The sequence below is a fragment of the Girardinichthys multiradiatus genome, chromosome 5 (genome assembly GCF_021462225.1).
Source record: "Girardinichthys multiradiatus isolate DD_20200921_A chromosome 5, DD_fGirMul_XY1, whole genome shotgun sequence".
Classification (NCBI taxonomy): Eukaryota; Metazoa; Chordata; class Actinopteri; order Cyprinodontiformes; family Goodeidae; genus Girardinichthys; species Girardinichthys multiradiatus.
Window position 1 is genome coordinate 18,866,192 of NC_061798.1, and position 121,896 is coordinate 18,988,087.

Here is a 121,896-nt window from a genome sequence, read left to right on the forward strand (position 1 = left end):
CTCTACACCCTCTGCAGAGTATTCAAGGGTTCATGGGAATTTGTCCAACCAGTCCACATGTGACCTTGAGAGGCATTCCACTGTGTCACTCGTGGTGCCCTGTGGGGGTGCTCCAGGGGTACGGAGTCAGGGGCCCTGTATTAGGGGCCATCCGGTCTCTGTAAAGCAGAGCAGGAGTTTGGTCTGCATTTCCAGCACTAAGTCGGACCTGTTGCCGATGCATGTTGGACTCCCTTTGTCATCGGTCCTGTTCATAACTTTTATGGACAGGATTTCTAGGCGCAACCAAGGGCCGGAGGGGGTCTGGTTTGGGGACCAGTGGATTTCATCTCTTCTTTTTGCAGATGATGTGGTCCTGCTGGCCACCTCTACCAAGACCTACAGCATGCGCTAGGGTGGTTCGCAGCCGAGTGTGAAGCGGCTGGGATGCTGATTAGCTCCTCGAAGTCCGAGGCCATTGTTCTCAACCAGAAAAGGGTGGCTTGTCCTCTTCAGGTTGGAGGTGAGTTCCTGCCTGTATCTTGGGGGTTTGTTCATGAGTGAGGGGAGAATGGAGCGGGAGATTGACAGACGGATCGGTGCGGCTGCCGCAGTAATGGGGACACTGTGCCGGTCCATTGTGGTGAAGAGAGAGCTGAGCCAAAAAGCGAAGCTCTCGATTTACCGGTCAGTCTACATTCCTACCCTCACCTATGGCCATGAACTGTGGGTCATGACCAAAAGAACGAGATCCCGGATACAAGCAGCTGACATGAGCTTCCTCCGTAGGGTGGCCGGGCACTCCCTTAGAAATAGGGTGAGGAGCTTGGCCATCCGGGAGGGGCTCGGAGTAGAGCCGTTGCTCCTCCACATCGAGAGGAGCCAGTTGAGATGGCTCGGGCATCTATACCGGATGCCTCCTGGACGCCTTCCTTGGGAGGTGTTCCAGGCATGTCCCACCGGGAGGAGGCCCAGGGGACGGCCCAGGATGCGCTGGAGGGACTATGTCTCTTGGCTGGCCTGGGAACGCCTTGGGTTCCCCACAGAGGAGCTGGAGGAGGTATCTGGGGAGAGGGACCTCTGGGTGTCTCTGCTGAGTATGATGCTCCCGCGATCCGGTCCCAGATGAAGCAGAAGATGATGAGTATGAGTATGAGTACGAGTACGAGTATGAGTATGAGTACGAGTACGAGGAACTAAAGTAATTGATAATCTCCAAGATCTCAAGTTGAAGCAATGACATCTACAGTGCCTTGCAAACGCATTCATACTCCTCAAACTTGTTCAGTTTCTAATTTTACAACCACAAACTTCTGTGATTTTTTTATAAAGATACTATGTGATCAACCCAAGTGTCCTGGGGTATGTAGCCACCAGCTTTGCATATCTAGAGCCAAAAAGTTTTGTCCATGCAAGATCAGACACATTAGATAAAGAACATCTATGACCATTCTTCCAGCTATTGTCGCTTCAACTCTGACTGGCTTTCATGACTGCAGATGAAAAACATCCCCACAGCATCAAATGACCTTCACCATGCTTCAGCGTGGGAGTGGTGTGTTCAGGGTAATGTGCAGGGTTGGCTGTCTTCAGTAACTGTAGTCTTCTTGCTACTTTAAAGGCTATATTTGTGGAGTGGGCTACTAAGAGCTGTTCTGTCAACGGATTCTCCCACCTGAGCTGTGGATTTTTGCAGGTTCTTTAGAGCTACCATGGGCCATTTGGCTGCTTCTCTGATGAATTCCCTCGTGTCAGTTTAGGCAGCAGGCCATGTCTTGTTTGGATTGTCATTGTGTGATATGCTTTCCATTTTCAGCTGATGGATTGAACAGTAGTTTAGGAAATTTCCCACAAATTGAGATATTGTTTTAAAACCTAACAAAGCTTTAATTTTATTTGCTACTTTTGTTATGATTCTGGCACGTCTGCTCTACCCTGTCTCCCCGGCTGCAATCAGCAGATTAGATGCACCTGGTGGCTGCTGCAGTGTAGTGCAATCTGTGGAATGCCATACACCTGTGTCTTCCCTGATATATACCGACTCTGACAAGCAGACGGTGCCAGATTTTTGAAAGCCATTGTGTGAGTAGATATCCAGCGTTCCTTCCTGTCTGATCATTGTTCTTGACCTTGCCTTGCTTTTTGGATTTGTGCCTCTGCCTGCTCCCTGTCGGACTATTTGGATTCTGGTTGTCGACCTTGTTTCCTGCATCTGGTTTATGCCTCTGCCTGCCCCTTGCCTGACGCCTCTTGTTCCGATCGTTGACCCTGTTTCTGTCCTTGGATTATTGAGCCAGTTTAGCCCTCGGATTATTCAGCCTGGAGTCACTTCTTACCTGTGCTGTGGAGATCACCGCCTGCCGCCCACTGAGGTTTCCCCTCTGGGTTTCAAGTTCCACTCAAGACAAAAGCAAGTTAGTGACTTTTCTGATTCCTGCAACATCTGGAGAGACTACAAGTCACTAATCCCTCTTTCTGCCTCAGTGATTCCTGGAAGCTGTGAGGAGTGTTACCTGTGTGACATTTTCCTGTGGCTGAATAAACCTTTTAAACTTTCAGTACTGTGTCTGGCTGAATCTTGGGTCCGCCTTTTTCTGATTCATAGCAACTTTATCCTTAACCTGTAGTAGTTTTCATTGTGGGGTTTCAGATTAACAAGGTACAAATGCATTCAAAAATTATAATTTCTATTTGTAAAAAGTATTAGAAAGACAGATATCCTTTTCCTTCCACATCACAATTATGTGATACTTTGTGGTGGGAAGTCACATAAAATCACAATAAAATACTTGAAAGTTTGTGGTCATAATGTGACAAAATAAGTAAAGGTTTAAGGGGTGTAACTGTTTAATGAAAGGAAACCAAATAGCAAGTCAGAGTAAACTTAAATCTATTTATTTTCTCATTTTTATGGAGAGTGTAAGATCACCAGCAAATAAAATATATGGGCTTGGCATGCTGACAGGGACACTGTTGACATCTAGCCAGCAATGCAGTATTTTATGTTTCACTGAGAAACTGCTGCAGGATTTACTTCAGTCCAGTGGCCCAGGCCCATTATGCACAGGGAGAAGAACTGTAGCCAAAGTGGCAAGACTTAAAAAAGATCATGATGTTTCTGAAAAATAGGATCCAGGGTAGAAAATGTTCATCTATTTTTTTTTACCACCATTTAGTTCTCAGTTATTTAGTCCCTTATTAAGGAACAAATATAATTTTCAGTTTAGGCTTTAAAATATTATTAAATTACATTCAGTCTGTACAATAATTCAGAAATTTAAAATGACCTCTTTTCATGATTTGAACTAAAACTTCAAAGGATCCTCTTCGATATCATACTATACTCAAAATAAATCGTAAAAACAAACATTTTAAAAACAAGATGTCAAAGCTCTATTTGGATTTAAATGTTATCTTCACTTAAAGCTAAGGTATTTGTGGAGTAAAGGTAAAATTCTAGAAATCAGAAAGAAACTTTTCAGAAATTATACACATGACATTGCTGGTGGTTACATCAAAGTATGGCTTATGTAAAACTACCACGTACGTAGCATACAGGTCTAAAAAAAAGATTAAACTATGTGATCTTGGTTCATTCTTACTGCTTTAAAGATGAATATCTTTAAAAGTTATAGCAGATTTTAAACAATAAAGCCGAAAACAGAGCTTATATATTGTGTTCTTGCGGCTGTGTTATTGCCACTCCAATCAAATTAAGTTTAACTACTGAAATAGTCTAATCGAATCTAATATATGATATGATATGATGTGATATGATGTGATATGATGTGATGTGATATGATGTGATATGATATGATATGATATTTCTGCATAAAAAAACTATTTATACAGTTGATTTTCAAGTGTTTTAGGTAAGAACTCTTAGGTGTCTTTTTCTTAGTATAACATCACCTTTGGGACAACCCTTCTAAATACCTGAGAGCAGCTGAAGGCACTGCTGTTTTTAAAAGCAAACTAAACATGTATTTATTCTGCTTGGCTTTATCTCTCTAAAGAATTTGCCTCAGCTTCCTGGTTGCTTTGACTTGTTCAAGTGAAATTACCATGCATTGTTAATATAAATGCTCTCCATGGTTCTGAAATGACAACCTCATTCCACATTTGTGTCCTTGTATGTTTTTTGAATTCAGAAATACATATTTGCAGCTTAAAGTATATAATTTACCAAGCTTTTTAAGACTAAATGTTATTAAGAGTATTTTCCTGAAACCAAATATCATCACTAACGCATTGATTATTTTTTTGCCAAAGCTCAGCAGCTCTCCTGTTTGAAGCTGCAGCCGTATCACTCTGTGTCAGGGCTTTTCTCTTTGCTGCTGCATACTGATGTCGCGCAGCGGCTGAGCCCGACCACCATCTCATTAGCATTTCATTCCCAGCTTCAAGGAGCAACATGACACACGCTGTGCGTTGGCTGGCAGTGGTTCTTGTGTTATTGTGTCTTACAGGAGCAGCTGAATCCAAAAGGAATGTTAAATGTCCTTCAGGATGCACCTGCTCCAAGGAGACTCTCATCTGCGTGGGGGCTTCCCAGATTCCCCGGACCATACCGACTGAGATCAATTCACTGTAAGTAAACAACCAAGGTGAATGGTTTAGATAAAAATCAAAGATAAGTAATGCTTAAAGTGGGAATTAAAGCTGTCTTTGCTCTGATTTAGCCTTTGTGTGGTGTTAAGATGTCCTTTCTGTGCTTCTCAACAGAAGCGTAGTTAATGGATCCGTTGCGGAAATCACAGAGGGGATGTTTTCTCTTATGCCTTCTCTACAGCTGCTGTAAGTACCATGAAGCACAGAGCATTGTTGGTGATTATATTTTACTTACTGACTTTCCTGGGTTTAGTTGTCCTGCCCATGAACGGGTGATACACAAATAATATACACTTTCAAAGACAGGAGGTTTTAGTTTTATTTATACTTCTTCTGCAGGCTTCTCAATGCTAATTCTTTGACCACAATCAATGATGATGCCTTCTCCGGCCTGTCTCATCTCGAGTATTTGTGAGTAAAATCTTTCACTGCTTGTTTTTGTATTTTACTATGTTTCATTAACTCTATCAGGTTTATCTAATATACCCCATCACAGACTTCTTACAGTGCATTACAAAAGTATTCATACCTTCTAATCTTTAATTTACTTTGTTGGCTTTTTTGTGATAGACTAACAAAATGTTTTGTAAAATGCAAAATAAAAGGTAGGCCTACATGGTTTTTACCCTCTTTTTCAATCAAGTGTAGCATGCATTTGAAATCAGCCCCCTTTACTTTGTTTCACCATAAATACAATCCAGTGTCTACAAAAGTCATTTAATTAATAAATAGTCAACCTGTGCGTGATTTTATCTCAGTATGGGACCAGTTGTTCTATGAAGGCTTTAGAGATTTATTAGAGAACCTCAGTGAAGAAGAAGCAGGGATAGGTAACAGCACAATGCCCCAAGATTTGAGTAGGTCACAGAGCATTATTCATTCATCATCTGTAAATGGAAAGAGTATGGCACAATGTCAAACTTATGAAGTGTTGGTCATCCACCTACAGTAAAATGATGGTCTGAAAAAAGAGAGCATTAATCACAGAATCAGAATGGTAATGTTGAAGAAGCTACTGAGATCCACAGCTTAGATGCGCAAATATGTTGACAGGTAAGGTTTAGGTTGTGCTCTCAATAAATCTGGGATTTAGAAGAGTGACAAGCAGTCAGAGGTTTCTGGAATCTGTAGAAAGACTCTAAAGCTACTGTTCACGTGTGCTCCTCATTCATTGTGACTAAGCCTGAACTGTTTTGCAAAGAATTAAGTTTTATCTCTAGATATGTAGACCTGGAGAGACATACCCCATAAGACTTGCAGCTGTTATAACAGTAAAAGGTTGTTCTACCAAGTATTGACTCAGGGGGGCTAAATAACAAGGCATGTCAGAATTGCGATAAACATATTGTTTTCCTTCCACTTCTCAATTGTACGCTACTTTGTGGTCGTTAAACACAAAAATCCAAATAAAACATGGTGAAGTTTGTTGTTGTTATGTGACAAAAATAGTTTAAGAGGTATGCACTGCGTGCTTTTATTGTTAAGCCATATCTTATATATTGTCATTTATATGTTGCCTGTTTTTTTGTGACTAAAACACAGATTTATTGAACGGAACAGGATTGAAACAGTCACCAAAAATGCCTTCAGAGGTCTACGAACCCTCACCCATCTGTAAGTACTCTGCACTTGTCTCCGCTCATCACAAAAGTTAGTTCTGATAACTAAATAGATATTTCAGAGTGTTAACATGTCATACTAGTAAGCAAAATACTAAAACCGAAAATCATAAAACAAAAGAAACCCAGAGTAGTCAAACAGGCTTTAATTGTCCCTCTGTGTGTCTGGTGCAGTTCCCTGGCAAATAACAAGATACGGTTTCTGCCAAGAGATCTCTTCTTCGACTTGGATTCGTTGCTAGAGCTGTGAGTAAGCAGTTGTGGTGTCAGCAGTGTGTGTGTATATATATATATATATATATATACGTGTGTGTTTATGTGTGTGTGTGTGTGTGTGTGTGTTTGTGTGTGTTTGTGTGTGTAAGAGTCAGAGGAATAAAAAGCAGCCATCTACTTTTTCCATAATGTGTTTCAAACTAAAGCTGACCATGCTGTTTGGCTGGAAGTCCCTCAAGACTAGAGCAGCACATTCTAAGTCTTGAATCATCCCTCATTTTTTCATAATCTTACTAAGGAGTGAGGTTTTTTGTTAATTTTTACAGTGGTGTTTGTTAGTTGGGCTTTCACAAGGTCTTTGAACTTTTTATTTGATTTGATTTGGTTTATTCCCAAAGAGCTACTCCCTGAAAACCAAAATCATGTATCTTCTCTATCCACTGTCGGGTCTGTGCCGACTCTTTTCTATCACGTGGCACCATAACTTTCCAATATTGTTCATCTGCTGTAGGTAGTTTAATCTTTTTTGTGATGCGCTTTCACTTGTCCATTTCTATCATGTTGTGCATTTAATTTTAAATTTAACAGCTAAAAGTAAAAAAAAAAACCACTGAAATCCTTGAGAACTGCTGCTGGACCATTAATATTACAAAAAAAGCCTGGTCCTTGACAATAAATCATTAAGAGAATACAGAGGGTTTAAAACTTATTTACATCTATCACACAAACATGTTTACTTTCTGTAATGTTTTGAGCATTAGGGCCACAGCTACAATAAACCTTCACTATTTCCCTGTTTCCCATCAGAGATCTGCGAGAGAACTCCTTCCAGTGCACTTGTGAGAACAAATGGCTGATGATGTGGCTGAAAAACACAAACACCACCGTAACAGATGTCTTTTGCGCAGGCCCCAGTGATATGAAGGGCAAGCGGCTCAATGACCTTCCTATTCTGCCGGGCGAATGTATTTCTACAGGTAAAATTACAAAGGCACTCTGCAAAAAAGACAGCAGCAAAATGAAAACGGTCAGGTTATGAATAAAGAAATCATTACAATAGAGTAGAAAGAAATCAATAGGGTGCTTTAATTATTCAACAGGACATGACAGCATGTGGGTGACCTCATAAAAAGAAGAAACTCAAGGTCAGCTGGCATCCACTAACCTCTTAGACTTGCAGTCACACATCAAGTCTGCAGCTGACTTCCAACTTCTAAAGTTAGGTTCAGGATACTAATGTGTTAACAAAAAGAAAAATACCATGACATGTTTTTAGATAAATATAGAATCAAGAAAAATTAAGATACCTCATTAAGTATTTAGTTTATTTAAATGAAATGTTTGCAAAATGCTGTATTATCTCTTGTTTATTTTTGGAAAAGAAAGGGATTTAATTAAACGCAAACAAAAAAGATGTTTTCCTCATTAAACAAAAGATATGAGCAGAAATATGTATTGTCATATTCATGTCAAACATGTTCCTGGTTCTGATGTCCAAATAATTCAGCCTTAGTCTGGTCTGTCCGAAGAACATTGTTTAAGACATCCTGGTCTTTGTCTCTTGTCTCTCTGGCAACCCTTAGTGTGGCCTTTATGTTTTTCATGGAGAGCAAAGGTTTTCTCCTTGCATGCATCAGGTGAAAGTTAAACTTGTTCCTTCTCTTTCTGATTGTAGAGGCATGAACGTTCATATCAACAGTAACAAGAGCTGTATGTAGGTCCTGTTATGAAATTTCAGAGTTCTCAGAGGCTTCTCTCAGCATAAAACGGCTTTCATGGTGAACTTTCCTGTACAACCAGACATGAGGTTTAAACATGGCAAACCTCCTTCAAAATGCGGAGAAACAATGTTCACCGTATATGCACATGGAACCCTTTGTTAGAGAGTGTGCTGAAATAATATGTACTGCATAGGGCTAAGTCTAAAGAAAAAAGGAAAATAATGAACTGCTTTACCTGTCTTTTCGATTGAACTATTACATTTATAGTATCAGCGTATGAGAAGCTCACTGTTATTGCAAAATTTGATAGACCATAACTCTTGGAAGATGAAAGTTGTCACAACACTAAAAGTACCATTCAAACAGTCCCTTAATTCACAAACTGTTCTTTTTTTGTTTTTTGCAGACTTTGTGCGTCATCAGTCTATTCCTGTTCAGTCAATGTCAGCAGACATATTTTCCTTTAAGGAGGACATCTTTGTGGCTTTGGCTGCCTCGAACTCCAACAGCTGTGTGATCATGGAGTGGGATCACATCGAAATGAACTTTAGAAAATTTGGCAACATTACAGGTCTGGCAAACGTTATGGGCTACAGCAACAAAAAAGTCCAGTGGTTCAATGCCATTTTGTACAAATATATTGCCTGCATGACCAAAACATTGAACCTTTTATACTAACAGCAGACAGTATGAGGAACAGTCAGATTCATAGCATTATATATTATCTTTTATTCTAATTCATTGTGCTAACTGAGATTTTTGTGTCAGTTTCCTTGCATATTGGTCCAGTGGACCATTCTAAAGAATGCACCAGAGTGTAACATGCAGAACATCAAGAACCTTTATTTACTATAATATCATTGGGGACTATGGATGAAAAATAGCCTTTTGGCTAATTCTGGCTTTTTTAACGCGTGAATTCTAATTTGTTTTATTAAACTGCACCTTAAACTACCCTTTCAAATAAATAAATCAAATCAAATATATAATAGTGTATAATGTTGACTTGCTGAAATCATACCTGAGAATTTGTACAAAGTTAAAAGTCAGGATTTATGATAGACTTTAGTGTTCAGCATGGTAAACAGTACTTCAGTATTGGTGAGATTTAGGTTCTGAGGAATACAATCTGAACTGACTGCTGTCTTTAACATAAAAAACTATGGAAATGTGCTTAAATAAAAGTAGGATTTTAACAGAACAGCGCATAGAAGTTGTGGTGCCTTCAAAGTGACAAAAATAAATAACTAAGCAATTTTCAGTCACAGATTTGAACTGTTCTTTGCCCTTTCTAACAATAAAAACAAAAACATATTAAAAGAGTAGCATTATTGAAAATTCATCCATTCTAACATTTAGAGGGAAAAAAAGTGACATTTGGATGAAAAGACTGGCATAAACTTGACTGCAACTACTATGCAATTACAAGTTAAGCTAACAAACTGATGAGAGATGGCAGATCTCATCTGTCAATGTTTTTCATAACAGTCTCAACGTATGGATCAGCTAACATGAACCAGTTAATGTTGGGGCTTTGACGGAGTGGGATAACTTTGGTACTGTCAGATCTCAGATGAAAGTTAAAACGTTTCAGAATGTTTACAGGAAATAACCTCAGATGGCAGAGCAGAATTTAATGCAACAATAGTTTTTTATTCTACATTCATTCATGTGAGTGAAACCAATGTGTTCTTAATAGACTTCTAGGTTATTGGACTAGTTTTATTCTGGAAGTTGGCTCAACTAAAACTACCCCACCTCGTGCAAATGTCTGCAGCAACTGCAATAGTTACTATGAAGTAACCTTACTATCTGCTTCTGAATGCCTCCCCCTTCAGCTGTTTACTGACAGCATATGTACTATAATCATGTTCAAGCTCAATCCAAAATGACCAAATGAGAATTTACATTTTTCTGTGATATTTAATACTGACAACCTTTTTATTTACAGGAAAATCTGTTGTCGGATGTAAGTCCTTTCTGATTGAAAACCACATCCTGATAATTGTCACACAGCTCTTTGGAGGCTCCCACATTTACAAGTTCGATGAGCAGCAAAACAATTTCACCAAGTTCCAAACCATCGAGGTCTTCAACATCTCAAAGCCGAATGACATGGAGGTCTTTCAGATGGATGGAGATTGGTATTTTCTGATTGTGGACAGTTCCAAGGCAGGCATGTCTACTCTCTACAAGTGGACTGACCAACCAGACCGCAACAAGACTGGTTTTTATTCCTACCAGTTCCTTCACGAATGGTTTCGTGATACAGATGCTGAGGTTGTCAAGGTGGATGGGAAACTCTACCTAGTTTTAGCAAGCCGCTCCCAGTCACCTGCAGTCTACCTGTGGAACAAAAGCACTCTTAAGTTTATCTTTCACAGTGACATCCCAAATGTTGACGATGTGGTGGCAGTCAAAGCATTTCGAGTGGACGGGGAACTGTACTTGGCCCTTGCTTGCTATATTGGTGACTCCAAAGTTGTCAAGTGGGCCAATAAGCAGTTTACTGAGGTGCAGGCTCTTCCCTCCCGGGGTGCGATGATCCTCCAGCCTTTTACTTTTGCAGACAGACACTATTTAGCTCTGGGTAGTGATTACTCTTTTACGCAGATCTACCTGTGGGACGCAGAGACCAAAACATTTCACAAGTTCAAGGATATATACGTGCAGTCACCCCGTTCATTTACTGTGGTGAGCACTGATCGCAGGAGTTTCATCTTCTCCTCCAGTCTTAAGGGAAAATCCATTGTCTTTGAACATGTGTTTGTAGATCTGAGTTTGTAAAAGACCAAAGAAGGGTCTCTTCAATTGGAATTGTGTGAACACTTACAAAAAAGTCTCACATGCTGTTTAACCTTACTTATGCAATCAGATTTATGAGTTTGTTCGCCAAGAACAATGCCAGAATGGTTCTGCAAATCAGGAAACATTTAAGCCATTTTGGACTAATGGATGACCACAACTTAAAAAGCAGCAGCAGCAATCTTTGAAATGAAGGTGCATGAAGATACTGTTATGGCAAATGAAGCAGGTCCTTATTCCATGTTGGCTTTTATAATAATCTTAGCAGACAAACTATAGCTGAGCCAGAGAGTGCCTATTCTGGCAATAACTTTTGGAAACTATGATTTCAAAGAGCAAACTAAAGGCAACAAACATTTTTTGATTAACAATTTGCATACTTTATGGTACTGTGTACATACTTTTCCACTCTGTCAGGAAGAAATATATAAATCTCTCTCAAATTGGCACACTCCTAGACTGTAATGTCATAGTAAGTTTGGACTTTTAAAGATGCATTTCAACTGGAATTCAAGTGGAATGAATATACAACAAACAGCTTCAAGGAATGAAAAAAATGGCATTCAGTGGACAAGTTTGAATTTATTCCTATCACAGTTATATTTAGTTTTAACGTAATCTTTTCATTTTATTGAAAATGAGATGATTCTTCTCATTGGAAGTAATGTTAACATTTTGGAGTGACCCAGCCAGAGTCCCAACTTAAATCCAACTTAAATCCTCAAATCCTCAAAATATGGGTGAAAACATACTAAAACCTGGTCAGCAATTAAAAGAAGGATTTGTCAAATGATTATTGAGAAGAGAAAAGATAATTTAAAAAAAAGTTCATAAAAATGTATATATATATATATACATGTAATTTGATAGTTGCTTTTACAGTTTTATTGACTCTTAAGAGAAGCCAGTCTCATTTCCTATCAAAAACAAAGTTCCTGGTTTAATGAAAATAATTGTAACTATATACATACACCCCACTGATATTTAAGTGTCCCTTAGTCTAAAGCAGCCTTAATGCCTTGAGAGTTTGAGAAAATCCACACTTTGTTTTACCATCAATGAGCTTATAATTCTCACTGGATATTTTCAGATTGATTGGTTTTCTGCCACACACTTCTCTGCCATAAAGGCTGAGAAGTGTGACAGCAGCCTGCTTCATCCATTCCAAAACCAGTCTTGCTGTGTGTTTGGGATCCTTGCCTTGTTACAACACGCACCTGTGTCTAAGTTTCAAACATATTAATTTTGATTTGTGGGGTAACTAAATATGTTTAAGGTAGTTCTCCTTCTTTTTTCTATTCTATCCACTTTGTGCAATGCAACAGTACCACTGGCAGTGAAACAGATGTTCAAGCATGGCTTAGTTAGTTGGTTAAGAGGCTTGTAAAGTCTTATCTGCCCTCCTCCAAACATTATTCTCATCACTGTGTTAATCTTTTTATTATCCGATCATTTAACTTTTCTTCAGAAGGCATTTGGCATGTCCATGTGGGTGACAGCAGAGTTCAGTCATGTTCAAAGGTGTTATTTTTGCAGCTACAGCTTCTTTCTGGGCCAGCATTGTCTCAGTCCACATTGGTATAAAATTAAATTCGACAGCTTTTTATTTTTATCAGACAGTGACAGTTTGGTTCAAATGATCCCAAACACACCAGCCAACTTATAATAGTTTTACAAAATCTGCAAAAAAGAGTGGTAAAATATCGAGCCAGAATGATTCCAGGACCTTGTCGTTAGGTTCTCTGCAAGTTGCTAGGGGACAATTATCCAAATATTTGGGGTGTATGTATAATTCTGAACCTAAATAGGTCAAAGAAAATTTAAATAAAAGTCAAAAGTTTGTTTTAAAAAAAATCATTAAAGTTGTATATTGTGTAATCATTATACCCTGGGCTGAAAAATGGTTCAAATGCCCCAAAGCCTACAGAAAAAACAGGACATGCATGCTGATTATAATTACTAAATCAGAGCTCAGAACCTGTGTATGTTCAGGCAGAAGAATCACTTTAGTTTTTTCTTCCAACTGCACTGATATGAGTGAATTTGACCTTTGTCTTTGTCAACAATAAATTGAATGCAGTAGAAAACTGTATGAGCGTATAAAACCATAAGGTTTTGCAACTCACTGCGTGATTGACAGCAAGAAATATATATCATCCATTGTTATCTATGCAAAGCATAAAAATAAAAGTGAAAGGTTGTGCGCTGATATAGCTTCAAATATTGTAAAGAGGAGCTTTCTATTGTTCCTCTAATATGTGACCAATTTCTTTGCTGAATGCAGATTTTCTTTCTATGGTTTTCACCTGATCTGACCACACTAATTATGCTATGGTGTAAAACTGTCAGACAGATTAAAGCTATAAAATGCTAACCCTTATAAGCAATATGTTTTTGTGTTATTGTCAAGATTCCTTGTCTAAGTAACAAAATAACAATATTTTTCTTCCCACAGCTCCCTTGTCTGACCCTGTGGTTATGTTTATATGGTTTCCTTTCTACTAACCCTAAAGCAGTCGTTAGGAACTGCACTTCAACACACATACTATTAGGTTAGTGGAAATGAGTTGTGGAAATCCATTAAAGACTGTTTGACCAAACAAGTTGGAATAACATTTCATTTCTTCTAATGAAATACACAAATGCACTAAGTACTCGAGAAAGACGGCATATTTACAGGTGCAACAATCAGTGTTTCCTTTCTCAGACTGCTTTTGCTTCACATTGCACCACAGATTGTAAATTAGAAATGATGAGATTCCAGCCATATTTACAAATGTTTTCAAAGAAATTAATAATAATAGAAAAACAAATACTCCTCTTTTTCAGCCACTCTTTGCCAGATTGTCTGTCATCATACCTGACTCAAGGATCTAATATTCTTTATGTGGTCCTATCCAAAAGGTTTTGACCTTCTTACTGTTCTTGAGTTCTTCCTCTGCCTCAGCCCTTTTGGGCTCTGTAAGTTTTTGGATAGTTGTGCTCTCAAGTTGACTATTAGCCACGCCTGGCTAATAGTCAACTTGATCTGGATTTGGAAAAGGGGTTCCATATGTCCTCACTAGTGATGTGTCCTTTTGTGTCAACGCTTTGAAGCGTGTGTTGGGAAATCCAAGAAAATATTTATGAAGCATGTATCAAAACTTATATAGCAACTTGTAAAGGTCATATAGCGACTTGTAAAGTCTTGCGAGCTGCAGGTACCATGTGACTGCAGGCTTGGCCAGCTATTAAACATATAAGGGGTAAACTTGAAAGTAATACAATCTTGTGGTAACATGGGCACAGTTGTAAAGTAACACAAGTACATTCACATCATAACCTGCCTTTCTCTGAGATCCTTCTATTACAAACACACATTGAGTATATTATTGGTGCATAGACATTATCATTTAAGCACAGCTTTACCCCCTGAAGCCATGGAGTCATTACAATCACGCTGCCTGTTTTACATTTATTGTCCATTGATGACACAGTAGAGCAAATGATGCACCCTGAAGCTTCAGCCATCAGTGGAACCAGCTGGATAAAAAACCTTCATGTATCTTTATCCCACCTTTACATTGAGTTGGGTCCATTTCTGTTTCACACCTTGAGCACTTGATTACAGATTAGTGCTCTGAGTTGGTCCTGGTTTTTCTTTTTCCTACATTGCTACTTCTAACTCTTTAGAGGTCCAGTTCCTGGTTGCAGACAGCTGCTAATTAGGAAGTTAAGGTTTCATCGCCTTTATATTAATATTACAGTTTGTTTCAAATAAAACATTTTTGACCTTATTCCATTTTTGTCTTCTACACACACTAACACTGTGTAACAAATTCAATTAGAAGCTAAGTTTAATGTATGTATGAGGCAATAATTAATTTATTGAATAAAACTGATAAATCTCATCATATAGCTATTGAAAAATAAGCCTGAAGGATACATTCTTTTCATGGATCGGTTGCTGGTTGTTTTAATGGATGTGTTTTTTTAGTATGTCTATAACTCGAAATGTATTGTACTGACAATGTAAATAAATTTTTTTCTGTAGTAGGCTATAATGTAGATTATAATAATGCAAATGTGTAAAAGCCCAACTAAGCACAAGAGTTAAAAATCAACAATAGCTATAAACTCTCTGTACAGCACATCATTTGCTCTCTATTGCTGCATTCCATTTACCTCGGAAATGGGACCTGAAAAGTTGGAGTGACATAATCTTGGAGGTGATAGCATTTCAGTTTTCCGCTTGTCTGAAAGTCAGAAAAAAAAAAAACATGAACACTCGTATTCTTCATTGCTCATATATGGCCACTGTTACACCAACAAAAATGACAGTAACATTGTTCTATGCAGTTTTTAGTGAACAGCATTGAACAGCATTGAAACATCTGGACTTATGAACACTGAATGTAGTATGTGTACGATTGACTAAACGTTACATAAGTAATAATGAACTGCTAAAAAAAAATACTATTGACAGTATAGCTGTGTTGCCCCGACTTTCCAACTCGTAATTACAACTTTCATGGGCGTTGCAGTTGAAATTTCCTTATCAGAGGTCAGAAAGTCCAAATTCCAAGTACAAATCGAACGTAGTATATGTATTTTTACTATGTCGAACTAAATAAAAACTTTGAAATATATAAGACTCATGTATTTACATGTATGAAAGGCCGTCAAATTGTCTTTAATCATAGTAGCATAACAAGGTCTTACAAACATACAGTAACTTGAAGATCTCTGGGCATCATAGAGGTTCCTTTGACACAATCTAAAGCCTTGGCAAAGGCCTTTTTGAAAAGCCATGGTGGAAGTAACTACAGGTCCTTCTCAAAATATTAGCATATTGTGATAAAGTTCATTATTTTCCATAATGTCATGATGAAAATTTAACATTCATATATTTTAGATTCATTGCACACTAACTGAAATATTTCAGGTCTTTTATTGTCTTAATACGGATGATTTTGGCAAACAGCTCATGAAAACCCAAAATTCCTATCTCACAAAATTAGCATATTTCATCCGACCAATAAAAGAAAAGTGTTTTTAATACAAAAAACGTCAACCTTCAAATAATCATGTACAGTTATGCACTCAATACTTGGAATCTTTTGCAGAAATGACTGCTTCAATGCGGCGTGGCATGGAGGCAATCAGCCTGTGGCACTGCTGAGGTCTTATGGAGGCCCAGGATGCTTCGATAGCGGCCTTTAGCTCATCCAGAGTGCTGGGTCTTGAGTCTCTCAACGTTCTCTTCACAATATCCCACAGATTCTCTATGGGGTTCAGGTCAGGAGAGTTGGCAGGCCAATTGAGCACAGTGATACCATGGTCAGTAAACCATTTACCAGTGGTTTTGGCACTGTGAGCAGGGGCCAGGTCGTGCTGAAAAATGAAATCTTCATCTCCATAAAGCTTTTCAGCAGATAGAAGCATGAAGTGCTCCAAAATCTCCTGATAGCTAGCTGCATTGACCCTGCCCTTGATAAAACACAGTGGACCAACACCAGCAGCTGACACGGCACCCCAGACCATCACTGACTGTGGGTACTTGACACTGGACTTCTGGCATTTTGGCATTTCCTTCTCCCCAGTCTTCCTCCAGACTCTGGCACCTTGATTTCCTGAATGACATGCAGAATTTGCATTTCATCTGAAAAAAGTACTTTGGACCACTGAGCAACAGTCCAGTGCTGCTTCTCTGTAGCCCAGGTCAGGCGCTTCTGCCGCTGTTTCTGGTTCAAAAGGGACTTGACTTGGGGAATGCGGCACCTGTAGCCCATTTCCTGCACACGCCTGTGCACGGTGGCTCTGGATGTTTCTACTCCAGACTCAGTCCACTGCTTCCGCAGGTCCCCCAAGGTCTGGAATCGGCCCTTCTCCACAATCTTCCTCAGGGTCCGGTCACTTCTTCTCGTAGTGCAGCGTTTTCTGCCACACTTTTTCCTTCCCACAGACTTCCCACTGAGGTGCCTTGATACAGCACTCTGGGAACAGCCTATTCGTTCAGAAATTTCTTTCTGTGTCTTACCCTCTTGCTTGAGGGTGTCAATAGTGGCCTTCTGGACAGCAGTCAGGTCGGCAGTCTTACCCATGATTGGGGTTTTGAGTGATGAACCAGGCTGGGAGTTTTAAAGGCCTCAGGAATCTTTTGCAGGTGTTTATAGTTAACTCGTTGATTCAGATAATTAGGTTCATAGCTTGTTTACAGACCCTTTTAATGATATGCTAATTTTGTGAGATAGGAATTTTGGGTTTTCATGAGCTGTATGCCAAAATCATCCGTATTAAGACAATAAAAGACCTGAAATATTTCAGTTAGTGTGCAATGAATCTAAAATATATGAATGTTAAATTTTCTTCATGACATTATGGAAAATAATGAACTTTATCACAATATGCTAATATTTTGAGAAGGACCTGTAAATGTGTGTGAAAAGTCAGATCTGATGCATTCTTATTCACTGCAACTCAGGCTGTCTCACAACACCACCGCCAAATACTTTAGACATACTTTACGCCCCAGTCTTCCACCATTAGGCCTAAATCTTATTTGAACAATGAATGTGACTACTCAGACAGCCTATTTAACTATCTATACAGTTAAAATTAACTCAACCTGTTAATAGTTTATGTAGCTTAATTTACTAGCGTCTGTGAACGCGCCATGACGCAGTAGTGACGTTGAGACCTTGGCGGAAGTGATGCAGAACACGTCTTCCATCAGCTAATCCACTTTGATGATGCGAAATGTCTCTGATTTCAGCCGAGGTGACGCAGTGATGATTTTTTGGTGAACTTTCGTCGGTTGAGTCGAGAGGTGAGATGGATCTGTCCAGGAGGAGTGAAAGCGACTGGCAGGGGCTGCTTAACGAGGTGAGACTGGAAGGAGAAAGCGTGAAAATGTCCACTAATGCATCCAGTTAGGATGGAATAAACGTCAAACTACATACAGTTAGGTTACTTTTTTTAAAACTAAGTCTTACTGGTTCTACAAGCAGATAAATAATGCGCATAAACCTCAGATGCTGCAGTGTCACTAAAAACCTGTTCTAGTATAAGGAAGTAATTATATATTTCCTTGTACCTGTTTTTAGAAGTCTGCTGTGTTTCTTGATCTTCATGGGGCTGTTTGTTCCATCATTTCCCAATCAAACCTTTCACAGAACAACTGCCTTTAGTTGTAGTAGTAATAGTAGTAATGCACTAGAGGACTATTTACAACTTGTGGTTGCCTCTGCATGTCACATTTCTCAGATGGTTTGGCAAACAATCGGACAAAATCATGTTCATTTAAAACAAAGTATCCCACTGTCAAGCAGGTGTCAGTTTTGAGCCATTTATAATTTTCTTGAATTCTTTAATTTAAGTTTGTGAAATTCAGGGACTGTGTATAGGAGCGTTAATCAGAAAGGACAATATGCTTTATACCAGATTTGAGCTCTCAGAGTTAATTTCTATCTGCAGTCCCTGAACCGATACATAGTAATTCAGAATTCCAGATATTCCACAGATATTTCCTATTCAGTGTGTCTAGCTTTAGTACACTTTTAATGATGTAGAGGCACATTAAAAGTATCTTCCAGAAGTTATTACTGATGGTTTTAGCAGTGGGCAGGAAGGATCTCCTGTTGTGGTCTGTGTTTCAGTAGACCTGAAAAAGCTTCTGACTGAAAATGAAATTGCACTCTACCCAACAGGCATTAGCATCTGCAACATCTTTCTGCAAAGTCAGAAGGAGCTAAGTTTCCCCAGGAAGTACATTCTTAAAGACAGCTACACTGATGTGTTGCAAAGGTATAACTCCACTATCTAGACATCCTCTCCCATGATAAGTATAGTGTTTGATGTTTTCCTGCCCCTCCTGAAATCTACAATCATCTCCTTCTACAAGATGAGACAATTGTTTGCACATCATACCACTAACCGGTCCACCAGTTCTTTGTAATTCCCTTCTGTTATATTTATGATACACCTAATAACTAAGAGTCATCTGACTATTTCTGCAGATGACAGTCCTCTGACTTGTACTGGAGGTCTGAGTTGTTCAAAATAGGGATGAGAGATGTGGACTTCTTGTGACATTTTGCCGTATTTTATGCGATAAAAGTGATTATAAAATGTATTAAAAAAAAACATTGCAGGCTCTTGTTGTCTGTAGATTGCATGGCTGTGACTGCACGTCACCTCAGAGCCAACAAACAAAAGTAATGCTCTTAAAACGCAAAATAAATTAAAGCTACAAGCAGCGTTGAGCTACATGGTGGAAGCTTAGCGCAGCTCCGGCCTGTGACTCGACCCCTGGTCCCGCATTACCACTTCCACTCCCCCGGCGAGGGGGTCCTTTGGAGGAATTAGGCCACGCCTACCACATATTTGACTGAATATCTTTTAGGGGCAGGATTAGGATCCATCATATTGAATTTGGTGCAGATCGGATGATATGGTGGAAATGAGAGCCAAATGTATAGCCACAGTGTGATGTGCGACTTGGCCACGGCCACACCAACAGCGAAAAGTCTCTGTGTTTGAAACCAAATGAGACCAACATGTTATCTGTCTTCTGAAATAATTTCAAGTGGATAAGGTCAAGAGGGTCAGAGAGGGACCTCTCCAAGAGAAAAAAGTGACTTCCTGTTCTCCCCACTGTATGACCACATACAGTGGGGAGAACAAGTATTTGATACACTGCCGATTTTGCAGGTTTTTCCACTTGCACAGCATGCAGAAGTCTTTAAATTTTTATCATAGGTTCTCTTTAACTGTGAGTGGCTGAATCTAAAACAAAAATCCAGAAGATCACATTGTTTGATTTTTTTTAAGTAATTAATTTGCATTTTATTGCATGACAAGTATTTGATCACCTAACAACCAGTAAGAATCCAGGCCAGAGACCAGAGAGCTGTATAAGGACATCAGGGATAAAAATGTAGATCTGCACAAGGCTGGGATGAGCTACAGGAAAATAACCAAGCAGCTTGGTGAGAAGGCAACAACTGTCGGCACAATTATAAGAAAATGGAAGAAGTTCGAGATCAATCACCGTCAGTCTCCCTCAGTCTGGGGCTCCATGCAAGATCTCACCTCGTGGGGCATCAGTGATCGTGAGGAAGGTGAGGGATCAGCCCAGAACTACACAGCAGGACCTAGTCGATGACCTAAAGAGAGTTGGGACCACAGTCTCAGAGAAGACCATTAGTAAAACACTACGCCGCCAAAATCCTGCAGCGCACGCAAGGTCCCCCCTGCATGTCCAGGCCTGTCTGAATTTTGCCATTGACCATCTGGATGATTCAGAGGAGGAATGGGAGAAGGTCATGCGGTCTGATGAGACAAAAATTGAGCTTTTGGTCTAAACTCCACTCACCGTGTTTGGAGGAAGAAGAAGGATGAGTACAACCCCAAGAACACCATCCCTACTGTGAAGTATGGAGGTGGAAACCTCATTCTTTGGGGATGCTTTTCTACAAAGGGGACAGGAAGACTGCACCATATTGCGGGGAGGATGGATGGGGTCATGTATGGGGAGATCTTAGCCAACAACCTCCTTCCCTCAGTAAGGGCGGTAAAGATGGGTCGTGGCTGGGTCTTCCAGCATGACAACGACCCGAAGCACACAGCCAGGGCAACTAAGGAGTGGCTCTGTAAGAACCATCTCAAGGTCCTGGTTGGCCTAGCCAGCCTCCAGACCTGAACCCAATCAAAAATCTTTGGAGGGAGCTGAAAGTCCATATTGCCCAGCGACAGCCCAGAAACCTGAAGGATTTGGAGAAGATCTGTATGGAGGAGTGATCCAAAATCCCTGCTGCAGTGTGTGCAAACCTCATCAGGAAATGTCTGATGTCTGTAATTGCAAACAAAGGTTTCTGTTCCAAATATTAAGTTTTGTTTTTCTGTTGTCTTAAATACTTATGTCATGCAATGAAATGCAAATTAATTACTTTATAAATATTTATAAATATTTGGTTGGTTGGGCGTGGCCTAATTCCTCCACAGCGCCCCCTTGCCGGGGGTGTGGAAGTGGTAATGCAGGATGCCTGGGGTCGAGTCACAGGCCGGAGATGTGCTAAGCTGTGAGGGCCGCCCAACGCTGCTTGCAGCTTTAATTTATGGATCAATCACAATGACTGTGGTGTAATCTACCTTTCTATGTGAAAGTTAGAGACCTTTGAATTTTTTAACAAGTAGACAAAGTTCAAGGCCTGGCCATGCCCCTTAGACATGCTGGAAAAACTCAGGATTTTAATAACTTTTAATTCCCCATGCATTAATGGGATACTGACCAAATTTGAAGCTGATAGCTTGAAATCCCTAGGAGAAGTTCCAAAAGCGACCCATTGAACCTTCTGTAGGTTTTAGGATACACCTACAAGAGACTTTTTTGTTTTTGTTTTGGAGGGTTCTACTTGTGTACCAAATTTCAAAGCTCTATCTTCTCTCGATTGGCCCATCTCAATTTAGGGGTCACTGTAGAGCCGTTTGGCCACACCTCTTTTTAATTTCATTAAAATTCAAAAATATTCCTTGGGGGACAATTTTCTGCAAAATGCTTCTGTGTTCTTTTGTGTTTCTGCTCTGTTCTCTCAAACCCCCAGTCGGTTGTGGCAGATGGCCGCTCACACTGAGCCTGGTTCTGGTTCTGCTGGAAGTTTCTTCCTGTTAAAAGGGAGTTTTCCTCTCCACTGTCACTACATACATGCTCAGTATGAGGGATTGCTGCAAAGTCAACACCAGTGACTGTCCACTGATTACTATGTTCAACTGCAATGTATGTACCTGATAGGAAATCTGTATGATTCGACTGAATCGTAAAGTGACTTGAGACGACATGTGTAATTGGCGCTATATAAATGAACTGGATTTGAATGAATTGAACTCAAAGTTTGGTGAGTATTTGAGTATGTTTTGAATCCCAAAAAGCCAACTAAAGACGCAGAAGAAGAAGAATTAGTCTTGTGACAACAACAGGCCTTCGATGCATTTTTGCTGCTAATAAATCAATCAACAAAGAACAACTCACAGATTATTGGATAGAATACTTGAGGACATCAGTCATATTATGCAGTGCAATTGTATTGCTAAATAGCACTAAATAAGTACATTTAATCATATTTCTAACGATATGGATATTTATTGATGCTCTCATGGAACCAACAGTTGAAAATATAATAAAAGTAAAAATCCCATCACTGGTGTTAGTTTTTTAGGTTTGTAAATATGATCATGTAGAATTTATTGTTGTCAAGATGAATCAAGATTTGCATGATGCTAAAAAATGTTTTTATAATAACGGTATAATAATTGCCCATTACTAGTACAGAGTGAAAAGGACCGGTGAGAGTACATACTTCTGTGGTACTCCTGACCTCCTGATTAGACACAAAAGCCTTCAGTCTGACAAACTGTAGTCTGTTTGTCAGGTAGTGGGAGATCCACCTGCATTGCCTTTAGTTTCTGACAATAAATAGAGGAGATGGATGAGACTTCTCTGAAATGAGGTTGCTGATTTCAGTGGTGATTCTTTTTTTTTTTTTTGCAAACTGTAATGTGTTCAGAAGTTGCAGGCGATGATGCACATATACGTAACCAAGATCCTAGTAAAGTGTTAGGTCTTTAATCATGTCTGCCTCATGGATTCAGGAACTGTAGCTGACATTTGAGAATACTCAGTTACCGACAACAAATGCCATGTTGCATCTGTTTTCTTTGTGCAGTCCCTGGTTTGTAAGCGTAAGCTGGATAGTAAAAAAGAAGCTCTTCTGATACTGTCTAAGGAGTTGGATACCTGTCAGCAGGAGAGGGATCAGTACAAACTGATGGCCAACCAGCTCCGTGAGCGACACCAGGCGCTCAAGAAGAAGTACAGAGAACTCATTGTAAGCTGAAGATGGTGCAGTTTAAAAGATTCCTTATTAGAGAGCAGAACAGAGCATACAGTCTGTGTTTACCTCATGTTCTCTGCTTTTACAACTAACAGGATGGAGATCTTTCTCTGCCGCCTGACAAAAGGAACCAGGTGAGTAATTTTATCCTGATTATGTTGGTTGCATGCTTCTCAAAGCTTGCTTAAAGTTTTTAGTGACACCACAGACATTCAGCAGAATAATGCGCATGTCTGCGTTCACTGACATAGTTGCTGTGTGAGGTCCAGATGAGACAGTGTTGATGACAGTTTAGAAACCTGCTGAGTCATGCCCTCTCCTGGTGGAGCAGCTATGCTTTGTTACCTATAATAACTCAAAACTCACAGCTGTTCTTTACATGTAGTTATGTGCATTTGTGTTGATTTGTCCCTCAGGTGAATTTAGCTCAGCTGCTGAGAGACTCCAGAGAAAGGAGCAGTCAGCTTTCTGAGGAGGTCAAAGAGCTCAAGCAGCGACTGCTAGAAGCTCAGGGTGACAACAAGGTATAACCTTCACCACATCGATATGCAGCTGTTAACTGAATGTCAGGGTGCAACTGGGAGTTGATCGGAGAAGCACAATGAACCTGTGTACAACATAAAATCTTGAAATCTTCTATGACCTTCCTGCAGCTTCTGCGGATGACCATCACCAAGCAGAGGCTGGGGGATGAGGAGGTGGGAGCTCGACATTTTCCCGCACACGAGAGAGAAGATCTGGTGAAACAGCTGGAACAAGCAAGAGAACAGGTGAGGGCTGAGTGCTGGTTTTAGATTCGTGACGTGATATTCTCCATCATTGTTTAATCAACCTTTTTATAGTTTGTGCTGTTTTAGCAAATTTAAAGGCAGCAGGGCAGTCCTGGGAAATTTCAGTGACTGAAAGTTGGCAATGTGCTTCTAACAAGAATTCAGTTTCATTCTTTGCTTCACTTCAGTGCAGGTAGAAAAGTCCTGATCAGGTTGAGGAAATACGGTTATGCTATAATGTGGAATAGATGAAACAATCAATTAAAGGCAGGGCTTACATAAACTGTATCTGCTTATAATTATTTTTTAACCGACAAAAACCTTTTATTATGGTTTTATTTGTTTTCTTATTCCCTAAATATCTTTTTCATTCAATTGTTTCTTTTTATTTATTATTTTTACTTCATTATATTTTGTTATTATTCCAGTTTTCATTGATTTTATGTAATTTTATCCTTGCAGAACGAGGTTCTGGTGCACAGCGTAAAGTCACTGACGGACGAGCTCCAGGATGTCCGAGCAGAGCGGAACGTGTTTCAGCAGAAGGCTCACCGACTTAATGTTGAAATGAACCACATCATGGGGAACGACGAGAGTCGTTTCCTGGACATAGACGCCCTCTGCATGGAGAACAGGTCGGGTAATCTTTAAAAAAAAGTTGACCCGGTTCCATGAATATTATCTTATCAATTACTTTATTTGTTCAGTTTAAAATCTGCTTAAAGATATTTATTGGCTGACTCCACGTTACTGAGACATTCCTTATGGAAAATACAAATTTTCACAGGTACCTGCATGAGCGGTTCAGTCAACTTCAAGAAGAGGTCAACCTGCTCAAAGCAAACTTGGTGAAGTACAAGGTGGCTACAATAATTAAGTTTACTTATTATTGCCCTCGTTTTACATTCCACAAAAAAAAAAAACGCTACTTTTTTCACATTATTTTCTTTATTTAAAACTTTACTCTTGATGATGAATTTCAGAGTGCTTTAGAGAGCAGGAAGAACTCTAAAATGAGCGGCAAACCCAACAGCAGCGCTCTGACTGGAGTTCTTTCTGCTAAACAAGGTCAGAATTCTCACTGAAAGACTTGTTTCTAAAGCGTGACTAGTTTCATCTCGTGATAAATGGCCTTTGCTGTAATCTGGGGGGTGTGGGTTGCAGTGAAGGAGCTGTTGCTGTCTGAGGAGAACGGCTGCAGTTTGCCAGTGACTCCTCAGTCTATCTCGGACCTCAAGTCTCTGGCCACGGCTCTGCTGGAAACGATCCACGAGAAGAACATGGTCATCCAGCACCAACGCCAAATCAACAAGTACTGAAGCCAATGCTCTTCTTTACAATCCCTTGTTTGTTCTGCTAATTAGTGGGTCTGGCTTTAGCACAAATCCTTCGTTTTACCAGTGATGTAGTGATCATGTTTCTTTTTTCCTTCATTCTGATTAGGATTCTTGGAAACCGAGTGGCAGAGCTAGAGAAGAAACTAAAAACTCTTGAGATTTCTGGATTGTGGAGCCTTCCAGGTGGATACAAGTCGTGGTTTAGAATACTAAGACATTTCTGTCACTAATCAATAATTTCCTCTTTCATGCTCTTTTCCTCTGTGCTTCCTGGAGGCCTGACTTATAATGTGTCTCTTGGAGTATTTGGAAGTATGTTCTTCTAACACCTTTTCTTTAATCTGATTTTAAAGTTCATGTTTCTTATATTACTTCTTTTGTCTTCAAGTATTTCCTCTGGGTATAACGGTACATGTATTTCAACAACACAGTGATGGCACAAACCTCCCTGGTTTGCGCATGCAACCAAATTAAGAATTTTATTTGTCCCAGGGCATAAACTGTCTCATTTAACAGAGGGCAGACGTGTGTTTATTCCTCTTTGCTTAGTGCCAGAAAAACAAACGATTAGATGAAGAAACTGTCTTCTTCCCAGGACAATGAAAAAAATGAAAACAAAACTAAAATAAATATCTTTTTACTGACCTCCAGCTTTAAGGGATAAGTTGATGGTTTGATAACTTCTATCCCGCTTCATTTGTTGTGATTTGCACATTTCTACTTGTATTGGATCTATGTGATTGATTGTTGTTCTGCTTAATTTTGTTATTACAGGTGTTTATTTAATGTTTAATTTAATCTCTATTTACTTTTATTTGGCATAAAAATATAGCCATCTTAACTGAAGCAAACACCCTTTATTAAATCTAGAGGTTAGTCAAACATTTTGCTTGTCATAGCCTGGTAACTGAGTCCTCTCACAAGCAGATGTGGTTTTTTTGCCTCTATTGATTTTTCTGCTCCTAATTAGTGGAAAGAAATCAAACATTCGACATTAGTTTTGTTTTTGCTGTTGAATCACACCTATAGCCAACTGTGGGGTAAAACTAAGGTTCCTGCTGGACTTTGATATGTGGGACCCCTACTATTTACTTTTGCTTTACTTATTTTACATGTCCTGCCTGGTTTAATATGCATTGTTTTCATGATAGAGCCATTGTAGCTGCTTTGGCAGTACATCTATAAAAGCAACTACTATTATAGCTTTACATACCTTGCTACATGAACTCAAATATTATAAAAAGTAACTTTAAATTCTATTTTGTGGTGATAGAAGGAACAGATGCTATCATCCTGAACAAACATTTACCTGAGCAAGTTCAGTCGCTTGATCCTCCTCAACAGGAAGGTAAATGTTCAGTTGAAGTATGTGTTGATCAGTCTTTAACCATCTATAATGAAGCGGCATCATTAGAGATATAAAATATATGTTTTTTGTGTTTCCAAGGTGTCAGTGTTTCTGCAAGCACCCTAAAGCAAGTATGTGCAACTCCAGTTGGGTCAGATCCTCAAGAAGATGCACAACCATCTACCAGCCTGGAAAGATCCCATCCGAACCTTTCAGAGCGGCTACCAGAGGAAGAGCCAGCAAGCCCTCAGGCAGAAGCAGCAAGCAGCGAAGATTGTCGTAAACATGACAGATCTACAATAGATTGCGCTGCTTTATTATTGGAACATGAGTCTCTGAGTGACTCGGGTCCTAAAGTGGCCTGTCTGAGTGAACTCCACCCATCATCAGATGTCAGTCAGCGTTCAGAGAGATATGAACCAATCACAAGAAAAGACGAAAAGTCAGAAGAATGCAACAGAGGGGTGGAAGCAGTTGATTTAGGATCTGTTGTGAACAATAGAATCAATAATATTGACAGGCAGCAGACGGACATCCAGTCAGACCAGGAGGATCATGTATGTAGCAGGGATGATGCACAGAGTCTTCCAGGTGATGCTGGTTTGTCTCATAGCCTTTAGGGAAATATCCTGTGGATCTAAATCAAGTTTCTTTACTTTGTCTCCTGTTCTCACGTTGGTGAGATGTTTGGTGTGTCTCTTATTCCCATCTTTTGCACATTCTGACTGCAGGACTCCTGAGCCATACATCTGTATGCGATTACTGAGCGTCCTGTTTCATAACTGCTGCTATAACAGCGCCCACTGCTGGCTGTAGGGATTTTATTCCCATCTATTTATAAACAACAGTACATTGGTAAAAGTGAGAAAACTGATTTATAGTTATGCAAAACACGGAACGGATTGTGCCAAAAGTTTTAATCTTAGAAACATAATTAAAACTTATGTTAAAACTTAATGTTAATCTGTGGTATTAAAATGAAAGGTATATATTTCAGCACAAACCCACTCATTCAGATTTTTTTCTTATGTTATTGATTTTGTGATGGTGACCCATTCAGGGGGGCATATTTTATGTAGACACTGCTGTCTCTGAAATGTTATTAAAATAGAGAGAGTGCTAGTCAAATTTGTTAAACCCCTGGTAAAGATATGTTAAAATAAATTCACCTTTTATTGCAGTAATATCTCTAAAAATCCAAAATATGAGTACATTTATCATGGCATCAGTGGGGTAGTAAAAGTAATTTTAAGAGTTTTCTGTATAATTAGCACTCCTGCCGTCAATACATTGTACAACTGCTTTTCCGCAGTAGGACACCACTTAGTCTTCTATAACATTTCACAAGGTTGGAGTATGTTGAGAGTGGGTTGTTTGATAATTCCTCTGCACAATTTCTCCAGATCAGCCACAGTCCTTAGGCTGCTTTTCAGTTAAGCCCACAGCTTTTCTACTGGATCTATGTCAGTGGACTGGGGTGCCCATGGAAGGTTGATTTTGGTGGGGCGATGCGGTGTTAATTTGAGCATATGTTTTGGATAATTATCTTGTTTAACGATTCAGTGACGGCCGATTTCCGGTTATCTGGCGGAGAGTTTTGTGTAGAATGGTATGTCAGGGGTCAGGTCATAATGCCATGCACTCATAAGGTTTCCAGGATTTTGGAAAATCACACCCACAGCCTCACAGAGCCTACACCATACTCATAAATGATCTAATGAGCACGAGTCTTATTCTCAAGCTCTAGCATGTAGTTGTAATAGAGACTTCATAACCCCTTAATGGTGTTTTTTTTTTTTTTAATTTCCCACCAGTGATTACATTAAACACAAGTATTTAAGATGTCCCCTCTCCCTTCCCCCCATTGAATAAATGTACCTAAACCAATGGTTGGATTTAAAAAAAAAAAAAATTCAGTAATCAGTATGGCTTTTTATCCGTCTTTACCACAGGTGCCAACACATTTCCCTGCATCTGTATGTAAACATTACCTGGCCATCTGCGGTTGCTATAATTTTGCTCTTTTTTTTGGCATATTTTGATGAAAACATTTACACAACCATGTTATTGCACAATAAAAAAAAGTTTATCACTACCAATACCTTGAATTTGTCATACATTCAGATTTGTTTTATTAGTTTATTTCTTATGAAAACAGCATTCAACATGAAAAACACAATGTATAGACAGATATGTGATACGCTGCCCTGGAGGTCAGACTGAATACTTCTTGGATGGTTTATTTTGCTTAAAGATCAGCTAATTGGCAGTGTGTCTTAAAAAAAAAGACAGGAGCAAGGTTAGCATTGGAAATTTTTGCAACAGACACTGATAGTACAACATAATCAGATAACTATTTATTAAAGAAAATTTCAGAGGACTAGCTAAGTCTCTTAAAAGTTCATGTTTGATTCATTTTGGCCAACAGAAATCCACTGAAAAACTGTAGTAATTATGAAATATTTGTCTTCGATTTCAATTCTTAGTAAGCCATGAATTTATTAGATTTGTCTTGGTATCCTCCTTGTGCAGAACTACTTAAGAAACACTGGGATAAATTCTTTGCTGAACAACACTCCCATCCTGTGAGCCTAACTCCTCCTGAGCTGCCTTGCAGAACGCTGATATATGTTCCAGAGGCTGGAGGAGGACATCCCAATAACACAGCAGGCGAGCCTGCGGCCTGCGTTCCCATGCAACAGGCTCCCGGCGTCTCCGCCTTGTCCCAAGTCATCTTCACTTTCGTGGATCACCACTGCTCTTCCAAGCACAGACAGGCCTCCAAACAGCGTCGCCTCTGATTGAATCAGCGTATTGATTTTTCCTTGTTGAGGGGGGAAGTTACCAAAGTCTCCTGGGTGTTTAGGGTGGTTTACAGCATATGGGTTGTAGTGGCCACCAGTTGAGTCGCATCCCTGGCTCAGGTCTCCGTACTGATGGATGTGCACGGCTCTGGGCTCTGGAAGGCCCTCCATAGGGAAGCCGCTGAGGCGGAGAAAGACTTGGAGCTTTCCCTCAGAGTGCTCCTGTCTGAACAGTACCCGGCCGTATACCTTGGGAAGGCCCTCAGGAAGTGAAGTGCTGGGTCTCACTTTGCAGGCAGCATACAGGGTGCCATTGTGCTGAGAGACCTCTGGAGGAAGTAGAGTATCAGTGTGTGCTGAGACGTACTGACAGCTGACCAGCAGAGCAGTCAGCAGTCCACTCGATGACCTGAAACATAATGGAATTACTAGAACAGTACAAAATAATGGATTATGTAAGCCATAAAATAAACAAAAAGCAACTTGGGCAACCGATCTTTTAAACAAGTGGTTCCTTTGTTTAAAGAACAGAATCTTATTGTCCTGTGATAAAAGACTTACATCACCGATAATTAAAAGGTTTCAGTCAGTATATTACGCTAACCAAGTAGTTTTTAAACCTAAAACAAAGCATATGCAAATGTTAACCAGCAGGTGTTTAAACCCCCAAAAGAGCTGATTGTTTTTTACTGTGTCAAATTATGGACTGCTCAGAACAGGAGTTCAAATTCCAGTCCCCTGTTCCCCACCAATGATCTAATTATTTGAGTTGTTTTAAAGCAGAGACTTATCTAAAAGCTCGGGACCCCTGACCAAGAGCATAGGCATTGCCAAAACCAAGTCCAAGTGAAATTTCCACAAATGTTGCTACCAATATACATCAAAGCACCTGAAGATCCACTTCAACAGTTAAAACAAAGTCTGACTGCTTGAATGACAAAGGAATAAGCAAAGACTAAAGAATCATGCAGAGTGCTGTCTTTATGACATTGTATTGTGAAGCCAGTTATATTAAAAAAAGGCACTCCAAAATTTCGGAACATTAAGCAAATGTTGCAAATACATGTCCAAACCTGGACCCTTTAAGTAAGCCAAAATGTCTGTTTCAGCTCTAAATAGGAATAAGGTTTTACTGAAAAATACCAAGTAGGAAAACAGGAAAAAATGATTATTTTTCCCTCCAACGAGTACTGTATTGGATATATCCGACTGGATTTTAACAAAATCAAAACTTTTAGCAAATGTTTGTATTAGAAATATTATTTTTTCTTATCTTGTCCTCCAGTCCGCTTTATGCCAAGCAACGCCTCTGGCCTACAGCTTTTTAAACATTTCTAGAGACTTGTTACGTAAGCTGTCCCGCTGTTGGCTTGTTATCACATTTTAGATTATTCCTGAGACTGTCAAAAAGGATGTTTGTTTGTTTTTTTAAATCAGACAAATCTAATGTAGCTGTGCGGGAAGTAAAAAGCTACACTTGTAGGAACATACACTTACCCGTATACGCGCATAGTTAGCAATGACAACAACAAGACTGGAAGCTCTTCTTTTTGCTCTCGAAGCGCACTTCAGTGGTTCTCTGATAATAACACGATGCAACTGTTTCCTAACAGCCTCCTCTCCGTGCGTGTCACCGGGCGTTTACGTGACGAGGGAGGAGCGGCTTTTTCTTTTCCTTTATTGGTTGGGGGCTTTTGTCTGTAATCACAGGAATGCTTGTTTTCTTGGAGGTAAATATATAGATACAGATGTCTTCGGTCTGTAATCTCCGCCTATTCAAACATGATTTATTGTAGATTATTACTTTTGCGTGCGCAGCTTGGGCGTGTCAACAAAACGGCTACAAAACAAGAAATAAACAGAGAAGGGAACAAAAATGATTGCAACCAACCGAGAACTTTTAGATGGTCTTTAGCTTGTTCTATATTCTGGTTTACTAAATAAGCTCCTTCTAATAAGGTTTCGCAATAGCACACTTTTTACCAGAGGAAAGTAAGAAAATCTATATTTGTATTTATTCTAATCCAATCACAATCACCGTATGCTTTCATTGCGCTTTGCTTTGTTGCTTAATACACCTGAATTCCTCCACTGTGGGACAACAAAAGATTTTCTATTCTATTTTGTTCTGTATTAAATACACTTAATCAATAAAAAAAAGAATACATAGCAGCTAATTGTAGTTTTGTACTGTGAAGATTAGCAAATATATATATATATATATATATATATAATCCTATTTGTTAGAATAACTTCTGATTTACCAGTCACAAACTAAAGTCTTTTCATTTCAAGTGTTCTTTATTGCCTGCCAGTGAAATCCAGTAATTATTGATGTTTTGTTCATACATATAATATCATCCACCTCTGTGGGCACTGATGCTCCAGCAGTTGTATTTAGTGTTTTCTGCAGCTGCATGTTTAGGTCTTTCTTTCTGATTCCACATGTTTCTATGTTGTCTTGTAAGGAAATCTTGTATAGCTGTTTCACAAGGAGCTTTAGGGACATAAAAATATCTAAATTTCAGTTGCATGTCTACTTCTTTTCATAAAAAGTCATGAGCCAACCTTTAACTTCTTACACATCATTAATTGCATATGTTGAATATAGCCAGTGAATGCTGTGTAATTCAGTTGGTAAAGGTTAAACAGAACAATATAACTGGACTTAACTGGGTTTTTATATTTTTTATTGATTTGCTGCCACGTCCTTTTTGTGCCTGCTGGGTTGCATCTAGACACACATTTATTGCACACACACTCTTTATTATTTGTTTCTGGACGCTGAATAAGTGTAGTGTCGGTACAACTTTAACTCTGTCAAATCACACTCATGCATTGACTTGATCACGCTAACTCTCGCTTTTGCAGCAGCAACAGTATTGATTTTCTTCTTAAATATGTGCTGATATTCTGCATATGTGTCATCAATATTTCTAATTTCATTGGTGAGAAATGTGCCCTTCGGGCTTCTTTTTTCCTCCCGTTGCCAAACTCAGGATTAACTTGACTCAGAATTGAGTAACCCAAGTGTCACCCCATGTTCTGAAACCGAAAACCCAGGGTATGATGGTGTGGAGTAGGTCTACTCAGGGTATGTGCTTTCTACTCAGTGTTTGTTAACCCCGCTTCCTGAAACAGGGCCCTGGTGTGTGTTAACACAATGTTAAGGAGGAAAGAGATCAACGTTAACATTAGAATGATAACTGTTGTTGCTGATCAGTCTGGGAAGGATTTCAAAGCTGTTTAAATCGTTCTGCTGACTGGAATAACATTTAAGATAGCTGGCAATAGTCCCAGGAGTGGACATCCCACAATTTTCATCCCAAGGTCACATAGTTCATTGCTCAGAGAAAATGCAAGAGCTCCATCTCAGACTCTACAGGTAGACTCTACTCAGCATGTTAAAATTCACCCTGGTACAGTTAGAAAAGACTAAATACGTAAGGTTTGTTTGGAAAAGTTGAACGAGCAAGATCTTTTTGCATGAAACATGACACAGCTTAGGTGTGCAAAGTCAAGTTGAGTAAAAACCACAAGGATTCTTAGGTCATGTTCTTTGGACAGATTAGACCAAAGAAGAAATGTTTGGCTGTAAAACCCAGCATCATGTTTTCTAAAAGCCAGGCACAGGATATCAGCATAACCCCTTTTTCACTGAAAGTCCCAGGATTTAAATACCTGGGATTTATTTTAAATGTAAAAGGAATCCCAGGAAATTTCTGGGCTTTCTATTTCCACTGCTCTGACAGGATGCAGAAAATTAGCCTAATGAGGTATGGGGAAGTTTTGAATAAAACTGCACTACACCTCCACTAATAAGAAACCCAAGGCCAAGCCAAAGACCAAACAAGCAAAGCCCGACCAAGAAGCCCGTGTCCCGACATTTGTTAACAAAAGTGTATGGAGAATGCACAACTTGCATTTTTGTTTATGGTGTTGTACCACATTTTAATTGTTGCAAAGATCTTGATGTCTTGATCACAAAAATTATGCTTAAATATAAATACGGTGGATGAGCAAAATTCAGAACATTGCAAGAAAGAACCTACCAATCATTGTTGCTTAGCACACAACCCTGTCCCTCAGCAATCGGGAGTCCTACCCCCAGACCATGAACTTTTATCCAGGAACGTGTGAATTACTCAGGTAAAATTGTATCGAAACATGCAGAGGGCTTTTTGTAAATCAGTTCTTACTGTCTGATCACATTTGTTTTACAGATTCCCATTTGTTCATGCAAATGGTAAACTTTCCTCATCCACCAGAAATACCAGCAAGGTTTGGTGGTTGAAAAGCAGTTTTCAAATGTTTATTTCATAAACTAAGGAAAAAACTATCCAAACAAACTTGGCCCCATGCACGTTATCAAGGGCCCAGAGAGAACCCACACTTGCACAAGTAGAACATGCAAACTCCATACAGAAAGACCCCCAGCAGGGAGTTGAACCCAGGAACTTCTTGCTGCAAGGCAACAGTGCTACCAACTGCACCACCTTGAATGATTCTATTATTTATAAATAACAATAATAATGTTCTAGAGGACACGTGTCACATGAGCTGATTGTATATTTAAACAGGAATTCACATAAGGTAAGATGAGACATAGCACAGGACATGTTCAGACATGACCTGGATCTGACGTACAGGAAGTGGACGTCACTTTGTTCAGATTCCCATTTGTTTATGCTAATGGTAAATTTTCCTCATCCACCAGAAATAGTTATGGATTCCCACAAGTTTTGGTGGTTGAGCCAATTCTCTTTACTATACAGCTCTATTAAATGTTTGCTCTCTTGCAGATTTTTTCTGTTCTTGCTTCTTTGTCACTCTTAGATTTTTCAGTTCATCAAATTAATTGTAATATTGGATATAGATAAATAGAGTAACTACAAATAGCAGTTTTCAAATTATCCAAACATACTTGGCCCCATGTAAAAAAGTACTGGAACACCCTAGAACAAATGACTACCGTAGTTGTGCCACTTTCAGCAGCAACAACTAACATGAAGGGTTTACGACATCTGCCAACAAGTCTTTAACATTACCATTAAGGAATAAACCAATTAACCTAACATGCATATCTTAGTATTCAGAGAGAACCCAGGCATGCACGAGGAGAGGATGCAAACTCCACGAATAGAACGGACGCTATCTAACCCAGGATGTTCGTGATGAGGGCAACACTGCTAACAAAGGTGCTACTGTTCAGAAAATAATTATTTTATTTCACTAGTTAAAGTTATAGTAAAGTTAAGTTAAGACATAATGCAATTGACTTGTGTTGTTGTGCTGATGATATTCACCTATATTTGAAAATGAAACCTGACAAAAATTAGTTAAAAGCTTTCCGATAATCAGGTTCTTCTAATGTGGAACCAGTTCTTTGTTCTTGTGACAGACATTCTGTCTACTTTTAAGACTAGACACAATGCTTTACTTATTGATGAAGTTAATAATTGAGTGACCTGGGTTATTCTGAGATATATCTGCCTGTTTAATTACTCTGTATTTGTGCATTATGTGCGCTTCTGGCTGCCATTCAATTTGAGTTGCCTGTGGTTTTTCTTTTTATAGCAGCTTGAATAGGCTTGGTGTTTCTAGATATAACTGAGGTACCATCAGCTTGGGAGTTGGTCAAAACTTTCTGGTCCAACTAATATACTTTTTCTTGTTCTGCTGGATCTATTGCTGAAAGCAGAAGAATCAAATTCTGAATCTTACTTATTTCCCATTCTTATTTTAAAGCTGGACATTAGAACTCAAAATTCACAATTTGGCAGCAAACCTGTTTTCTTTTGGCTTCTAATGCAAACAACTAAGTAAATCTTATAACAATTATGTTTAATATACCAGACAAAACATAAACACATACAACTAATAGTTTAGAGATTTTATTTTGAAAGTGAAAATGCTTCTTGGTTCGGCTCTGTCAGAACCTTCATAAGTAGATGGTTACAACAATGCGCATCTTGAACAGCCGTGAAAGTCTTTTCCACACCAAGTTTCTGAATATTTTGAAGCGACTGCGAGTGGACCCAACATTTCTGGGAGGAGATTCAGGTTGTGAGGACAGTTTTTCAGGAACCGTCTCTGTCCAACACTCTGTAGAAGAGGTGGGAGGTTCTGTCAGATTCTCAGTGGCTGACTGGGAGGAACTCCTTGGATTCATTTCACTCCACTGATGCAGAAAGGCATTCTGGTAAATCTCTAAACAACGCCTGTATACCCCCCTTTCGAAACTACAAAAGACATTTAATAAGAATGTATCAGACACATGAGACTGTATACAGCGAAGGAATATCAACGTTTTAGAACAGTCTTGGTGAAAAAGTTATGCAACATACTTATTAGAGAGATGCTCAAAGCTCAGTTCCTTTGGAGATTTTCTGGCCTGGTTTGGTGGACCTTCAGTGTTAGCTTGGCAAGGTGACTCCCGGAAATCAAGGAGCAAATCTGAGTGACTTAAATCCTCAGCGAAGGAATCTAAGGTCTTGGCCGAGATGTGTTCAGGACATGAAAAATCTAACAAAAAAACACTTTTTGTCACTTCTGTTGTGATATTTATTATTAGCAAACATCAGCTGATTCTGTTTCTTCATTGGGAGATGTTCCTCCAAAGAAGTACGATAAAACTGCTGATTTAAGACTTACCATCCTGATCCTCAACTTGTGTGTTTTCTGATTGCTCATCAGTTACTGCACTTTTAGCAGAGATCCTATAAGATGGGAGCATACTTTCTGTATCAGTATCTCCAGAAATATAAGATTTCTCTGCACCAACAACTGGATCAGCTTTGCTCTGCTGTTTGTTTTCGGATGAATCCATGTCAAAGAAGAAAATATCTTTCTTTAATTGAATTATTCTGTAGCTGCCAGGAGTATTAGTGATTCCTTTAAGAGTTTCCATAGATCCCACATGAGACTCTAAGGGACCTAGCAACTTGTCCTCCATGACAGTATTTCCTGTTTGGTTGGAGTCCTTTGTTTGGCATGAGCCTGTGAAAGAAAACACATCATTTTAAATGCATGAAACTTAGTTGTGTTTCACACCCAACCCAGATGTCTTACCAAAATGAAATAATTGACAGAAAAGTTGGTTTATGGATCAATTTATTGGTTACATGTAATTTTACTTACCATACTTCTCTCGTTCCTCCACATTCTCAAAGGTTTCATCAGGTTTCATCTCAAAGAAATCCTTTATACAGGACATAATGGCTGCGTTTGTGCTGTTTTCTGCTGTTTCTTCTGTATCAGAAGAACTCCTCTCAGCAGCAGCAAAAGTAGAAATCCAGTCGTCTGCATCCACAGAGAGAGCCTCTATCTCATCAAAGGAGGTTTCTTCAGTAAAAAAAGATGCTAGTGATGACTGCTGCTCTTCTTTTGATGGTATGCTGAAGGCAAGAGTTGACACACTTTTATAGTCAAACTCTTCACTGTGATCCAAGATACTGGGCCACACTGAGCTGGGGTCAAGAGGAGTGTGGACAGACTTTGAGTCAGTTTGCTCTGTCTCAACATCTGGCTCTGGTTCTGCCTCCTGACAGTGCTTTTGTGCTGATTTAAAGGGCTTCCTTCTGGGTTTCAATTTGATGAAGATCCATTTCAGAAGTCCTTTCTCAGGTCGTTCTTTCTTGTCAGCAGATGTGGGCTCTGTTTCATCAGGTGGTTCACTGACAGTCACCTTCTGTTGGTGTTGGTGAACAACTTGCTCTCTTTTAAAAAGCCTTTTAAATGCTGCTCCACATTCTGGCTGAATGTGGAAAGCCTCTTTACGGCTGAAGTCTCCAGCTCCATCTAGATGATTTCTGGTTTCCGATCTGGAGGTTGATGGCAGCAGCTCATCAAAGTTGGTAGGAGACAGATTGAGTTGTCCTGCGACAATCATGTCTGCAGGATCAGGAGTCGCAGTTGTGAGAGGAGACAGAAAGGAAACAGCTCCGCTGCTGTTCTTAGCGAGAGGTCCCACTCTTCGACTCTATGGAAAGACAGGAAAACATTTAAATGCACTGAAGTAGAGAAAAGTATCACCCAGACTACAGTACATATGTTTAATTATGTATATTAGCACAAATGTACATACCATTAAACATTTGAGATTTAAAGCCTATTTAACAGGGGTCTCCTGGTCAGGCGGGTCAGTTTGATTTCAATTAATTATTAGTTCAAAAAGTGAAACTCGTATACTATATAGATTCATTTTACACAAAGTGATATATTTCAATTGCTTATTTGTGGTCATTTTGATGATATTATGGCTTACAGATAATGAAATTAATAAAAACAGAAGATTATGTAGAGCAGTAAAAACGGAAAGTTAAAAGTAAAATGTTGAAAACTTTTGTGTATGATTTGCACTCAAGAAAAGATTATTAAATTAGATTTTGGTACATTTGGTGATGTGAGCAGGTGCCGAATCTTGCTGGTAAATGAAACCATCATCTTTATAAAGCTCGGCTGTGTAAGAATAAAATCGTTTCATTTTTCTGAATCCTTTTGCTTGGTTTGATTTTCACCAAATTTCAAACTGACTTTAATGAGCTGTACAGTTGTGGAAACCTCAAAGCTAAACATTTATTACCGATAGAGGCAAAAACACTGATTTCCTTCTTAATTAAACTCATCTTTGATACCCTGATGAGCTGTAAAATATATGCAAATTCTTGTAAAACTTAAGGAAAAGTAGAGTTAGCTTTTAGGTCAAAGTGATGACTTTAACTGAATCTGACTTTAGTTTTGTTTTCTGGCAGAAAATCAGAGAATGCCATTCACATTTGTCTGAAATGTGCAAAACAAGGAAATATGATGCTGAAAGGCACACAAAAATAATACAAAACAACAACAAAACACAGCAATGAGCTAAAATGAAGACTTAACTTCAAGTCTCATCAGTCATTTGATCAACCATGGATACTCTGTGTGATTCTATATGTTTTTACCTTCCTGAAGGAAAACATCTCAAGCTTCTTGCTCTTGCTCTGTTTGTAAGACAGTCTTGGTTAGTTTTACTCAAACTCAGTTGAAGTAATGCGTTTGGATGTGGCTTTTCTGCTTTCACGAATGAAAAGTGAGGATTGTAGAATTCTGCTCCACTCAAAGAATCTCTCCATGCTTTTGTAATCACGAGGTCACAGTGGAGTGCTGTCACAACTGATTATGACATCTAAAACAGATTGAATCATTACATTTAGAAACAATAGATTAGAACAATGCATTTCAGGTTCATAGTGATACATTAAAGTCACATATTTATGGCTTTTATTAGTAGAACTGTGTATTAGGGGAAACAAGTTCCCAACGTATTCTCTTTTCCTAGTTCCACTGCACTGTATTACTACAACAGTTGCTAAAAATATAATATGAACATTTCTAACTCTGCATTTCTGATTAACTGTTATTTAGTTTATATCATTACTTTATGAAAGCGCCTGTTAGCAATCAATAAAACAATGCTTTGATGGATAAATCTCCAAACACAACCCTGCAGTTCCTCAAGGTGACCACTGGAAGAGATTTAAAAATCAAAAGTATGGATAAAAATTATGGAAGCAAATCGTTACCATATTTCAAATGAAAAAGCATTTTCAGAAATGCTTTTTCATTTTAAGAATGTGGCTGCATTATTTGACTCATAAATGAAATTAGTTATCAATAATCCTATTTGCATTTTAATTTTCTTCTTCAAGACTGCTCATTCTTTCACTTAATTAAAATGAAAAAGAAAAAGACATTTGAGATTTATTTTTCAAAATGTACCCCAGCAAATAGATACCAAAATTCAATTTGTAATGTAAAATTTGAAAATGAAAAAGCATTTCCAGAAATGCTTTTTCATTTTAAGAATGTGGCTGCGTTATTTGACCCATAAATAAAATTAGTAATCAATCATCCTATTTGCATTTGCATTTTCTTCTTCATGACTGCACATTTTATGCCATAATCAAAAAGAAAACAAAGCAGACATTGCTTTTTCGTTTTCGTGATCTGCCCGCAAAGTACTGCCCAGAACTCGAAAACGAAAAAGCATTCCGAGCTGCGGGCGCAGAAGAGTGACGTCAGCAGCCGCTCTTCCTCAGCTCCGTGCTGACTGAGCTACCCATCTTGTTCGATGGGAGGCGCTGTGCACGTCTGCATTGCATTACATTGCAAACGTGCCGAGAAATTGATTGAATTGCAGCAGGACCGAGCTCAATTTGTGGCAGTGGCAGGCAATCAATTTCTCGGCACGTTTGCAATGTAATGCAATGCAGACGTGCACAGCGCCTCCCATCGAACAAGATGGGTAGCTCAGTCAGCAGGGAGCTGAGGAAGAGTGGCTGCTGACGTCACTCTTCTGCGCCCGCAGCTCGGAATGCTTTTTCGTTTTCGAGTTCTGGGCAGTACTTTGCGGACAGACCACAAAAACGAAAAAGCAATGTCTGCTTTGTTTTCTTTTTGATTATGGCATAAAATGTGCAGTCATGAAGAAGAAAATGCAAATGCAAATAGGATGATTGATTACTAATTTTATTTATGGGTCAAATAACGCAGCCACATTCTTAAAATGAAAAAGCATTTCTGGAAATGCTTTTTCATTTTCAAATTTTACATTTCAAATTGAATTCTGGTATCTATTTGCTGGGGCATATTTTAAAAAATAAATCTCAAATGTCTTTTTCATTTTAATTTAGTGAAGGAATGAGCAGTCTTGAAGAAGAAAATTAAAATGAAAATAGGATTATTGATAACTAATTTCATTTATGAGTCAAACAATGCAGCCACGTTCTTAAAATGAAAAAGCATTTCTGAAAATGCTTTTTCATTTGAAATATGGTAACGATTTGCTTCCATAAAAAATACCCAACAAAGATAAAAAAGTAGCAAATGTGAAACATAACCTTCTACAAAGCTATTTATCAATTAGTCAAATGTTGTTTCTTTTTTATTTCAATACAAACATGGAGACAGAGAGGATACCTTTCACCTAAAAATGCAGGAGTTCATTTTTCTCTGTACCAATGTGTCAGATTGAGTTAAACAGATATTTTGGATTAAATATAACATGACTGTGACTTTTTTTTGCAGTACTGTTGTCAACTGTAGAGACCAAAGTTTATCCCTCAATGTGCGATTGATGGTTCATGTTGTTCTTCTATCTTGTAAGGGTAAGAGCTTAAAATAACTCAGCAGAATATCAAATCAGAGCCAAAGACATTTATTTTAATGTCAAGTGAGTTTTTATCATTTACAACAAGTAAGAGCATGTGAAGAAAACAGAAGAAATGAGATAAGAAGAACCGAGAACAGAACACAAATCAAAACATAATCTAACAAATGAAGTGATGTTTTTTTCACATTGATCAGTAATATGAGTACAACTGGACATAATAATGTAAGTTTATATTTAGAATTTAGATATTCATCCCAAAATGCAGAACCACACAATAAAATATGATGTAGTCTGTAAAGCAATCTACAGTTTTACATTGTCTTTTATTGCACTTTGTGCAAATGTTGTAGCCTCACTTCTTTAACAGTTTAGTTACAGGTTTATTCAAAATGTGGACAAGGGACAACATTAACATTAGATGAGTGGACTTACAATGTTTTTGAACCACAAAGCTAGAAATTAATACATTAGTATAATGTCTTTGTGACACACAGAGATTTTAAAATAGGCCGACTTTTCCCTCAGAAATATATTTTAAGATGGTGTGTTTATAAGAGCACTAATTCACTTGTTCTGTATTGTTGTCTTCTATTCCCATGTTTGTCTCTTCCTTTTACCTACAGAAATAGAAATAAAAACTAAATTTAAAATAGTGGTTCAGTGGTTGGCACTATTGCCTTGCAGCTACAATGTCCCCGGTCCCAAAGTCACCCTGGGCTCTTTCTGCATGGAGTTTGCATGTTCTCCACCTGCATGCGTGACTTCATTTCTTCTGTCCAAAAACATGACTGTTAGATTATTTGGTCTGCCTAAATTGTGCTTAGATGTGTGTATGCATGGTTGTGTGCCCTCTCTGTTTTGCCCTGTGATGGACTGACGTCCTGTCCAGGGTGTCAGTCCTGTGATGGACTGACACCCTGGACAGTCCTGTGATGGACTGTCCAGGGTGCGTTGATATTGTGGTCATTGGCCTTTTGCCCAATGACCGTGACACTGCATGGAAGAGCAGGTACAGACAATGAATGGATTGATAAGTGATTCAAAGGTGTGAGGTCTCTTTTCAAGGCCAGTAAATTGTTTCAAACAATTCACAAACAAGCTTAGTTTATTTTTAGAAATAAGGACAAACCAATCAAAGTGTAAATAAACCTGTCTCAAAGCAGTTCTTATTGCATTTACATAACATTTTTCCCCTTTAGGTTAATGCATTATCAAAATAGACTTGTTTAATGAATTTATAATGTGTGTTGATCAGGAGCAACAGGATCAGGGGTTTTTCATTGTGTCGTAATTTTGTCGGATGTTTCCTGAATAGCCCCGGACTTCTTGATAGAAGAAATTTAGAAGTATTAAAAAAATGCAGCCACAAAATTGTATTAGACTTCACAATTTTATTTAAAAACAGATTAACATTAGACCAGTGGAAATCTGTGCTTTGGTCTGATGAGTCCAAGTTTGAGATCTTTGATTTCAACCACCATGTATTTTGTGCAGCGCAGAAGAGGTGAACGGATGGACTCTGCATGCCTGGTTCCCACCGTGAAGCATGGAGGAGGAGGTGTGATGGTGCTTTGCTGGTGACACTGTTGGGGATTTATTCAAAATTGAAGGCATACTGAACCAGCATGGCTACCACAGCATCTTGCAGCGGCATGCTATTCCATCCGGTTTGCGTTTAGTTGGACCATCATTTATTTTTCAACAGGACAATGACCCTAAACACACATCCAGGCTGTGTAAGGGCTATTTAACCAAGAAGGAGAGTGATGGGGTGCTGCGCCAGATGACCTGGCCTCCACAGTCACCGGACTTGAACCCAATCGAGATGGTTTGGGGTGAGCTGGACCGCAGAGTGAAGGCAAAAGGGCCAACAAGTGCTAAGCATCTCTGGGAACTCCTTCAAGACTGTTGGAAAACCATTTCAGGTGACTACCTCTTGAAGCTCATCAACAGAATACCAAGAGTGTGTAGAGCAGTAATCAAAGCAAAAGGTGGCTACTTTGAAGAACCTAGAATATAAGAAATATTTTCAATTGTTTCACACTTTTTTGTTCAGTATATAATTCAATTCAATTCAATTCAAAAATACTTTATTAATCCCAAAGGGAAATTAAATGTTGTTATAGCTCATATTATGAGTGTTTCCTCAAGGAGCCGTTGTAGATGCTGATGGCTGTGGGCAGGAAGGATCTCCTGTAGCGCTCCGTCTTACAGCAGATCTGAAGAAGTCTCTGAATGAAGACACTCTGTTGTTGTAGGACAGTCTCATGAAGATGATGCTCAGGGTTCTCCATAATGTTCTTCATTTTATGAAGAATCCGTCTTTCCACAATGATTTCCAGAGGTTCCAGAGGAGTCCCCAGATCAGAACCAGCCTTTTTTATCAGCTTGTTGAGTTTTTTTAAGTCCCTGGATCTGAGGCTGCTTCCCCAGCAGATGATGGTAGAAGAGATCACACTTTCCACAACAGACTTATAGAAGATATGCAGCATCTTCCTGCAAACACCAAAGGACCTAAGCTTCCTCAAGAAGTACAGTCTGCTCTGTCCCTTCTTGTAGATGGCTTCACAGTTGCATCTCCACTCTAGTCTGTTGTCCAGGTGAACACCGAGGTATTTATACTCCTCCACCACCTCCACTTCTTCTCCCATGATAGAAATAGTTTTTGACTTATTCCTGTTTCTCTTAAAATCTACAATCATCTCCTTTGTTTTAGTCACGTTCAACGTGAGATGATTGTTTCCACACCATTCCACAAAGCGGTCCACCACCTTCCTGTACTCAGCTTCTTGTCCATCTCTGATCCACCCCACGACTGCAGAATCATCCGAGTATTTCTGCAGATGACAGGAGTCTGTCTTGTACTGGAAGTCTGAGGTGTACAGAGTGAAAAGGAATGGTGAGAGTACAGTCCCCTGTGGTGCTCCTGTGCTGCTGACTACCCGGTTAGACTCACAACCCTTCAGTCTCACAAACTGTGGTCTGTTTGTCAGGTAGTCTTTGATCCAGGAGATTGTTGAGGCCTCCACCTGAGTCTTCTGGAGTTTCTGACAAAGCAAATCAGGTTGGATTGTATTAAATGCACTGGAGAAATCAAAGAACATGATCCTCACAGTGCTACTGGCTTTGTCCAGATGACAGTGGGTTTGTTGAAGCAGGTGTATGATGGCATCTTCAACTCCAACTCCACAGTGATAAGCAAACTGAAGGGGGTCCTGATACACATGTTTTAATTCATAGTTTTGATGCCTTCAGTATGAAGCTACAATATCCATAGTCATGAAAATAAAGAAAACTCTTTGAATGAGAAGGTGTGTCCAAACTTTTTGTCTGTACTGTATTCTCATGTAGATTTAGGTCTGATTTTGACTGGACTATTCTAAAACATTGATATTTTTATCTAAACCATTCCACTACAGCTCTGGTTGTATTAAAAAGGTTATGGTCATGCGGGTCAGCCACAGTCACAAGTATTTTGTAGTATATAACTATTTTCTTCCAGAATTCCCCAGTAATGAAATCCATCATTGTTCTTGTTAACTCTGTCTAGTTTCCCTTCCACTCCTAAAGAAAAACATTCCCACAGCACAATGCTGCCACTGCCATATTTTACAGTTGGGAATAGGTGTTCAGGGTGTTATACGGTGTCAGTTTTCCAATACATATTTTATTTCACATCTAAGCTAAAAACCATAATTTTGAGGTCATTTGACCAGAATGCACACCAACATGGCTTTTGACAAACTTTAAACGACACTTGTTACAACTTTTATTTGTCTTTGTAGGTTTGCAGTTGTACCATTCTCCTTCCATTTTCAGTTGCTGTATTAAACAATGCTCTGGTAACTGTTGGTTGGGTTAATGTTTTATAACCTAACTTTTCTTTAAACTTCATTCCTAACCTGTCCTGTTGTGTTCCTTGGTTTTTATGATGCAAAGGAGATTAAATTAAACACAAATTTGATGTTTTTACCACTAAGGTGGCTTCTCAGGACAGTTGCAATGGATTTTATTTAAGGGCATCAGACTGAAATGCATTCCAACTCAATAAAAATGTAGGTCACACTTTTCAAAATTGGTAAATGATTAAAAAAAATGTTTTATTCCACTTCACTATTATAATCTAAATTTTGTTGATATACCAAAAACAAATAATTTTATAATGTATAATGAGGGTTGTGGCTATAATGTGTCAAAATGTGAAAAGAGTTAGCTAGATATGAATATTTTTGAAAAACAAAAACAAAACAAATTGGTAAGGTACTCGTAGTTGTACTTGTCGTCTTCCGCTTTATCAACCGGGTCGCGGGGGCAGCAGACTCAGCAGGGACGCCCAGACGTCCCTCTCCCTAGACACCTCCTCCAGCTCCTCCGGGGGGAGCCCCAAGGCGTTCCCAGGCCAGCTGAGAGACATAGTCCCTCCAGCGTGTCCTGGGCCGTCCCCTGTGCCTCCTCCTGGTGGGACGTGCCTGGAACACCTCCAGAGGAAGGCGTCCAGGAGGCATCCGATATAGTCAAGTCAAGTCAAGTCAAGCTTATATATATACAGGGGTTGGACAATGAAACTGAAACACCTGGTTTTAGACCACAATAATTTATTAGTATGGTGTAGGGCCTCCATTTGTGGACAATGCAGCGTCAATTCGTCTTGGGAATGACATATACAAGTCCTGCACAGTGGTCAGAGGGATTTTAAGCCATTCTTCTTGCAGGATAGTGGCCAGGTCACTACGTGATACTGGTGGAGGAAAACGTTTCCTGACTCGCTCCTCCAAAACACCCCAAAGTGGCTCAATAATATTTAGATCTGGTGACTGTGCAGGCCATGGGAGATGTTCAACTTCACTTTCATGTTCATCAAACCAATCTTTCACCAGTCTTGCTATGTGTATTGGTGCATTGTCATCCTGATACACAGCACCGCCTTCAAGATACAATGTTTGAACCATTGGATGCACATGGTCCTCAAGAATGGTTCGGTAGTCCTTGGCAGTGACGCGCCCATCTAGCACAACTATTGGGCCAAGGGAATGCCATGATATGGCAGCCCAAACCATCACTGATCCAGCCCATTGCTTCATTCTGGGCATGCAACAGTCTGGGTGGTACGCTTCTTTGGGGCTTCTCCACACTGTAACTCTCCCGGATGTGGGGAAAACAGTAAAGGTGGACTCATCAGAGAACAATACATGTTTCACATTGTCCACAGCCCAAGATTTGCGCTCCTTGCACCATTGAAACCGACGTTTGGCATTGGCATGAGTGACCAAAGGTTTGGCTATAGCAGCCCGGCCGTGTATATTGACCCTGTGGAGCTCCCGACAGACAGTTCTGGTGGAAACAGGAGAATTGAGGTGCACATTTAATTCTGCCGTGATTTGGGCAGCCGTGGTTTTATGTTTTTTGGATACAATCCGGGTTAGCACCCGAACATCCCTTTCAGACAGCTTCCTCTTGCGTCCACAGTTAATCCTGTTGGATGTGGTTCGTCCTTCTTGGTGGTATGCTGACATTACCTTGGATACCGTGGCTCTTGATACATCACAAAGACTTGCTGTCTTGGTCACAGATGCGCCAGCAAGACGTGCACCAACAATTGGTCCTCTTTTGAACTCTGGTATGTCACCCATAATGTTGTGTGCATTTCAATATTTTGAGCAAAACTGTGCTCTTACCCTGCTAATTGAACCTTCACACTCTGCTCTTACTGGTGCAATGTGCAATCAATGAAGACTGGTTACCAGGCTGGTCCAATTTAGCCTTAAAACCTCCCACACTAAAATGACAGGTGTTTCAATTTCATTGTCCAACCGCTGTAGATGCCCAAGCCACCCCAACTGGCTCCTCTCGATGTGGAGGAGCAGCGGCTCTACTCCGGGCTCCTCCCGGATGGCTGAGCTCCTCACCCTATCTCTAAGGGAGTGCCCGGCCACCCTACGGAGGAAGCTCATTTCAGCCGCTTGTATCCGGGATCTCGTTCTTTAGGTCATGACCCAAAAGTTCATGGCCATAGGTGAGGGTAGGAAATTGGTAAGGTAATATTAAAATATTTTAGTCACTCAAATATTATATTTTGATTAAAATGTTTTATTTTAAAATCTGTTAATTTGAAAACAAAAACAGAAATCTCCAGATGGGATTGTTAAACTGTTCTCCATTGTTGGTTATCACAGAAATGTGAGATACTTCCAAGTAGAAACCAAACCAGCAGGTGGCGGGGTTACAATCTGTAGAGCAAATGTGAAAAGAAACAGCGCAGGAATCAGGAAACAGGAGGTTGCATTTTGCGCAGGACGGCTGTGTTAGCGGTATTGATAAGCTACGTTTTCTGAAACGATATGTCCAAAAGACACCGTGTGGATTTGAGCGATGATTACTCCTCCAGTAAGAAGCGGTCTGACGGGTAGGCGAAGCTACACACTCAGAATGTGTATTTCCTTGAAACAATGAAGCTAAAAGCTAGACGTTAGCCGGTGCTAGTTTAGTTAGCTAACTGTCAGCCAGAAAGCCGAAACAAAGTAACCTCTGTTGTTGGCGATGTAGCTTATATTGAATAGCTTCCTCTTCTCGAGACACGAACGGTCCTCTGATACAGGGTTACATACACGTGTTATGGTTTTGGAGACATTTGAGATTCATTGGAGATGAAGTTAGCTAAAACAACGATTTATCAACGTTCTCTGCACGTGCGGGGCTAACGGTATTAGCCACATGCTAACAGCTCATTCAGGACTGGTAAAAGTTGCGCCAGTAGGTTAGCATCAGCTGCAGTCTCAGAGGTTATGGGTGGGTGCAGTAAAACTGATGCATACTATTAAAATTTTATATATATATATATGAAGTCGATTAATCTTGCCATTTTCCCAGCTAACTGAACCGTGGACACAGTCAAGATTAGCACTGACCTGTGCACCGGTTGTCAACAATAACTTAATGCAACACCGATTTCATAACACTTTGCTTCAGATTGCATTGCATTAGCAACTCTTGTTTTCAGTGCTGAGCCTTGTTTAGAGCCTGTTTGATTCACTGTCACCTCTGATGCTAGCGAGTTATGCTAGTGTTGCTTTAACGCGATGTATTTCCACAGTGTTCAGTGCCATTTATGCGTCTGTAGTGAAATACTAGTGTCCTGGGTGCAAAGTTGTCTATACCCTTAATGCTTCTATTAACCACGTTGTAGTTGAAAAGAACCAATGATATTTTATTGTACAACTTGTCATATTTATATTTATGAATTTCGTTAGGTATTTTTATTCTGTTATGTTTTATTGTGCTTGTTTTATGTTGTAGTTCATATTTCATCTATGAGGTTACTGTTGACTTTATGCTTGCTGGCACCTTATTGTTTTGAATTTACTGGCTGTTGTTTGGTCATAAAACATTTAATGAATAAATATCAATTTGAAGTGCATGCTTGAAATAAATAAAAAAATCAAATCAAATTTGGAGAAAGAAACAGGAATGCTGTAATTACATGTAAATGTAGAAATACATTATTAGTTTGCACTGGGTACAAAAATGGACCAATCCTACTTTTTTTGTGACCAGCAGCCACTGCAACTTCGCTGCTGTCAGCTTTAGTTTCTACGAGGGGTTCTTGAAATATTCTCCATTCCACTTCACCTTTTGAGTAGTAAGTGTTTGAAGCCAAGATCATTGAGCTTGAACTACTAATCGGTTTGGGCTCTTTAGCTTTACATTATCATTTGCTTCATATTTACCTCTGTCTGCCACTGTGGTTTTAAAAACTGTAAAAAGCATTTTCTTGCTAACTGCTAGATGAATGGCCAGTGCTATAACTTTAATGCTGGTAGGGGAGCTTCAGTATCTTGAAGCTGGATAACCTTTTACCTACGTCGGTCACTATTTTAACTTTATGATCTCCAGTCTGGCAACCTTACCTTCTCTGGGGCAGATTAGGTTTCTCTATGTGTACAAAGGATTGCCCCCAAGCTATTGGTTCTTACAATGTGAAATAAAATAAAAACACATGAGAGCATGCAGAGTGAGCCCCAAATCTCTTCTCAATCATCAATCAAACTTTCAAAAACCACAAAATATAAACCCTAAATAGTAAACGTAGATTTTGAATGAAGTTTAAAAAAAAAAAGTATTTCTGATATGATCTAAAACAATGAGTACTATACAATAAGTACTGTAGAATCAAATGCATAATGTAAAACGTGATGAAGTTGTGAACTAAATAAAATTTAAATAAATAACTAATAATCAAGGTCCAGTTAAGATCCAGACTGAACAGATAAGTTTCAAAACACCAGCACTCTCAGCTGCCTTTAATTCAGCAAAGACAGAAAATAAAGCCTCGGGGTGAGGCTATGTCTTACATTGGGTACTAACAGAATACCCCTTTCAGTAGACCTGAGGGGTCTCACAAAGGGGCTTTAGGATAAAAGCTAATAAATAGATTGACTAAGAACATTAATGGTCTTAAAAACGCCTCTTAATTTAAATTGATCCGACCAGGTTCAGTGTGTGTAGTTGATAACACACTTATTAGACTGTTTAATTTAAAAGTGAAAGACTGGGAAATACATTAAGATGCTGTGAGCACAGAGCACGTCATTTCTGCTCAACTACCTGTAGAATATGAGTTCCTAATGACGGTTTCTTCATAATCCTCACGCCGCATTCAGTGTGAAATAGGCAGGATTTAAGGTTATGATTGAAACTTCATCTTTTGTCTCAGTAACAGACCATATGTTCAGCAAGAAAAAATGCACAAAGTTAATGGACAATTCATTGAATTGAATTGAATATGTGCTTGAAATGGGTAGTTCTTGGTGTTTTATTTTTCATGCCATCTTTCTGACCTGCTTAATGTTTGATAAACCAGTTGGATAGGATTACTAAGTGTTGCATTAATAATTAGGGATAGATGTGCTGCTCTGTGTAGTGCTTTTTACCTGTCCAGGTTGTTGTGACTGTGCAGAAGTAGTCCACAAAGCCAGAATCAGGATCTAACTGTAGAACCCAAAACAATTAAGGTTTTGAGATAATCATCATTAATAAAACTGTATTTAAAACTGAGTTTATTGTTTTAAGATTTGCTGTAATTCTCACATTTGATAAAACAGTGATCATATTTGAACAGAAACTGTTTAGTGGTAATGGAGGTTGTTTGTGTTATCATATCTATGTTTAATTAGCTTATTAGTGGTGTTTTTGTACTTCAGTCAGTGATAGTTGTGGTCGCAGGGCCACTGTATGTGGTTATGGGTAAAAAAAAATCAGCTTCTTCTACAGATAAGTTCTTGTTTCAGTGTCAGTTTTTGTTCTGCCCCATTGGTGAGAGTCACTGTCAGACAGAGACTCATAAACCAGAACCTGCTGCAGGTAGAGAGCTGGTTAATTTACCACTATGTTGAACTCTACCGGCTGTGTTGCAAATTGAAAAAATATGTTGAGAATACATTTGAAGGCACCACTGAAAGTATTGCTTCAATATTAATCTGTCAAAGTAATTGTTCGTGATGTGTTGTTAGTTTTATTGTGGCAGATTCTAAATGTTTTCACAGAAATAGGTAAACTGCCTAATTCCATACTTTGTTTTGACAACATTTTTAAAGATTTGTATTGATAAGAACTTTTTTATACATTGAAATGATACTGACGATGCACTGTTATTGTGCTCACAGGAGAGACCGGGACCGCGACAGAGACCGCGAGGACCGTTCCAGAGACAGGGACCGAGACAGAGATCGGGACAGGGACAGAGACCGGGAGAGGGACTCAAAGCCGTCAGCAGTTCCCTCTAACAGCATGCCGTCGGTTTCAAGCTTACCTTTGCTCAAGCAGATGACCGTGCACCAGCAGATTAACCCATTCACCAATCTGCCACACACGCCGCGCTACTACGAGATCCTGAAGAAAAGGTTACAGCTTCCAGTGTGGGAGTACAAAGAAAGTTTCAGCGATATCATCACACGTCACCAGAGCTTTGTCCTCGTCGGAGAGACGGGCTCTGGAAAAACAACACAGGTATGATAATAGGGGTTCCGAATTAATCCAGAAAAATATGTAATTTAATCATTTTCCAGGTCAGGTATGAATAAAAGAAACTTGGGTTTGGAAAAAGGCTTTATTCTTTATTCCATCATCCATTATCAAAATAGAAGGGCTTTTTGCATTGATTGACCTGATGTCCTCTCATTTGTTTGTTACATCAAAACTTATATCCAACTAATTAGGTTGGTTTGTTTTGTTGCGTTTCTGACAGAACCCAAAGATAGATGCACTCAAAAACCATTCAAAAATCACAAAAAGCTGCTTTTAGGTCTCTGGTGTCTACTAGATTTGGGTTCTAAAGGGACCAGAGGTTATTTACCAGGGCCTGATTAATGTGCCAAACAAAGCGTTGGCACTTTTGTTTTTGTTTGGTAATCTTTTGTATAAACAAACGTTTTACAGATTACAAACTACTTTAAAATATCTGTATTCATGACTTTGGAATAGAACTGTTGTAAAGCGCTCCATATGCTGAAAATCTTGTGAAACAGGTTTATCAAACTGCTGAGTCGGAGTTGAACTTCAGCTTATAAAACTCAACTATGTAAAATGTTCTTTACTTAAATGTCAATAATGTTTAATTAACTGCTGGAAAAATCTAGAAATTTGAGTCTGGAAAAGTTTTAAATGAAAGATTTGTAGGAACCCCCTATGAAATAAATCAGACCACCCTTTGTGATCAAGCCACTATAAACTTGTTTCAACCAGTGAAGTCAAATAGTAAGCACTGTAAACGGATCTTAAAATGATTTTCCAAGTCTCCTCCTAAACTTTTTTATTTCCTCCTTCAGATTCCACAGTGGTGTGTGGACATGGTGAGGGCCTTGCCTGGTCCCAAGCGGGCTGTAGCTTGTACTCAGCCAAGGAGAGTGGCTGCCATGAGTGTGGCTCAAAGGGTTGCAGATGAAATGGATGTCATGCTCGGACAGGAAGTTGGCTACTCCATCAGATTTGAGGACTGCAGTTCTGCCAAGACTATACTGAAGTAAGGGCCGCTTTTACTGAAGGAGCTTTTCAGTGGAGGCTTTTTATTACATAGCAAATAAAATGGGTTTCAAGCCAGGATGCTGCAGTTTATTATAACAATGTTATTTCTACAGGTACATGACAGATGGTATGCTACTGAGAGAGGCTATGAATGATCCTCTGCTGGAGCGATATGGCGTCATCATTCTGGATGAGGCCCACGAGCGAACTCTCGCCACAGATATCCTGATGGGTGTGTTAAAGGAAGTGGTCCGCCAAAGACAGGATCTGAAGGTCTATTTTTTTTTTTTGTTTGTTTGTTCTGTTATCCAGTATCCATAATACAATTATTTCAAATATCTGAGATTTGTGATGGAAATTGGAGTTATGGTTTTTGTAAAATTTTGACAAACAAATTAGATTTTAGTTGATTGAGTTCTATTAGAATTTACAGCATCCAGCATCTTTCTTCCTAGTGTTTGTACCAGGATCCAAATTAACTCTTTATATTGGGAGGAGAGGGGATGTCGCACCATGTGTCAGAGAGCAGACATAAATTAGAGTTTCACCAACATTTTAAAAGGGGCAGAATTATTACATTCTTGACGACTCAGTAGAAAAATAATCACAATTTTATTGGACCCTTGTTAAAATTAGTCGGTTATATATAAGGATTTTGGTAAATGTAAATAAAGTTCCAACCAATGTTATAATAAAGGCAAAAACCAAACAGCCCAAGGATATAGGCCTGCCGAATGGCCGCGGTGAACCATAATCATTCGATGTAGTTTTCCCAGGTGGGGGAAAAAGAACTACAACCGGGCCATCTCCGTCTTCCCGACAGTCCAAAATCACAATCACTGGAGCGTTTAATCGTTTAAGCTGCCAGACTAGAGTAGCTACAGATTTGCAAATGGCCTGTTGAGGCATTTGCTCTGATTCAAATTGAGTGCTTTTGTTGTTAGTTTGCTTTGCCTGTTTTCCCTGTCTGAGCCCAATGATTATTTTTGTAGTGCTTTTTTGTTTACAGAGACTTCATAATCTATTTTCTTGTTATATCATTGTTTTTTGTTGTTATATTTATTTTGGATATTTGAATGTCTTCCAGTTTCAGAGTTAAATGTTCTTTAGTTTATTGATCTTTAAGAGGGTGTGGCTACTTGCATTAATGTGTCATTATCATTATATTAGTTGAAAATGGTCTCCAAATGACAATATTATCGTTTATCGCAATAAATTCTGGGACAATTTATCGTCCAGCAAAATTTATTTTGACAGGTCTACAAGGATATAAGTTTGTAGTGTAGTGTTGTAGTGTTTTTTGTTGCTGAGGGGGGCGTGCTGGGGTCACTGGCCCTGGGTGCCTGCCGCTGGCCGGGGACCTCTTGGTGGACGAGTTTGTCCCATCATGGTGTGGGGACGGGGGTCCGGTAGTGGGTGCGGTGCTGGGTGGAGTCTGCCCTGTTGCGCCGGTGGGCGGGGGTGGCGTTGCGCGGGCCCTTGCCTTGCCATTGCTGCGCGCTGTGTGGTGGGGGTTCTTAGAGCGGGGCTGTGTGTGGAGCTTGCGCTGTGTGGGTGTGGCTTCATCGGCTTCTCGGCCACGGAGTTCACCTGTGGGGGTGGGGATTCGTGCCGTTTGGGTTCGGGGGGATGGGGGATGTGTTCGATATCGGTGTCCTTGTTGCGGGTGGCCCTGTGGGGAGGTTCTTGTTGGGGTTCACTGGGGGTGGGAGACTCATGGGGTTGGGATCGGAGCTCGTTGGGGGGTCGGGACTGCTCCGTCCTGGGGCGGCTCTGGTTGGCGGGTTGCTTTGCTTTGGGCCATGTGACCCCTCTTTTGTACATAGCCCCCTCTCCGGAGGTGGATGGGGGTTGTTGGGGACTGGGTTCGGGGCAGGGAGGCGGGAGCTGGGCCGGGGTCACCCGGGTCTGGGCAGTACCGGCGCTGTCTGCCTGCCTCTGCCCCAGGAGGGAAGGGGACTACCTCCTGGGTCCAGGGGCCTGTGGACTCGTCGCTGCGGCTCCCTGGGGCTTCTGCACTGTCGCTGCTGGGTGGTTCCCCTGGGAGTCTCCACTGCTCTTCTCTGGGGGGGTTGCGGTAGTCCCGGCGGTGGTTCTCCTGGGATTCCTGTGCTTTGGGGGGCCTTTAGATGTCTGTGACTCAGATCTCAGTGTCCGTCCAGGGACCATGGGGTAGGTCTGTGGGTCCTCACACTCGCTATTGCATATTTTTGTGGAGAAACCTTGTATACAAAAGCGCGTCCACACTCATACTCACAGGTGTTAAGCTTCAGGTGTTGACAGATACACATATGTTCTATATTGGGCTGCACTTCTCACTAAGTACATTTTACATTCAGAATTACCGTGTACTATTTTGTTAAAAAAATAAAAATAAACAGCTGCAGGTGTATAAGCAAACAGGCTGTAATCTTGTATTCTCTTTATCCTTCTTTCTCTCCTCCACTCTTTCCTCCTTTTCTCCCCTTTTTCCCCATCTCTCTCTTTTTTGAGCTTTTTTTTCCCTTTTCATTTCAGTCTCTGTGTCTCTAACAATTGAAATATTCCCAAAGAAGTTTATAATAAAGTTTATTTTATAAATATCAAGCAGAGCTTTAAAGCATTATCTGTGATGCTCCGCTTGTGAAAGTAAATCTGCTGGGCTTTTTCTTGGCACTCAGACAACAATTCTGAGCGATACTCTGCCGGACAGGACATGGTAAAAAAAAAAAAAAAAAGGATATAAGTTTTAAATGCACACATTCCTTAAGTCATACAAAGTAGTGTAAATAATGAGGTACCGCTTAGTCGTATTCAGAGATCCAAAAATAACACATTTGAGCTGAACATCACCCCATTTAGGCCAGCAATTTATTTCTCGTTGCTGTTTTAGTTTATTGAAGCCCGAACTCATAATTACTATTGTTATAAGGTTAACAAAAGCAGAGTCAGTAGTAGTTTTAAAGACACGAATTGCTTTATGAGGCAAGATCAATCTGTAAAACGCTGCAGCAATGGCACCAGTTCATCAGATTGCCCCTCAAGGGTCACCGCAGCATATGGTGCTCTGTTGACGTTGAAGGAGTCAAGAGTGCTCACATAGCTAAATAACTATGATCAGATTTTTTTTTTAATAAACATTTAGCAGTTTTATTGATTTGTTTATTATCATTTATTCGCACAGGTAATTGTGATGAGTGCCACCCTGGATGCAGGAAAGTTCCAAGTCTACTTCGACAGCTGCCCTCTGCTGACCATTCCTGGGCGCACACATCCTGTAGAGATCTTCTACACCCCTGAACCAGAGCGGGACTACCTGGAGGCAGCCATTCGTACCGTCATTCAGATTCATATGTGTGAGGAGGATGAAGGTGACGTCCTTCTGTTCCTCACAGGTCAAGAGGTAGTACTTAAAATACTTTTTAGTGTTTAATTGAACAGTATTTGTTTATGTTCCAAAGGGGAAGGTCAAACCCAATGTTTTTTGTTTTTTTTTTATCAGGAAATTGATGAAGCCTGCAAGAGAATCAAAAGAGAAGTTGATGACCTTGGCCCTGAAGTCGGAGACATCAAAATTATTCCACTGTATTCCACGTTGCCCCCACAGCAGCAGCAAAGGATCTTTGAGCCACCTCCTCCAAGAAAGCCAAATGGTGCTATAGGGAGGAAGGTTCGTTGGCAAACATGGATCAGACTAAATGGTTTCCCCTTTTCCGATTTACACATTGATATTTTAGCTGTTGCTTTTCTCAGGTTGTGGTGTCAACAAATATCGCCGAGACCTCTCTAACAATTGATGGTGTCGTGTTTGTCATTGACCCTGGATTTGCCAAACAGAAGGTAAGCTTAAAGGCACCCTGTTTCTTCAGCATGGCGCTGTAATTTGCTTATTATGTTATCATGTCACATTTGCCCCTTTTCCACTGGCTCGATTTGGCCAGCCCGGAACAGCTCTGTAGGCCTCAGCACGGCTCTGCACGTTGTGTGTTGCATTTCCATAGACCCGCCTCTGCTCCGCTGAGGGGAACACGTCCTGGAGGCGCAGCTTTAAAGCATCCTGTGTCGTGCTGGATAACCGCAAACGAAACATGCAACCACCAATGTAAAGAAGAAAAGACCGAAACGCGTTACAAAAACAAGAAGTAACACGTCTTTTGCCTGGGGATTAAATCTGCTGACTGCATTGACAATCAGTTTTAATGAGTAGGATTTTGAAATCCGTTTTATTATCATTATTAAAGATTTCACTTTCCCTTTAAGAGACTTGAAAAGATTTGAATTTGGTCCCATTTTATTTCTAATAGTTGTTGCCTATATAATTATTCAGCTGCCGTTGAATATTGCAGTCTCCTCTGATCGCCAGAAAAGCTTGCACCTCGTCGTTGCTCCAAGGGGTGACTTTTCCGGATAACTCTGCGAACTTCATCATATGTTTCTCTCACTCGCTTGAATGCATGTTTCAAAATTGCGGTTGTTTTTTTACGCTGGTCAACTCTTACGGCTGCCCACGGCCAATCAGTGAACAGCCGTTTGTTTCAGCACGCACAGTACCGACCTGGCCTCGCTTAGCCCTGCTTAGAAGGAGGTACCAAAAAAGTAGGTACCGGTACTGAAATAACAGTAATGGAAATGCTCGCAAAGCGAGCCGAGTCGGGCCAAATCAAGCCAGTGGAAAAGGGGAAATTGAGAATCTAATATGTCTGAAAGAAAAATGTAAATTGTTCCTAAGCTTAATCTTGTTGTTCCCTATAGCCTTAAGGTTCAGGGCACATGTGTTACATGCTTTATATTTGTGTCCAGGTGTACAATCCCCGTATCAGAGTGGAGTCTCTGCTAGTCACAGCCATCAGTAAAGCTTCGGCACAGCAGAGGGCAGGAAGAGCCGGCAGAACACGTCCGGGGAAATGTTTCCGCCTCTACACAGAGAAGGCCTACAAAACAGAGATGCAGGTGAGTAACGGCAGAAGTGTGATGTTTAATTATGCAGGTGTCGGGTCTGAATGTGCTGCTGTTTTGTTTTAAGTGAAGGTAGACAGGAAATGTCAACAGCATTGATTTGCATAATTTTACCTATGTATTTATGTTCACAAATCATTGAAATTTGTGAAAATAAAGGTGTTTGAGAGTTAACAGTTAAAGCTGTTTCAAACTTTGTAATTTTTCCTTATTTGTTCCACATTTTCTCCTCAATTATCTCACCTGGTCATCATCTCGAGATCTACAAAATGGATTTACCGTTATATTTATGCCTTTCCAGGATAACACATACCCAGAGATTCTGCGGTCCAACTTGGGATCTGTTGTGCTACAGTTGAAAAAGCTGGGCATTGATGACCTTGTCCACTTTGACTTCATGGACCCTCCTGGTGAGTAAATGTTAATTTTTAAGAACTCTCATGCTGACCAGTCGACTCAATGATCTTCATCACCCCTCACTCCCCTCTAATGCAGCTCCTGAAACACTAATGAGAGCTCTGGAGCTGCTGAATTATCTGGCTGCTCTCAATGATGACGGCGACCTGACTGAGCTTGGCTCCATGATGGCAGAATTCCCACTGGATCCCCAGCTGGCGAAGATGGTCATAGCAAGCTGCGAGTTTAACTGCTCGAATGAGATCCTCTCCATCACTGCCATGCTGTCAGGTAATGCCCAGGACTGGGCTGACATCTCCTTGCCTTTAAAAGGCCAAACTTCTTAAGGATAACATTCTTTTGAAAGAACAGTTCCACCAGCAATGTTATCCGTTCTCATTATCCTAAAGGTTTTTACAATAATTTCCCCATGAACACTTAATACCAATTAATACCATTGGGATTAATGTATGTACTGTATGAGAATATTAAGCTATGATAATGATGAGGTATGGGTCAGTCGCTATTTCAGGGTAAACCAAGGCTTCAAAAAGTTAGTTTAAAACCACAACATTTATCCGTCATCAGCTCCTAGTTAAAGTCCTTTTAAATATGATGCCAGAAAAAGTGGCGAAGCGTAAAGTAACTCAGCACTGGCAAAATATTTCAGGTGGTGAAAGTCATTGGCTGTCATGGCGTAGAAACTAAAGGTGTCCCCCATCAAGCTTATCAAGGTAAAGCTGCTTCAACATACAGTTGGCAAACTACAAGCAGCTTATCTGTTAAACAGCCCGTCATCCAAAAAGACGTGCCAAATTCCCAGTTTTACACACTTTGTAAAACACTACTAAATTTAGCCGTTGTTTACTCTATATACTGCTTTTCTATCTATCAAAATCGCATTTCTGCATCTTGAAAATGTGTTTTTTTTATAACCCTTCTCATTGAAAATAATGGGAAATAAAATAATTAATTCCATTGGCATGCAAAGTTGGACCTATTGATATTTGGAACATTTTAGCTAATAATCATCTTTTGTGATATGTTGCACAGACTTATTTTGCAGTGATGATACATTTTCTTTGTTTTGCAGCCCTGTTCACCTTGTTTTTTAAGAAAGTATTTAAGCCATGATTAGAGTTCTTGTTAAACTCATTTAAAACATTATTGAAGTTCCTTTAAAAAGTTAGTATTCCTAGATTTTTAACAAAATATTGAAAGTCATAACCTTTGTGAAACAGATGCACTACCTCTGTTAAAAGGTACTAAAATACATTTCTACTTTAAATGGTGGGTTTTTCTTCACTGACTCGAAGGATTGTGTAAACAAAGCCTGTGGAAAGGGCAGGCACCACTAAATTAATTCCGATTTTGTTCACTGCGTTTGAATTATTCCAAAGATGTATAATAATGACATTATCCATATTATTAGGTTTTGTAAATGTGATGTGTAGTGTGGGTGAAAACCTTACATGTTTAAAAGTAACACCTGTCAATCCTGCATAAATTGAGCATTGCTGGTGTTTCTAACACTTGATAGTTGTGTGAAAACTCTTGTTTTACAGATGTGGTTAAATGACCCCCCCCAACCCCCACCCCCCCTCTACGAGCTTATAGCCATTACTGTTGGAAATGACCATGAGAAAACCTGCAGACCCCCTTCCCCCTATGATAAAGAGTGTGGTCCTGCCCTGTCCCAACGCAGTGTCAAGTGCCCTAGCATCATAGGCTTTGCTCCATTTTTCTGTGAATGTTTGACTCATCCCTATGGGCGGCTTTGTTGGGGCCCATACCAACCTTGTTTAGTCCCACAGTGTTTTGTCCGTCCCACGGAGGCTAAGAAGGCAGCGGACGAGTCCAAGATGAGGTTTGCTCACATTGACGGAGACCACTTGACGCTGCTCAACGTCTACCACGCCTTCAAACAAAGTGAGTTTCTTTTTGCTCCCAGAACATGTAAAAGCTGTAAGAGATTCTTCAGGTCCATTTGAGGGTGGCAGAAGGAAACTAAAGCATTTTTCAAAACACCTAAATACTAGATATTAGTAAAAGATCAAATTGCTTTTGAAAGTCTAAAAGTTTTAAATTTAAATTCGTCACATAGATATTGCTGTTTGTCGTAATTTCTCAGCTTCTGATGCAGACACAATTGAACGATAAGAAATACTCGACGAGGCTAACTTTTGGCTTTTAATATCCCTTAAGTTAAGAGTATTACATCTTATCTGACCTTGGTGGATTGCATGGATTGCGACTCGTGTTACTGTTCTAGTAATGCTAAAATGAATATTGTAGTTTTTGCATCACTTCATCCATTCACGCTAACATTCAGATAACAAATTTTGTCTCCCTCTTGTGGTAGTTACTGAAACTAGAGATGAAAGTTTTTCACAAAAATAACAAATATGTTATGATACATATACAGGTCCTTCTCAAAATATTAGCATATTGTGATAAAGTTCATTATTTTCCATAATGTCATGATGAAAATTTAACATTCATATATTTTAGATTCATTGCACACTAACTGAAATATTTCAGGTCTTTTATTGTCTTAATACAGATGATTTTGGCATACAGCTCATGAAAACCCAAAATTCCTATCTCACAAAATTAGCATATCATTAAAAGGGTCTCTAGACGAGCTATGAACCTAATCATCTGAATCAACGAGTTAACTCTAAACACCTGCAAAAGATTCCTGAGGCCTTTAAAACTCCCAGCCTGGTTCATCACTCAAAACCCCAATCATGGGTAAGACTGCCGACCTGACTGCTGTCCAGAAGGCCACTATTGACACCCTCAAGCAAGAGGGTAAGACACAGAAATAAATTTCTGAACGAATAGGCTGTTCCCAGAGTGCTGTATCAAGGCACCTCAGTGGGAAGTCTGTGGGAAGAAAAAAGTGTGGCAGAAAACGCTGCACAACGAGAAGAGGTGACCGGACCCTGAGGAAGATTGTGGAGAAGGGCCGATTCCAGACCTTGGGGGACCTGCGGAAGCAGTGGACTGAGTCTGGAGTAGAAACATCCAGAGCCACCGTGCACAGGCGTGTTCAGGAAATGGGCTACAGGTGCCGCATTCCCCAGGTCAAGCCACTTTTGAACCTAGAAACAGCGGCAGAAGCGCCTGACCTGGGCTACAGAGAAGCAGCACTGGACTGTTGCTCAGTGGTCCAAAGTACTTTTTTCAGGATGAAAGCAAATTCTGCATGTCATTCGGAAATCAAGGTGCCAGAGTCTGGAGGAAGACTGGGGAGAAGGAAATGCCAAAATGCCAGAAGTCCAGTGTCAAGTACCCACAGTCAGTGATGGTCTGGGGTGCCGTGTCAGCTGCTGGTGTTGGTCCACTGTGTTTTATCAAGGGCAGGGTCAATGCAGCTAGCTATCAGGAGATTTTGGAGCACTTCATGCTTCCATCTGCTGAAAAGCTTTATGGAGATGAAGATTTCATTTTTCAGCACGACCTGGCACCTGCTCACAGTGCCAAAACCACTGGTAAATGGTTTACTGACCATGGTATCACTGTGCTCAATTGGCCTGCCAACTCTCCTGACCTGAACCCCATAGAGAATCTGTGGGATATTGTGAAGAGAACGTTGAGAGACTCAAGACCCAACACTCTGGATGAGCTAAAGGCCGCTATCGAAGCATCCTGGGCCTCTATAAGACCTCAGCAGTGCCACAGGCTGATTGCCTCCATGCCACGCCGCATTGAAGCAGTCATTTCTGCAAAGGATTCCCGACCAAGTATTGAGTGCATAACTGTACATGATTATTTGAAGGTTGACGTTTTTTGTATTAAAAACACTTTTCTTTTATTGGTCGGATGAAATATGCTAATTTTGTGAGATAGGAATTTTGGGTTTTCATGAGCTGTATGCCAAAATCATCCGTATTAAGACAATAAAAGACCTGAAATATTTCAGTTAGTGTGCAATGAATCTAAAATATATGAATGTTACATTTTCATCATTACATTATGGAAAATAATTAACTTTATCACAATATGCTAATATTTTGAGAAGGACCTGTATATTAAAAGGGACGAAACAATATATATATATTGTGTTTTTCTCTCTTTCTGCATTTGATTAATAATTATGGTGGCACAAAAATGCTAAGCAGACAAGTCTTTTTTTTTTTTTTTGTCACATGTAGAAGTTTTCTGTACAAATTTACATATGTGTCTTTTTGTTTAACTATTGACCTGCCGGAGATCCAGGTTAAATCGAAATAAATGTTATTCCCACTGTGACTGTCTCCAGGCTTTTCTCCCCTCATCGTTGAGGCAATTTTATACAAAATCTAAAAGTTATTTGTTATAAGTTGACCATTTTGTCTGCTATTAGGTAATGTTTGTATAGCAAGGACTTGTAGTTGATATTTATTTAAAATGCAAATAGAATGGCTCACAACACCTAGTTTGGTTAGCAGTTTTGCAATAACAGCTTTTGGTTTAGTTAATGTTTTTCCGTTTTCTCGGTACTTGAAAAAAATCAGGCATAAAATCAAAAGGCAAAAAATCAGTAATAAATAATCCATCTAAAGTTACTCAATGACCAGTTGATCTCAAGGAAATGTCATAACATGAAGGCATCATGACAATATTTGTGTTAAATTAACTGTCTCTTCCCGACGCTATCAATAATATCCCATTGTGTCTCTATTTGATGACTTAGTGATACAATTTGGCCAGTTTTGCCCTGATCAACTCTGACTAGTGATCAGCAGGTCAAACAATGAAAAATCTGTGTTTTTTTTTTTTTTTTTGTGTCATGTTCACTCATTTCCATTTGACCAATAATCTAATCATGCTTTAAAAATGTTTTTAATTTTCAGTAGCACATTATTTGTTATGATTTTTGTTACATTTAACTGAAATTAAATGAAAGTTTAGACAGCTGAGTTTATATATGTGTTGGAAGTCCTGAGAACCAACATCATTGGCCAAAGTTGGACTCGACAGGTCAGACCTCAAAGAAAACTGTAAATCAGAATCAACCAGTAAATCCAGTTTTATCTGCTCAGTGGTAGCATTAACTATCGGACTTACATTTTTACACTGTGGCATCCTATATTGAGAAAATCACACTGTTATATGTACTGTGGATCAGGTCATTAGAACAACCAGATGTTTACGTAGGGTATGGGAGCAACTGTGGGACAAACAACAGAGTTGGAATTGTTTCCTACAGACGTCACTATTCATGCACTGAACCAACCAGTAAACTCGTCTCAAATGGAGACAAAAAACTAAACGGTTCAAATTCTTTTCATGAAGCTTTCTGTTCTTTGTAAAGCCACCACTTTCCATTCAGATCATAAATAATTCCACTGTTAAGGTAATTTCTATTGTTTCAATAGCTCAGATGTCTTGAATGGTAGTAGTCTTGATGTTAATCCTCCTTACTTTGTTTTCAGACCACGAATCTAACCAGTGGTGTTATGACAACTTTGTCAACTACCGCTCGCTGATGTCTGCTGACAATGTACGTCAGCAGCTGTCCAGGATCATGGACCGCTTCAGTCTGCCTCGGCGGAGCACAGAGTTCACCAGCAGAGATTACTACATCAACATCCGACGAGCGCTCTGCACCGGCTTCTTCATGCAGGTGAGCTGATGTTGGGGTAAAGAGGTTCATCAGAGATCCTGATGTGGGCCCATTTTTGCTATGTCCTTTCAGAAATTTTTATATTAATACTTCGTATCCTTCCTCCAGGTGGCTCATTTGGAGCGCACAGGCCATTACCTCACAGTGAAAGACAACCAGGTGGTCCAGCTGCATCCATCCACAGTCCTGGACCACAAGCCTGAGTGGGTGCTCTACAATGAGTTTGTTCTGACCACCAAGAACTACATCCGAACTTGCACAGATATCAAACCAGAGTGGTATGTGCACTAATGTTTGCATTTGCCATAAAAGCCTTCTGGTTAACTACAATAAATGAGTTTAAATTATGTCATCTTACCAACGGGAATGTTCATGTTTTTCCTCTTTGTTGCAGGTTGGTGAAGATCGCACCCCAGTACTATGAAATGAGTAACTTTCCACAATGTGAAGCTAAACGACAGCTGGAGCGAATTATTGCCAAACTTGAGAGCAAAGAATACTCTCAGTACTGAACAATAGTCGAGAAGTGTCCTGGAAAACAAACCTGCATACCGTAGTTTTAGATCTTTCTGTCATTGTTACCTTAATGTTCAAACGTTGGCTTTTTGATTTTTAATATTTGTTTGCTTATTTTTGTTATTTTTCCCCATCAATGTCAGTTCTGTAAGTAGGTGTAATGACATGAAATATCAGCAGCAATTGTTAGTTTCAGCTGTTATGATTTTCAGAAGAAAGTATCTGGAGCAGGTCTTGTAGATGTGGTTGAATTAAATTCAGGAGACTCTGGAGCCATAACGAAGATCTGTGCTTGCTTTGTTTCTTTAATAAATGAGCTTTGACTTTATTTTTGTGTATACATCTTTTAAGTTTGGTGATAACAAAAGTGGTTTGATGGAGGGTGGGGGTTCATTTAAACTTTTAACTATATCTTGACTTTGTTGCATAAAAATTAGCATATTAGTTTATTTTTTGTTTTGCTTTTATCTCTTTATTGTCTTTGGTTTTTCATCATTCAGCATAGCTGTAATTTATAACCTATATTGACACTGGCCCCAGCTTATGAGCATCTCTTACTCAGACAGTATTTTAGGTTTTTATTTTTTGAGGTATTTCACAAATATACAGTATGTAATGCATTCTTAATCAAGGGTATGGTAACCCCTATACTTTACTGTTGCAAATCAAATCCCCAAGGATGACAAGATGATGGTTAGGCTGTGACATAAGACCTATTATTGGCTGGCAAGGAAAACATTTTAAAGTAATGTCAACTCTTCAAGATAAATCATATCTCCATTCAACTGCAAACAAATGTGCTCAAATCAGATAGTCGAAACTCCCAGTTTGCATTTTGCACTGAAAATATCTACTTGTTCTGATGAGGTTTTTTTTCTTCAATATCCTCAATTGTCTCTGGCAGACACTTGTTGCGTGTCTCTGCCAACGTCCTCGCCACCAGTCCTCCCAGTACAGCTGTTGAGCACAAGACCACCTGCGGAAGTTCCTTCCAAACGTCGTCCAGTAACAGGATCAAAGGAGACACGGCAACTCCGAGCCGAGCCATGAAGGAGTTGTAGCCCATTCCATTCTGCCTGTAACAGAGAAAAAGTTCAGCTCTTAACTACAAGCGAGACTATATTAGCTCAAGGGTTTACTTCTGCACTTACATACAGGTCCTTCTCAAAATATTAGCATATTGTGATAAAATTAATTATTTTCCATAATGTCATGATGAAAATTTAACATTCATATATTTTAGATTCATTGCACACTATCTGAAATATTTCAGGTCTTTTATTGTCTTAATACGGATGATTTTGGCATACAGCTCATGAAAACCCAAAATTCCTATCTCACAAAATTAGCATATCATTAAAAGGGTCTCTAAACGAGCTATGAACTTAATCATCTGAATCAACGAGTTAACTCTAAACACCTGCAAAAGATTCCTGAGGCCTTTAAAACTCCCAGCCTGGTTCATCACTCAAAACCCCAATCATGGGTAAGACTGCCGACCTGACTGCTGTCCAGAAGGCCACTATTGACACCCTCAAGCAAGAGGGTAAGAAACAGAAAGAAATTTCTGAACGAATAGGCTGTTCCCAGAGTGCTGCATCAAGGCTCCTCAGTGGGAAGTCTGTGGGACGGAAAAAGTGTGGCAGAAAACTCTGCACAACGAGAAGAGGTGACCGGACCCTGAGGAAGATTGTGGAGAAGGGCCAATTCCAGACCTTGGGGGACCTGCGGAAGCAGTGGACTGAGTCTGGAGTAGAAACATCCAGAGCCACCGTGCACAGGCGTGTGCAGGAAATGGGCTACAGGTGCCGCATTCCCCAGGTCAAGCCACTTTTGAACCAGAAACAGCGGCAGAAGCGCCTGACCTGGGCTACAGAGAAGCAGCACTGGACTGTTGCTCAGTGGTCCAAAGTACTTTTTTCGGATGAAAGCAAATTCTGCATGTCATTCGGAAATCAAGGTGCCAGAGTCTGGAGGAAGACTGGGGAGAAGGAAATGTCAAAATGCCAGAAGTCCAGTGTCAAGTACCCACAGTCAGTGATGGTCTGGGGTGCCGTGTCAGCTGCTGGTGTTGGTCCACTGTGTTTTATCAAGGGCAGGGTCAATGCAGCTAGCTATCAGGAGATTTTGGAGCACTTCATGCTTCCATCTGCTGAAAAGCTTTATGGAGATGAAGATTTCATTTTTCAGCACGACCTGGAACCTGCTCACAGTGCCAAAACCACTGGTAAATGGTTTACTGACCATGGTATCACTGTGCTCAATTGGCCTGCCAACTCTCCTGACCTGAACCCCATAGAGAATCTGTGGGATATTGTGAAGAGAACGTTGAGAGACTCAAGACCCAACACTCTGGATGAGCTAAAGGCCGCTATCGAAGCATCCTGGGCCTCCATAAGACCTCAGCAGTGCCACAGGCTGATTGCCTCCATGCCACGCCGCATTGAAGCAGTCATTTCTGCAAAAGGATTCCCGACCAAGTATTGAGTGCATAACTGTACATGATTATTTGAAGGTTGACGTTTTTTGTATTAAAAACACTTTTCTTTTATTGGTCGGATGAAATATGCTAATTTTGTGAGATGGGAATTTTGGGTTTTCATGAGCTGTATGCCAAAATCATCTGTATTAAGACAATAAAAGACCTGAAATATTTCAGTTAGTGTGCAATGAATCTAAAATATATTAATGTTAAATTTTCATCACGACATTATGGAAAATAATGCCAGAGCCCTGCAAGATGACCTCCAGCAGGCCACAAATGTGCATGTGTCTGCACAAACAGTTAGAAACCAACTCCATGAGGATGGTATGAGGGCCCGACGTCCACAAATGGGGGTTGTGCTCACAGCCCAACACCATGCAGGACGCAAATTTGGATTGGCAAATTTGCCACTGGCGCCCTGTGCTCTTCACAGATGAAAGCAGGTTCACACTGAGCACATGTGACAGACTGGAGACACAGTGGAGAGTGATCTGCTGCCTGCAACATCCTTCAGCATGACCGGTTTGGCAGTGGGTCAGTAATGTTGTGGGGTGGCATTTCTTTGGAGGGCCGCACGGCCGCAGGCTACCTCTGGCAAATGTGCTCGCCAGAGGTAGCCTGACAGCCATTAGGTACCGAGATGAGATCCTCAGACTCCTTGTGGGACCATATTCTGGTGCGGTTGGCCCTGGGTTCCTCCTAATGCAGGACAATGCTAGACCTCACGTGGCTGGAGTGTGTCAGCAGTTCCTGCAAGATGAAGATATTGAAGCTATGGACTGGCCCGCCCGTTTTCCAGACCTGAATCTGATTGAGCACATCTGGGACATCATGTCTCGCTCCATCCACCAACGTCACGTTGCACCACAGACTGTCCAGGAGTTGGCAGATGCTTTAGTCCAGGTCTGGGAGGAGATCCCTCAGGAGACCATCTGCCGTCTCATCAGGAGCATGCCCAGGCATTGTAGGGAGGTCATACAGGCACATGGAGGTCACACACAATACTGAGCCTCATTTTGACTTGTTTTAAGGACATTACATCAAAGTTTGATCAGCCTGTGGTGTGTTTTTCCACTTTAATTTTGTGTGACTCCAAATCCAGGCCTCCATTGGTTAATAAATGTGATTTCTATTGATGATTTTTGTGTGATTTTGTTGTCAGCACATTCAACTTTGTACAGAACAAAGTATTCATTAATTATTTTATGTCCTACTGTGTTGATTAATATATGTAAAATTTCCTAAAGCTGCAGTCATGCTGGTTTCTATGTTGACAGATCTAAAATGTTTAAGTAATTCCAAGCATAAAGAAATGAGGTCCCACTGGGATATGGATAAAATTAACATTATGCTCCTGTAAAAGGACTATTTTGGGCTGTAAGTTCATTGCCCTTTACACAGCATGAGTGCCTGCAAGCTTATATTTATTAGCTGAAATAACCAGAGGTATATAACAAGCTTTCCTGCCTTGTCAGTCCCTTTAAGCCTTTGAAATGTGGATGTTAGTGAATCTTCATTAGTGCAGACTGTTTGCATAGTGAACCACGAATATTAGTGATCACCTTGCCAACGCTACGACATTTGTATGTGGTGCATACCATTGTTTTAAATTTGCAACATGTCAGAAAAGGTCCATGGCATTCTGGCTTTGCTGGAGATCACATGTATGCTGCAGTGTCAGATGTATTACAAAGAAACGGTGGAGCAATTCACTGTTTTAAACAGATTGTCTTCACATGCCATTGAAACTCAAGGCAGCTACACAATTGTGTGATGGGGTTATATATAAACGTTAGAGGTTGTCGTTGCAATACCTAACTACAGTTGGATACAGCTCAGAACTGTACAGCACAACAGTTCCAAAGGAGGCTGACGAAAACCCCTTTCCAACGATTGCAACAACTGTTCTGACAACAGACATATCTGCAAAAAAGGAGGTTAGAAAATTTTTTCTAGTAAACAAAGTAGAAATGGACTCTTTTTCTTTGCATAGTGATGATAATGGGCTCCTACCTTTTGGTATCACAATGTTGATTCCGAGACAGAGAGCAACTAACAGCAGAGCTCCCATCTCAGTGTTGCGCCTGCCTATTTTATCTAGCAAAAAGTAAACTGATACTTTGGATGGCACTTCAATTAAACCGAAGGTAAACTGAGTAAGGTACATATTGATGCCCAAGCCTGTGATGTTGAAGCTGATGCCGTAAAACGTTGTTGCAACACAAAACCTGTAGGCACAGAAATATTCAGAAACGGCTCTTCATTTACATGTAATTATCATTTTGGAGTTATTATATAAGTGATCATTTCAGCCAATAATGAAAGACAATAGTAAAGGTTGTACAAACCATAATACACCAGTTTGCAGGGCTAGCTTCCTCATCTTTGGTGTTCGAATCAAATCAAGGTAGGTATAAGTTCGTCCTTTTGTCTCCCTCACTACAATAGTGGATAATGTCTGAAGAAAGGCCAGACGTCATTGGAACCAGGTCATTAGAAATACAAATGGTGATAATAAAGGCTAAACTTTCAGTTCTGCTGAGTGAATATCAACCTCTTCTTTAAGCGTGTGAATGAAATCTTCTCTTCGATTCATCTTGGCACATTTTTTCAGGTACATCTGAGCCTGCTCCAGTTTTCCACTGGCAATGAGCCACCTTGCTGAGTCAGGCATCCACCTGATATTAACAACAGTGATGGTTTTTAACTCGTATATACTTACAGGAAATAAAACTTGGAAGCCCCTCAAGATGGCACAATTGTGTTAAGCATTTAATTAGCTGACATTGTCTGCTGACACTATTTTGTAGCAGCAAGTTCAAACTTTAATACTACAAAAAAAAAAACATTGCATTATGGGGCAATAGGTTGTCTTAATGGTAAGACGAACAATTTCTGTAGTTTGGTCTTTGAAGGCGTCAGATGTCAGCTAAATTTCATAATAATAATTATAATTTTGATTTATTGGCACTGATTTTCTTTTTCAATTGATCATAAATAGTTATTTTTTCAGAAAGTTCTGTCAATTGCAAATTTGCTTTTACATAGCTATCCATTGCGTTTGGAAATTTTACACAATAATGTAAAAGATACCAATATGTGATTTTAAAGCCGACAGCCTGAGTGATGTAATTGTTTCTATTTGAGTACAGGTTGTCATTGGATAAAGGTGCCCTTTATTTAGCTTAGAACAGAGTTCTTTAACCTTTATAATCCAAAGAGCTATTTTAGGAGGCCTGGTTCTCTTAAATAAAACTTATTTAGAGCCGCAAATGTTACATAACCTTTTTTTGAGAAATGTCTACTAAAGAAAACTTGTAATGTTTAAATAAATATTTTCATTTTTAGGTTTTTGTTAAAAGAGAATTGTTATTTTCTTCTATGGGATGTTGGTATTTGTGTAAAAAATGTAAAAGAAAAAGCACATAGTTTCCAACCTAATGACAAAAAATAGATCTAAAAAATATTTGGGATTTTTGGTGTCATTCTCTTGTGGAAATTAATGTAATTATTCCATGTAAAAAACAGCAAAAATCTGAAATGATTATGTCTAGATATATTTAAAAACATTATTTGGCTCTTCATCATTTTCAGCCAAAGTTATTAAACCCATTGTGTAATGTCCAAAAATCCACTTGCGGTTTCAGAGCCTCAGATTGCAGACCCCTGGTTTAGAAAATAAACTATGTAAAGGCTTGGTTTTGATGACCTAATCATTACATCATTGAAAGTAATGGTCCCGGTCTTTGGTTGAGGAACCCACGGTGGGTTGTGACACCCTTTGGATGGTCTTGAGATGATCCCCTGCCTTTTTAAACTAATGACAAACAGCCATTGTTTTTTAATGTTTTTTTTTTACAGGAAATCAGTAGTCATCAATGAATAAATAAAGTAGTATAATGGTTGTTCAGGCTGTTCATCCTGTCGGTGTGCTCTTGTTCATTTGGAGATACTAATAAAAATTTAGCATTTTTACAAAGATCAAAAAGTAAAATACTATTACTGAAACCAAAAAGTAATGTTTATTAATTCTTTAATGTGTAAATTGGCCAGGCTGATAATGTAGTGCTATTCATGAGGATTGTTGTTTTCAGTGAAAAAAGATCCTAAAAGAGTGTCCCCTCCTAAAAAATTAAATAAACAAAATGTACACTATCGATTAGATAGGGACATGATTAAATTCCTTTTATTTTACATGGTAATTTAAATAAAATCATTATTAGCCAGGCTTGTTTTTTGGGCCAAGAGAAGCCAGGATACCCTGGGCTTCTAAAGGACACATGTGTGACACTAAAGCAAGGGCCCAGCTGTGCTTCCAAATTCCTTGTTTTCACATTATTGTAATGCATTCCTTAGTTTTGAAACTTGGTTTCTTTAAAACCTTCATTTCATGTTGGCAATTAATAGCTATCATGACAGAATACAAAGTTGTATTTACGGGAAACTGCCAACTCATACCTCCAAGTGATGATGGATAAGATTAAAGGTGATGTAACACTGACAATCAGCCAACGCCAGTCAGTCACAAAGTAGGCAATGGCTGAAAATACTATGTTGCCAAATGACCAGGATAAACCATCGATCAGGCCCACCAGCTTCCTGTGCTCAATGTCCACCCACTCCAAACCTGCAAAGAAACACTTCATTACTTTAAAGTGATCAAACTAAACTACAGGTCCTTCTCAAAAAATTAGCATATTGTGACAAAGTTCATTATTTTCTATAATGTAATGATGAAAATTTAACATTCATATATTTTAGATTCATTGCACACTAACTGAAATATTTCAGGTCTTTTATTGTCTTAATACGGATGATTTTGGCATACAGCTCATAAAAACCCAAAATTCCTATCTCACAAAATTAGCATATTTCATCCGATCAATAAAAGAAAAGTGTTTTTAATACAAACAACGTCAACCTTCAAATAATCATGTACAGTTATGCACTCAATACTTGGTCGGGAATCCTTTGGCAGAAATGACTGCTTCAATGCGGCGTGGCATGGAGGCAATCAGCCTGTGGCACTGCTGAGGTCTTATGGAGGCCCAGGATGCTTCGATAGCGGCCTTTAGCTCATCCAGAGTGTTGGGTCTTGAGTCTCTCAACGTTCTCTTCACAATATCCCACAGATTCTCTATGGGGTTCAGGTCAGGAGAGTTGGCAGGCCAATTGAGCACAGTGATACCATGGTCAGTAAACCATTTACCAGTGGTTTTGGCACTGTGAGCAGGTGCCAGATCGTGCTAAAAAATGAAATCTTCATCTCCATAAAGCTTTTCAGCAGATGGAAGCATGAAGTGCTCCAAAATCTCCTGATAGCTAGCTGCATTGACCCTGCCCTTGATAAAACACAGTGGACCAATACCAGCAGCTGACACGGCACCCCAGACCATCACTGACTGTGGGTACTTGACACTGGACTTCTGGCATTTTCCTTCTCCCCAGTCTTCCTCCAGACTCTGGCACCTTGATTTCTGAATGACATGCAGAATTTGCTTTCATCCGAAAAAAGTACTTTGGACCACTGAGCAACAGTCCAGTGCTGCTTCTCTGTAGCCCAGGTCTGGGGAATGCGGCACCTGTAGCCCATTTCCTGCACACGCCTGTGCACGGTGGCTCTGGATGTTTCTACTCCAGACTCAGTCCACTGCTTCCGCAGGTCCCCCAAGGTCTGGAATCGGCCCTTCTCCACAATCTTCCTCAGGGTCCGGTCACCTCTTCTCGTTGTGCAGCGTTTTCTGCCACACTTTTTCCTTCCCACAGACTTCCCACTGAGGTGCCTTGATACAGCACTCTGGGAACAGCCTATTCATTCAGAAGTTTCTTTCTGTGTCTTACCCTCTTGCTTGAGGGTGTCAATAGTGGCCTTCTGGACAGCAGTCAGGTCGGCAGTCTTACCCATGATTGGGGTTTTGAGTGATGAACCAGGCTGGGAGTTTTAAAGGCCTCAGGAATCTTTTGCAGGTGTTTAGAGTTAACTCGTTGATTCAGATGATTAGGTTCATAGCTCGTTTAGAGACCCTTTTAATGATATGCTAATTTTGTGAGATAGGAATTTTGGGTTTTCATGAGCTGTATGCAAAAATCATCCGTATTAAGACAATAAAAGACCTGAAATATTTCAGTTAGTGTGCAATGAATCTAAAATATATGAATGTGAAATTTTCATCATTACATTATGGAAAATAATGAACTTTATCACAATATGCTAATTTTTTGAGAAGGACCTGTAATCATATAATCGTGCATTTCTCACAAGGCTGTCTTGGCCTAAAGGTGCCCTGGTCTTTCCAGGTTAACTCAGCATAATCACAGATGAGTTGTGGAATATGTTGCGAAACAAATCAGAAATGAGTTACTGAGAGTGACTGAGACGATGACAATGCCAGTGATGCAGAACCCAGTGAAGAACCTCAAAACTGCAAACATTACGTAGGTCGTAGAAAATGCGCTTGCTACAGCAAACAGCATGCTAGACACATATGACACCAGGAGCATGATCCTGCGCCCAAACCTGTGAAGAGTCACAGTCACACAATTTATTGGCATGAAGCTGAAAAATATACAACCTTTAGTTTGAATGTTGTATTACAAAGTTATAATACCTGTCACTTAGACTTCCAAAAGATATGGCTCCAAACATTACTCCAACAAAGAAGATGGTGGTTGTTGCTTTATTTTTCCCTCTTCTATCACACACAAGGTCCCACTTTATGTAACAAGTGTGGAAAGGCAAAAGTTCCCTCCAAAATTAATCTTCTTTTTCCAAGAAAATGTTCCCAACAGCACCAAAGTGTATTTACAGACAGAAAGAAAAGTCAGTTTGATTACCTCCGAGGTTATAGTTGATTTGAAGGTTGTGTTGTCGTACACCCATCCGTTCTGGCACGGCTCAGTGGGTGCATCAATAACATCGGAGGAGTTAAGCAACAGATGATACTGAGGCTTCGCAAACATCCAACAGGAGCTCGGACTCCCATCCGTCTCCACTGGGACACTCACAATAATTCTCTCTGCCTGAGATAAATTCAGAAAATCACCCAGAGAGCTGATGTCACAGTGGTGAGCTGGTGTTGCTGCGACAAAATTATTGAGCATGAAGTGGCAGGGAAGCGTGAAGCGACCTAGAAAGCTGAGCACAATGATCATTATCTGGAATTTTCCAAATCCATTAATATCATCAAGAACATTCTCAAACTTCATTGTTGCTTCTCTCTGTAATGCGACGTGTCTTCCTTCAAGATCAACAAAGAAAGTACATCAACTCCTTTAGCTCCCATGCCTGTATATAGGGCGGCCCACGACTGTTCTGAATCTCTGCCAAGACAGGGCAACCTTTGGCATTTGACGCAACCGCTGTCTGTAAGATTACAGATAAGGTGAGTGAATATTTTACTTTAAAAAAACCGTTGTCAAAATACTCTTAGGTAAGAACAGCATGCAGTGGTGTCAAGAAAGCACTTACTTAAAAAGAAAGATGGAACCAACCCTTTTGCTGTAGCTTTGTTCATGAGCTTCAGCCACTTTATTAGGTACACCTCGCTAGCAGTAGGTTCGACCCTCTTGTCTTCAGAACTGCTCTAATGGTTTGTTACATAGATTCAACATGGTGTTGGAAACATTTGTCAGAGATTTTGGACAATATTAACATGATAGTTATGCAGCTGTTTGTTGGCTCCACATCCCAGAGGTGCTCTATAAGACTGAGATGGGATGACTGTGGAGGCCTTTGAAGTATAGTGAACTCATCATGTTCAAGAAAAACAAAGAAAAGTAGAAAACCTGCACAGAAGATTGGTTCACTATGATCATAAATGGATGGACATGGTCAGCATCAAGTAGGCTGTGGTGTTTATACGATGATTACTTGGTCCTAAGAGGCCCAAATTGTGATAAAAAGTTCCCCTACACCTATACACTCCTACTCCCAGCACCCTGAACTGTTGATACAAGACAGGATGGATCCATGCGTTCATGTTTTTGCCAAATTCTGAACCTGACTACCCAACGTTTTTCCAATTCGTTTTTGTCCAATTTTGTAGAGCCTGTGTGAACTGTAGGCTTAGAATCTTGTTCTTAGCTGACAGGAGAGGCATCCAGTTTGGTCCTCCGCTTTTGTTATTCGTCTGCTTTAAGATTCGACTTGTTCTGTGTTTAGAGATGGTATCTTGCATGCCTGTATACCTTGGTAGTAATTAAGTATTGGTGTGGATGCGGGCTGTACAAGAGGGGGCCAGTTGGTGAGCTAGCCCCAGGGGCATCCGTGCCAGCGCCTTGGCGCCCATCACCTCCTCCATATTATATATAACACCACACATCAGTAGGGTCTTGATGTGTGGGATGATGGACCTTGTAGGCAGGGCATGGTCCTCTTGCTCCCATCCCGGCACAAGCAGGGGACTAAAACCACTTGGTAATGTTTTTAATGTGACCTCCCTACCTTTGTACTTCTGAGTTTCAGCTGCCGTGCTGGACTGCAAGGGGCGCTGGGGGGGGTCTTGCCACCAGGGGAACTGGGTCCTAGACTTGCGTAGCTGGAGATGGCTGTGTGGGTCGATGCCCTATGTCTCACCCTGTGCCTATTTGGCCTGGGGGCTGCTGCTCCTGTGCTTCACTTACGGCCTACCTATATGGCTGCCCTGGGGTGATGGTTGGTGTGTGTTTGCTTGGGACTCATGCAGCCTTCTGAAGCCACGTCCATCTGTCCGTTGCTGCTCTTGGTCGCTGTGTGTTGCAGGCCTTCCACCATTTTCACTATTCTAACAACTGTGCACTTCCAGGTGATAGTCAAACTCACATACACCCGCTCAACACAAGCACACTTATTTCAACACGTATGCTCATCCACACACACACACACAAGCACTGACACACCAATAATCCAAATGGTTGAATGTCATACAGCCACGGGTTACTATTACAACAATTAGGCCTGTCTAATTTGATGCTGGATTCAGCCCTGATTTAATAAAGTCAATCATGCAATCAGGATTTCATCTTGAGATTTCCATTATTTAGAGCAAATCTGCCCTGGCTCATTTAGACAAGTTTCTCTATATGGTATGTCGGACATGCCACAGCAGGATACATAAAAACAAATGGTAATGATTGAATGTTTGAAAATCCCAGTAGATCCACAGTTTTTAAAATACTCTGAGCAGCCCTTCTGGTACCAAAATTATACCTAAGAATTTGATCTCATAAACTCGTTCAATCTCAACTCCACTTATATGTAACTTTACATTAAAGTAAATTTGATTACCAGAAAACATCATAAATTACATAAATACCACAGCTAATTCTTTTTCCACTAATTCCACTAATTTATCCATATTCTGTATATGCACAAAATACAAAGCAAAACCATATCAACAATGCATATAACAAAAATGTCTAACAATCATCTCATAATTATGAATGTTTAGGAAGTAAGTGAAATTTTTACGTGCACATTTGTAGAGACATAAAGCATATGCAAACTTGATGACAGCATTGATGAGAGATTGCAGTTTGAGGGATCTTCCTTATGTTTATCTCCATGCTCAAACTGCCATAATGTTGTTTACTGGTTATTGTGACAGAAAGCTTAATGCTGAGCCTCTGCATCTCGAAGTCTGTTTGATTAGCAAAGTGTGAACACACTTCTTTTATGCATGTGTTAAGGTTAAGGATCTGCTATTAACAGCTAACTCTCATCAACAGTTGATTGTAGCCTAAAGAAGAAAAGAGTCTGTTACACTTTGCAATTGTTAGATTAAAATTAGGCAGAGAACAACGTTGTTATACTGGCCCAAATCTGCATTCAGTTTTCCTTTTAATTGCTGTCAAACTTCCATTGGTGCTTCAGTTTTAAACCATGGTGTTTAAAGTTCATATCAACCCTTTAACAAATCACAAATTAGTGGCATTAGAGTTTTACATAAAAAACAGGCAACACTTTTATCCTATGGATTGTTCTTTGTTTTCCAAAGCATTTCTCTATCTTGGATTCAAACTCTATGTTTTCAAACTTTAACTGGATTGTGATGAGTCATGCCTATACAGCAGATCACTAGATTCATGGAGTATGTGTTGTATATTACCTGACTACTTATTTATGTTAAAAAGTGCAGCTGTTGATCTAATACTTATAATTTTGCAAGCTGTACCTCCAGCAAGCGTGCAACTCATAGTGGGGCCAGTTTGGCCTTCTTGTACACACATATTTTGTTGATCTTAAAAAATCTAGATTTTTCTTAACAATCTAAGTGTCTTTTCACCCTTAACAGTGATGTTTAGAGTGAAAGAAATGCCACATTGGCTGCTGCAGTTAAACTGGCTATCTGTGTCATGATACCTGCTCTCCGCTGTGCTCTGCTGTCTGTGTGGGTTAGATTTTGCACAGAGAGCAGCTGAAATACTGCTCATTAAATTTTATAATGCTCAAAACAGTGTCCTAGAATTTCTGACTTTACCTTCTAAAAACAATAAACTGGATCTGCAACAGTGCTCAATATTGTGTCAAACTACACAGGTTAGTCTACAAAGAGTTTTGTAGCCGAAATAACTGCACACAAATGCTACTCAGATCAACCTCAGCCTTGTTAATAACATAGTTGAAGTGATTGAATGCATCTGAGGTTGTACATCAGCAGACCTGATGATTGCTCAGCTGACAGTCCACTCTGTGACTGGGAAGCATATTCAGCAGGTAGCTGAAATGATCACTTAGGATGGATTTTAATGCAAGGTGTGAATTGTCATTGGTACAATCGGATCAGCCAGGACGCATGTTTATATCAGGTCTGAACAAACAATAGGCTGTCATGCCGGATGTCTTGGAAGTCGAGATATATAATTTATTTTCACTGCGGTCTCAATGTTGTTGGAGAGTGAGTTAAATGGGACACAATCACAACACTAATGTACAGCACTTTGTGTGTGTTTTCACTTTAAAGCTACTGACTTGAAGGAATCAGTAGCTTGGTAGTGATTTTATTGTAGTATCACACCGAGATATACTTAACTGACTCAAATCAGTATCAGGAACAAAAAGCTCCTGCTCAGGACATTACAACATTTTCTCAAACAACAGAGATGTATTGAAGTGTAGCAGATAAATATTGTGGGACATTTGTCATTTCTTCTCCAAGTCAGTGGAACCAAGCTTTTTGTTTTTCACGCCCAAAAACATTCACAGAGTAGATTTCTCATCAGATGTGGGTATAGATCGTCTTCTGCAAAACAAAATACATTTTCATTAAGCATTCACTCAATAGTTTTGGCAAAAACAAACAATGGTACTGTACCTTGTCTGTTCCACGTCTTCGATTGTCTCTGGAAGACGTACATTTACTGTCTCAGGAAGAAAAGAAGCTGACACAACAGCTGTAAAAGCCACCAGGGAGAAAATGATACTCGGCAAGTAAGACCAGAAGTCTTCGAGAATTATCACCAGGGGCGATAGAGACACACCAATACGGGCCATAAAAGAGCTGTAACCAAGTCCGTTTTGCCTGTGTAACACAAAGCACAACAATAATTTTAATGTAGTGTCCTTATTTCCAGATATTATGTTTTTATCAAACACTCAAATATGATTGCACAGCCGTTTTTCTGTATTACAAAATGTGTTAGATATGACAAACGAAGGAAAAATGTTTTTAGACCTCATGACAGTCGGATAAAGCTCTGCTGTGTACAGGAATACAGTTGTAAAAGCTGCCTCTGCAAACATCTTGCCCGAAGCTCCGACAACTATCCTTGCAGTCCACTGATCTGGAAAAAAAGTACTTTTATGAGGCGTTTCAACTTCAAAAAGGTCATGATTTCATAGTTGTTAGATGATTTACTTTGAGGGATGAACATGTTGCTGACTATACACAGCCCTGTGAGAAAAAGCGATCCAGCCTGAGTCAATCTTCGGCCTATTTTGTTTAGAAAAAAAATTATGAAGACTTTTGCCGGGACTTCTGTGATGCCGTAGATGAATTGTGTGAGATAAATGCCCACTCCAAACCCAGGGACATTCAAGCTGATTCCATAATAGACGCAGGCCACTCCAAACCTACAGGCAAACAAGCACAGCAAGTGGTTTATTTAGTGACAACTTCCTGTTCAGAAAATGCTGTTTGCTGATTGGCTAGTTTGTTTGTTGTGTGATATTCCTTCCCATCTGGTGCACAAAACAACTGGGCCCAGGCTGTATATGTGTCTTTTGTTTTGCCTAATGCTCAAAAAACTAACACTACACATCATCCTGAACACACTGTCTCTATAGTGAAACATGGTGGAGGCATCATCATGCTGTGGGGCTGCTGGAGCTAAAAGAACGGGCTAAAACTTTAGCCTCTAAATGTGCAAAGCCAGTGGAGACATTACACTAAACAGTTGCAGCTGTCATTGCAGCAAAAGCTTGTTCTACATCGATTCAAGGGGTTTGAATTCTATATGCAGAATACCCATTTCTGTTTTTAAAACAAAAAAATTTATATATTTTAAATGATGCTTCACATTTATATTTGTGTTAGTATATTATTTTAAATCCTAATAAAAAATAATTGAAGAAGTATAATTATTTTGCAGTTTATCAAATTCAGAATTGAAAAAAAATGAAAATAATTTGTATACCAAACGATGCCAGTGAGTAGAGCAAGCTGCCTCATTCTGGGGGTCCTCACAAGGTCCACATAGGAGTATTTTCTGTTTTTGTCCTCTACAAGTATTATTTTGGAGAGAACCTGGACAGATAAAACAGAAATGTAAACAAAATATTTTCATATTTAGAATTAGAGGTGGACTGATTGATTGGCTGGCCCGATTTCCTTAATTTTGGGTAATCAGCAATTGACCGATACTTACATGTGAAACTGATCTTATCCACCGATCTTATCTACCTCTGCAAAGGTATGAAAATCACCGACTGTCCCCTTTCCCTATGCTGTGAGAGAGGACTGTCTGACAGACCTACCCACCAGGTTGGGTCTGTCAGACGTGCATGGTACAAAATAGTCTCTCCACTGTTGATTGGAACACTGAAGGTGTTGTGACCTTATGACACCTGACAGTGTCAGCTGTTATAAACAAAATCAGTATTGGCCAAAATCATAATCAGCAAGTCAGGCTTTTTAAAGATCGGTAATCGGTGATCGGCCAGAAAACTGCAATCGGTGCACCCCTTTTTAGAATATATGCAAATTGTTGTACCTCAGGCTTTAGATCAGCCATGAACTCCTCTCTGTGGTTGAATTGTGCACACTTAGTGAGGTAAAAATGAGCATTCTTTACTTTTCCATTACTTATCAGCCATCTGGCAGACTCAGGAAGCCACCTGCATAAGAAGAAAGGTTGACTGCCTAATAACATCTTGTAAAATATTGTTTAAATACTTTTTAAAAGGTTTTTATGGCTCAAACCTGAATTTTATTTTTTTTTTACTGGAAAAGAGCCTCAATGCTTACTTTCTTGTTACAATTTAAATTCCCCTTACCACCAACAGATCATAGCTAACAACAGTGGGGTGGTCACAGTGACGGTCAGGTATCTCCAGTCATTCACGAAATAGGCCACAGCAGGTAACAGAATAGTTGATAAACTCCAGTCTAAACTCATTAAAACTCCCACCAAGGTACGATGCTTGATGTTGATCCATTCTATACCTGTGTGAAGAATATTAAAAGTATTGACAAAAGGTTGAAAAGCAACTCCACAGAATAATAAGATTTAATAAGGGAAGTAGTGCTTGGTTTCACAGTCCAGATTTTGTGTTTACATAAAAATCTTTTTGTTGTAAAAGTAATTTTGTTTACCACACCGTAAAGCTGTATATCTTTCAACAGCAAAGTAGATTAGTTCTGACTAACAACAGGCTGAGTCCGAACCTTTTTTACTTAAAGCTCCTGCGACATGTCATCTCTGACTGTAAATGCATGTGCTGAAGTCCAGAAAAAAAACATCTAAACTTTATTTTCTTTGGGTTAACATATAAGAATAAGATCAGATCCATTTTCTTTTAAGGATCATTCTGTCATTATAAGTAGGTCAGATTTACAGCATATTGAAGTACTGGGTCAACTCACTTTACACATATAAATTTGAAAGGCATCCCATTTTTAAAACAAATTTGGTAATATGGCATTGGCCCACCATTTGTAGCTTCAATATCTTAAACCCTTCTGTGAAGGCTGTCAACAAGGTTGAGGAGTTCTTAACAAGACAATTACCAAATCCCATCGTTTTTTGACTTGCAACTAGTACATGATGCAGTGTCATTCCCATTTTTTTGGATGTAAATGAAACCCAACATAATTCAGAGATGCTTTCAAAAAGAAACATTGATTAATAAAAACAATACCATTACCAATTACCAGTTCTTCAAAATATAACTTACACATTTTCCCTTAGGGACCAAATTGATTCAATTCAATTCAGTTTTAATTATATAGTGCCAGTTCACAACATATTTCATCTCAAGGCACTTTACAAAGTCAATTTTTACTGTCTGCATGTCTCCAAGACGTACCACCAGTGAGTTTTTTGGTTGCTCACAGTAATCCTTGTCTTTAAATGGTCTTTGGTGGCAGAAAGAGTCAGTCACCAGTTCAAATGATTAAATTAACCTCTTATAGAGAACCAAATCTATAGATACAGAATGTTGACAGACAACTTACAAAGGACAATGGAAACTATACTGATTCCAGAAATCCCAAATCCAGTAAAAAACCTCATGGCAGCAAACATGGCAAAATTGTAGGAGAATGCACTCGCAAAACCAAAGATGGTAGTTATTATGTAGGACACCAGAAGGGTTATTTTGCGGCCAAACCTGTGAAAAAATAGAAATAATGAAAAAATAAGGATATTTCAATGCAAAATAAAAAACTAATTGCAATTAAAAATTGAATATTCTGCTGAGTGTATATGACCTGGACAGTTTTTAAAAATATCTTTGCTTTGGTATGTACTTTGCTAGTATAAAAGTAACTAAAAAATTACTTTCTTGTGGGTGTGGTACATTTAGTCATTAAGTAACCTGCTTGCAAAATAATAAGCAGCAATATGTCTTAAGATTTCTGTCCATCCATCCATCAATCCATCCATCCATCCATCCATCCATCCATCCATCCATCCATTCATTCATTTATTCATTCATTCATTCATTTATTCATTCATTCATTCATTCATTAGGAGAGAGGATGGGTACACCCTGGACTGGACAGGTTAAACTGTCAGGATCTGGAGTCATCTGCTGCCTGCTACTTACACCATTCCAACACTAGGTGCCGCCAGAAGGAGAGTGCCTAAGGCGACAGGTGTTGCGCATCAATTCATCAGCTGGGAGGCATAAAGAGGATGGATTGCCAACACTTCGTTGCCTGAGTGTTTTGCCCTCCGTGGTAATCTTCTGGCCAGCTCTGAAAACCTTGCAAATTGCTGTGAAAGATTTTTTGAAGTATTTTCTGAAAGAACTCTGACTTCCTCCTGTTACCTGTTCCAGGTGTGATATCTGGCTGACCTGTTCCAGTCCTCCGTTTGTGGTGCAGACTCCTTCCTGGATTTGAACTGAACCTGGCAGACTGTGCTCCTCTCCTGACACTATTCCTCTCCCTGGCGGGTTCCACGATTTCTCCAGTAAGAAAACTTTACTGTCAGGCCACATTCTGAGGTTCAGTCTCTAATCTTTACCTAGTGTGTTTTTTCAGTGACGGAGATTAGGTTCGCCGCTTCTGTTTGTGCCTGACCGAGTTTTCAATAAAACTTCATTAACTGATCTTGTTCTCTGAGTGTCTCTGCATGTGGGTTAAGTTGGCTGTTAAAATCATGACAGAACACTCAGGCCAGCCTAACCCAGCGGAGATCCTTCAGAGAATCTTAGCTGAACATAGTCAGCAGATCCATGCGCACGGTTCCGCCCTCCAAACCCTCCTAGATCTGCAGCGGCAGCGGCAGACTAACCAGCAGCTAGAGCACTTGGCGTCTCTGTTCCGAGGTGCCTGTAGTCCCGAGTCCGCCGCACCCATTGGGGGCGCAGCTGAGCCCCTGGCACTCCAACAACAGCCACATTCCCGTGACGTTACCGCCCCTCATCCCGAGAAGTTCTCTGGAGAAGTGGGCGGATGTTGTGGGTTTCTACTCCAGTGCAAACTGGTGTTCAACCGGTCACCCCAAGCGTTTTCTCATGATGAGGGTAAGATCTCATACATCTTGGGTTTGTTAACCGGGAGGGCGCTCCGGTGGGCGGAGGCACGGTTCTCCCACTGCAGTAATTTTGGTATCTCTTATGAAGAGTTCATTATTGAATTCAAACAAACTTTTGATGTAGCCTCTGATCAGTCCTGTACTGCCCACAGACTGTGGGCGCTAAAACAACGGAGTCGCCCATAGCCGATTTTTCTATTGACTTCCGTACGTTGGCCGCGTCCTCAGGCTGGAACGGAAGCGCGTTAAAGGTGGCATTTTTCCAGTCTCTGGACGAGGCCGTTAAGGATGAGTTAGTTCTGGTAGATGAGTCCGATGGGTTAGATAAATACACTTATTTGGCTGTCCGCATTGATTCTCGCCTACAGGAGAGGAGGAGGGATCGCTCCGAGAGGGCGGTGGGGCAGCCTCAGCCACTTTCCTCGTCCCCGTTGCCAGTTCCACAAGATCCTCTGATCAGCCAACCCGAGACCGAGCCCATGCAGGCTATCGCCTGGAGAGCAACGGCGACGCCGGGCGGCTAACCAGTGTTTTTATTACAGTGCCTCCGGCCATTTTATTTTCGCTGGTCCTGTCCGGTTAAAAGGGACAGGGGCAACCGACGGACCAACCCTCCAGTTATAAGACCCCTCGATTCACGTTACCGGCCACTTTGTTTTTGAACCGTCACGCTGAGGTTTTGTCCGCCCTAGTCGATTCTGGGTGTGATTTGAATTTGATTGACCATGATCTTGTTTCTAAGAAACAAATGGCCACAGAAATGTTGGCCCAGCCCCGCCGGGTTTTAGCTTTGGATGGGTTATCTTTACATGAGATCACCCATCGAACGAGGCCGCTAGAACTTATTTTGTCTGGTAATCACCGAGAACAGGTATCTTTTTATGTTTTTCCCATTGCTCAGAGTGCGTTAGTACTCGGTTTCCCCTGGCTTCAGCGTCATAATCCTCATATTAATTGGGTGGATTTACGTATAGAGGCTTGGTCTGAGGGATGTCTCAGCTCTTGTTTACAGTCTGCCCTAGTACTCCTGTGGAGGAGGATAAGGAGGAGGAGCTCCCAGATTTGACCAGGGTTCCCTCCGAGTACCACAACCTCAAACAGGTATTTAGTAAGTCTCGGGCTCTGTCTCTGCCGCCTCATCGACCTTACGACTGCCCCATTAACCCCCTCCAGCCGGCCCCATAGCATCTCTGGGCCGGAAAGACGGGTAATGGAGAAGTATATTGCTGAGTCTTTAGTTGCTGGGATTATCCGCCCTTCCTCATGTCCGCTAGGGGCAGGCTTCTTTTTTGTGGGCAAGAAGGATGGTAGTTTACGTCCTTGCATAGATTACAGAGGCTTGAACGCTATTACTGTAAAGCATAAATACCCCCTTCCGTTGTTAGCTTCTGCGTTTGAACCCATACACGGCGCCATAATTTTCTCAAAACTGGACCTCGGAAATGCCTACCACTTAGTCCGAATCCGCCAGGGAGACGAGTGGAAGACGGCTTTCAAAACTCCCCTGGGACATTTTGAATATTTAGTCATGCATTTTGGCTTAAGCAATGCCCCAGCAGTGTTCCAGGCACTCGTCAACAATGTTTTGAGAGATCTTTTTGAATATTTTTGTGTTTGTATACCTGGACGACATTTAGATCTTTTTTTCTAGAAGCCTCGAGGAACACCGCCGCCATGTTAGGCTGGTCCTACAGCGCCTCCTCGAGAACAGACTGTTTGTTAAAGTAGAGAAGTGCGACTTTCATCAGTCGACCGTCAGTTTCCTGGGGTTCGTGTTGGAGGACGGACAAGTTCGCGCTGACCCAGGGAAGGTTCGAGCAGTGGTGGACTGGCCAGTACCTGACTCCCGGAGGACGTTGCAGCAGTTCCTGGGGTTCGCCAACTTCTACCGAAGGTTCATTAGGAATTACAGCCAAGTGGCAGCCCCCTTGACTGTGCTGACTTCCACCAAGACTACCTTCAGCTGGGGGTCAGAGACCGAGACCGCCTTCACCCAGTTAAAGAGGCTGTTCTCCCAAGCACCTGTCCTGATCCATCCTGACTCAACTAAGTAGTTCACGCTGGAGGTAGATGCCTCGGACACCGGGGTGGGAGCAGTCCTCTCTCAGCTTTCGGACCAGGATGCGAGGCTTCACCCCTGAGCCTTTTTCTCTCGTCGGCTGACCCCTGCCGAACAGAACTACCAGGTTGGAGACATGGAGCTGCTGGCCATCAAACTGGCCCTGGAGAAGTGGAGGCATTGGTTGGAGGGCGCCGAACACCCCGTGCTGGTCAGGACAGACCATAAGAACTTACATCCAGTCAGCTAAGCGTCTTAATGCACGCCAATCATGTTGGTCACTTTTTTTTTCCCATTTTAATCTGTCTATTTCTTTTAGACCAGGATCCAAGAACCTCAAGCCTGACGCTCTGTTCCGCCAGTTCGGGCCTGAGGACTCAGAAAAACAGGCCGAGTCTATTCGGCCGCCAAGCTGTACTGTGGGCTCCTTAACCTGGGAGATAGAGGACCTGGTGCGGCGAGCCCTCCCTGATGATCCTGGGCCAGGCACTGGACCCCCTGGACGGACCTACGTTCCAGCTTCTGTACGGTCCAGACTGATCTGCTGGTTCCATACAGCCAAGTTCTCCACCCACCCAGGAGTCAGTAGGACCATCGCTGCAATTTCCAGACGTTATTGGTGGCCGTCCCTACACAGAGACATTAGGGAGGACTTGAACGCCTGCGCCACCTGCGCTAGAAGCAAACCCTCCAATCGACCCTCCGCAGGCCTGCTCCAGCCTCTCAGCGTCCCCAAGCGACCCTGGTCCCATGTGGCTTTGGATTTTGTCACCGGCCTGCCAAGCTCTCATGGAATGACTGTAATTATGACCATAGTCGATCGGTTCTCCAAGGCCTGCCACCTGGTTCCTCTCAGGAAGCTACCATCAGCCCTCCAAACAGCAAGGTTGATGGTTAAACATGTCTTCCGCCTGCACGGCATCCCCTGTTGCCCGGGTCTGGAGACATTTCTGTGACGCCTTGGGGGCGAAGGTGGCGCTGACTTCAGGTCATCACCCCCAGTCTAATGGCCAGGTGGAGCGTCTCAACCAGGAGTTGGAGGCGGCCCTGCGGTGCGTAACGTCCACCTGTCCCAAGGAATGGAGTGACCACTAGGGGTGGATCGAATACGCCCACAACTCCCACGTCTCCTCAGCCACAGGCTACACTCCTTTTGAGGTCTCCTTGGGATACCGGCCGCCGTTGTTCCCGTCAGAGGAAAAAGACATCGCTGTTCCTACAGTACGACACCACATCCGGAGATGTAAGCAGGTGTGGGACGCCGCCATCCGGGCACTTCACCGGACAGCAGCCCAAAACAAGCGCTATGCAGACCGTCGACGTCTGCCCGCTCCCAGTTACCACCCTGGTCAGAAGGTTTGGCTCGCCGCATGGGACATCCCACTTAAGTCACTGTCCAGAAAGCTCTCTCCCAGGTTCATTGGACCATACGTGATTGACTCACTTGTTGGTCCTGCCTCTGTTTGCCTTCGACTGCCTCCCAGTCTCTGCGTACATCCTGTCTTTCACGTTTCTCAGTTGAAGCCTGTCCAGACCAGCACGCTCTGCCCTCTGGCCTTGCCCCCTCCGCCCGCCCGGGACTTTCAGGGCAACACTGTCTACTCTGTTCGCCGCATTGTGGCCTCTCGACGGCGGGGACATGGATGTCAGTACCTCGTTGATTGGGAGGGGTACGGTCCGGAGGACAGTTCCTGGGTCCTTCATTGTTGATCCCTCCCTGGTCCGGGAATTCCGGGCTTCCCAGACTGCTTCTTCTGGGCCGCCAAGTGGTGGCTGTTGAGGGGGAGGTGGTGTCAGGATCTGGAGTCATCTGCTGTCTGCTACTAACACCATTCCAACACTAGGTGCTGCCAGCAGGAGAGTGCCTGAGGCGACAGGTGTTGCGCATCGATTCATCATCTGTAAGGCATAAAGAGGATGGATTGCCAACACTTCGCTGCCTGAGTGTTTTGCCCTCCGTGGTAATCTTCTGGCCAGCTCTGAAAACCTTGCAAATTGCTGTGAAAGATTTTTTGAAGTATTTTCTGAAAGAACTCTGACTTCCTCCTGTTACCTGTTCCAGGTGTGATATCTGGCTGACCTGTTCCAGTCCTCCGTTTGTGGTGCAGACTCCTTCCTGGATTTGAACTGAACCTGGCAGACTGTGCTCCTCTCCTGACACTATTCCTCTCCCTGGCGGGTTCCACGATTTCTCCAGTAAGAAAACTTTACTGTCAGGCCACATTCTGAGGTTCAGTCTCTAATCTTTACCTAGTGTGTTTTTTCAGTGACGGAGATTAGGTTCGCCGCTTCTGTTTGTGCCTGACCGAGTTTTCAATAAAACTTCTTTAACTGATCTTGTTCTCTGAGTGTCTCTGCATGTGGGTTAAGTCAGCTGTTAAAATCATGACATAAACAGAATACATCAAAGAGTAATACAGAGACAAACAACCATTCATGCACACTGTTACTCCCCAGAGTAATTTAGATAGACCATTAGCTCTAAAAAGTTCAATGAAAAATTTAAAATGAAGAGGCAGAAGATGACCGACACACACATGAAGAACATGGAGTGATTGTAATGATAAATCTTTTAACTTTTTCTGTTCATACAAAAGTTTGTAATTGACTAAACAGACATGACAGACATCTGGTACTATATGTCCGAACAGATGTTTATATAAACTAAACATAAGATCTTCAACTTTAGCAAATATTTTAGTGCATTTAATTTGTCTTCATTCTAAAATTGTGCAGAATCTATACATATGTAAATCAAGCGATCAGAAACATGGTCTGGTGTGGACCAGAGATATCCACACCTGTCACTATGATAGCCAAAAGCTGCTGCACCAGCCATGACCCCCATGAAGAAGATGGTGGCTGTAGCTCTGTTCACGCTTCTCTTATCACAAACCAGGTCCCACTTAAAGAAAACACAGACAACAGAGCATTGAGGGATAAACCACAAATTTATGATAATGTAAACAATGTTCTGAAAGAACTTACCTCAGTAGCAAGAGTGGATTTGAAGGTGCTGTGGTCATAAACCCATCCATCTTGGCATGGAATTGTAAGTAGATCGGTGGTGTTTGTAGAGTTATACAGCAGGTGATACTGAGGCTCTGGAAACATCTGGCACAAGCTCAGGCTCCCATCCCTCTGCAAAGGGATGCTAACAACAAGCTTGTCTTCCAGAGATAAATTCCTAAATCTGTCTCCATAGTCTAAAGAACTGATGTCGCAGTGGTGAGAGGGAATCACAGCGATGAAATTATTAAGCAGGAAGTGAAATGGCAAAGTCACTCGAGGAATGACCAGCAAGAGAATCAACCTAATCTGAAATCTCCCGAAGCCATTAACCTCTACAAGCACATTCTCAAACTTCATCTTGCTGGCAGATGATGCAGTGCTAAGGAGTGGGAGAAAGCACCTCACAGCAGGCAGGGAACTCAGGAACACATCTTTTTCTTTCTGTTACAGACTTCTGGTTAATATACATACAGCTCTGTCCACTGAACCCCATCATGTAACTTTTGTTTTGAATCAATAACTTTGTCAGACGGACAGTGCTTGAAGTGTTCCTTGGTTTGAATAATCCACACTCCTGTTAGCATCCACATCAGTTTCATTTGAGTCAGGGTGGTAATTATCAGTCAGGAATTGCTCATGCTTGAGTAAATGATCAAGGACCAGTGTTCTGTGAAAATGTATCACACACAGTTCCTGAAGAGGTAAGACACGTTCATTTTAGGCTAAATTCTAATTTTTAAACCTTGTAAAGTATTTTTAACCAATCCCTTAAAAGCTTGTAAATGAAGCCTAAAAATATGTTTACTATCACCATGTTATTATTGTAGATGAAAAAAAATACATTCAAATATAACTAAGATTCTTTTTGAAAAGGTTTTTGTTCTGTTGCAGATTTAGAGTTTAAGTGCTGGGTTTGTAAAAGTGGGCTTTTATATTAGATAAGTCCCTCTTGGTCCAAATTCTCATAAAACCAGTTTAATTTTTGACAGCAACTGTTCTAAAGACCTCGTGTTCATGACAAACGTGTACCTAAGCGTATTGTATGTTGATCCGTTCTACTCTCAACGTGGCGGGTTGTTTCTTCTTCTAGACTGCGGTGAACAAAACAGTGTACTGTACAGATGTACTATCTGCTGTTTAGAAATGACTGCAAATATTACGTGTTTTGCAATCTTCTATCGTAGTTGAGACTTTCCATCTTCCAACGTAAGGAACTTTTTACATTTTCTTTTTATTAAAATGCATACATAGAAATCACTTTTAATGAGGCACCAACCAATTTAGCACATTTATCAACTGCCACACAGTCATTGAAAGTCAGTCAGTCATTTTCTACCGCTTATTCCATAGTGGGTCACAGGGGAGCTGGTGCCTATCTCCAGCAGTCTACGGGCGAGAGGCAGGGTACACCCCGAACAGGTCGCCAGTCCTTCGCAGGGCAACACACAAACAACCATGCACACACTCATTCATACAACTAAAGGAAATTTAGAGTTACCAATTAACCTAACAGGCATGTCTTTGGACTGTGGGAGGAAGCCAGAGTACCTGGTGAGAACCCACGTATGCACGGGGAGAACATGCAAACTCCATGCAGAAAGACCCCCGGCTGGGAATTGAACCCAGGACCTTCTTGCTGCAAGGCAACAGTGCGACCAACTGCGCCACCGTGCAGCCCCTCATTGAAAGTCATCACTGTAAAAATATTATTTATTAAAATTTCCCATACTAAGTGCACAATCATAGCAGGACACAAAATCACATATTTAAGTAAATGTGTTGCAGGAAGCTGCCTCATTCCCATAAGCCACTGTGTTAATCAAAAAGAGACACATTCTGGGATCAATAATTTATTAGCATTAATAAAATAGAACCTATAAAGACACCCTATGTGACATTACAGAGCAAGCACAAGAAAATATAATAAAGTTAAAATTATAAAACTAAAGCATAATAGATTACAAAACGACAAAATGAAGCGAATATCAGAGGTTTCACACGAGCTTAAACAGTGTGACTTGAAGATGCTTCAAGAGATGGTATAACAGATACAGCGGACGATCTTGAAGTGAATACAGCCTGTGATGGGAAGAGACTATTTATATTTTGACAATTTATATGAAGTTAGCAGACTGTGTGACATAGTTTACAGTATATGACAATCAGGAGGGGACCCAGGAAAGAACCTTGAGGAACTGGAAGCATAAAAAGGATTTTATCTAAATGAACTGGGGTGTGCCAGACAAGCAACATTTAAACCAGTTCAGTGGTGTGCCAGTGATGCCAGTAGAAGATAATCTCCCCAGAAGGACATCATACGAGTTGGTGTGAAAGGCCCGAGCCAGGTCCAGTAGAATGAGAATGGTTACTAGTCCAGAACTCCAGAACAAAGCTTTATTTTCACTTTCTTAGTTCAAAATCAATTCTGTTATTAAAAAAATATGTTCTTATTGGTGAGTTGTAATTTTTACTGAAATTCCATCTTCCTTGTTGACTTGCTCCTGCAATATAGATAAAACTCACTTATTTCCTCAGGCATGGGTCCCTTCAAAGAGAAAAAAGAGCAGAAATATCTACAAGCATTATAAAATGTGCTGTGTTTATGCAATGTGCTGAAACTGTACCTTTGTACTGGGAGGTTCTGCAAATAGCTAAACATTTACTATATATTCAATGTTGGATTACATATAATGTTCATTTGAAACTTTTTTTCCTCTTTACCTGGGTTTCTCAATGTCTTCAATGAACTCTGGCAGCTGGGTGTTTAATGTTTCAGGCAGGAGTGAAGCAACTAATCCGGAGCCTATTGCCACAGCACAGTATGTAGCAACAGGGAGGAACTGCCACACATCTTCCAGCAGCATAACGAGTGGGGAGATGGACACACCCAGCCTTGCCACAAACGAGGTGTAGCCTAGACCATTCTGCCTGGAAAAGGACATAGCGGTTATCTGGAAACCTTCCCCTTGAGTAATCACAACAAAATTAAATGTCGTCTTGAATAAACTTGACTATATATGTAAGGTTCACAATGATTAAATGTACAACCAACAGTCTGAAATCACAGATAAGTTCAGCTATTCAGAAATATATTTCTAAAAAACACAATCCTTTGAAATAAAAATATTACTTTTTGAAATAAAAATGTTGATGAATAGACAGACACCAGCAGACAACAGAGCTTCCATCTCACAACGCCTTTGACCAATTTTCTCCAAGAGGAAATAGATGCCAAACTTTATCGGCAATTCGATTGAAACAAAGATGAATTCTGTGAGGAATGGATTTAGTCCAAACCCTGTAATGTTTAGACTTTTTCCATAATATGTAATCGCTACTCCATACCTGGGAGGAACAAAGATTAAACTTTAAATGCACTTTCTGTTATTCTCACTCTCTTTCTTTATAAGTATCTTTTGATCTTTTTGACATCTGATAATGTGTGTTGAGAACATTAGTGCGAAAATGATTATTGAGCAAAAAATACTTGTAGCAGTTTTAGCCGACAGACCATCCTCCATATGTTGGTGTTATTTGTGAGCATACGGCTTCCTGGGTAAAAAACAAAAAGCACAATGTTTTAACATGGGTTTTTACTTTTTGTGTGTTCTCTTTCAGTACGAAACATCTGCTCATGTCCACAGATTGCTTTACTGAAAAAAAAATCTGTTACTGCCCCATCTAAGCGTTCCTCCTATGCGATGCTCCTCAATAATTAGATCCAGTAGCAACTCGGTTTTTCTCAATTTCTGAGCCAAATTAATGAAAGTTTCACTACCAAATGTGTCACATTAGTCTGAAGTGATTTCTTGGACCAAATGACACGTTGTTGTAAAACTAACTCCAGATGCTCTTTGAATATGAAAATTAATACAATTATCATGAGGTAAAAAATTAAAAACAATTGAAAAAGTTGTAAATTGATGACATAGGGTTTTTTTCAGCCACAAATAGTCCAGAAACTATTGAAACACATTCGTTTTTTCATGTAGCTTTTTAAATGGTGGGATTTTTCAAACATTCACAGCTAACAATCACATTGTATTCATTCTCTAAGCCAGGGGTCTGCAACTCTTACAATCCACAGAGCCATTTTGGCTCTCAGTCCAGCTAAATATGTGTTCAGAGCTGCAAATGCAAAAAGACAACTAATATTTGATTATTAAGAAATTTGTTGTAATTTTTCAAGTACCAACATTTTATTTCTATTTTTAGGTTTTAAAATAAAAACAACATAAACCTTTTGCAAAAAGAGGACGCATTTTGTTGATGTTGATAATTGTGGGAAATGATGTTTAAAAAGCTCATAGTTTCCAACCTAATATCTAGAAAAATAGATTTAAAAACATTACTTAGTACATTTAAACACTTTTAGTGTTATTCTGTTGTGGATATTTAATACAATTATTCCATGAAAGAAAATGCAAATCTTCTAAAATCAGCTTTTCTTATAATATCTGTATTTAAAAACATTAGTTGGTTCTTTTAACTGTTAGAGAAATTGGGCTCCATGTCAAGACATATTTATACACAAGGGGAACAGGAAACCATGGAGTATTAATTTAAAGCTACAAAACAACATCATCAACTTAAAAATTATGATACTGTAGTTAAATCTATTTTATAGATTGTTGCTTAATTTTGCCTATGAATAAATCTACTCAAATTAACTGCTGGATGTTTTCTTAATTTTAGTGTAAATTTACGCAATAAAATATTTGCCTATTTGGACCTTTCAACACATCTTTGCCTGAGGTACCAATAATTGTGTATAGCGTTGAATTCACGAACCCTAAACCGAACAAGCAAGAAGTCACAACTTTTAAAAATGCAGAATATTTTCTTTACCTGCTCGGATTAAATTAATACATACCATACAATCCCTGAGCATACTGCAAGTTTTTTTTATATTTGGAGTCCTGAAAAGATCTACAATAGTGTACCTCTGATCTCCAGTATCAGCTTCTGCAGATTCCAGTAATGTCTGTGAGAAAAAAGACGTCTCAGCGCAGTTCCTAATGTAATAATGCGCAGCGTTTGTCTTCCTCAACATAAACACAAGCCACCAAGCAGACTCAGGAAGCCACCTGAAATGACAAACAGAGCTTTTGGTATTTCATCCACAGAAGTTATAGTTTTGGCTTCTTTTGGTAATAAGAAGACTTAACTTTATTACCTTCAAGCAAAGAGTGTCAGAATCAGATTTTATCCCACAATCCTTCAGTGGGAGTCAGAAATACATTTGAAATGCCCAATACATTGAGGTGGACTAATTTGTTGGTACCCCTGGTAATGTTCAATGAGGCTTAAAACAAATTCCTCTTTTATTGTGGTAGCGTGACCTCACACATCATTTTTTTAAATCCAATGTTTAATTTGAGCACATTTATTCAGTGGTAACTGTTTTTAATTGTTTTTAACAGAATCCCCGTAACAATTTCTAGAAGACAGACTTCACTCAGGCATTTTTTCATTTATACCTTACTTTTACATTTAAAAAAATCCCTTGTGGTACATTTATTGGTACCCTTTATTTATTTTAAGTAAATCTAACTGATATAACTGTAAATCTAAAGGATTTGACTATGCTTTTTAAACTGACAAGAGTGCCTAGGAACACTTAATTAGTAATTTATGTTTCCTTGTTTGCCTGCGGTGTTAATATAATGTGATACCCAGGCCTATTTTTTAGCCTCTGGCCACTAGGCTGAATAGTCTCATATTGATCTTTCCACCGTCTGATTAGTATCAGAAAGGAGGAAAAAAAAAGAAAAAAAACGTTTCTTTTCTACCATTTCAAATGTAAATGTGTAAGGTTTGTTAAACTGTGACTTTGAGTGGAAGCACGTGCTTTGGACAGATGAGACTAAACCACATTTTTTGGCAAAAACACTCCACATGGGTTTGGCAATAAACAAATGATGAATATGTGGAAAACCACCTCCTACCCACTGTTGAGTATGGTGGAGGACTTATAATGCTGTGTGCATGTTTCTCTCCCAAATGCTCCAGGGTACCTTGCTAGAGCATCATAAACTCTTTGAAATACTTGAATATTTACAGAAAACCCTTCTGAGCTGTTCCAGGAAATATTTTGTCATAGGATAATGATCCAAAACATATGAACAGAGCAACACAGAAATGGTTCACCAGACACTACATTAACTTTCCTTATTGGTCATCTCAGTCCCTAGGACTAAATCCTGTGGTGTGAGGTTAAAAAAAAAGACCCAGAACTCTGGATAATCTAGAGACATTGTCCAAAGACGAATTTGTCAAGATCCCTTTCTGTATGCATCAACCTTGTGAAACATGGGAGAAAGTTAAATGCTGTAATGTTGGAAAAAGGGAAATGAATAAAGTACTATAAAGCTGTATAAAGGACAGTGGGGCTAGAATAATCCCTACACTGGTGATTTTGTTAAAAGTAAGTATTTCCAAAGACTTTGAAGAATACTCAAAGCTATATTTTTCTGTGAGGGATTCTGCAGCAGCAATAAGGGATACTTTTATTTTAAGGCTTTTTACAAAGGCGTGTAGACACGTTGTCATCGGCATTATGTATTTTTATTTAAACCCTTACCTGTCACTGAGAAACCCAAACAGTGGCGCTCCAATCATGACACCAATAAAGAAAATTGTAGCCGTCGCCTTGTTCATCCCTTTCCTGCTACAGACAAGATCCCGCTGCGAAGGACTGATTGAAGGCAATCTTACAAAAAGGCAAGTTTCAAACTCAGGGTTTATGTTAATAAACTATGTCTTAGTCTGAAACATAGTGCTAATACCTTTTTCCATAACACTTACCTGTGTTACCAAAGTAGATTTAAAGGTGCTGTTGTCATACATCCATCCACTCTGACACTTAACAAAAGATGCCTCCTCGCTGCTGTTTGAGCCTGATAAATACTCATATTGGGGTTTTGCAAACATCTGACATGAACTAAGAGTCCCATCTCTCTCTGTTGGAATGGAAACAGACAGCTTCTGGTGTAGAGTCAAATTTCCAAGATGCCTTCATCTTCCAGGGTGCTGATGTTGCAGTAATGAGGGGGCACCACTGCCATGAAGTTGTTTTGCAGGAAATGTCATGGTAGAGTGATTCGAGAGAGCATCTGGATCAAGAAGAGCCTCACGTGGAATTTTCCAAATCCATTAATTTCAGAAGATATGTTGTCAAATTTCATTTTGCTGCAGATCAGAAGTGAATAAGAGGCATCATACAGACAAAGTGAGGCGATGTAATCAGACACAGAGTGAAAAAGACACATTTACTAACGCATTGTTAATCTTTATAAAAATCTGGTTTAAGCATTTTATTGTAGCCAAAATAAAGAAGTTATTCTGTATAGACAAGAACGTCTTTTTAATCTTCATTATATATAAAGCTTTATTTGTCCAGATAGAACCTTGCTGAGATTTAAAACCCCCTTTCGAGAGGCATCTGGCAACACAGCAGCACCATTTACAAGTATCAACAATTAAATTCATACAGAGACCTACATTCATAGTTTAAAAAGAATTAAAGCGTCAAACAATAAAACCAACTAGCACAAACATGACTGGCCCCAAAGCAATTGCAGATAATAAAGCTATCTTCTTCGTGGTCTTTCTGTAGTGCTTTTAGCTCACCGACTGTCATTAGCTCTGTCAGTTTGGACTCTTGCTGAAAATCATCCATGCTGAGGGAGCAGAATATTTAAACACTCTTACAGAGTTCTGTTATAACTCCAGTAAACCAGAAGAAATAAAACTTTTGTGTTTAGAACATTTTTACAGGCCTGCAGCAGAACAGTTTCATCATTAATATGAATATATTAAAACATATCCAGTATATGTCAATGAGACATAGAAAACACAGGGCAGTTCCAGTAAGATATATATTGAAAACAAACATACAACTGGTTGCAAGGAAATGTTTAACAGAAAACACTGTTAGAGTTAAACAATAGGAGTTCACATGTAATTCCCATTATGTATCTGTGTAAGGAATCATCTCAGTAAAAAGACTGCTGTCAATAATACTGTTGATTTTATTTATTATTCAGTGATCTATCACAGATTCTTAAACAATAACCCTTCTATTTACAGTCTGAACTAGAGGCTGACATTTTTTCGGGAGTCCCACGGGTCACGGGATTCCCACGGGAATCCCACGGGATGGGAGACAGCATCAGTAAAGATCACGTGATTGGGACGGTACAGGATAAAACATGAACTGGAGCAGACGGGAGCGGGAGCTAACTAATAGGTGGGAAAATAAACTAGGATCAATTGTCTTTGGAAATGTAAAACTGAGACTTTGTCATAAACTTTAGGAAAATAAAACTTGAATCGACGCCGCCATTGTGTAGTTTTTTTTCCAAGAAGCCTATACTATAATGTGAGTCAAACGAACTACACGACCCACAAGCCAACAGTGCTTCTGCTCAATGTTTTATACACGCGTTCGGGATGGAGGGAACAAACGCAGGTGGAGAACTGGACGTGGTAAAATTGGATTTGTAACGTAAAGTCAGAAATAAGGACTTATCTATTAAACTCATAGAGCTGACAGGAAAGTCGCAAATATTACCGAACTTCAGGAGAGTTGAATGTAGCGGTATTAACACGCAGTCTGCTGCTTGTAAAACGTGTTTAGTTGTAATCAAATTCACCAGTGATTAAGGGACACTTGTAAAACAGATTCTGGATTAAATCAGTCCTGCATCTCTTCATTCATCAAACCAAAAGTACCATCATGTGTCAAACCTCATCTGACCAACAAAACTGCTGCATGTGCTCTAAAGATTTAAGAGGTAAGGTACGGAAGCCCGTGAGGGGACATGGGGAAATTTATTTCTAGCACAGATGATAAACTGCTCATAAAACAAACACTGATATGTCATTGATATGGTTTATTTGTCATATGCAGGTTAACACGCAGTAAACAATGCGATAAAATGCTTAGGATAAGAAGAACCGTTCAAATCACAATAAAAACAAAAACACTAATGGCGTACAAAACAAAAGTACACATCCTGCAGCAGTAATAAGCAAACAAAGTGTCACAGATGTGGTTTCATGCAGTTTTATGGTCCAGAGTTCAGTAGTTTTTTTGACAGCTTGTGGATAAAAACTGTCTTTTAGTCTGATTGAAGATCATTTTATTTAATGCTGATTTCAAAATAAAACTCAATAAATCTCAAAACGGGTTTAGTATTTGTTCCATTTTTGCAGTTATCTGGTTTGGAAACTATCCCACAAAGTATTGTGAAATAACGCAAAGACTATTGCGTGGGGACACAAAAAAGAAAAAAATCCCCCCATGTCCCCTCGTGGACTCCGTAGAAAGGCTTCGTCAAGGGAAGATATTAAATAAATATGTTGTGAAATAGAAAAAAATTGAATGTACCATTAAATGTACAATTTATTTAATACATCATTAAATATTTAGTGTACCACTAATTACGTCATGTCGTCTTTAAAATTATACTTAATTATTCAGTGGCACATTTAATTGCATTATAGTCCATTTCATGATATAATGGTACATTTATTCTTTCTAATGATGTATTAAATAAATAAATGGTACCTTTAATTTAATGGCACATTTAATGTTACATTTTTTTCGTGTTACCTTTACTTCACTTATGAGACATTCACAACATTTATTTATTTAATGATGATTTTATTGTATTAATTTTGTCCAGTTTGACCCTCCATTCTTGATGCCTGTAAAGGAGGTCATGTTAGAATTTAAATCAGGTGAGCTGGAGCAGACACACATCTAAAACTTGCAGGGAAGGGGTCCTTGAGGACCAGGGATGTGAACCATTCAGGTACAATTTTTAAATTATGAAGGTAATGCCTTTTTGCCCTTTTGTTCAACAAGTACAGTTCTCTTGCTAGGTGCATTTTTCTTTCGTTTCAGCAACTTGAAACATAAAAGTAATGTCATTGCTCAAAGGAAACAGTCACTTAATAAATAAGTGAAATACAACTAGGTACATTTTGTTTATTCGACTAAGATAGGCATGGTCTGTTTCCTTGTTTAATATTTTATTATTTATTCATTAGTATTCTTTTTACTTTAACTGGCCTTTACTACAACTAAAAACAGGGACCTAAATGGTCCTTCAAAGAAATTGCCAAAAGACTAAATGAAGAAAACAAAAATGGGAGTGGCACAGGAGTGGGATGGGAGTGGGAGTCAATTTACCAGGAGTGGGATGGGACAGGATTTTTTTCGTTATGCTGGCCTGGGATTGGGATGGGACAAGACATTTTTCTGTAGGAGCGGGATGGGACAGGAGAGAAAATCCACTCCCGTGTCACCCTCTAGTCTAAACTATACTACAGACTGTCCTTCAAAATAAAAGGCCCCGATCAGTTGTTTAAGGAATTACTACCTCTATTCAGATATAAAGAATGTGCGACCTCTGCTGGCTGTTAAAAGACTTGCATGAATGGTCGTATAAAAATGGTTTGTACAAACTTGTTTTGCTTTGTTTTTGTTGTTAATGAGGCGGCGCTCTAAAAATGGCATTAAGTAATTCATTTGTGATGTGATTTATTAGCTCTACTTTACTAAAAAGTGAAAACATTTTATAACATGGTCTCCAGTTGGAATATTAGCTTAAATCATACACTTAATAGTGCCATTGGCCTGATTTCCTGCTTCCTGAGGACAGTTTTGGTAGCTGTTTTAAAACACTTGAAAATGATGTACCTGATGACAGCTCTTTTAGATTTGGGTCAAACATACTAGGCTGACATTTTGTTTTGATGTATGCAAATTTCGGGCTGCTTGTGGTAGCATATTTTATCCACTTTTATTTTTCAGTAAGAGTAATGCTAAGTAAGTTTGCAATATCTTGCAAAACTATTCCTACTTGTTGAACTTTTTCACATTTTGTCACCTTACACCCACATACTTTTATGTAAGAGACCAACACAGAATAGTGCATAACTGTGAAGTAGAAAGGACATAAAAGATGGTTTTGAAATGTTTTTTTCTAAATAGGAATCTGTAATGTGTGGTGTTCATTTGTAATCACCCCCCTCAGGCAGGAAGTCATCCACAGCTACAAAGTCAGCTTTGTACATTTACAATCTGATTTTGTTCCAATTGTTTTGTGCAGTATAGCTTTATCTGAACTGCATTTTGTTTGTCATAGATGCTACATTGCATTTAGATCTGGACTTTGAATGGACCGTTTAAGATGAATATGGTTTCTCATAATCCACTGCATTCTAGCTGTGACTGCATTTCTAGGGTTGTTGCCCTGCTTAAAGGAGAACCTCTGCCCCAGTCTCATGTCTTCACAAGACCTCTTTCAGGATTGGTTTTTCTTTAGTGTCATCCTTCTTCCCAACAATTCTCAACAAACTCAATCAGCTTCCATGCCCCTGCAAAACTAAAAGCATCCTCACAGTATGATCTTGACAAAACTACATTTCATTACAGGATTCACTTCTAGTGTCATCGGGCTAGAGCACCTTTGTCCATGTGTTTAGGGTGTCCTATCATGGTTTGTGACAGACAGTTAAAAGGACTTCTTATGACTTTCTTTATAAAACAGGGCTGCTACATGTCATTCTTCCATAAATGCCAGATTTGTAGCATGCACAGTTAATAGCTGTCCTGTCGACAGATTGTCCCTCCTCTGTTCCTTAAGAGTTACTGTGGACCACATGACTGCTTCTCTGATTAATTCTCTCTTTGTCCGATCTGTCAGTTTAGGTGAATTGCCATGTCTTAGTAGGTATGCAATTCTGCCAGGGTCATTCCATCTTCAGGCGATGGACTGCACAGAGCTCTGTGAGATGTTCAACGAGATATTTATAACCTAACTGTGCTTTCAGCTTCATCTTTGACCTTTCTGCTGTTCCTTGGTCTTCATGATGCTCTTTGTTCACTAGAGTTTTCTAATAAACCTCTGATGCCTTCATAGAGCAGCTCAATTTATACTGAGATTAAATTGCACACAGGTGGTCTCTGTTTATTAATTTGGTGACTTCTGATTGGAATTGCACTGGATTTTATTTAGGGCTACTGAAGTAAAAGTGACAAAAAACAAATGCAGATCACACTTTTGCGATTCTTAATTGTGAGAAAATTACAACCACATATCATTTTTTCTCCATTTCACTGCTTTGTATTGATGAGGGACATAAAATTCCCCTAAACTACATTGTTGTTTGATTGAAATGTGACAAAATCTGAAAAGTTTAAGGAGTATGAGTACTTTTGCAAGGCACATAAAAAATAGGTTAAAGAATTTGAAAGGAGCAAATAAAATGGTATTTTTTTTCCTCATTACTTTAGAGAAAAAAAACATAAAATCAGATGGACATTTCAGATGACTAAAAATATCTTAATAGTTTGAAGGTCATGATGTCACCTGGCTGCTGCAGCTACATGATGCTAACTGAGAGGAGTCTGGGTTGGACGGGGAGGGCGGGGGGTGCGGGGGTGAAGGCAAGGAGACCTTTCCTTCTCTCTGCTTAAATACTGCTGAATACATGAATGACCCAGGCTACACTGTAAGCAGTTTCATAAGCCATAAGCCATTCAAAAGAGATCCACCTTCTAATATACTGCTGTAAAGCAGAACTGGATGGCAACAGAAGGACAAACTTTGGATTGCATCAAGGATAATAGCTGTAAGTACTTGGCAAGTAAGTTTGTTCTCCTCACAGCTCCAATTACTGTAATTTGATTTGTTTTAGTTTTCTTGAAAAATGAAGCTTGATATTGATATATATGAATCATCGTGAACTGCATTGCTTTGAGTTGACTAAGTGCTTATACAAAATAGGCAATAATCAGTATCATGGCAGTTCCATAGTTTTGTGGCACTTTTTCTTTTTATATAGTGACTTTTTGAGCAGCTTACATTTTCTAAAAGAAGCTGGAATATAGTCAAAAAAACAGCTTGAAAATGATAAAGCAGATTAAAATATTTGGGCCTGTGTGGGTCCATTCTTCAGAAACCTTAGAATCAGTTCTAATTTTAGCTATTTTAAGGCCCGTGATGTAATAGAGAGTGCCAAAAACATGTATTTGTTTCTCATTAGCAGTTGCACTTATACAGTCTAAATGTTGGGTAACATGGAAACCTTGAATCTTCTTTAGCTCAGTCTTTAGGGTCACCCCTCAGACCGAGAGGGTTCTCATTCGGCAGGGATAGTGACTCCCTGTTTCCATGACAACAGTTCAACACAGTGAAGTTTTAGCCATACTAGGAGAAAGAAATCCCTGCAGCACCAAATGCAGATATGATGTTGGGCGAGAGTTCAAATGAAGTGGAACCAAGTGTGAAGAGAAGCTTGGAGGGGACGGTTTTCCTCTGAAACTTGGCCAGCTTTCAAAAAGGGTTTAGCTTTATGTAATAGCACAGCTGCATACAACAAATATAATTATGGAACACGTCATCCTTTCTCAGTGAATTTGTTTCTACTGAGGCAATTGACAAGAAAATTACACCTGATGTCGGTAACAACCCAGGTAACCTATACATGCCAAGTAATCAGAACAAACAGGCCCATAGGTTACGTGTAATACAGTGAAATGACTCAGATTTTCCACTGGAATAATGTTGGATGATTGAGCCATTGTAGCAGCTTTAGTTTCTTTCTCTGTAATCAATCAAGGTCCCTTGACTGCGTGTTTGAGGTCATCGTCATGCTGAAAAATCCACCCCTGTTTCATGTTCAAGTTCTTATCAGAAACATCTCAGGACACATCTTGGTTCATCCTTGTTTCAATTAGATGGAGTTTGTCTGTACCATGAAATATACCCCCACCACCATGGTATTTCTTTTATGTGATATGCCGTACCATTGTTTCACCAAACATGAGGTCTGTAAAAAAATCCAAATAGTTCAACTTTGGTGTCTAAATGTTCTCCAAAAAACTTCGAACAAGCTTGAACATGCTTTTTCTTTAAAAGGGCAGTCTTGCACAGTCAGTATGCAGGTGCTTTTAGTCCATATATCAGAAATCTTGCGAGGAGCATGTGGTTGTGGCTGATGTTTTTTCCCCTTCTGGATTGTTGCCCCAGCTTTGCTAATTGTTACTTTGCTCTACTGGCTTCTGAGCTAGGCTGATATTCACCTGATTTGTGGGCATATAAAATAAAACTGATATCACTAAAATAGGCTTTTGTGCAGGATTACGTATGTGTTAACGTCTGGTCAGCAAGAAGATGACCATGATGTGTAGCTTTGCTGCAGTGCTATGGCACACCTCTCTGGTGGTCAAAGCCAACTGTTTCTATTTTTGTGTATGGAGACAGTTTTCACAGTTTGAACACATCTTCCCAAAGAACAGACTGCATGTTTCACTTTTCAAATTTCAGGTAACGTTTTTAAAATATAAGTAAAGGATGTCTGAAGGTTCTTTAAGTGTCGATTTTGTAAATAACCAATAAAATGTATTAATTTACAAAAGATGGATTATTTTTTTGTTGAGTAAAAGATAATCTATACAGTGTAGAAAACACACAGTGTGCCTAGCATGTCTTAAATGGGCATGCTGACAGCTGCTGCAGCACTGAGACTAGTTGCAGAGGCAAAAAAACCTTGCTGTGTAAACAAGAGTTTGGGAAACAGCCACACAATTGTTTTGCTTATACACTTGGACATGAATGCTGTTTTCCCTCCTGGTATTACATACCATTCCATTTACAGCCCTGATGAAACAGTCAGACCAAAGTTGCTCTTTCCATTTGGGGATAGGAATGATTTGGGGAACTACATGTTTGTAATTCTCCCAATATTGCCAAAAGGGCAAAAAAAAAATGGTTCCCTGGTGAAAAATGAATATGTAAACGACCAACATTAAACTGGAATGTTTCTGCATTTTAATAATTTTGCCTACAAGATTAATTTTTTTTTTTTATGTTTATCATTTAATATAGTTTCTAAGTTATTATCTTAGAGTTTGTTAGGAATCACATGTTTTTCACACCATGAGACTGCCACAGGTACATTTAAAATGTTCAAAGTTATGTTGATTATAATCTATATTTCATGTGAAAAGGTTATCTGGGGTTAATTTAGACCTGTTTTTGTCTTGATGAAGGAAAAAAGACATTGTGAAAGACCACAAAATATGGAACCACAAGATGAAGACGTTGAACATAGTCCTCTCTGGTCAGGGTCAGAAGGTTCCCAGGAGGTTTGTCCTCCTGAGCCTTTGGCCGAGTCCTATAATGAAGATGATGACAGTGAATCAGAGTACCTCTCAGACACACAGAATGCTCATATTCCCTTGTCTCAGTCTCCAGAGTGTCTTCAGTTGCAAGACAGGGAACCTGCAGATGGCCAAGGATCTCTCCTGGAACAGAGCGAGCAGGAAGAGTCCATTTCCGACCAAGTAAATGATGATTTTTACCTCTCTGAATCAAGAGAATCCATCACAGAATCTCCTCACATCCAAGTTTCAGAAACATCAGCAACCTCTGCCCCAGAGCTCCCAGATTCCAAATTATGCCAGCATTCCTGCTCTTCCTCCTCCTCTCTTGGCTTTGCTGCTGAGATGACCAAGGCCCTGACCCTGAGCTCAGAAAAGCCCCTGGGGGCCAGTGATAGGCAGGGCCCAGGGACTGAGAACAGGGGGGTTGAATCTTCAGAGGAAGGAGGGAGTAGTGAAGCACCTCCTGCTTCTGTCATCTTTGGAATTTCTGACGAGGGTGCTGAACAGACAGAGACGAGGAACTTGGGGTCTGACAGGGATCTCTGCAGACCAGACAGGCAAAGGGCAAGGTACTCACGTAAGTATCGATTTTACTATTCTGCTAATATATCTCACTGAAGCTAACCACCTAGATTGCAAAGCATGGATTGAAATCTATTTCTAAACTGAAATGAATGTTTATAACTGATAAAAAGATGAGATACCATGTTGTGTTTGTTTCAAATGCAGCCATTAATTTAAAAATAACATCTGACAAAACAAACTGCACTGTTGTCTGTCTGCATTTACTTATACAGAGCTAAAAGATTTTGTTTGGCCGATAAATAAATGAAATAAAGTATCACAATAGGTGCAGCTATTTTCATGCGGTTACATGGGATTTATTTGAGGTGAGCTTAGTGGGGGAGGATTCCCAGAGCTTTATTAGTCTGAGCAGGACAAGAATAAAATATGACCATAAGGTGAGGCTGGCAGAAGCAAATTTGACAGACACCAACATGTGTCACCCTGGAGGGTCACCCGATCTCTTTCCCAATCGTAATACTTGACGGCAATGGAAAGTGACCCCCCAACTTTTCTTGCCTTTGGATACCTCATGGGTTGGCTGTAAGTAAATATGATGCTTTTATTAGTGTGCTTGCTTCAGCAGGGGAAGATGAAAGGAATTTTATTTGAAAAGGTTCATTTAAATATTTATGTTTTAAAAAAACTTCTATTTCATTGAGTAGATAATTATCAAATAGTGTTCATTTTAATGCTGTGACTGACTTTTTGGTCATGTCTTTTTTATTCAAAATAATGCATATGCCCACGAACCTGTATGGAAGAAGCGGGTATAGAAAATGGATCGATGCATAATACATATAACAATCAGGCATAACATTATGACTACTGATATATAAAAAGAAAAACACTGATTATCTATTCATCATGGCAGCATTCATTGGCTGGGATATTTTTGCCAGCAAGTAAACATTTTTTTTTCTCCCAATTTTGATGTATTAGAAGCATGAAAAATAAGAAATCCAAAGAATAGCCATGGCTTGAAGACTGGGTCAGAGGATCTACCCACCTGCAGCTTTTGTGAAGTGTCTGCAGTGGCCAGTATCTATCAAATGTAGTGTAAAGATGCAGAAGTGGTGAACCAGCAACCAGATCTTTAATGCCCTCATGGAGTGAAATTACCTGTGTGGTCAGACCCAACAGATGTACTATTGTATTTTAGATTGCTGAAGAAATAAATACTGGTTATGATGTAAAGGTGTCAGAATCCACAGCTTGTTGCCTATGGGGCTAGAATACCCTTAAGTCAGTCAGGGTGGTCAAAATGTTATGCCTGACTGGTGTGTAATCTTTGTAAATTTTCAATTTCTCAATGCCCTCCCTTTTCTCTCCTTTTGTCCCCTTCTTGCTCTTCATCTTAGGGCTCAGTCACAAAGAGAGCCAATCAGAGAGACACGTGAAAGAGACCAAGTCTAAATGTAAGAGAATTGCCCAACTCCTGGCCAATGCACCCAACCCCCAAAACAAGGGAGCTTTGCTCTTTAAAAAACGCCGCCAGAGGGTCAAGAAGTACACTCTTGTGAGTTACGGAACTGGTGCTCATGCCTTCGACAGCTCAGGTCAAATAGAAGGTGAAACTGATGAAATTAGATCTGCTGGTTATACCTTCATGGGTTCAAGTGATTCTGACTTTGAGGAGCAGTATTTTAAACATCACTGGCACCATAATCCAAGTCTGAACTGCGGAAGTAGTCAAGACATGAATGTGCTACCAGAGACAAAGGGAAAGGGACTTTTGATGTTTGCACAGCGTCGCAAACAAATCGATGAACTGGTGTCAGAGCAAGAGGAAGAGAGAGAGAGATGTGAAGCATTTCCTGAGGACGCTTTGAAAGAAACACAACATGCAGGAGCACAGGATATTTATGAAAGTAAAGAAATGTACATACATGCTGAGGAGACCAATGTGAGTGATGTAAATCTGAAGAAGCATATGGATTACCATTCAGATATTCAAGAGGTGAACCACCTCTCCACTATGCTGAAACCTATGGTGCCAAATAGAACTGCCAAACCTTTTCTGGGATTTCAAGATAGCTCAACACTTGGACCTGCCGCCATGTCTGGTGGTGTCAGTCCAGCCATGAAGAAGCATGAACTAACATTTAAAGTCCCTGTACCGATAAACTCTAACCCCAAGGTTTGGTCCCCAACTGGAGACATTATAGCCTCAAGAGATGAGCGAATATCTGTGCCTGCCATCAAGACCGGCATATTACCAGAGTCAAAGCGGAAAACAGCAAGTAAGAATTCATCAGTGTCTGCAAAAGAATCCGAACTTTACAGCCAAAGCAAAGGTGAAAGAAAGTCTTATATTGAGTCAGAAGAAGACTGCTTCAGTTTGGGTGCTGAGGCTTGTAACTTTATGCAACCCAAACCAATAAAACTCAAAAATCCCCCTCCAGTAGCACCAAAACCCACCATTAATCCAGCATGCCCACCCTGGCTGAGGAGGAGTCCTTCTAGCGAGCCCCATATTCCTTCAAGAAGTCCCGTTTCCCAACCCTGTCACAGCCCCATCGGCCTACATGGTCAGCATTATTTACAGCAGCAAGGCTGGGCTCAGCCTCAACAGATGGCCGGCCACTGGGCATCAGATCAAACAGAGGCATCACTTCAAACACCTGCCAATGCCCGGGTTCCAGTCATCTCCTCTTCTCAGCTGCATCTTCAGCCAATCGCAAATAGCTGGAGTCAACAGCCGTCACTTTCCCCTGTGAGTAAGCAGGCCCACAGCCCTACTTATAGCCCACTTTCATACTCAAAGAATAAGTCAGACAGTGCTCTAAACTTGGTTGCCCCTTGCCGACCACAGGCAGAGAAGTCATGCCTTCAGTCACCAAAATCTTTAGAGGTTTATCCAAAGCTCAGAGTTTCAGACAGAGGTATTAATCAAGGCAGCAATGGACCAACTATGGCAGGAAAAGGTGCAAAGTTGTTTGCTAAAAGACAGTCTCTCATGGAGAAGTTTGTCATTGATAGTGAAACGGTGCAAGTGAACAAAACAAGATCGCCCTCCCCAACCTCATCCCTCCCTAACTCTTGGAGATATTCATCCAATATTCGTGCCCCACCACCGCTGTCATATAATCCTCTTCTGTCTCCTTTTTACCCTCCATCGGCAGCCAAACAGCCCCCTTCCACAAGCCCCAAAACCAAGCCCAAGTCCAAAGAGAAACCTAAATCAGTTGCTAAGCAACTAAACTCCTTAGATATCATGAAACATCAGCCTTACCAATTGGACTCATCCCTGTTCACATATGATGCAGCCTCTGAGGCCAAAAGCCCCAGCCCTAAACCAACTCCTGTGTCAAAGTTTGAAGTTACTAAAAGCCTTAAACAAAGAGCCGACTCTTCTTATTCTCCTTATAATCCCTCTGAGTCTGCTGCTCAAAGCAAGGCTGAGGCCCCTGCTAAGGCTTCTAAATCGGTAAGTCCCCCAAATTTTTACACTCAAAGCACAAGAGCAGCTGAGCCACTTTCAACAGACAAGCTTTTGGGGGAGAAGCTTGCTGTTGCAAGTGCTGCCCCTCTCACAAGCAGCAAGCAAACACAAGGCTCCCGACCTGCAAGCACGTCTTCGCAGCATTCATCTTTTAGCGACAGCATTGCTTCAGCTTTCTCTCCAGCATCTCTCATTGCCAGAGGCGTGCGTCAAATGGCTCCGCGGCCAAAATTCTCAGCTAAGAAGCCGGTGGGGACAGCAAAGCAGTGGAAGCCTGTTGCTATGCTTTCCTCAATATAACACTGTACATGGTCATGCTTTGTTGTAGTCTGAGAAGACGCATTAGTACATCTGCAACTGGGTGGCTTCACAAATGTCTTAAAAGGATGAACAAAAGTAGATCTAATTAATATATGTAGCCATTTGCAGGTTATGATTGTTGAATTCAAACTAAACCTTTAGTTCAGTTTATTTAATGTAGCACCATTTGGGAGGTCATCTCATGGCACTTCTAAGACAGAGAAACACACCAGTTCCCAAGGAATAATAGTAACACACTACCTTCCAACAATGTGGAACATGGCTGTAGACATGATGTTAGAGGATAAATTAATGTTAAATGGTTCTCAGGAAGTGCCTTTACATGTGCAATGATGAATGCAGAGAGGCGTCTTCTGGTCACTTTCGTTTAGTTTCTTTTTTTAAGAGATGAAATTCACCGTTTTCATATGTAGCAGTAATGATCCCTAACTCTCCTGGTCAAATCAAATAACAAAATCTCTTTTATTTGATATCGATCTGGATAACAACGACTGAACTGCGCTGCCCCTTTGAAGGAGTATTTTAATCTTTTATTCTGTTATCCGTTATTCTGGGGTAAAATCTGTGACTGCATTACAATTTCTGCGCACAATTCATAATTCTGTCAGTCTCATTCCAGACTCTGATTATATCACCACAGATAAAAGTATCCCTCATGTAATTATTAAATGTGATATTTTATTTTAATGAGAATTTATTTTCTAGAAAGCAGATAAATTACAAATATCTTAATGTTAGAATATTTATTCATGTTATTATTAGCAATTCATAATAAAACCAAAGCAACAGCTGTCCTGTCTCTGTTTTTCTGACATTTCAGTTTTCTGAACTTCTTGTAGCGCTGTCATGCTATTAAATTTCTTTCCACCTATTTGTTGTTATATGTGTGTTGATAACTTTGAACTGCTTTGAGCGGCCAATACTTCCATCTGTCTCACAATGTCACACTTTTACAGAATCTACTGCCAGCAGTAAGTTCACACTGCAATGCTGAAAATACACGTGTGTTTTTGTTTCACTGCTCATTCACCTACCCACCTTCAGCAAATGGGAAACGTTTGCTATAATCTTTGTCTTTAAGCAATTGTCGTGGTGAGGTACTTACCTGGTTTTAAGACAAAATGACTTAAGTAAATAAGTAAGTAAGTAAAATTTTATTTATATAGCACCTCTCAAGACACAGATCACAAAGTGCTTCACAACACTAATACAAGGCACAATTGGAATAATATATTTATAAATGTAAAATAGAAGATAAGATAAAATCAAAAATAAACTAACCAAACGCAAGCCTAAAAAGATGAGTTTTTAGCTGTTTTTTAAAAGACACCACCGAATCCGCAGTCCTTATACACAAGGGGATATAGTTCCAGAGTCGGGGAGCTACTGTTGCAAAAGCTCTATCACCCTTAGTTTTCAGCCTTGTGTGATGTACAGCCAGTAGGACTTTATCGCATGACCTCAGAGACCTGGGGGGATTGTACGGATATAAGAGTTCACTGATATAAGTTGGGGCTTGACCATGAAGACCTCTATAAGTCAGGACCAGAATCTTAAGGCAATCATTTATATCATAAATCTCTATGCAAAATGTTTCCGAAGTACTGTAACTAGTACCTTGAAAATCCAGTCCAAATGGTTTCAAGTTAAAATGCTATTATTTTAGGACCATAGCAATAATTGCTGAATTGGTTTTGATGCAGGTAGAAAACAAAACTTTGAGGATGAATGAACTCTAAAGAATTAACACTGAATGTTTCTCAAAAACATTATACAGACAAAAAGCTCCATTTTGTTTAGTTTTCTAAACAGCGTTTATTATTGAGCAGGATCTGTTTTCATTTTAACCATCTACAGGACACACACAAGGTAATAATAACAGTTGTTATTATTAATATTACTTTGAGTATTAATAGTAGTAGTAGTTGAAGTAGTAGCAGTAAAAGTACTATGGTTATAACAAGTAAGATTATTATTAGTATCGGTTGTCATGTTTGGTGTGTGTTGAGGAGGAATAAGGTAGCAACAGGACAGAGGCAGACTAGTGACAGAGAGTGTCACAGAACATGAGGGAAACACACAGGAACAGTAGGATCCAGCAATGAAAGAAAAAAATTGAGTAGATTAAATACTGCAGAGGTGTGATTGTGTTACAGAAACCAGGTGAGTACAACCAATACAATGAATGGCAGCTGAGAGGGGAGCGAGGATAAGGAACTGGGCAGATTAGACTAATAACATCACAGAAACATGGAATAACTAGAAGAACAATGAACACTAAGTAAACAGAGCTAAAGAAAATACAGATAATAGAAAATACAGAAATAAATACCCAAATAAGACCCAAAGAGACGCATACTAAATAAAACATGTCCATGCTAAAGCTATTTTGGCTAGATTTTCAAATAAAACAAGATGAGACTGGCAAAGAAGTAGTTCCAAGCACAGTATAATATGTTTTTACATTTCAAATGTGTCTGTTTTAAGGTCTTTGAAGCAACATCAGGTAATTTGTGAGATTTACACGTTTTCTTGCTATAAAATAAGTTTGATAGACATTGGATCTTATCAATATTTTACATCCTTATATTTCTTTGTTGATCAAAGTAACACTCAAAAAGTCCTAAAAATGGCTTTGACATTTGGTTTAGAAAATAGATTTGAAAAATATAACAAACTGCTTTTCTAAACAGAATATAAAGGTTATGAAGTCAAACCAAAATCCTACTGAAGGAAAGTAGTAGTCCAGGGCTTTATTAATGCATTATTTAACTGGCAAAAATGAACACACACAAAACAAATCTTACATTCTTTTGATTTCCTACTTTGCACAAAAAAGTCTGTCATTTCATTATTAAGAGTAAAAATGTCCTTCATTCATGTCATTATCATACTCGGTAGACAACAATTTTAGTTAACTGTTATTGAAATAAACACTCACCTGTTCAGACTTTAAAAAAGCCCATTGATGGCAGCAGAGTCTGCACAACTGCTTATGAATAGTAAGCTCCTGATTCTGTTTTTAGGTTTTTGGCAGGAGCCGCTCCCTAAGCCTCCCGCAGCGACTGAATTCACTGCCTTCTCCTGGATATCTGTCACCTCTGAGCACACCTGGAGTCCAGCCGCCTTCTTCATCTACAAAGAAGGAAACATCCTTTTACAGGAAACCTCCGACGCCATGGGAGGCAGCGTCGAGGAGCCCAATCGGCTCTGTTGATGAGGCCTTCATGTTCCAGAGCCCCGTGTCCTTTGTTGCTTCTGATGTCATGGCTGCAGCACGCCACAGATCTCTGCCCGAGCCTCCAGAAGAATGGAAGCGCCGGGTGTCTCTCGATTCTGCCGCTGTGAGTAACACTCACCAGCAGCATCTGGCCCTGTCTGTTCAGGGACTGTCCGCGAGCAGGACGGTTTCCCCTGAGAAACCAGCCTTCTACGGGCCTCCATTCAGACCTGCTCAGCCTCTGAGACCTATCAGTCTTGGATTCAAAGCTCAAAGTCCAAATATGTTCTCTCATTTTTATGGTGAGACGCACAGAAGTTAATACCACTGAGAATAAGCAAAGCAAGAAGGCCTACATCAGATATAGCCACATTTTACAGTTTTACAACCAGCACAGAGGTTCCACATCTTTGCTTCAGCAGAAGGTAACGACTGATAGAACGTTACAGATACTGTCTCAAATGCTATAACTTTTTAGGCGGTTTAGGACATCTGCTTTGAATAAAGAATGGGTGGTGAGGTGACTCTTCTGGTGGTGTCAGCTGAGTTGAACAACAGCACAACATCCTGAGGGACTCTCAAAAAGACATGTTATTATAGGAACATTTTTCACTCAGTATTTCATGGCGAAGCAAATATTATGTTGCTATAGCTTAATACAGTATGACTTGATAGGGTCAGCGTGATCTTTTAAGGTTGATTATTTATTTTTTAGCAGCAATGGGTCTGATTCATTTATAGCATCGTAAAAGTATTCATACTTCTTAAAGTATTTTTATTTTTGGTCATGTTACAACAACAAATCTTTATGTAATAGACCAACACAAAGTAGTGCCTAATTATGAAGTAGAAGGAACATGATGTGTGTTTTTTAAAAGTTTTTCACAAATGAAAGTCTAAAAAATGTCACATACATTTGTATTTGGCCCTCGTTAGGTAAAACTTTGTAGAACCACCTTCTGCTACGATTACAGCTGCAGGTCATTGGGAGTATGTTTATACCTGCTTTGCTCATCCCCAGATTGAAATTTCTGCTTCTTCTTTTTTTTTTTTTTTGCAAACTAGCTCAAGATCAGTAAGATTGGATGGAGCTGTGAACATCAGTTTTCAGGTCTTCCTACAAATGCTCAATTGGACTAATTGGAAGTATTGGCTTTGACTAGGCCATTTGAGCACATGAATATCCATTGTTCTAAATCATTCCATTGTTGCTGTGGCTGTATGTTTAAGGTCATTGTCCTGCTGGAAGGTGAACCGCTGCTCCAGTCTCAAGTCTTTTACAGCCTCTAACAGGTTTTCTTCCAGAACTGCCCTGCATTTAGCCCCATCGATGTTCCCATCAACTCTGATGGCCGCAGTTCCACCATAGACCTTTAGGGAGCTGCAGATTGTTGTAAAAAAAAAAAAACAATTGAGAAGCATATACATATCTCCATTCACTTCTCAACTATCTGTTACTTTGTGTTGTTTATGCCACAAAGTTCCACTGAAATACATTCAGGTGTGTGGTTGTAATGCGAGAAATGTGAAAAACAGGTATGAAGGTATTGTACTTTTAAGGTACTGTAAGTGGGTTGGTGAATCCATTTTTTCTTGATAAAAGTCTTTCTTCCTTTAGTCAGATTTGTTTGAACCCCAACCCTGTTGTGAACAAGCAGCTAGACATTGTTGAATGAATAAAGAGAGTAGAAATCACGCTCACCAGGACCCATATGGGTAAATCAAGATACAAAGAGCAAACAGAGCCATTTACAAGGTGATTTAAATTTCAATCATCATAGTTAAATTGAGAACAAGCAGTAGTGAATAAGTGGCTTTAGCCCTAACAGATAATGTTTACCCTGTCAAAAAATGTTACAATGTTTAATGCCTTTTTACATTTTATTCAGGATGTTATTATTAAATGTTTGATTCACTGACAAGGATGAAACATATAACAAACTAAAATCCAGTATGTTGATGGTATGAAAATATATTTCTGCTGAAACATGTTCATTGATTTGTTTTCGGGGGTGTTGTGTGATGTTTTTGTTTGTACTCTGAGGGCGAATTTACCAAGAAGAAAAGGAATAAGTATGTATTTGAGTGTTTGTAACTTGAACAGCAGTGTTGGCTTTAAACGATATAGTCACTTTGTTTCACACACACTTAGCTTTTGAGTATTTGATGAGCTGTTTCTTTTGGCTTTTAGTTTTCTTTATATTGATGATCATCATCAAAGCCCAAACAAATTTTGCTTTTCACGCTATTGTTAGTTCAAGTGTGGACAGTATCCGATGATATTATTTAGAATATTTTTGAACACATTTGTTGTGGACGGTGTGGTGATTTTCCAGTGCAATGTTCTTTCAGCCACTGGGTGGATGTTGATGAATGTGTGATTATCAGCGGCTGAAGTTAGACATGTTGAACTTCTCCATGAATGTGTCTTTAGCTCAACTCTTTCGCTGCAACAAAACATGCTATTGTATGTTTCATCTTCACCGACTGCCACATGCCATGCAGAGTATTGTTTTTTCTTTGTGTTACATGGTCTTTTTGAACAGTTTTAAGATAGAGCTGTTTCATATAGGCTACACAATGATATTCCACTTGGTAAACCACAAACGTAATTTATGCATGAACATAAGAGACTTTGTTTTGATTAATGGATGGTAGTGTATTTAAATAAGAAGGAATAGTTGTTTCAGATGTTAATTTTTGGACTATCACATTCACTAAGACCCATACTGTGTGGTGTTTCACTAATGGATTTGTGATTTTGAGAGTTTCCATCATGCAGCCCTAATATTCTGGCTTTACCACTGTGCAGTTAAGTGTTTTTCTCCACTTTTAAGACCATTAAAAATATAAAAGCTGTACTTTTGTTCACTTTTTAATGCTGATGCTTTTTAAATTGTATGTATAGCACATATTTTTAAATTGAAAGGATAGACCAGGATCTAACTAAAATATCGCTTGGGCCATGCATCTTTTCATTTATCAATCATACATGTTTTAGTTTTAGAAAACAATAGTCTAAAATCAATCTGGATTAGCCAGAAAACAGTACATTTTCAGTATTTCTTCAGTAACATGCCCCTTTATTTAAAAATGTACTTTGTACAGCATCCCTTTGCTGGGCACTTAGTTAGTCCATCTAACAATTTAGCAAGATTGGAGCTCACCCACAGCTTTTCAAACTGATTTAGGTCTGAAGACTGACACTACATGAACAAAGGTTAATTTTTGTGTCTGATGAACCATTTCTGTGTTGATTTGACCTTCTGTTATAAATCCTGCCGAAAAGACCTAATGACGACCCATTTTCAGTTTTTCTGGTGGAGTCAACCAGACCTTTAGGCTCAGTGTGCTAAGATTTCAGAGTGCATGATGTCATGCTCTCTAACAAGGTTCACTGTGTCATGATTGTGGGTTTGGTGGCAGGATCAGAATGCAGAACACAGCGAGCAGGTCGCATGGTGAAGTATTTAATGTGAAGGTAGACAGACTTACAGGCAGATAAGCAGTGTACAGAGTTCAGGCAGGTGGTCCAAAGTGTATATTCAGGAGGCAAACAGAAACTAAACCACAAGGAGGAACTCAGGAAGTCAACAACGGTAGCGAGGTAAAATAACATGAGGAACCAGCGAGGAACAATGAAAACTAGAGAGCTTGTAAGCTGAGGGAAATGGAGAATGGACCAATTAGACAGGGAGGCAGGTAATCAGAGGAAACATGAAACAGGTGTGGACCAAGCTGCAGGGAACTGAGGGAATATGTTACTATGGAAACGGGAGCTAGAAAATGCAGAGACTGGAAGGGAGAACTAAACTAAACTAGAGACAACTCTAGGGAAAAAAAACCTAAACATAAACTAACATAAATAGTAATTATAGGAAGAACTAAACAGGGACATGAGGAAAAGCTAAACTAATGGAAAACAGACCTAAGGAAACCTATATAAATAAAAACCCTAACATAAAACACAAAACTAAATCCAGAAGAAACACTAACTAGACAAAGCAGGGACATGAAGAACTATACTAAAGAGCAAGGCTGGGAAAGAACAACTAATCTTAAGGGGAACAAGCAACTGGGTAAATAGTAACAAAAAGGGTCTTAGGCCAAAAGGAAAAGGGGAACTAATAAACTAGAAGAATGCAGCAAGAACAAATAACCTAACAGTAAACAAGCACAGAAACACTAATCGAGAAACTAAACTAGAAAACCCAAAGAAGCAAAGAGAACTGTTCTAAGAATACTAATACTAATAATAATAATAACCAGAGGAGAAAACATTCTAAGTAATAAATAAATGAGAAAGCAACCACCAAGGGAACTATGGGTGAGGGGAGAAAGAACTACTAAAACTAGGAGGCAGGAGAGAGAACAAAACTCTCCGGATGACAGAAGGAACAAACAAACATAACTACTAAACCCAAAGGAATAGAAACACCTAACTGAGAAAGTAAACAAACACTAAACCAAAACAAAGTCCAAAATGGCAGATCCTGACACACTGGGCCTTTAGAAGAGAAAAAGTCCACATCATCACAGGTTCTCCACCACATTTAACAGTTGGGTTGAGGTTCTTTATTTTCACAAATTCATCTCTTATTTTACTTCAAACTCACCTGAAGTGTGTGTTGCTGAAAAGCTCAATGTAAGTCTCATCTGATCAAAATACACTGTTACAGAGTCCCAGGGGCAAAATGAAGGGAACTCAACTTAATACGTTTGATTTAATTAAAGGTTGAATATTTCAGAATTTTGCTGGGTGGGATTGTGCAACTACAATAAAAAAATACTTTTACTCTTTCTACACATATTTACCAAGTGTTTGGGGGAACTACTGTTTATATGTTGTTTTTTAGTGTAGTTTTACTTCTCTTTTGCCTATTCTCACTTTTCAAAAGTCAGTTATTACACAGAAGAGTAGGAATTAAATTTACAGAGAGGCATGTTACATTTTACTACATCAACCCTCAAAGAGTCAGCAACAAGAAAACACATTTTTCTCAGGAAATCTTCATTCCCAAGAACATCCGAATGGAAATCCACGGTCTATCATCTCTGCTCCTCTCCTCGCTGTTCTTGCCCTATGGTGCCTGAAAGTGGCTTTGAGTGTTTGACAGTTTAAATTTAGCCTATTGATGTAAGCTGCATTCCTATCACAACAGAGACAGAGACATGCTCACAGTTTGGCTTTAGTGTCCGTGAGCGTGAAGATCAGCAAAGATCACACTACTGACCTGTTCGTTTCCGTGTCTCCTCTTCAAGGATACGGGCTGCACAGCAGGGACACAGTAACAGGTATGGACACGTCTTAAAATGGAACCCTTGAATAATCTGATACTAAAACCGAAATAAGGCTACAATAATGGAGAGTGGTGCTTCACAGGGAGAATTTCAATTCTGACATCTGTACTGCGTAAAATCTAAAAGATGTTTCCAGATTTTTGTGCCTTTTTATTTTCTCATCTGCCCACTTCAGATACTTAACATATACAGCCTGACTTACTTATTGTTTTGCATGTAAAATATTTCTACAGATCCAATTCCTGTAGCTCAACACAATAAAGCCACTATTAAGTCATCCAGCACTTAAATATTTATACAAACTAACATTATGTTCTGCATTTATGAAGCAAAAGGAGCAGATCAGACTTCACCCACAGCTGACAGCGATTCTTCAACTTATGGTAGAGGTCTTCTGTTGGCACTGGGTGACATGTTTTAATGCCTGGCAACTTACACACTCTTAGGACACAATTCATCCCTGACCTTTCAGACTCATTGTTAAACTAACAAATATATTGTTGCTGATTTTAGCTTGCAGTCCTACAAAATATGATGCAGCACAGGTGTGATTAAATAGATAACTGTAAGATAGAAAACAGTTTAATATTTTGAGTTAGGCTGACAGAAAAGACATATTTTCTTGAAGCATTTAAAAACCATACTTATTGCTTCAATACATTTGATAACAGTAAAATGATCAGGCAGGAGCAGAGCCAGCCCAAGGTTATATGAGGCCCTGAGAGGAATTTTCTTTAGGAACCACCCTTTCACTTTTTCAGAATCTAAAGTGTATGCTTAAAGTAGTTAAAATGATCCGACTGGATAGTCCTTAATTTTATTAATCATTTAAATAATGAATTCAAGCAATTTTTAGGTAGGTTTTTTTGTTGGTCTTGTTCTTGTTTTTAGCTGTTAGCACAGTTCAGAGTAGTTAGTCTTAACTTCTGCAGTTATGTTCAAGAAAAAAGTGCATAAATGTGAAGAGTTATCATTTTTAATAGCTTGCTTAAACTGAGTGCGAAGCCTAATCAGCTTATTAAAATGAGAAGAAATACATTGTGCTACATAATAAAATGAAATATATTTATTTTTGGGTAGGAGGGGCCAAGGTTACTGTTGCATTTATAAGCAACCTTATGGGGTAAGAACGCTGTCAAAAACAATGTGTATGTAAAGACGGAAATGTGTGCATATTAGTCAATAGTTGTGCATAAGTAAAATCCAAAAGAGGTATTGTATATTTTCTCTGTAAGAATACAAAATAAAATGTTACAGCTTCAAGAAATTACAAACACAAAGTTCAAGTTTACAGTTGTGGTTTATTCTTTATGAATACAATATGCTATAACAGTTTGTGAATACGATTTATTTTCTATGAGAATACGAATTTACATCATCGACTTGGTGTCACGTGATCTCAGGCTGGTTAGTGGAGCACAGTTAGTCGATTCACGTTGCGCATGCGCTGTCACACTCCTCACCGCCAGTAAATGACGGACCAAGAGCATATATTAACGACATTAAGACATATATAAACTTTTTAACATTACCTGGCTTTGTACCGTAGTTTCTTGGTCCGTTCTTTTGGCGCTATTGCTGCTTCTTCTTCTCTTCTTCTGCTGGCGGTTCACAACAAATTCAGAGGTGCATACTGCCACCTACTGTACATCATTGTATAACGCCACAAACTATATTCTATGTTTTAGTTTTGCATTTTATAAAAATAAGAACAATGCTTTATTTATAATACTCTTGATTCCCCCCCTATCTCCCCTCTGTTCCTAATATTCCTTTTAGACTGAATTACCTCCCATTCTGGCACTACGTTTACTGGCGGTGAGGAGTGTGACAGCGCATGCGCAAGGCGAATCGACTAACTATGCTCCACTAACCAGCCTGAGATCACGTGACACCAAGTCGCTGATGTAAATTCGTATTCTCAAAGAAAAGAAATCGTATTCACAAACTGTTATAGCACATTGTATTCATAAAGAATAAACCACAAGTGTAAACTTGAACTTTGTGTTTGTAATTTCTTGAAGCTATAACATTTTATTTTGTATTATAGAGAAAATATACAATACCTCTTTTGGATATTACTTATGCACAACTATTGACTAATATGCACACATTTCCGTCTTTACATACACATTGTTTTTGACAGCGTTCTTACCCTATACAACCTCAAAAATAGGTGATCTATTTGCAAAAAGTTAAATATAGCCGGAAATGTTTCTCCAGCTCAGACACATTCAGCAGTGATTCTTAAAACAGCTTTAAATTTAGTCTCTGTAAACATAACTGTGAATTCTTTCTATTCAGATTATTACAGCTAGTGTATTTGTTCCCCTATCCAGTACAAATTCAAATTGTCTTGAGACCCCCAGGCCAGCAGGGGGTATCTTAGCACTAACACCATAACCCAGCCCAGTCCAGGAGAGTTTCTCATCAGCCATTTAGCATCTTTCTTCATGCTGATATCAATGCAGCATAGTAGAATATTGCAAAATCATACCAAACTTTGTGATTTGCCGTTACCATTAAGCTTGTGATCTAGCACAGAATTTATTGTCCTTTATTGCTCACTCAGAGCAGGGATTTCATCTGTCCTGTTAAAGGTGCTTTTACGTTCCCATTCATGCCACAAATCCTAAATACAGACATGTAGGAGAGAAAGGAAAAGGCTCTCAAACGCTGTTTGGAAAGAGCTCCATGTTGCAGGGCGGTGTAAGAGCAGAGGCTTGCCAGACCAAAAAGCTGAGTTCAAAATGTCAGGGCTGCTGACCAGTGTGAGCCAGAAATAAATTGGGATGATTTACTGTGAAGGTTGCCTAATCCTTTGTCGTCGTTCTTTCACTATAGGCTATTTCTGGTTGGGTGGGAGTGTTGGTGGAAGAGGGGAGGAAAGCTGTGCAGACCAACTGTGAAGCTGACTGGGTAACATGAAGGTCTGCAACAGCTGGGGTACATTCTGTCTGTGCACGTGAATGAGGAAACATCTTCTACCCAAAACTAATCTAAAGCACAACGATGGCTCAATTTGGGAACAGGACTTGTGGTAGAAATAGAAACTAGGGACGTTTTGATCATATTTGAATGGATTTTGTTGAAATTCTTTAAACGTGGTAGTTTTTTCCCACCAGTCAAAATTAAACAAACTATTTATCCAGACTGAAGCACAGTTTAGCACAAAAAAACCTTTAAAATTCACCCCAAAAAAACTTTAACTTCTGACCACATTTCTTTCTTGGCAACTTTCAGGTGGGAATGAATTAAACGGTGAATATGGCCTAAAGAGTATAATCAAAGATGTTGATGACTAACTGACAGAGATATTTTCTTTTTGGTGGTGGTGGTGGTAGGGAGGGGGTGGTTGTGTGATTTAACAACACAAAGTAGTGCATATAACTGTGAAGTGGAAGGACAATGATACAATGCTTTCAAAAAGATTTTCACATAAAAATCTGAAAAGTAAGATGTGCACATGTATTTAGCCCACCTTTTGCAGCTTTTAATATGTGAGTCTTTGGGGACATTTTCTTTTTTTTCTTTCAGAGAGATTGGATGGATAGCGTCTATAAGCATAGATTATTCATTCATTTGCATCTGGACTTTGACTGGGCTATTCCAGCACATGAATATCCTTTAATCTAGCCCAATTTTAGCTCTGGCTGTATGTGTAGGTTCATTGTTGGAAGGTCTGGAAGCTCTTTTACCTCCACTAACAGGTTTCTTCCTGTAGTGCCCTGTATTCAGCTCCATCAACTTCTTGACCAGCTACCTTGACCTTAAGAAAGAAAATTATTCCCACAGCCTGATGCTGCCATCTCCATGTTTCACCATGGAGATGGTGCAGTCAGGGTCTTTTGCAATGTCAATTGTCCACCAAACACAGTCAGAGGTGGGTTCTAGTGAGTTACATTAACTCAGTAACATTTCCTTGAGTAACATTTTGCAAAACACTGAGCTTCAAAAAGTAGAAAAACTTCTGTTTACTCTACCCACCTTTGCTTAATTTCATAAATGAACAACATGCATGTTTTACCAGTTGTGAACCAGACACAGACACAGTGGGACTTCCTTTATGTACCCAGAGTTGTTCTAATTTTATTTTCTATCTGTTGAGCCTGCTGTGCTGTCTGAAGAGCAATTAAATATACAGAAGGCAGTACTGAAACTAGAAGTAGTTTGCACTGTTTAACAATGCACATATTACTTAGTGTAAGTATTTATTACCAAAACTATGGTCTGTGAAAACAACAAATATTTGTGTTACTTGTTCGTTCATCTGAATTTTGTAAAGATGTTATTTTTAGCTGATTTTTATTTTATTATTTAAAAGTACGAGAATTTTGATATCATGTTATAGTTTTATCTGAACGATTATATGTCTACAAAATGAATCTGAAATTATGATCAAACAGTTTCTCTGTACTTAATTGTTTTAAAAAAATATGACTTTTTTCTCCTTAAGTAATATTATTTTTAAAATAATGTTACTCTTCATTAAGTAACCCCTGCTCAAAGCATTTTGCATGTTGACCAGAAAGTTACCAACTTAAATGTTATTTTTAAATCTATCATTACAGTTTATTTTGTGTTTTTGCTGTTATTTTGCACTTATCACATTTTATTTGTTGAGTCTTCATAGGATACTAATCTAGAAAACCCAATAGATATTTTCAAATGATAAATGACCGTTTACATTGTTTTTGCTTCTGTCAGACGTGGACATAATAATTTGTTTTTAAACAGGAATATTAAATACAAAATTAAACAAATCGTTCTGGGTGTCAGGAGACGCTGTCATGGACCTGGGAAAGAAGCTCAGCACTCCAAAAGACATCATGCTGGAGGAGCTGTCGCTGCTCTCCAACAGAGGTTCTCGGCTTTTCAAAATGCGCCAGAGGAGGTCTGAGAAGTACACGTTTGAAAGCATTCAAAACGAAGCAAACGCTCTGCTGAATGTAAGTTAGCTCCGTTGTGCTCTGAATTCCTTGATTGGTTTACATGACTGGATATAAGCTGATCCTCTCTAGTCTGTGAATTTCAGTCTGTAAAGTTGCATGCTGTTTTCTAAGTGAAATATGCTCTCTGAGATAAAAGTGGTGGAACACATGGGCAATAGCTGTGACATGCTGTATCATCTGAGAGGTTGCTCAGGCACTTAACTTGAAGATCTGCTGCCATGTTTATCAGTGCATGATTATAAGCTGTGGAACTGTAACGGGTATTTTAGTTTATTCTACATCAATGGAGCCTATTACTAGCAGTGCACATTTTTAAATGTTCGTCACAGTTCCTTTATCCATGTTCCTTATGTCGTTTTGCAGAATGATATTTTGAATCTTAACACACACTCTGTGGAAATTAAAGTGGAGCCACCAGAACACGGATGCTCTGCAAATTCATCTTCAGGTAATTGTGCATTTTATTAAGCCTGTTTTGTTTAATATGGATATTTGAGATTTATGTATGTACTCAGATTTAAGTTTGTGTTATCAGCTGACATAAACCCTGAAACAAGTCCAAAAAGGACTGAAAGTTGAAAAAAAAAAGTCAAAAGAGCTGAAAATGCACCAAATTTGGTAAATCTGTCAATTGTGACACAGACTTTAGTAGATTAGTAGATTGTTCTCACTTTTACAAGAAAAGACTAAAAAAATAACAATCATCGCAGAACACAAAAAAGTAAAATAAAATGATTTTGTAAATATTTATAAAACCATGGCTTAATTATTCTGAGACACTTGAAACGTGTCACTCGGTTCTAGCGGTACTTATCTCCAGACAACTGGTTGATCTTAGTAAGGTGCTGTGCAAAAAGATGATTTAAGTGTGTTACTTATTGTTACCATTTCAATAGCCCTGCAGTCATTCTGCGATGCTTCAGTAAAGCCTTAACTCATTATACAACGAGCACTCACTTGAAATGTGCTATTTTAAGTTTTCACTGTAGCTATTTTAATCCCATCCACTTTGAAAATTTCAGGCTGCAGAAAACAGCTCTGAAAAAGCAAGAAGGTCCTGACAACAAACCAAACCGATAGATCTGTTGTGATATTGATGCAGTTGTCTCTTGTTTTTCAGACATGATCGCAGAAAAGCTGGACACCACACATGTGCATAAGACTTACCATTCACCATGGGAGCAGGTCATCCTGAGTGACCCCAACCTTGCTGAAACTCTCCAACTCAGAATGCCAGAACCAGAGCCACGGCAGGAGCTCCCTGAATACAAATGCTTTAACCGGTGAGAAAACTACAGTCCCCATAAGTCTAAAGTCTGAATGAGTGAAAGGTTATGGGACGCAGAGCAATTTTTATGTTGATCTGGATTGCAGGGTTGCGACTCCTTACGGTGGTTATGAAAAAGCTCCAAGAGGAATCACATTCAAACTTCCTGAGGTGGACCTGAACCCGCCACAGTACCAGGAGCTCAACGATCCAAGGGCCAAACGTCCCACCTTCAACAGGACGGCCCAAGGATGGATATCTGAAGGCACTCATCTCATCCTACCCACTATCACACTGGAGCCCTTCAGTGTGCCCGAATCCGATGACCTGTAGATAATTTTACTGGGAAATGGGAACATCATGCCGCCTTTAGTGATTCAGATCATCCTGCAAAACGGGACAGGGGGCAGTCTATGAGTTACACAACTGCAATTTATTCACAGTATATAATATTTTAGCCAATAAAATTGAGAAATCAGTGACTTGCCTTCTGACATTAGCCAGTATTTTCATTAAGAAATTGATTCAATCAAAGGTAATTTGCATTCAGTATCATGAAGAAAGCTGTAAATACACAATATTCAAATGAGAAGATGCATATATTATGTACATATGAATTACTCGTACTCGTCGTCTTCCGCTTTATCCGGGACCGGGTCGCGGGGGCAGCAGACTCAGCAGAGACGCCCAGACGTCCCTCTCCCCAGACACCTCTTCCAGCTCCTCGGGGGAGCCCAAGGCGTTCCCAGGCCAGCCGAGAGACATAGTCCCTCCAGCGTGTCCTGGGCCGTCCCCTGGGCCTCCTCCCGGTGGGACGTGCCTGGAACACCTCCCGAGGAAGGCGTCCAGGAGGCATCCGGTATAGATGCCCAAGCCACCTCAACTGGCTCCTCTCGATGTGGAGGAACAGCGGCTCTACTCCGAGCCCCTCCCAGATGGCCGAGCTCCTCACCATATCTCTAAGGGAGTGCCCTGCCACCCTACGGAGGAAGCTCATTTAGTCGCTTGTATCCGGGATCTCGTTCTTTCGGTCATGACCCAAAGTTCATGGCCATAGGTGAGGGTAGGAACGTAGACCGACCGGTAAATTGAGAGCTTCGCTTTTCGGCTCAGCTCTCTCTTCACCACAACGGATCGGCACAGCGCCCCCATTACTGTGGCACTCGCACCGATCCGTCTGTCGATCTCCGGCTCCATT

The 121,896-nt window shown here is 39.8% G+C and overlaps 9 protein-coding genes, 1 long non-coding RNA gene and 1 pseudogene across 19 annotated transcripts; 6 read left to right on the forward strand and 5 right to left on the reverse strand.

The window, feature by feature from the left end:
- Window positions 1-4,305: 4,305 nt before the first annotated feature.
- Window positions 4,306-13,325, forward strand: LOC124867876 (leucine-rich repeat LGI family member 2-like). The gene is made up of 8 exons (XM_047364553.1): window positions 4,306-4,569; window positions 4,705-4,776; window positions 4,930-5,001; window positions 6,133-6,204; window positions 6,384-6,455; window positions 7,233-7,402; window positions 8,553-8,717; window positions 10,098-13,325. Exons 1-8 carry the CDS (start codon window positions 4,394-4,396, stop codon window positions 10,931-10,933), a joined length of 1,635 nt encoding a protein of 544 aa, XP_047220509.1. The 5' UTR covers window positions 4,306-4,393; the 3' UTR covers window positions 10,934-13,325.
- A 4,298-nt stretch (window positions 13,326-17,623) lies between these two features.
- Window positions 17,624-28,071, forward strand: LOC124869011 (coiled-coil domain-containing protein 149-like). Of its 2 annotated transcripts, XM_047366711.1 has the most exons (13): window positions 17,624-17,815; window positions 22,654-22,815; window positions 22,917-22,955; window positions 23,238-23,345; window positions 23,475-23,591; window positions 24,054-24,226; window positions 24,379-24,451; window positions 24,575-24,659; window positions 24,756-24,903; window positions 25,035-25,111; window positions 25,205-25,240; window positions 26,202-26,276; window positions 26,376-28,071. In XM_047366711.1, exons 1-13 carry the CDS (start codon window positions 17,765-17,767, stop codon window positions 26,894-26,896), a joined length of 1,665 nt encoding a protein of 554 aa, XP_047222667.1. In that variant the 5' UTR covers window positions 17,624-17,764; the 3' UTR covers window positions 26,897-28,071. The 2 variants fall into 2 exon arrangements, with proteins under 2 accessions (XP_047222667.1, XP_047222668.1); XM_047366712.1 differs by lacking the exon at window positions 25,205-25,240.
- Window positions 28,072-28,379: 308 nt separating this feature from the next.
- LOC124869012 (extracellular superoxide dismutase [Cu-Zn]-like) lies at window positions 28,380-30,814 on the reverse strand. Its single transcript, XM_047366713.1, has 2 exons — window positions 30,578-30,814; window positions 28,380-29,489 (listed from the first exon to the last, which is right to left on the reverse strand). Exons 1-2 carry the CDS (start codon window positions 30,589-30,591, stop codon window positions 28,868-28,870), a joined length of 636 nt encoding a protein of 211 aa, XP_047222669.1. The 5' UTR covers window positions 30,592-30,814; the 3' UTR covers window positions 28,380-28,867.
- A 2,123-nt stretch (window positions 30,815-32,937) lies between these two features.
- On the reverse strand, window positions 32,938-38,691 carry LOC124868086. The gene is made up of 5 exons (XM_047364903.1): window positions 38,023-38,691; window positions 36,221-37,061; window positions 35,735-36,079; window positions 35,428-35,605; window positions 32,938-35,322 (listed from the first exon to the last, which is right to left on the reverse strand). The coding sequence occupies exons 1-5, from the start codon at window positions 38,038-38,040 to the stop codon at window positions 35,022-35,024; spliced, it is 1,683 nt and encodes a 560-aa protein (XP_047220859.1). The 5' UTR covers window positions 38,041-38,691; the 3' UTR covers window positions 32,938-35,021.
- A 7,771-nt stretch (window positions 38,692-46,462) lies between these two features.
- On the forward strand, window positions 46,463-63,037 carry LOC124868466 (ATP-dependent RNA helicase DHX15). The gene is made up of 14 exons (XM_047365786.1): window positions 46,463-46,635; window positions 49,892-50,234; window positions 51,053-51,246; window positions 51,362-51,521; window positions 54,412-54,630; window positions 54,730-54,897; window positions 54,981-55,067; window positions 56,028-56,177; window positions 56,485-56,593; window positions 56,679-56,870; window positions 58,386-58,508; window positions 62,003-62,193; window positions 62,302-62,471; window positions 62,588-63,037. The coding sequence occupies exons 1-14, from the start codon at window positions 46,571-46,573 to the stop codon at window positions 62,703-62,705; spliced, it is 2,289 nt and encodes a 762-aa protein (XP_047221742.1). The 5' UTR covers window positions 46,463-46,570; the 3' UTR covers window positions 62,706-63,037.
- Window positions 63,038-63,274: 237 nt separating this feature from the next.
- LOC124868467 (solute carrier family 22 member 7-like) lies at window positions 63,275-72,489 on the reverse strand. Its single transcript, XM_047365787.1, has 9 exons — window positions 72,029-72,489; window positions 71,803-71,906; window positions 71,557-71,711; window positions 69,653-69,821; window positions 67,749-67,872; window positions 67,543-67,652; window positions 67,208-67,422; window positions 67,009-67,117; window positions 63,275-63,785 (listed from the first exon to the last, which is right to left on the reverse strand). Exons 1-9 carry the CDS (start codon window positions 72,398-72,400, stop codon window positions 63,560-63,562), a joined length of 1,584 nt encoding a protein of 527 aa, XP_047221743.1. The 5' UTR covers window positions 72,401-72,489; the 3' UTR covers window positions 63,275-63,559.
- Window positions 72,490-76,110: 3,621 nt separating this feature from the next.
- Window positions 76,111-86,848, reverse strand: LOC124867941 (solute carrier family 22 member 7-like). Its single transcript, XM_047364652.1, has 10 exons — window positions 86,421-86,848; window positions 86,234-86,337; window positions 79,846-80,000; window positions 78,666-78,834; window positions 78,383-78,506; window positions 77,807-77,916; window positions 77,029-77,243; window positions 76,846-76,954; window positions 76,486-76,692; window positions 76,111-76,413 (listed from the first exon to the last, which is right to left on the reverse strand). Exons 1-10 carry the CDS (start codon window positions 86,799-86,801, stop codon window positions 76,371-76,373), a joined length of 1,617 nt encoding a protein of 538 aa, XP_047220608.1. The 5' UTR covers window positions 86,802-86,848; the 3' UTR covers window positions 76,111-76,370.
- On the forward strand, window positions 80,436-85,767 carry LOC124867942. Of its 5 annotated transcripts, none has more exons than XR_007038181.1 (4): window positions 80,436-80,571; window positions 80,673-85,393; window positions 85,495-85,628; window positions 85,700-85,767. It is a non-coding gene; the product is annotated as an uncharacterized LOC124867942 (long non-coding RNA). The 5 variants fall into 5 exon arrangements; XR_007038180.1 differs by having other exon boundaries at window positions 80,454-80,806; window positions 80,878-85,393; XR_007038182.1 differs by having other exon boundaries at window positions 80,483-80,806; window positions 83,025-85,393.
- A 2,313-nt stretch (window positions 86,849-89,161) lies between the features above and the next one.
- LOC124868858 lies at window positions 89,162-93,631 on the reverse strand (annotated as a pseudogene).
- A 7,890-nt stretch (window positions 93,632-101,521) lies between these two features.
- Window positions 101,522-112,039, forward strand: synpo2b (synaptopodin 2b). 2 transcript variants are annotated; one of them, XM_047366819.1, is made up of 3 exons: window positions 101,522-102,205; window positions 103,554-104,908; window positions 108,985-112,039. In XM_047366819.1, the coding sequence occupies exons 1-3, from the start codon at window positions 101,545-101,547 to the stop codon at window positions 109,498-109,500; spliced, it is 2,532 nt and encodes an 843-aa protein (XP_047222775.1). In that variant the 5' UTR covers window positions 101,522-101,544; the 3' UTR covers window positions 109,501-112,039. The 2 variants fall into 2 exon arrangements, with proteins under 2 accessions (XP_047222775.1, XP_047222774.1); XM_047366818.1 differs by lacking the exon at window positions 108,985-112,039 and having other exon boundaries at window positions 103,554-106,829.
- Window positions 112,040-112,686: 647 nt separating this feature from the next.
- myoz2b (myozenin 2b) lies at window positions 112,687-121,178 on the forward strand. 4 transcript variants are annotated; one of them, XM_047366579.1, is made up of 6 exons: window positions 112,687-112,785; window positions 114,441-114,473; window positions 119,259-119,428; window positions 119,795-119,879; window positions 120,552-120,714; window positions 120,806-121,178. In XM_047366579.1, the coding sequence occupies exons 3-6, from the start codon at window positions 119,270-119,272 to the stop codon at window positions 121,029-121,031; spliced, it is 633 nt and encodes a 210-aa protein (XP_047222535.1). In that variant the 5' UTR covers window positions 112,687-112,785; window positions 114,441-114,473; window positions 119,259-119,269; the 3' UTR covers window positions 121,032-121,178. The 4 variants fall into 4 exon arrangements, with proteins under 4 accessions (XP_047222535.1, XP_047222534.1, XP_047222532.1 ...); XM_047366578.1 differs by having other exon boundaries at window positions 112,750-112,785; window positions 119,217-119,428; XM_047366576.1 differs by lacking the exon at window positions 112,687-112,785 and having other exon boundaries at window positions 114,362-114,473.
- The last annotated feature ends 718 nt before the right edge of the window (window positions 121,179-121,896 follow it).

Excerpts from the sequence above, each read along its gene's own strand:
- LOC124867876 (XM_047364553.1), top strand. The coding sequence starts at position 4,394 with ATGACACACGCTGTGCGTTGGCTGGCAGTGGTTCTTGTGTTATTGTGT. Across the intron at positions 5,002-6,132 it reads CTGTCTCATCTCGAGTATTT|ATTTATTGAACGGAACAGGA; the intron begins GTGAGTAAAATC and ends ACTAAAACACAG. Across the intron at positions 8,718-10,097 it reads AAAATTTGGCAACATTACAG|GAAAATCTGTTGTCGGATGT; the intron begins GTCTGGCAAACG and ends TTTTATTTACAG.
- LOC124869011 (XM_047366711.1), top strand. The coding sequence starts at position 17,765 with ATGGATCTGTCCAGGAGGAGTGAAAGCGACTGGCAGGGGCTGCTTAAC. Across the intron at positions 24,452-24,574 it reads CAAACTTGGTGAAGTACAAG|AGTGCTTTAGAGAGCAGGAA; the intron begins GTGGCTACAATA and ends GATGAATTTCAG. Across the intron at positions 24,660-24,755 it reads AGTTCTTTCTGCTAAACAAG|TGAAGGAGCTGTTGCTGTCT; the intron begins GTCAGAATTCTC and ends TGTGGGTTGCAG.
- LOC124868086 (XM_047364903.1), bottom strand. Across the intron at positions 35,606-35,734 it reads ACAAGTTGAGGATCAGGATG|ATTTTTCATGTCCTGAACAC; the intron begins GTAAGTCTTAAA and ends TTTTTTTGTTAG. Across the intron at positions 35,323-35,427 it reads TTTGAGCATCTCTCTAATAA|TTTCGAAAGGGGGGTATACA; the intron begins GTATGTTGCATA and ends TGTCTTTTGTAG.
- LOC124868466 (XM_047365786.1), top strand. The coding sequence starts at position 46,571 with ATGTCCAAAAGACACCGTGTGGATTTGAGCGATGATTACTCCTCCAGT. Across the intron at positions 55,068-56,027 it reads CTGGATTTGCCAAACAGAAG|GTGTACAATCCCCGTATCAG; the intron begins GTAAGCTTAAAG and ends ATTTGTGTCCAG. Across the intron at positions 56,594-56,678 it reads TGACTTCATGGACCCTCCTG|CTCCTGAAACACTAATGAGA; the intron begins GTGAGTAAATGT and ends CCTCTAATGCAG.
- LOC124868467 (XM_047365787.1), bottom strand. The coding sequence starts at position 72,400 with ATGAAGTTTGAGAATGTTCTTGATGATATTAATGGATTTGGAAAATTC. Across the intron at positions 67,423-67,542 it reads CTGCAAACTGGTGTATTATG|GTTTTGTGTTGCAACAACGT; the intron begins GTTTGTACAACC and ends CTGTGCCTACAG. Across the intron at positions 67,118-67,207 it reads CAACATTGTGATACCAAAAG|ATATGTCTGTTGTCAGAACA; the intron begins GTAGGAGCCCAT and ends CCTTTTTTGCAG.
- LOC124867941 (XM_047364652.1), bottom strand. The coding sequence starts at position 86,801 with ATGAAGTTTGAGAATGTGCTTGTAGAGGTTAATGGCTTCGGGAGATTT. Across the intron at positions 78,507-78,665 it reads TTAGCTATGATCTGTTGGTG|GTGGCTTCCTGAGTCTGCCA; the intron begins GTAAGGGGAATT and ends CTTCTTATGCAG. Across the intron at positions 77,244-77,806 it reads CTACTCACTGGCATCGTTTG|GTTTGGAGTGGCCTGCGTCT; the intron begins GTATACAAATTA and ends GTTTGCCTGTAG.
- synpo2b (XM_047366818.1), top strand. The coding sequence starts at position 101,545 with ATGGAACCACAAGATGAAGACGTTGAACATAGTCCTCTCTGGTCAGGG. Across the intron at positions 102,206-103,553 it reads GCAAAGGGCAAGGTACTCAC|GGCTCAGTCACAAAGAGAGC; the intron begins GTAAGTATCGAT and ends TCTTCATCTTAG.
- myoz2b (XM_047366579.1), top strand. The coding sequence starts at position 119,270 with ATGGACCTGGGAAAGAAGCTCAGCACTCCAAAAGACATCATGCTGGAG. Across the intron at positions 119,429-119,794 it reads AAGCAAACGCTCTGCTGAAT|AATGATATTTTGAATCTTAA; the intron begins GTAAGTTAGCTC and ends GTCGTTTTGCAG. Across the intron at positions 120,715-120,805 it reads GAATACAAATGCTTTAACCG|GGTTGCGACTCCTTACGGTG; the intron begins GTGAGAAAACTA and ends TCTGGATTGCAG.